Genomic DNA, 121896 nt, shown 5'->3' with positions numbered 1-121896 from the left:
TTTTCATTCCTGAAACACCTCATGACTTTTCTCATAATGTGCCTGGTTTATCTTTTATGAGTTCACAATTCCACACTAGAGTCACAGACAGCAGTTGGCTTCCACCAAGTCTTTCAAAGCTCCTACCCAACCATCTCCATGGGCCGGGAGCTGTGCTGTGAGTGACTTCAGCCAGCTGGGCGGGTCAGCAGTGTCTCTGGGTGACTAGAGGAGGTGGGGGGTTCTATTTCCTGTCCCCATCGGCTCCCTACGAGACAGAATGACAGCGAGTCTCCTTCCCATTTATACTGACAGGTACCTAGCAGGCAGGCCCAGTGACACCACAAAAGCTGTCCCTCCAAGTTCAGGAGGGACCCATTTGGTCCTCCACCCCATGACAGTTACCTGCTGTGAAATTGATGACCAGAGCACCAGCCAGCACCCAGCTGGCCAGAGAGCAGAGTCTCCCAGGAAGCCACAGGCCCCAGGGGAGGCCAGATGTGAACAGGCCTCTGGCTCCTGGGAGCTGTCACACTGGAGGGCCCTCCTCCCTGCGATGATGCTTTGACTTTCTGTCTTCTTGATGCCCTGGCACCTGAGGCTTTGATCCTGGAGAGCACAGCCCCTCCCAGGGCCAGCTCATTACTCTGTGACGAAACCCCGATACACAAACTGGAGCCCACACCCCCGCGGCGTGCTTCCTGAGAGGCACACACAGGCCATACCCACTGCTTCAGATCAACCCAGTGGGGTCCACACACCTAGGGCCTCCCTGGGTCCCAGAGCATTCAAACTCTCACTCTGGGCTCCCCTACTGTCCTGACCCTGCCCTGTCCATCCCTCCCAAGACCCTCCAGTCCAAGACTCCTGGCCCTCTTCTGCTTCCTGATGGTCCCTGGTCTTGTGACGTGTGGCCTACAAAGGGGCTGCACCTCCTGTTTCCATAAACTTCTTCCTTTACAATGCTCATTTCCTTTGCTGTCTGCCCATCCCAATTAAAACTAGTCCCAGCTACCCTTCTGTGTTGTTATGGTTGCCATACTGGAGGTTGAACCCAGGGGTACTCTACCACCAAACCACATCCCCAGCCCTTTTTTATTATCTATTTTGAGACAGGGTCTCACTAAGTTGCTGAGGCTAGCCTCAACTTGCCATCCTCCAGCCTCAGCCTCCCGAGCCCAGGAACGTTTTTTAACACAGTCCCTGAAGCAGAGTGCTTCAGAGAGTCAGCTCTGCAGAGCCCATTTTTCAGGGGAATGGAGAAGATGGAGTAACCAGGACAGCCAGCCCCAATGGCAAGGCATTTTTCAGCTCCTGTCCAAGGAGCCCCGAGGACCAGGACTGGCCCTGTGCCAGTGCACGAAGGCCTGGATCCCTGTACTTGTCCTGCCTGTGGGGCAAACAGCAGCACCTCCCAGTGAGCAGCACAGGGCAGCAGCACGGGGTGTGCACAAGAACAGACCAAGCAGCCAAGGCCGCCTCTGGGCAGGTGGCCCAGTGGGTGGGAAGCTACTCTGCCACCGTGGCTCAGGAGAAGGCCCAGGGCCAGGAGGGCAGCCAGAGGGGCAGAACTCTCATCACCATCAGGTCATGAGGTCACCTGGGGACGCAGAGCCCAGATGAGGAAGGCAACTCCCGGTCACAGAAGGCCCAGGGCCTGCTCTAGAGTGGACCCCAGCACACAGCAGGGCCAGGTGTGTGCTTCTCGCTTACTACCCAGGCTGGGGCTCTGAGAGAGGAGGGCCCACCTCAGGGAGCAAGGGACAGCCACAGAGGGCAGGGGGTGTCGGCAGGTGGTAGGCGGGGCAGAATCAGAGTAGGCCAGACACCAAGGGAGGGTCCCCAAGAAACTCAAATTGACAAAATTCCAGAAAACATGGGAAATATTGCCACAGACACTACTAATATCCAAAGGATCATCAGAAACTATTTTGGAAATTTAAATTCCAATGAGCTAGAAAATCTTGAAGATACTGACAAATTCCTAGAAATCTGACCTACCCAAATTGAACCATAAGGATATTAGAAAACTTAAACAGATCAACAGCAAGTAATGAAATTGAAGCAGCTACCAAAATCCTTCCAACAAAGAAAAACCCAGGACGGGATGAATTCTCAGTCAAGTTCTACCAGAACTAGTACCAATCCTCCTCAAATTATTCCATGAAATAGAAAAGAAGGGAATCCTTCCAAACTCATTCTATGAAGCCAGCATCACCCTGATACCAAAACCAAAGACACATCAAGGAAAGAAAACTTCAGACCAATATCCTTGATGAACATAGATGATGCAAAAATTCTTAATATGGTAAACCACAGTCAAAAAAAAAAAACATTAAAAAGACAGTGCCCCATAATCAAGTGCCCATCACCCCTCCCCTCCTACCCTGCAGAACCCCAATAGATTATTTTACTGAAACCCACTGCTTACTACTGTGATCCCAGAGATGCAAGTTTGATTCAACCTATGGAAATCAATAAATGTAAATCACCACATCAATAGACTTAAGGACAAGAATCACATGATTATCTCAATAGATACAGAAGAAGCATTTGACAAACTACAGAACCCTGGGCTGGGGATGTAGCTCAGTTGGTAGACAGCTTGCCTTGCATGCACAAGGCCCTGGGTTCAATCTCCAGCATCATCCAAAAAAAAAAAAATTCAGCACCCATTCATGTTTAAAACACAGGGGTAACTAGGGATAGAAGGAAACTACCTCAACATAGTGAAGACCATATATGACAAACCCAAGGCCAATGTTATACTGAATTGAGAAAAACTGAATGCATTTCCTCTAAAAATGGAAACAAGAAAAGGAACTAATACCAATCCTCCTCAAATTATTCCATGAAATAGAAAAGGGAATCCTTCCAAACTCATTCTGTGAAGCCAGTAGATCATCTTCCAGCCCTGATCTTTTTGTCTTACATTTAAGCTTTTTTTTTTCTTTTTGCTAATAACTTTTAAGAGTTTTATCCCTGTACTCCCCAAGTGAAATAGATCTGTAATTTTCCTATCCCAAAGTCTTTGTCTGGTTTTGATAGCAAAGATATGCCCATCTTGGAGAATGAATAGGAATGACTCTATTATATTTAAGAACTTAAGAAAAAAGAAAAAGGTCTGTTCCTTTAAAGCCTGACAATTTGACAAGGCTTGCTTTATAACCATGGCCCCGTGGTTTCTCTGCTGTAACATTCAATGTTCTTTTAATTGGTGGAAAGATTATCCAACAGTTCTCAGTTGTTTCTTGAGCCTGTGGGCATTTCATCCAAGTTCCCAGAATTGTGGATTTATAAGTGTTAGTTATCTCTATTTTCATATTTGTGTGCCTTTTCTACTCTATTGTTTGTGGCTTGCTGATCTATTTGGTGCCCGAGAGCCCATTCCAGGTTGCAGTGCCATCTCTACAGATCTTCGCTTGGCTTCCGTGTATCCATTCTTTTTTTTCTGTTGCTCATTTTTAAACTTCTTAAATGGACCCTTAGCTCACTGATTCCATCTGTTTTCTCCAGTATAAATACATATATATATATATATATATATATATATATATATATATATTATTCATCAGCTTTCCGTGGAGGACCACATCCCTGTTCCCCAGCCCTGGATAGAATCTTCTAGCAAGGGGACAGTTCATCCTGTGTGAGAACACCCGTGTGCAACTGCCTCCCAGCACCTTGCTCTCCAGGCCCCCTCACCACTACAAACTCCAAGGCCTCGTTTCTTCTTTTTTTTTGGGGGGGGGTGGAGGGTGGGTACCAAGGATTAAACTCAGGGGCACTCGACCACTGAGCCACATCACATCCCCAGCCCCATTTTGCATTTTATTTAGAGACAGGGTCTCCCTGAGTTGCTTAGCACCTCACCTTTGCTGAGGCTGGCTTTGAACTGAGATCCTCCTGCCTCAGCCTCCCAAACTGCTGGGATTACAGGTGTGCACCACTGCACCCAACATTATTTCTTCCTATCCCTATGCATTGAAGCATTTTATCTTAGGGGAGAAACATGTAAAATTTTTGGCAAAGTAAAATTTTGAGCAGTTTTAAATCAATTTTAAAAATCATAAGTTTTTAAAAACTCCAACTCTAATAAGTTAGCTGTTATTTTATAAATAACCTATAGTGTCTAGTCTCTGGAAAGGACTGAAAGTTCAGGCAAATGATCAAATAAGGTGGTTTAGTGTCTAGATTAAAAAATATATATATACTTCACACTTCTTAATTCAAGGAATGAAACACTTTTTTAGAGAACTCCCATTCTTTGGATACCGGTAATATTAATCAGCATGGTGGCCAATCTGCAGAGAACCAACAAGCCCAGCCATTTCCAGGTTCTCAGAAAAATCATCTAAAACGCATTCACCGGTATCCTCATTTTGAACACTTTAGAGAAGGAAAGTGAATACAAGGTCCTGGGGTCCTTGTTTCTGCTCAAGGGCCTGAGCTCTGGTTCATGCCACCTGTCTGGCAGGCGTCCCAGCCTTCAACACCCCGTCACACGAGACAGCAGGCCTCCTGCAGAGCCTCAGAGGTGGCTACCAGGGAGCAAAAGCAAGTCTAGGTGCATTCCTGCTTGCAGTCTGGGCCAAGAGAAACTGCCCATCACCCTCCCCTCCTACCCTGCAGAACCCCAACAGATTATTTTACTGAAACACACTGCTTACTGCTGTGACTGTCACATTTAAGGTCCCTGTTACAAGACATGGTGAAGGACAGTCGTGAAGGTGGCTCTGTGAAGCATCTGCCACACTGAATCTCCCTGAAAAGAGAATAACTCATGCTAGCTCTAAGTGGTTAATGACAAGTTGTATTTGATGCCAAGTTTTCCAAAAGCACTATTTTGAAATGAAAATGTGTTCTTCTCTGTATTAACAGCCTGTGTCTTCAGAGCTTTCTCTTCAAGAAAGTTTCTTCTTTGGAACGTAGAAATCCGAAAGTCCTATCATGCCATTCTTTCTAGAGTCTCTGGATGGGAAACAGAGGAAGACACCATCAGCACTTTCTCACCACACACAACATAATTTTGATCAAATGCTTTACAATTTAAAACATCTTAAAAACTGGCTACTTAGGGCCTCTCAGCAGTCATTTCTACCACCCAAAATCAAGCCTTCTAATTTCTTGTATGATAATGGGCCCTTCTTCCAGGTGCAAAGATGAATGCTATGTGTTGTTCTTTACCCTTGGGCAGTACCCAGTGACTGGAGCCCTCTGGCCATGGGAAGAGAGGAGTCAGAGACTGTCCAGGGGCCCAAGCAACCCGCCTCTAGTTGTTTCTTGAGCCAGCGCTCCTGGCTGCCCAGGCCAACCTGGCCCAGCCTGTTTCTTTCTTGCCCCTGAGGCCACAGGTTTCAGGACAGTCAAGCCCACACAGCCCATCGCTGCATGCAGTGTCCTGCAAAGTCCTGCAGGATCTCCCATCTTCCTCCTGGGAGATCCTGGGGCTCCAGAACACTTGGAACCAAGCGAGGAGCAGGTAAGTGGATGGATCGGTGAGTCTTGGGATGAACAGATGAGCTGCTGACTAGGCAGAGGAGTGGAGAGGGGTGGTGGGCAGCCTGGCTCCAGTGACCTGTACATTCCAGAGTTTGCTGCTTTGCTATTTCCTCTCATTTGAAGGAGCAAAAGCTCCAGGATCTGCACGAATCCCACTCAGGGCTGTGTCTGGCCAGGCATGATCTCTTCGGCCCCCAGGTCCATTCACAATTTTTCTTGGGCTTTGGGGGTGGGGGTTTCATGGTGTGGGGTACATGAGGCCCCTGGTAGGAGCCACTTAATGTCCTGCTCATCTTCAGCCCCTGCCCCTCGGAGTGGAACCAAGGCTGTGCCCTTGCCAGGTGCTCCCCCCAAGCCCTGCAGGGCATGCCACAGTGCATTCTCCCACCTCCTCCCCACCATCACTGCTGCAGTCTGGCTTATCTCCCTGTGCCTGGGGCAGTCGCTGGCCACCTCTGTCCCCTCCACATACCCACACCACTTTCATGGTGCCACTCTCTCCCAAAGGTAATCTGGAGAGATCTCAGATTTCTGGGAACCCCCCAAAAGGGATGCTCCGCCGCTTCTGGACCTGGAGAATCATGGAGCATCTCACTGCTCAACAGAGCTCAGAGTGGGAGTAGCCACACCTCAGATGTGGGAGGCCACTTACTGGAAAAAGAAGACACAAGCCTAAGGATAATTTTGAGAAGTGGTCAAAAGCATCTGCGATCCTTCACTCATGTCCAGTACTAACACAGTAAGAAAATGCAGTGTAACAGTTACATGTTCCTCCAAACAGGAACTGTGTGACCACTGTGACGTCTCAGGTGTATGCAGGCAGCCCTGGGTCCTGGCGCTCCAGTCCCACAGTGAGGCCAACCTCTGTGCTGCTCTGTGATGAGGTGAATTTGACCCATCTCACTGTCAACGGGCTACAGTGGAAACCACTGACATACTGTACATTAGAGCCAGGATAAGCTCAGGACAGACCATTTCTGGTGACTGGACACAATTTCTCCTTCTGAAGTCTAATGAAACAGAACCTAAGTCCCACACTGATAAGGCTGTGACCAAGGCTTGATGGCTGGCTGCTTTCACTGATGGCATCTGGCTTGTAGTTCCACTTAGACACGTCTTGGGCTGGTATATGTCAAGGGCGGGCTTGGTTGGAATGACTTTCAGAAGACAGAAAAGTGGAGAAATAAAATTCTCCACAGTCAACATACCTGGATCCCACAGTGCTATACTTACACGCTTTCCTTTAAACCCATAAGATAGGATTCCACATCCATCTCCATGATGTCTGGATCCAACCCAGCCAAGTAGCGGTAGACAAAGGAAAACGTCTCGAACGGGATCCGCGCAGGCCCACCCTCAGGGTCCTGGGTGAGGATCTCACAGACGTGCTTCATGGCCGTGTTCAGCGACTAAAACACCATGGGGAGGGGATTACTCGGAGTTGCTAAGATGTAAAGCAGATACCAGCCAAAGAAACCCTCAAGCACATTCTATAGAAATTCTGGAAAGTATGGTCTCCCTCTGAATTGAAAGCTAGATAGATATGCAACTTCCATGGTGAGAAATAAAAAGGAAATGTTGGGGGCTGGTGCTGGGGCTGGGGCTGGGGCTCAGTGGCAGAGTGCTCGCCTAGAACGCGTGAAGCACTGCGTTCGATCCTCAGATAGATATTGTGTGTCCACCTACAACTAAAATATAAATATTAAAAAAAAGTTTGGTCCAGATGCAAGTGACTAGAAAAAGTGTTAATTCACAGATTTTCATCTTATATGAAGATGAGACACTTATGTCTTCAGTGATAAACTTTTTTTGTGCTGTGGTGCCCGGAGGGAAGCCCAGGGCTGTGGGGCAAGTGCTCTGCCACCCAGCCACACCCTCAGCCACAGAGCCACACCCCCTGCCACACCCCAACCCCCAGCCACACTCCCAGCCCCTCTGTGATGAACTTTGTAAGCCAGTGCAGAACTATGGTGTCCCGTCAGGCCCAGAGACACTCAGGGTGGTGCCAAGGAGTCTGTTACTGACCAGAGGTGCTGCCTGTTGCGGGCAGGGCTGACAGGGTGGGCAGCCTGCACGTCTTCAAGGAGGGCCCTGCTGTCCAGGCTCTGTCCTTGCTCACACAGAGGCTCCGTGTCTGTGTGGGCTGAGGAGAACCCCAGGCCTTTCTTCTCCCCTATCCACGATGTATCTCACTCATGGAGTCCACTGTCTGGTTGCCAGAGACACCGGCCCCATCCTGGCCTGCACCCCATCCTCCTTCTGCCTTCCACCCCCACAAGGCACAGGTCTCCAGAGCACCTGCCTCTCTAGAAGCCCAGCAGGCCCAGCTGATGGGCCACAGACTTCCTCAGGAGACCAGAAGTTCCGGAGTGCGAACCACTGGACCAGGGCTCTCATCTCCTACTCCTTTCAACTAATCCTTGTTGGAAAAAAAGTCTTTGTTTTTTTTCTAAAGATGAAAAAAAATCCATAACAATAGAATGCTATCTTTTACTAAACCAAATACATAGCCCTGGTCTCCTTGTTTTCTTTTACATCAGGACAAACACCCTGCAGACCTCAACGCTCTTCCAGATGCACTGAGGAACTGACGTTCCAATCCTGCAGGTGGCCTGGGGGCCAGCACTCCATCTCCACCCTGGGTGGGTTCTCCAGAGCCCTTCCTTGCCAGAGCCACCCCCGCCCCCTGCCTGACTGCTGGGCTGAGGATGAGGATGCTTGAAGGCAAACTCCAAGAGAGGCCGCATCTCACAGCCCTGGCCAACACCAGCACAGAGCTCTCCTTGGTGCACTCCATACTCGCCCTGTGCCCACTGTGGCCCCCAGGGAGGGAGGCTGCCACCAGACGCCTAACACCTGCTCTCCTGTAGGTCAGAGTGTGGTTCAAGGGCAGAACACCTGGGCCCCAGCTCCCTCAAGAAGGGGATTGTGGGCTGGGGATGTGGCTCAAGCAGTAGCGCGCTCGCCTGGCATGTGTGCGGCCCGGGTTCGATCCTCAGCACCACATACCAACAAAGATGTTGTGTCCACCGAGTACTAAAAAATAAATATTGAAAAGAATTCTCTCTCTCTCTCTCTCTCTCTCTTAAAAAAAAGGGGGGGGGGATGCGTCTGAGCACAGGCAGTAGGCACTGGGGCGGAGGGTCCTGGAGGGTCCAGCTGAGCAGTGACATTAAGTAAAGCCTCAGAGAGGAAGAGGCCAGCCAGGGGACGCTGCAGAATTCCAGGGAAGCGTGCATGCTCCAGGAACAGCCTGAGCTCACTTCTGGGCTCACTTCTGAGTAGCTAGAGCAAGTCAGAGGGTGGGTGGATGCCGATCTTGGGAGTTCTCGCAGGGCAAGGGAGCCTTGGCTTCTCCCGTGTACTATGGGAAGGGGTTAAAGAATTGAAACAGAGATGAGCAGTATGGAGAGACTCTCTTAGCTGATGTGTGGAAGCCAGGCACCCAACAAGGAGGCCACTGGGACAGTGGAGCAGAGGCCACGCTGGGAGCCAGGCAGGACTCTGGGCTAACAGAGCTTGCGCACGGTGGTGTGAGAGGCAGAACCATGAGCGGAGACCCCCAAGGTTCTAGGCCTGCACAGCTGGAAGGCTGATTCACCACTGACGGGAGGGGAGATGGGGAGTCCTGAGCACAGAAAAGGGGCTCACTTCTGGGCAGTGTCAGTTGGCATGTAATGTTAGGCATCCCTGTGCAAACACTGGCCAAGGTGGGTATTCAGGCCTGGAGCTCAGCCGGTGGCTCAGGTGGGGTCACCCTATTTGAGAGATTCTGCCCAAGTGGACAAGGTATCACTTAGAGCCTAAGGGGGGTAGACAGAAAATGGCGTGCAATCCGCCAAGAGCTGGGAAGATGAGAGATCACCAAGCGGGCAGCTGGAGACAGGAGGAGGGGTACAGGAGGTGGGACCAATGGTGGGTAGAGGAAAGTGCTTGAAGGTGGACAGAGTGCTCGGCTGTCCAAGGTTGGGGAGGAGGAGGGGAGAACTGCATTCCCACCAGAGGGCTTCACAGGAGCATTTGGAAGGAGTGGCAGAGCCAAAGCTAGACACTGGGGGTACAGATGGCAGTGGTGCACTCCAGGGCCTCCAGAGCCACTGACCCCTCCAGGAGTTGTGTCAGCTAGACACCTCCCGTTGGTAGCTGGAATTGAACTGGGCTGGGGGATTTACACCACATGGACTGGAAGACATCACAAATCAGGGCTCTCTTGCCCCTAAACAGCAGAATATGAAAACATCACCAGGCTGCTAAGGAGAATAAAGATGGCATCTGCAGCAAGCCCAGAAATGACTTTTAGCAAGAGGGAAAGCAGGAAAAGATGTGTTTCGTGAGCATAGAGCACCAGAGGTGGGAGGAGCAGAGACAGTCCCACACGGAAGTTGCAGACGTAGGACAGGTGCAGCCGCAAGTCACATACTGGCCTCAGCATGGACTGTCATGGGGAGAAACCTGCTGTCCTCAGTGCCCACAAGTTTGCAGGATGGAGATGAGGCCCTTGGACAGGGCGGCATGTGGTCACTAGTAACCAGCAGAGACTAGCACCATCGAAGAGCTTGATTCTGGTGCCCTGTCCACTCCTCAGTCCCTGAGAGCAGTGAGGATGTCATTATCCTCAGTTCACAAAGGAATGGTGGGGACCAGAGAGGCTCAGTCATTTTCCAAGGTCACCCAGCCCAAGGCAGAAAGTGGGCCACCTTAGGGTCCACTGCACTGGCGAGAGGCAGGGGGCGAGAGGCAGGGACATAGACACCCCACATTCCTGGATCCAGACCTGGGCGGAGGAGAGGACCGCCTGAGCAGAGCCAATCTCTGGTGCCTTGGCCCTGGCAGGAATGTGACACAAGGGTCCAGAATAGCTATCAGTCAGCCTAGCATGGAAGGGCCAAGTGACACTCATTAGAAAAAAAGGTGTCTTCACTCCGCAGAGAGGCGGACACCTCCACACACACCATTCCCTTAAAAGACTGGCCTCGAGGGAGGAGCTGCTAAAAATAAAGCTGTTTTATAATCCCTGTTCCTGACTTGAAACTTTTCAAAGACACGCTGTATGCTGGAATGTGCTTTCATATCCGACACAAACGGAAGCAAGACATCAGGAGAGGGGGACTCGCAGGCTGGCGCCGTGAGTCAGGGGAAGGAAGCAGTTGGCATCATGGAGCAGGCAGATGAGACCTGCCGCCACGAGGCTTCGAGGCTTCGGAAGAGGAGGTATTTAAGGAAAAATACATCAAAACACTCCAGCATCGCAGCTCTGCAAAGGCGTAATGACGCTGCTGGTGCCGACAGTCCTGACAATAAGATATGCAGCAACTTTTATATCCAAAAGGACTCATAAAGCAACTCGCTTGATCTTACTGAGAGTTAAGTTTCTTATAAACACAACTCTCAACTCCAAAGGGCTGTAGGAAGTACAGCCACTTCATCGCCAGCCTAAGGACCCACTCTTACCTCCCACCATTATTCTTAAGGGCTTGAGAGATCCTGGGGCCAGGGGGCTGGAGAGCTGCCTTTTTTTTTTTTTTTTTAAATACTGGGAATTGAACCTAGAGGAGCTTTTACTGCTGAGCTACATTCCTGTCTCTTTTTAATTTCTTTTTAAATTTTGAGACAGGGTCTGACTTAGGGCCTCATTAAGCTTGCTGATGCTGGCCTTGAACTTGAGATCCTCCAGCCTTAGCCTCCCCAGCCACTGGGATTATAAGCATGCACCACCCCGCCCAGCTACACTTTGTTTAGAACCAAGTATTTCTGCCTCATCCATAATCTGAAATTAAAGTGGAGATGTGGGGAAAACCCCAGAGGGAGGTTCCTCACATCTTAGGCATTCTCCATGCACCAATTCTGTCGGATTCCTCACAGCTTCGAGGTCACAGCCTCTGAAGAACTGTCATCTCACACCTCCAGGGGGTACCTTTGAGCCCTTTACAGGAGGGCAGCTGGGGCAGGGTGGAGGCCAGGTGATGGTGTCCTTAGAACCAGAGCTCCATTAAAAGCCCAAGGCTCTTCCCATCCCATAGGTTCTCTTTTTTGTTGTTCTGGGGGCTTTGGTGGGAGGCCCAGAATTACGAGTGTTCCACAGGTGGCTGGGCTGTGGTCTCAGCACAACTCAACGCCCAAGAAGCTGAAGTGGACACAGTGACAACTCCAGGGAGTGCACGCCCCCCTCCCACGTGGCAGAGCTAGGCCCACCAATCCCAGGAACCCAAGGGCAGCTCCTTCCGCTGTGGGGACAGTGTGCTCCACCTACTCGTGGCCTGAGGCTCACCCTCATGGTGGGTGGTGGGTTAAGATTTCTGCTGGCCTTTTTTGGGACACTTCAGAATAGTCTTTGGGTCCCTTTGGGAGAAGCCTGAAGGGCAAGTGGCAGGGAACAGTAAGCCAGGATGCGGCTCCATTGCTGGGACAGGTGGCTGTCACCCAGGGCCAGCATATGAGGACAGTGCTCTACACACTCCAGGGTACATGCTGTCAGGCTGGCACTGAACACTCCTGAATAATTTTAGGATATAAAATGATATTACTGCTAACCCTAGGGAGTTCTCCCCAAGCATGAACTCTCCTGAAGTGGCCCTAACCTTCCTGGGTCACTACAGAGTCACTGGCAGGGACCCCTGCACCCCTCACTTCCCAGTTACCTGACCTCAGGTTCTTAGCCCGTCTCCACCACAGCTCACCAGCCTCACGTGCAGCAGTCTCTCCTCCAAAACATACTAAGGGTCCTGCACGTTCTAGCCCAAGCTAAGATCCCTAGAGACCATGCCCACTGTTGTAGGCAATAGTTCAGATGGAACCACATTACACCCACACCCTCTTCCTATTACAACCAAAGAGGGATGCTTCTGTGGCTAATAAAGCTCAACTACATTTTGAGGTCCGACTATATTCCTTGTTCATTGTCTGGCTGTTTTTTCATTATAGATTTAGAGAGTGTCTGAAGATAAAAGGCTCAGTTCACAATTTTCCTATGCTTTAAAAAAAAGATCCCCAGGCTACAAACAAGACATTCTGATCCACTGCTTTAAGGCTTAGGGCCATCCATGGTGCTGCAGGAATGTGAAGATAAAGTCCCAACGTGTAAATGTGATGATGTCACCAGATATGCATATCAGGACCCTGGGAAAGACTCTATCTCACGACAGCCTCAGACAGCAAGTTCACATCCTCGTCCACCTGGCTGGTGGCTGACTGAGCACCTCTCAATGTCCCTTAACCCAAATTCATAGCTTTCAATAGGATACCTGGAGCTGTGTCCAGGGATCCAAGGGTATCGCAGAACATCAACTGCAAGAGTCTGAGGACACAAGCCCAGAAAGTGCATTCCAGAATCTCCAGCACTTAGAACCTGAGTTGGCCAGCTTTTCCTCACTATGATGAAATACCCACAGCTACCCACGAAGAGAAGAGTCTGTTTAGCTCACAGTTGTGGAGGTCCCAAGGCTGAGGTCAGGCTGAGGTGGGGGCATTGGTTCATTTCTGGTGAGGGCCTACAATGACAGTGGCTCAAGGTGGTGGGACTGCCAGTTCATCTCACACAGGAAGCCAGAGGGAGGGGCAGGCTCACTCCTTTTGCCAAAACCATCAAAGGCTCACTCAAGAATCACATTGATCCCCTTCAAGGGCCAGCCCAATGACCAAAGACCCCCAACTAGGCCCCAGTGCTTAAAGGTCCTGCCACTCCCAGTACCACCACCCTACAGTAGAAGCCTTGGCCACACAGACACTCGGGGATACTCAGACCTCATCCAGCAAGGCTGCATACAAACACTGCTCAGCAAAAACTGGGGAGTGAAGAAACAAAGGAACAAATGAATGATACACATGACTCAGAAATTCAGGCAGAGGTTTCTAGTCTATAGAGAGCTTAAGCTGGGTTAATCTGACGACAGTGATTCCTGAGAGCAGGGTTTAAGGTTCTTTCATTCCGTCAGCTGTTCTCAGAGCACCCCGGCACCCACAGCACAAGACTGCCCACCCGCTCACATGGCAAACGTGACAGGAGTCACACTTGGCAGGTGTGGGGCGGGGAGAGGCCAGTGCGGGCACTCCCGCAGGGGCTCCTGGGGACCAAAGGATCACCTTCACACCTCACCTGGCAAAGGAAGCAAAGTGAGTGGAAAGTCCTGCTGCCACAGGTGGCTTAGGTTTGGGGACAGGAGGAAATACACAATGACCACACCTGGGCCTTTTGGTATAAATTGATTCCCTAAGGACAGAGTAACGTGTTATAGGAAGAAAGCAAAGGAATGCTTGTTATTTTTAATGTTTTTCCCGAGTTCTCAGCTTAGACAGTAAAGCTCTATCCTTGATGAAATGTCCCCCTCTAGTGTCACCAATACACATGAACGAGGGACCTCACTTTCCGTAACAGACTTGGTTTTGCTTGAAATCAACTGAGTGCTTAATTTTCATGATTCGGGAGGTAGAAATTATGAAGATGAATTCAAAATATGAATTTTTCTACTATTCTCACCATTGTTAAAAATCACAGCTTCACAATTAAGTTAGAGGCAAAAACTGTAAACATTAATTCAAACATCAGATATTAATTCTGTATTATTAAAATCTTGGTTTCACCAAGTTCCAAATGAACAAAGAGACATAAAAATTTCTCCTGGGGTTGTGGCTCAGTGGTAGAGCGCTTGCCTCACACATGTGAGGCACTGGGTTCGATCCTCAGCAGCACATAAATAAGTAAAATAAAGGTATTGTGTCCATCTACAACTAAAAATCTTTTTTTTTAATTTCTTCAATGATGAAATTGTCCTTATCATTCCCAATAATCCCCCACGGAGATGTCCCCTGGGGACTTCTGAGCCTGTCTTTGCTGCTGGAGGGTGCCAGGCCTACCAAGGTCCAGGCCTTGGCAAAATTAGCCCAGGGCTGATCAGAAACACCCATACCTCAAAACTGTTGCTCAACCTGAAGCTCCCAGGCTCCATCTGACTTCCCTGAGGTGACCAGGCTTCTCACTGAGCCAGTGATATAACCAGCGAATTGTGATATATTCACTTCCCAAACAGTTGGCAAATAAGCAACATGGTTCTGTGGCCTGACAGACCAATCCTTGCAGCAGTGTCATTTGGGATGAAAAGAAGTTCCAGAAGGTAACCAACAGCATATTTCTCTTTTTATAAAGTTAAAACTAATTCAAGAAATATATTATTTAGGATTGGGAATATAGCTCAGTTGGTAGAGTGCTTGCCTGGCATACACAAGGCCCTGGGTTCAATCCCCAGCACAATATTAACAACAACAAAAACAAACATTATTTAGTATATTTTGGGGGCACTTATAAAAGGATCTCTTTAAAGGCAAAAGAGCAGGAAGTGTGAGGTCAGGATGGTCACTGCCTTGGGCAGGCAGGCCGGGACACAGGGCAGGAGGAAGCACAGGTCTTTGGAGCTAGTGTCGGTGTGTCAATGACCCTGCTGAGCAGGTTCCTGGGTGCTTATTATATGGAGTGATTTCTTTTTAATTAGAATTCAATGGAAGAGGCTTACCCATGGATCAAGGATGAGTGTGGGCTGTGAAGCAGGGATTAGTCATTAATCACTGATGTACCCTGGGCTACAAAGATCGAAGGCAAGCTGTAAAACAACATTGCTCCTCTGTGGCGGGAAGCAGGCCTGTTCTCTTTCCCAGTCGTTCTTCCCAAGCTGAGCGTGCTAACTAACTCTCCCTGCTGAAGCCTGACTCCCACACTGCAGCTGAGCAGACTCCATTGTGCACAGGAGGCTCTGCCCACATCCTCAGCACCCAGCCTCCACACCTCTTCCTCACCTCCAGGGTTCACCAACTCCACGTTTCCCAAATCGAGGATTGCCCATGTCTTATTGCTAAGCTTGTTAGGGCAAAACTTGAGCATCAGCAAAGTTGCACAGTATCTGTTAGCTTTAATAATGGATTGTAACTCAAGAATAAAATAATTTTATGCCTCTTTCCACAGAAGGGGAGAAGAGACATTATCAGTTTACAAAATGATGTACTTTAATAAAGAGTCATTGCTGCATTCTCTTCTAAAACCTAAGTACATTTTAAGAGCATCCACATATTTTATTTACTGTTAATATCATCTAAATCAAGGTGCATTAAATCTTTTAAAGTGAGGTGTTCAAAAGTATCTAACTTAAAAAGAACTATAAGTCTAAAAATATCATAGTTGCCTGAGGGGAAAAAAATTTTCTAAGACAAAGCTACTGAAGTAACGAAGTATTTCTTTTAGCCAACTGAAACCTAAACTTGTTTTCAAGCCAGGCATGTAATTACACAGAATTATTAAGATGCTATTTATGTGTACATACCCCACCAAGTGAACTGCATCCCAATGCTAAAAATTTTATCCACTCGATTTCCGTTTCGCAATGATCCAGTACTAGGAGAGCTCTCAATCTCTCCATTGGCAGGCACAGATTTCTCCACTTCTTCTCAAGTTCTGCTAATTCCACATACTTCTTGTGGCGACACTGTTTAAAAACACAGTATGTCACCATCTATGTAAGTTTGGAAAACCTATAAGATGGTGCAGTCCTGCAAAGACTTAAGACACCAGCCACCTGCCTAATGCCGAGGAGATGGACTCTCCTGTTTGACAGTAACTGTGTCAGCCCCAGGGAGGGTGCAGGCGCTAGGCTCTATATCCCAAAAGAGAAGAGTATATGGCGTAGTGTTACGACCTCATAAAATGAGCAGATATTGGGTGTGTGAATCTCCACTGTTTGTCTGAAATACTTCACAGTAAAAAAAAAAAAAAAAAAAAAAATTAATGAATAAAAGCCTTTGAAAATCCAGTCCCCTAAATACAGTAATTAGGAAAAAAAATCTGAAAATAAACAAATCGCTTCCACTATTTTAAACACACTATGAACACTGACAACTTCTTCAATCTGCTAGTAGAATTTTGTGTAGAAAAATCTGAGCAATAAGGATTTGTTTCCCCAAGGTACACAATTCAGTGGGAATATTTTCCTTAAGATAGAGAGTCCGGGGAAGATCCTGTCTTTGGAAACCAGTGGGCCCTGCACAGAAGCATAGTACTTCCCTGTGTATAATGGCAACAAAGCACTTTAAACATAAAGGTTATGGGGCTGGGGGGTGTAGCTCAGTGGTAGTGAGGTTGCCTGGCATGCTCAAGGTCCTGAGTTCCATCCCCAGTGCCATGGGAAAAAAAAAAGACTATGCCAGGTGTTGGAGCACACCTACAATCCCAGCTACTCGGGAGGCTGAAGCAAGAGGATCACAAGTCCAGGACCAGCCTCCACAAAAAAGTAAAATCAAATAGAATCTACTCTTAAGTAGCTATTTTGGGTTAAGTCTACCGAATGTATACATTCCTTTGTAGAGGAAACCTTGAAGAAAGGACAGGGAACACATGGTCCATCCATGGTCCTGATGGGGTTCTGCTCCATAGTTCTGAGAGATGCCACAGTTGGGAGACACACAAGCCAGCCAGACCCTGCTTACCTGCTTGTGCAGGACTTTCAGCAGTCCCTGGGTCAGGCCTGTGTCTATTTTCTGGGTTGCCACAGGCATCTCGACTCTATCCTTTACAGGAAGTGGATCTCCTCTTGACAGAGCTGAAAAATACCTGGGAAAAACAGACATCTCTGAAGCTTATCAACACACAGGCAGCACCCTATGTCATGTGGTGCCTTAAATGCCCCAGGAAAACCACTGAGATTAGGAAGGATAGTTCTATAGCCAATGGCTAGGGCTTAAGTTCTCCTTCCTCCACTTGGCTTTCTGACTTAAACTTCTCTACATGCCTCGGTTTCTCTGTCTACAAATGGGCACAAGGAGGCCCTGTCTGAGTTCTGGAAGCACTGAGTGAGGAAGGCTTAGTGGTCAGCGTCAGAAGGAGTTCCCAGGACATGCACTATTCTCATCAAGCACATGCTCTGAGCCTCAATGTGGCCAAAGGAAGTAGAAGATTCCAGACCCTGGACAGACCTGAGTCCAGTGTCATGGTCCAGTCCAGTTCTCCACTTCTGAAAGTTTGGTTTCAGCCTTCCCTTTTCATGGCCTTGCTGATGTTAAACAGCTGTGTATTCCACTCTTGAGTAGGCCCAGACTGTCTTGCCTTAGGTTTCCTGGTAACTGTTCCTGTCTGGGATATTGATAATGCCCCTTACTTACATTGGGGACAAGACAGGCACAGAAACAGTGTAGGGCAGTAAAGGACCCACACCTAGCCTTTGGTTGGTGTTGGGAGTGGAAATCAGGCAGCGTCTCCTGTGAGCTCACTTTAACAAAGGGACAGCATGGCCAGGCAAGCACACACTAAGCATGCACCAGGCCACAGGTAATGTAAAAGGTACAAGGACCTAGAAACATTCTAAGATATAGCATACATGCCTGTGGATCAATATATATACATTGGGTAGACTAAAAGAAATGCTTTATCTCAAATCCTCAAATTCGAATTTGCTTCTATACACGTAAGCCAATTTCTGCTCTGCTTTGTAGTTTTGTTAATGATTTAAGGAAAAGTCAAAATGCGGACAGCCCTGAACCAGACATATATGGAGCCTAGGACCTAAAGAGCCCTGCTGAAGGAGGATGCCACGCTTTGCTGTCCCAGGGAGAGTTTTCACTGTTTCGTGGAATTACTCCCACAATCAATCAGAGCAGTCACCAAGTTCCACACAGCCTCTGCAGCAAGCGTCCTCCAGGGGGGCCAATTGTGGTCCAGCCCCCCACTCCATACTCAAGGCATTTGGCAACTTCTGGAGACAATTTAGGTTGTCAGGGCAAAGTGTGGATGGTAATACTGCCATCTAGTGGGTACAGGCCTGGAGGCTAACATCCTACACTACCACTGCACCGCCACCACCAACTGCAGGGCTAAGAAAGCCTGCTGGCAAGGTACGTGCCACCAATCCCGGGGACACCAGGGCAGCTTTTGTCACTCGGCCAATTCTTCAGTTAGCTGTGCATGATGAAATGATGAGGGACAACTGATTGTCCAGCACAGTAGAGTAGACAGGCTTGGGAGAAAGATGACCCTTGGCCATCTGAAGACCTCCTTTGAAAAGAACCCTTACCTGACACAGGAATGCCTACCGCATGTCCTATGGCAGCATGACTGTCACAGGCATCCTGTTTTCCTTCCTGTCACTGCCTTTGTTCCTGCACTTCTTCCTCTTCCACACCCTCTGCTTTGCTTTAGCCTCAACCTCTGCCTACACAATCCTCCCAAGACCAGGTCACTCTGCTCAACCTTCAGGAGCCTCATTTCACACTTACCAAGTTCTCCACCAATTCCAGTTGTTTATGAACATCTCTCTAACAGGTTTTGTCCTGACAGTGCTAGCACACTTCTGGGTGCCTCGCGTGAGGCACACACATAGCCTGATGAACAATGCCCAGCTCTTCTCCTAAACTCTAAACTCCTTCTTGAATTAGCAGCATGGTGCATTCAGAAAGTTCATGATTAGGCCTTTCAAATTAAAATGAAGCTTAAAATAATTGTCCCTGAAGTGTTGCCAAATATAATTTAGTGTTCCAAGTGGGGAGAAAGAGTGAAATCTTGAATTTTTTTTTTGTACAGTGTTAATAAATCCTATCTTTTATTTAGGCTTGAAGAATGGTAAAAACCTGAGGTCATAATGTTTTAGCAAGAAGATTGAGAGGTTCAGAAACAATTGACAGAAATGTTACAAAGAATTCAAGAACGTGACTCTGTTAGTATGATTAAATAACTACTCAAAGATTTCTAAGTCTCAATCCCTGGAACCTATGATTGCTACTTTACATGGTAACATGTCTCTGCAGATTGATTAAGGGTTTTAGATGGTGAAACTACCTTGGATTATCAGTATGGTTCCTAAATATAGTCACAAGTATGCTTAGAAGAAGAAGGTAGAGAAAGAATGAAAATGCTGGTTACAAAGATGAAGAGATCAAGGCCCAAGCTATACAAGGGATACAGTTCTTGAAATTGGAATAGTAAAGAAATGGAATGGATTCTCCCCATAATCATCAGAAAGGGCAAAGCCCTGCCACCACTTTGCTTTTAGCCTCATAAAGCTAATTTTGGACTTTTGGTCTCCAGAACTGTAAAGATAAGTGCTTGTTAAGTCAAATTTCGTGATAATTTGTTACAACAGCCAAAAGAAATTAACTTGCCTTGTTTATACAGGTTAGAGAAAGTTATCAAAATCTGTTGTCAGTTACTAAAGAAAAAAATTAAATTTACACTTATGTTGACTCATCAAAAAAGTGAGTAACTAAGTCTGTTTATAAGAGAGAGCAAAGAATATTTCTGAAAAATAAAAAAGGATTTTAATGGTTCTAAGATCTGTTGACTTGTAACTAATTTAAAGTTATGAGTGCTCCTGAGAGTGTTTGCTGCAAGGAACTGTTAAGGCTCATTGGCTGTGAAGCTCACCAGGCAGTTTACCTACTAGCAGGCTCATCTTGAAAACCTCAGGATGACCTCGGGAGTAAAGTGCTGACAAACTTCACTACTCTGGGAGGATTCTTTGCAGATAAGGATCAGAGCTAACAGATTCCTCCTTGTAAAAATCATTTCATAAGTAAAAGTGGCTGTGATCCTGTGATTTTAAAACACAGTGCGGAAACATTTGTTCAATGTGATGGCTTTGTAAGCGTTAGTCTATCTCCACAACTGACCTACCATCATTTTCTAGATAAATGTGCATTTTTGCAATAATTTCTGATCTCATGAACAAAAGATGGCAATGGTTCCTAGACAGTCACCCTGGAACCGATGTCACCAAGCTAAGGGGAAGCTTGGCCTGGGCAGGGGGTTCGCTGGGCACGTGGACTGCCTGCCTCTGGCTCGGCGCCCGAGGGCGCTTACCCCGCGGACCACTGCAGCACGTCGGTGGGCTGGGTGCGGATGGCAGCCTTGGTGAACTGCTTCAGGATGTCAGGCAATTCCGGGGGAATGTGGATCTGCTGCGCGCAGAACATGGTGTCGGGAAGCGGCATCGCTCCGGCAGACCGCTACAGCCTGGGAGAACGTAGGTACGCTGCGGGGAAGGCGAGAGCGGCTGTCAGCGGGCCGGGTCAGCGCCAGGGCCGCTCGCCCTCCCTGCAGAGGCGAGGTCTTACCGGCTCCTCCTGCGGATCTCGGGAAATGAGCCAACCGCCCCTCCAGCGACTCAGCACAGCCCGCTGCTCACGAGCCGGGCCAAAGCTACTGTTGCGTCTCAGTATCCAGGCAACCGAGACGCTCCCCCCACCCTTCGCGCGCGCCCTGGTGTCGCGCAGGCGCACATGCCTGGCACCGAGGCCCGGCGCTGAAGGGGTGTCTAAGAGCATTGCGCTTGAGCAGTCTGTTCTTGCCGCTTTTGCAGTTTACCTGTGCAGCCTGAGAGTTGAAGTTCTCACCTAGAAAGGAGGTTCCCGTCTTCTCTGTGTAGGGGCTCGAACCCATGTCCTCGCGCATGCTAGGCAAGGGCATTACCATTGACCTACATCTCCCTTTTAATTTTGAGCAGGATCTAATTTTGTCCAGGCTAGCCACCAACTTGCGACCCGGCTGCCTCAGCCTCCCAAGTGGCTGGGATTACCGGCATGGGCCATTGTGCCCGGCGAAAAGGGCCTTTTGATCAACTACCCACAGCCCAACGAGAGCAGAATTGACAGAGGACCTTCCCCTGAGGGTTCTGGTTCCGTGACTCTCGAGGGCAGGGGACTAGGTCCTCGTTAGAGAGTCCTTGCAGTGAGGGCTGGGCAGCTCCTCCCAGACCAGCTCTGGCCTTGGCGCTTCCGCACATGCCCTTTCCATTGCCTAACTCTTCCCTCTTATTGAACTCAATTCTTCTATCCTCAGTCCAAAAATCGCTGTAGTATTTACAGTGGGCAGTTTCCGATCAAACAAGATACTACAGGATACTATTTGTTTTCCTAAGGTAGATGACTGAGCCAACCAGACTGGGCCTAGAAGGCAATAATCCCCCTCTTCTGATAAAATTTTCAGTCCTACTGGGTGCCGACCAGGGAGACACTGGAGCACAGAAGCTAGGTTTCAGGACAGCCTCGGTGACTCCTGCAGTTGTCCTTAACTTCCATACTGTGTGCAGGAGGCCCTGACACCCATCTCTTGCTCACCTCCAGACTGGAAGAGGGAGAACCACAGCCAGCTATTTCCAAGAGGGGCTCCCTTAGAATAGGGAATTTGTCCCACTGCGGTCTTTTCCTTTTGGTCCACATATCCACCAGTTGGATATACATATTTCAAGTAACAGTGGAAAAAAACAACATAGTCAAGTTGTTGATGGTACAGGAAAACACTCTCATACCTTATTGATTCTAAGGGGGCAATCTGACACTGCAAAAAAAATTTTGATGAATTAATCTTCTAGAAATTTATCCTACAGAAATAACTACCTTAAGTATAAAAAGTTAATATAGACAAAAAAATTTACTATAACATACAAAGTGGCTTTCAGAAAACCTAAATCATGGTCTTTCCAAATAATGCTATAAAGCCATCAGAAAAATAAGGTAGCTAACACTAGGGATGGTAGAGTACAGCTCTAGTCCCAGCTTCTTGAGAGGTTGTGTGGGAAGATCACTTGAGTCCAAGAGTTGGAGACAAGAATGAGCAACACAGTGAGACCTCCATCTCAAAAAATACAATGAAACAACAACAACAAAAAAATTAGGTTGCTACTTACATACTGACACAATGAACAAAGTGGGAAAAAAGGCACCCCATAGAACAATTTGTGTAGCATGACACCTTCACTGTGATCAAAGATTCTATAAGTGTGTTTAGGCCTGACACTCTGGAAACACATGCTAAACTACTAACAACAGTTACCTTTGGAGAACGGGACAGAAATTTCAGGATTTCTTTTAGCCACATACAAATTATTTTGATTCCAAATTCATCGTTTATTTGCTTACTCAGAAATGCTTACAAGTACCTGGTTTGTGCCACAAACTGAGATTAATAATACAGCAGTAATTCAGATTAAAAAATATAATCTCTGGAGCTTACATTTAAGTGGGAAAACATGTAAACATAAGAAAAGTCAACTATAGAGTGTGCTAAGTAGTATGAGATATACAGCAGGGAGACCAGCCTCACTGGGAACCACAGCTCAGTAAAGAAATGAGATTGAGGAACCTAAACATTCAGACACAGCAAATAGTCAGTGAAAAGGCCTTGGGGCAGAGTGAGCACAGGGGTGATATTTCAGAGGGAGGAAAAGAGTTCCAACATGTGCTGCCTGGTACTGAAGGCCATCGTGGACTTCAATTTTGTGATGGTGATCCACTTGCCGGTTCACGTGAAACTGATTTGACTCCAATCAACAGAAATAGTATAGATTCAGTGGAGAAAAAGAATAAGGCAAGAATAGAGTCAGAAAGCCCAGGAAAACAGCATTACCATAGGCAGGAAGAGGAGGATGGTCATGTGCACCATGGTGGCAAGAGTGTTGCCAGATTATGGATTTATTAAGAAGGTAAAGATTTGCTGTCAGCCTGGATAAAGGAGCGTGAGATGCACATACATTCTGGCATTTAGGAGAGGCAGGCAAAATGTCTTGAGTGCACTCACACACACATACCTGAGAGTAATCAGCATACTGGTCTTTACAGCTGTGGGACTGAATGGTGTGGAACATCACTAAGTTACCATAACTGGAGTGTAGGGAGAACACAGTCCCAGATTGAGCCCCGGGGCTTGTAACGACTGGAAGACAAGACAGAGCCAGCAAATAAGTTTAAAAAGAAGAGTCTAGACAGGAAGAAAATTAGAAGACTGCAGTGTTTGGACAAACTAATAAAGTGGTTGCAACAGAAGAGAGGAAATCAACAGTACTGGATGAGACAAGAAACATAAGATCTGAGAATTAACCATAAAATTTAGCAGCAATTACAAGAACAATTCCAGGGAAAAAATGGGAATGAATATCCAATGGGAGTGGAGTTGGAAGTTAACATGAGTACGAATAACTCTTTGAAGGCATTTGCTGAGAAGGAAACAGAGTGGCGGGGTCAAGGTATTTTTAGTGGAAGAATCACAGCAGCAGTGGGAAGTAATGATGGGAATAGCCCAACAGAAGAGAAGACGCATGGGAGGGCAGGACTGCAGCCCAGAGCCCTCCAGTAGGCAGGGCACACTTATCCCTCAAAGCAGTGGAAGGTGAATGGGGCTCTTCAGTGGAGCCCATCTGGCCTGGGGCACCTCTCTCACTGCAGTCTGCTTTAAAGGGCAGGCAAAGCAGTGTCACTCTAGAGGGGAGCTCAATTAACTGGTGAGCACATGGACACAGGGGCAGATCAGGGGTAGATGTGATTGTGTGACCTTGTGAACATTCTCTTTGGACTGCTTCCTCCTTCTCGGTGACACAGGACTGTCATCAAAGTGAGGAGAAAGGAGGATGTGGTGCTTTGAGGAAAGAGAAGGACTCAAATGGTTACTTAGAAAGGGCATCAAGACATTAACTTACAATAAGTTCAATTTTTTAAGTTTTGACATATGTATTACATGTTAAACCAGAACCACAAGACAGTGAACACCCATCACCCCCATTTCTTCATGCCCCTTTGAAATCTCTACAAGTCTTCCCTCCAACTCCTAACCCCACCGCTCTTTCTATACATTTCTGTAGATGACTCCACATTTTCTAGTGTATAGATTTTATAAAACAGTACTTTTGAGATGTGTCCATGTTGCATGTATCAACAGTGAATTCAAGTTGAGCACTATTCCATTATGTAAATAATCACAATTTCTGTATTTACTTGTTGATAAATGTGGGTAGCTTCTACCTTTGGGTTATGATAAAGTTACTATGAAGGTACAAGTATTCATAGGGAAATATACTTTTTCTTTTGACAAATAATTAGGAACGTTAAATGTACATGACCTACAACTGTCTTCCAAAGTGACTGTGCCATTTCACATTACCTTCAGCCGAGCATAAGTTCTAGCTCTTCTGCATCCTCACCAATATGTGGTATGTTTTTATTTTTAGGCATTCTAATAGTATGTGGTGCAGCCTACTTTAGTTTTAATTTGCATTTTCCTAGAGACTAATTATGTTAAATATTTCATTGGTTATTTATTGAAGAATCAAGCATATTTCATATGCTTGCCACATCCTCCCCGCCCCTGGGAATTAAATCCAGGGCATTGCAAACTAGTTAAGTGCTCTACCAACAAGCTACATCCCCAGCCCAGTATATAACCTTTAGTGAAGTGTCTGTTTAAATAATTTGCCCAAATGGTATACTTATTGTTTTGAGACTGCTGTATTCTAGATGCATGTACTTCATCAGAAATGCAAATATTTCCTGCCACTCTATGGTCTTTTTATTCACGTGGCATCTTAAGAGGTTTTCAATTTGATCAAGTATGATTTATCATTCTTTTTCTTAAATGAAGTGTTCTTGTATCTAAAAACTATGCCTAACAAGGTTAAACATTTTTTTTTCCTTCATTTTCTTCTACAAGTTAGTTTTGGGTTTTATATTTAGGATTATAACTCATTTTAATTCTTACTACGGTATGGAATGTTTTTAATTTTGCATCTTGTGTCCAATTATTCCATCATTTTTCAAGACCGTTGCATTTTTGACAGAACTCTACTGTAGTCACTATGCACGTGGGTCTATTTCTGGACTCTATTCTGCTCCCTCAGGCCCACGGACAATAGTCAGCCAGCAGAAAGTCCTGCTCCAACTGAACAAAGAACAGGTAAGTGATGAATGGGGTTCCTGGGAAGAAGCTTCGCTTCTTTAGGTCTGACCTAAAGAAGTTACTGAACAAATGTGGGGAAGTGAAAAAACTCAGGCACTGTTACATATGTCAAGGAAGAAAATTCAAAAAGATAATTAAACAATGCAAAGTGGAACAAAAAGGAACCTCCACTGAGGCTCTTGTCTGTGTACATTTGGATGGCTTTAGCGAGAGTATGGCACTGCATGAAGTAGGCTGCAGGAGGCTGACGGGAGATGGTGTGTGGGAGAGGAGGGGTCCCTACATGTAGGAAACTGAGGAAGCAGCGAGATCACTGCAGGCTCCCAGTCTCAGTCCTTTCTTCTCCGTGTTCCCCAAGGCATCTTAGTCCTCCTACCTATTGTGTTCTTTTTCATTCTCAGCTCCTTAACAGCAGACCTAATGCCTCATTTAAGTAGAGCACTAAGTGCAGTGCTACAAACAAAATGAACACAGAAAACCACCAACAAAACCTCATCACTGTGCTCAGGAGTGACACCAAGCTGGAGTGCAAGGGGAAATTATGGTCAGCTTCTGAGCAATGCCACACAAGTGCCTCTGATGGAAATTCAACTTCACAATTAAAGATGGTCCTGTGTTTAAAAAAAAAAAAAAAGAGTGAAAATGCACTTGACTGGGTGGGGGGAGGGGTACTAATAGAAAAAAAACATGCAGGTTTTTGAAAATCATTTGAAACCTAGAAATGGGAAAAATTAGTAAGGTCTCTACAGCAAAACATTCTCTTCATTCTGAGCACTCAGGCATAAACAGAACCTGGGTAAGTCCTTCCCTTTTTTCTGGGACATATGGTCAACTACATAAAATGTTTTTTGATTAGTTTTACCATGTCAAAGTCTCCATCTGAAAAAGAGACAAGCTTGGACTTTGGTCTTGTGGAGGAGTAAGCAGTGGACAAGATGGGGTTTTACCATGTCCAGTGAAGATGGCTACCTTTCAAGTACTGGGGAGAGGTGGCTACAGTTTCTCCAACTATGCTTTTAAACCTGGGTTTATAACAGAAGGGAAGGATCATACCACATGAAAATTGAGCTATTTTTTCTTACACAATTATTAAAAATATGTGGATTATCTACGTATGCTGGCTAATAATGTACATTTCTGTATTTTATATGTATGTTTGAGATAGGGTCTCACTGTGTTGTCCGGGCTGGTTGTGAACTCCTGGACTCAAAAGCAATCTTCCTGTCTCAGCCTCTCCAGTAGACGGAACTAGAGGCATGGACCACCGCACCACCTTCACATTTCTGTAATTTTAGAACGTTCTTCCAACAAAGCAAAAAAAAAAAAAAAAAAAAAAAAAAACTAGGCTACAACTAACATTCACTTTATTCAATTTTGTTCTCTCAACTCAGAAGGCAACAAATGGATCACATAGAAAAGGGAGCATTTTTTTTAATATATACACATAAAATTGGTATGGGTACCTAAGGTGTTCACTTTAATAAAAAACTGACATCCCAAACAACTATGTATTCTATTTAGCTTCTACAACAGTCATTCCTAGGCCTTACTCATTACATTTATTTATATAAGGTACTATATTACTTTCATGACTACAAAATGAGGCACTCATACAGAACAGACAGAATGAAAACATGTAGGTACTGTCTCATCTTTGTTATATTAATGCCAAAAATATCACTGGGGATTAATTGAAAGGAGCCCTTACTCATGAAAGTTGTTTACAAAATTGATGACACACAGCAGGACTAAGCTGACAAGAAAATATCTGATTGGGCAAATTAGATAGGTGGATACAAAACAGCTTAATCAAAAAAGAGAATCTCCACGAATAAGCCTTTTAATAATACTTTAGTGGTAAGACATTTAGGTTTGACTTTTCTTGATGACTGAAAAATTAACATTCTAAAGGAATATTTTAAACATAATCATGGAATTTTACAATGTAAAAAAGCATCATAGTAAATAGCTTAATATTCTCAATTCTGAAAATGAAAATAAATAGCTAACTTGTGAAGTATTTATAAGTGCCAGTGTTCTTATGTGATGGCACTACAGTCTTATGTGTGTGCTTGCAAACACAATACAGTGTAGAAATGTCCAGTGTTTCTTTGTTTAAAAAGTCATCAATTCAACCTAAATTCAAGAATTACACTTCAATAGTAGCGTTTTGCCAATACAGAGATGACATACTGAGGATCAAATCATTTGATGGAAAGTTATTCTCTATTACTTGTATGAGAGAAAGAACGCAAGATTTCACATTTATAACAATTATATTAAATGTTGAAATAAAAATTACTTGCTTACATGTGGAATTGAGGTGTCCCATCTCCTTTGTTTCTCCGGAGAACAGGAAAAAAAATTAAAACTTAAAAACATGGAGCTTTTTTAAGGCTAGCTATATGCAAATTTCACATTGGCATTTTTCTTCAGTTTTTATCAACTATTAGTACTTTAATCTAAAACTCAAAAAACATAATTTGCTAATAATGAAGAAATGTACAATGTGTACCATGACTTTTGATAACTAGTCATGTAAAACTAACGCCAGCTGATGATTTGTCTTCAATTTATAAATAGTAAAAATAAAGCAAAAAGGCTTCTTTCCCAGTAAAACTTCCCTGAAGACGGTTTCAGCCCAATGTAAAAGGAAGCAAAACTACACTAAAAGTATTTTTTAAAAGTCTACATGAAGAAGGGCAGCAATACTAATACTGACACCTTCTGAATTATGGGTTTTAAATATTTATGACTATTGGTTAATAATAAAATCTGGATACTACCCAAGTAAATATTAGCCAGAAAATACCTTCCTTATGATAGGATTTATCTTATGGAAGAGAACAGGACAAAAAAAAAAAAAAAAAAAAAAAAACCAACTGAAGAACCTGGAGGGTTGGTGATATAGCTCAGTGACACAGCATTTGCCTAGCATGTGCCAGACTCTGGGTTCTGTCCCCAGCACCATGACAACAAAACTAGGAGGAATTCCTCAATAAGACAATATAAAGTTATTTTCCAGTGACATGAAGGTGATTTTTTTTAGTTACTCTGATGTTTTTTTTTTAACAAAGCATCTAATAAGACTGATTTAAAATTGTGAAGGATGAACCACTTTTAGCCATTTATGATTATCTGTCTAGATCTGTTAAAATGTGTTCCAATGAGTTTATATCAAGATCTACAAATTACTTAAAAATTATAAGAAACTTAAATTAATATAATCAAGTTATATGCCCAAATCAATATTGTTTTTCCCCAAGAGAACAACTTATATAGTCAAAACAATAGGTGGCATTACATTTAAAATGCTCCCAACTTTTTATAGTAAGACTAAATTTCTGAGTAAAGGTAGAGCTAGCAAAGGACTTGTTTCAAACACAAGAGAAAAGGCTATCTCAAAGTGCCAAATAGTGTTAACACTGAATCCTATGTCAAGCAATATTCTTCCTCGATACTGATGTTTTAAAATATATTTTGAAGTATTTCCTTACAATTTAAGGAAAAATTGTTGAAAAATGAAACCACCAGAACTTGTTGCTCTTGATTTTGGTAGCTTATTTTTGGCTGATTTTCATATTGTTAAAAAAAAATATCCGATTTTAACTTATTTTTAATACTATATAGAAATTGTTTTATACTTTCTGAAAATCTATGCTGTCCATTTTCTATGAGAACTTCTAAGTTGTCACTCAAATGCAAACACTACCCTTACAATAAACCAATACCATTAAATACTTGGATTATGTGCTCAACCATTCTATTCCTCCAAACTCTGAACTTGAAATTTTGGTTATAAGGGAAAACCAAGTCTGTTAAGTATACAGTTCTCTGAGACATTACAGCACATTTCCAATGAAATACATTCCTATGTTAAAAGGCCAGCTCAAGCCAGCTTCCTTCTGGACAAATAGAGTTGGTTTTATTCGCAGTTTTATTCTGTAAACAAAAAAGCTTTGGAAACTTTGGGATTTACTGATGAAAACACAGGAGAAATGTACTCACTACTCCTCACCCGATGCACTCACCAGAAGGACTAGGTGTTCTAACCAGCTTTCTCTAACACTGTCAAACCAAGACCATGACCACATCTATACTTAAAAGCATCTCAGAATGTCCTAAGTCCAGTAAGATGTAATATTGTTGGTGATGTTATTCTGCGAGAGATTTATGATCTTGCACGACACTTCGGGCCACTGCTGTCAAAAAGCTGTGTGGAAGGGGGGACAAGGAACTAATGAAAATCTATTTGTATGGTTTTTTTTTTTCCTAAGTACAGACATGCCCCTAACAAGCACAAAACCCAACTCCCAATGCTGATCACTAGGAATATTAAATTATCAAAATTTAAAATAATCTCCTCACCTAGCACAACATACTATACAATATTACAAACACAGACACATGAAAAAAAATCAGGCAGTAGAAAATGTACAACAGCTTTGGTGTTATACAAAATAACTTCCCAAAACGACTGACAGTGAAGCTCAAAACTGCTGTTTTCTTACCACAGACACTTCACTACTGCTTTCTACTGGTTTTCTTTTAGGTTCCTGGAAAGGTGTGAAGAGCCAAGAAAGACAGGATGTACAGTCTGCTTAGTGAGAATTGCTAGGAAAACCGAGAACTGCGTTCCACAAGACGTCACTGAAAGGTCTCGCCTGTGTACTACTGCTCTGTGGCACGTTTCCTGTCGAGATCACAGCAGGTCCAAAATAAAGTGACAACTAGATTTAATAAATTAATATACATTTTGTTTAAAGATGTACAATGCACATTCTGTTTAATCCAAGGTTTTAGGGAAATCAAGGAACTTCTATTTACACATATACAGATCTCAGACAGCAGTGATGTCGGCAGATGCAGGGAAGAGCAGCAGAGCCTTACACGCTACTCTCTGGATGCTGAGGACACAAGTCAAGTACATTTAACTTAAAAACAACGCTGAGAGATCACGGGGTGAAATCTCCAAAGTGAGAAGTCCACAAAAAAGGACACGTAAAGGCAAGGGGAAGGTCAAGGAGTTGAGACAACCACTTTATTCTTGGGACGACTGTGGAGGTGGCACAGACGTTCCTTGTTTGCCAGATTTCCTCTCATAGTTCACCAGGCGTTGACCCACAAGGTACCTAGGTGGTTAACATAGGGTGGTTACTCTCTGATAAAATCTTACAAATAAAACATTCTTCTAATTGCTGTATGCATATATGTGACTGCATAACCAATGTGATTCTGCCACCTGTATACTCAGAAAAATGAGAAATTACACCCCATCTGATTCAAATGTATGATATGTCAAGATCATTGTACTGTCATGTGTAACTAATTAAATTTAAAAAAAAATTCTTCTAAGAACAGCAAGGGATACATTTTTAATGTAAATCAGGTCAATTTATTCCTCCCTAAAGCCTTTCAATAGGTAGGTAGACCAAAGGAGAGTCTAGAATGAACAGCTGCAAAAGACAGAAACACAGGTGCCATAGAGCCACGTAGGGGTGTGTAGGAAGTCCGACAAAGATTAGAAGGCCTCTGATGCTGTGCATTGACACACATGCAGTTCTCAAACTCAGACACTCAAGAGGCCAGAGGCAGGTACAATAAATGAAAGCAGGAAATTTATTTGTATGGGCTCACATTTTATAAAAGCAGCTTAAAATCAAGGTCTGAGGAAATGGACTAGAAATATGATCACCAGAAAGCAGGGTAAGAAAAAAGTAGGAGGTGAAAAGCTCTGGTTCTAGAGAAAAGGAGAAACCGAAGGGCAGATTTCAGTGAGGCCAAGCGGGAGATGGCAAGGCACTGAGTGTACATGGAGTAACAGGAGGCAATGGTCTGTGAATAGAACACTGAGTGCTCCAAACTGACGTGATGTGAGAGGAGAGGATGTAATGGCAATAGGCAGGAGTTACTAAGGCTGGAATGGCAAGGCTGCAGAGCCTCCACAGGTAGACCCTTTCCCTGACAGGAAGGGCTCACTAAGAGTCAGTGGATGGGCTGGATACTGACTCCTGGAGGAGTGTCTAATGGAGGTGGTCTGTTCTGTTCTGTTTTAATCTAAAACTATTTAATTTATTGTCAAAACAGAACATTTGAAAACAGACAAAAATTATTTGGTATGAAAAGTAAATAAATCTTCCTCCCCAAACCACCAGTTTCTCCAACTTCTCCAGCTCCATAAATGACAACTGCAGATTCCCTGTTGCTCTACCTGACTGTACTCTCCCTTCATGTCCTACACCCAATCTTAGCACATCCTACTACAAAATATATCCAGAATATGAATTCTTTCCCTTCTTGAGATTTATCATATAAAACACAAAAGTTAAGAAATGACAACACCTTCACAAGAGTGGTCAGAATAATGGAATTCTAGACTTACTTGTCATTTTTTATATGTTCATAAAGGCGCTTAAACTGGCGAACCTGGAAGGACAAGATTCCCATCAATACCACAACCATCAGTAAAAATGGATAAATCCGCCGGTGGACTAAGTTTTGCATTTCTGCAGTAACACCTGTAAAACCAAAAGAAGAAACTTGTAAGTGGTATGTTGCTATAATTTGGATATGGCTTGAAGGTGCTCCCCAGTGACTTATGGGTGGACAGTACTGAGGGGTAGGACCTAGTAAGAATTAATTAGGTCATTAGGAGCTCTGGCCTTGGAAGCTGATCTCATGGAGTTAGTTCCTGAAAATGGGCTGTTATACAAGGATGAACTTGACCCCTGAATCTTTTTGGCTTCCTGTCTCATCAGGTGATCTCTTCCAGATGTGCTGCCACAAATGTGACACCATCTACCATGAGGCTCTCAACAGAGACCAAATGGATGGGGCTACTCAATCCTAGACTTTCAGTCTTCAAAACTATAAGCTAAATAAACCTCTTTTCTTTATAAAGTACCCACTTTCAAGTATTTTGTTTTAGCAACAGAAAATAAACTAATGCATGAGTAGAATAACAATAAAAATGAAAAACATTCTTCCCCTACGAAGAGGATGGGCCTAGGGCGGACTACAGCAAGTATTCAAGATAAACTTTCTAAGTCCAAGATCTGTTGGCTTTCTACAACCTAAGTGAGCTAGATTAAATGACTGCTCAAGTTCTTTTCCAGTTTAAACATTTTGGACTCCACAAATAGCTGATGTCATTTACACATTTAAGCTATACTTTAAAAAAATAAAAACAGCTGGGTGCAGTGGTGCACACCTGTAATCTCAACAGCTCAGGAGGCTGAGGCAGGAGGATTGGAAGATCAAAAACAGAGATCAGCAACTTAGAGAGAGCCTATCTCTAAATAAAATATTATAAGGGCTACAGATGTGGCTCAGTGGCTAAGCAACCTTAGGTTCAATCCCTGGTGCCAAAAATATAAATAAAATAAGATAAACAAAAATAAAACTATGTTTAATAAAAGATCTGTTCCTTAAACTTTTAGAACACTCAAATATTTTTCAACTTTAATTCATGAGTTTTAACTCTTTCTTGGGAGGGCAGCTTTAAAATCAGATGAAATATTTCAAAGGACATCAGAAAATTAATATCCCAACTGGACTATTCCAAACCCCACAAGAGTCTGCTTGGAGTTTGAACTGTCCACATACTCTTTAAAGTATAACTTCATCAAGACTCAGTTCTATAAACTCAGTTTCAAAAGCTCTTCTAAGAATATGTAACAATTCTACAAAGCACCTAAAGAGAGCCAAAAAGTGCTTAAAAAAAATCATTTACTAATATTTCCTTCTTCTATAAAGTCTTTCCAATGGGGTTCACAATGAAACTTCTAATAGTGCAAAGTTGGTTACCGTGGTGCACATCTGAAATGCTGTGACTCAGGAGGCTGAGACAGGAGGATCAGCCCCAATTTGAGGTCTGCCTCGGCAATTTAACAAGATCCTTTCTCTAAAAATAAAAAAGAGCTGGGGATACAGTTCAGTATTAAGAGTGTCCCTAGATTCAATCCCCAATACTGCAAAAATAAAAAACAAACCAAAACAACAACAAAAAATTCTAATAGTGGAAATATAAAAAGATTTAGGTTTAGAAAACCAAAAAGTAATCCTTAAGTCTATATACTATCAGTGGACAGGACATAATACATATTAATCAGAAAATAATATTAAGACAATGACATTCCTACAATAGCTGAAACAGCTAAAACAGTAAACTAGAAAATAAAATTATCTACTTTTATTAAAAATATTATTCTAAAGATTCAGCTAAAACAGTAAACTAGAAAATAAAATTATCTACTTTTATTAAAAATATTATTCTAAAGATTCTAAATAATTTCTTTTTCTTCTTTTGGTACTAGGGATTGAACCCAGGGGAGCTTAACGAGCCACATCCCCACCCCCTTTTATACTTTATTTAGAGACAGGATCTCACAAAGTTGCTCAGGGTCTTGCTAAATTGCTAAGGCTGGCTTTGAAATCACAATCCTCCTGCCTTAGCCTCCTGTGCTGCCGGGATTACACGCATGTTTCACTGTACCCAGCTTCACCTATTATTATTAGGTTCTAAAATTATTTATTTATTTATTTATTTATTTATTTATTTATTTATTTTAGTTATAGGTGGGCACAATACCTTTACTTGATTTTTATGTGGTGCTGAGGATTGAACCCAGTGCCTCATGCATGCTAGGCGAGTGCTGTACATCTCTGAGCCACAACCACAACCCCTTCATCTATTATTTAAGCCCAGCTAAATGATTATTCGTTTACCAACAAAGCATTTGAAATCAGATAGCCTTTGTCATAAGAACATCACAAAGTTAATAAAGTGCTCTCTAAAGCTCCATAGCCAGCATTACCCACCTAATAAGGGAACAACGCCAGAAGCTATGACATAAGGTACACATAGGGAAAGCAAGAGCACAGAGATCACTGGAGCTGCCAATTTACGAATGATGTAGTGAAGGTCAATGTTCCGGATGCCATTTGCATAAACCTAAAACAATAAGAAAAAATTAGAACAAAAATACTTAACAAATTCTTCCATGCTATTTGTCAACTCAAAAGGATTCAAACTGGTTATTTTTTCCTACAGTCAAGGCAAATTGTGGAGCATAAACATAAACCTTGTTCTGGAAAGTTTTTAAAAGGAGTATATTTACTTACTAACACTGTGCAGTTAGCCACAAATTGTGAAATAAGACAACACTAATATAATCACAATTTTTACTATCCTTGCACTAAAACAGTACCAAATAACATTCAGTAATTACACAATTGAATACTACAGAACTTGAAGTATTTTTTCACAAATCTTATGTAAGAGTGATCTGTGTTATTATTCAAAACTATTTAACAGGCCCAGTGGCACACACCTATAATCCCAGTAGCACGGGAGGCTGAGACAAGAGGATTATAAATTCAAAGCCAGCCTCAGCAACTTAGCAAAGCCCTGAGCAACTGACCTTGTTTCAAAAGACAAAATAAAAAGGGCTGGGTCTGTGGTTCAGTGGTTAATTGCCCCCAAGGTCAATCCCTAGTACCCAAAAAAAAAAAAATTCATTTTATCTAAATGTGACAAGAAAATAATGTAAACAGGAAATGTTTCCAAAAAACTGAATAAATCAAATTTTAAGAAACAAAAGGTATTTTATGTTAAAAAAAAAAGCAGAAAAGAATTCTACAGTTAATTTATTTAAAAATCCAAGAATTTCTAACATATTTCCTTCACCTTCTCAAGAAAATTCTACTGAAAAAGACTGCAAAGGAAAGAATAGATGGAAGTGGGAAAACCCTGAAAATAAATGGAAAATACTAATGAAGTGCAGAATGCTGTTTTTTCCCCTCTTGCCCTAATCCACAGCAATTATGTCCCTCACAAATCAGGATGTAGTGTTTCTCAAACCCCATACCAGGGATTTGAAGAACAAGCAGGCTTAATCCTTCAAAGTTTTACTTTCACCCCCAAAGAAACCTAGTTCATGCAAATGCATTGTAATTAAAAAAGAGGGTATCCCAATATTTCTCCATCAAGCCCAACCATTCCATTTTCATACAAATGTACAATCATGCCATAAGAAAATAATGCATTTTAAAGTGAAATATTAAAAAAAAAAAATCAATGATGTTTCACAGCCTCCATTAAACCCTTATTATCTCCAAACTATGCAAGGGCCAGAGTCTCAGCCAGAGACTATAGAGTGGACTGGCTCACACTCCTATCCTGAATAGATATGCTGCCATGGGCGCCCAATCCCTCACATGCCTAATGGACTTCTAAATTAGTTTGTACTCTGGAGACACATGTGAACACACAGTAATTCCCTTGCTCCCCCAACCTTTGCTCCTAAGAATAAAAATCTCAAGGTACAGGTAGTTTCCCCCAATTTTCTTATGAACAGAGAGCTGAGAACTACTGCCTTTACTTCCCATACATCAAAAGGGAGGCAAACTTTCACTGCAGCACATTTGTAAGACCTTATTTATTTGGCACTGAGCTAAAGATTGAAGAATTAACCTTGAGGACATTTTCTAGACAACTAAAGCTTAAAGAAATAAGTACCAAAATCACACATTGGCTATTCTAGATAGACATCTTTTTAAATGAATTACTATACTCACTAATCTGATTATCAGAGCACAATCTACTTTTTTCAAGGCTATCATGCCAACGAACAAATTATTTCACAGTTTCTAATTCAGTAATAATCTCAGGTGTTATATAACTAGAATATTCAACCATTTTGCCTTTCTAGTCTATTTTTTCCTGGTCTTTTCTTTTACTTATTGCCTCAAGTAATGGCTTCCTTTCCTCTCTCTACTATAGGTTTAGTAACATGAATAATACTAAGCTTCATTAGAATCCCTGCTCTGGAAAAGGCACGTATGACATATTGGCCTCTATTTTGGACACATATTCTAGGCATTTTATGTTACTGGTTAACCTTTTAAGCTGAGGCTTAAAAGTGGCTAATGAAAATTCACGGTAGTATGTAAGATCAAAATATGCCACCCCTAAACACCTACACTTCTTTGGTATAAGGAGAGCTGAAGGCAACTGAGCAGCACAGGCAGAAAGTATTCTGTCCTTCCTCTATTTTCCTAAAAGCGAACACAAAGACGAAAGGTAGCCTACTCGTCTCCCTCACTGAAAACAACAAAGGTTAACTACTAAAGACCCTTGTAGTCTGGCATACCAGAGGAAACTACAGTAACAAGTTTTACTAAACTAGTTTTTTATTTGCCTTACTCCAATACATCATTCCTAGATCTCAAAATCTTTCCCTTTGACCTTTTCCTTCTTTAAAAATTTAATATTCTTTGTTGAAAATTCCAGAATTCAAAGCTGTTTAAGAATTACATATTTCCCAGGGCATAAATTATTTTTTCTCTCCTAATAATAAAACTATCCTCTTTAAAAAGTTATATGTGCTCATTAACCCATTCTGTCCCATCTTCCCAGATGTGGATCACCTGTAAAAACTTAAAATTGAGCAACACATACACCATTTACTGTACCTTTGCAGTGTTATGTTTTTAGAGTCCCATTCTTTTTACTACAAGTTACTTTTTACTGAATCCAACTGAACAGAACATTACATACATATGTAATATATGGAATGCATTCATGAAAGTATTTTCTAGTACCAGCTTGTCATTTAATTTCAAGAACAGTGTGTGTACACAACACACACACACACACACACACAAAATACATATATATTTCCAGTGTCCTATTCATAGAACAATCTGTATTCTTATATTTAATGGTAATAGAGACTATAATAAGCCTAGATTACAATTTCCAACCTATATTAATACATCTGTGTCAATATTTTTTTTAAATATCCACAGAATTGAAACTTGGAAGACAATGGGTTAAAAGAAAAAATAGAAAGTGGACACATAAACAGCTTAATTAATCAAACATAATCACAAACCCATTTCAATATATCTTTCTCAAAACTGATCTTGCTTACCTGTTCAATTACAGTTTTCAACCACCACTGAGGACCCATCAACGTTATAGCTGCAATGATTTTGGCATGCAGGACTCCAAGTGCCCAGTCCTAGGATAATAAAAATCATTTAACACATTTTTTGCTGTTATTTTAACAGTAAACCTGGCAGAAAGGCAATACAATTTTCTCTTATTTCACACTTCAAAAAAGAAATTCTACAGAATTGGTAACAATTTGACCAAAAGATTAACATATACTGCAAAATCCAGGGAAGTTTTCTCCAAAAGCCCAAGTTTAGTGTTCCTAAGAAAAATCATCCTTGAATCCTTTGATCTATATCATTTTTCCAAGAAAAATAGAAACTAAGTCTAAACATTAATGGCGATCTCAGTAATCAAATAAAAAATGATATAATTATTTTTATTTAAAAAATATATACTTTTTTTTTTAGTTTTAGGTGGACACAATGTCTATTTTTCATGTGGTGCTCAGGATCAAACCCAGTGCCTCATGCATGCTAAGTGGCACTCTACCACTGAGCCATAACATCAGCCTGCTATGATTTTATGTAATCAAACCATCCTGGGCTGGGGTTGTGGCTCAGTGGTAGAGCGCTCGCCTCGCATGTGCAAGACCCTGGGTTCGATCCTCAGCACCACATAAAAATAAATAAGTAAAATAAAGGTTAAAAAAAAAAATCTGGGGCTGGGGATGTGGCTCAAGCGGTAGCGCGCTCGCCTGGCATGCGTGCAGCCTGGGTTCGATCCTCAGCACCACATACCAACAAAGATGTTGTGTCCACTGAACACTAAAAAAATAAATATTAAAAATTCTCTCTCTCTTAAAAAAAAAATAAAAACCAAAAAACATCCTTATACTGCTTTACTGGTTTGACTGAGTCAAAATAAGACTATGGAAACAAGAATGGCCTAAAGAAACTCCTCCAAAGCCTCACAGCTTTGAGCTTGGAGCATTTGCAGTTTTCTTGCTGAACTGTATTTTTCATTCCCAATGTTACTGCACGTCAAGTTCCTCATGGCACCACTGGCTGACCTGCTAACCTCATCTCTCCACCAGCTAGCCAAAGTGCTTACCATTCCTTCCCCTCACCAAGTTGTTTCTTAAAATGTACATCAGATCCTAGAAGTAGATGGATTTCATGCTTATAACCCTGAAATCCTTAACATGGCACGTATAGCCCTTCATAACCTGGGCTATCTTAAAAATATACACACATTAAAAATGTAACACATAACACTGAGATCTATTATATAAAAGTGAAGACGTTACAAAGAAGGCTGGAGTATTCTGTTACTGCTACCTCAATCTCTCTCCAGCAGTAACTACTATTGGTATTGAATATATACTCTGTGCTTTCCCTCATGCATTTATCTGAAGCTATATGTCCAACTGAAAACACATGTGTCATTTTGATGTAGATTTTGCTCATCCTGCCTAGTCTCTTCACTGTCCACCATCTTGAGGTCAATGCTCCAATTTATTGGTTTGATTGAATAGTAATATGTATCTTCCTAAAAGAAGTGAGAAGTTGAAACACATACTGAATTCTTGCATGTCCTCAAACATCAATGCTCATCCTGCCAGGTGAAACAAGTGGTATTTTGTTTGGGTGCAAGAAGTTTGGTTTTCGTCCCCTTTCTCTTAATTCTCTTTAATTCTATCTTATGGCTTTCAGTGTAAAGAAAAAATGGTCCAAGAGCAGTATAATTTTTTTTGAAGCTTTCAAGATTTCTCCTTATTCTTAGATTTTTGCCAGAATATACCCAGATATATATTTTTCTCTTCCATCTTGTCTTGTTGATTTTAGTATCATCAAATGTGATCAAAACATTTCAACCTTCTTCAATATAATTAAAATTTTCTACATTTGTTTCAATGTTCAATGTTGCTTACATCTTTCCCTTCCAGAAGCCCTGTTATCTTTGTGTTTTTACTCCTAGAAGATGTTTATCTTTCCCCTCAATTTTCTTTCTTTTTTTTTTTTTTTTGTGGTGCTGGGGACTGAACCCAGGGTCTTGTGCCTGCTGGGCAAGCACTCTACCATTCCCCTCAATTCTTCATTCTTTGATTTTGTTCTTGTGCTTTAAGGTTCCCAAACTGAGCCCCTGTGGTGACTGCTATATTAATCTGCTGAATTTCTTCAAAATCCATGCTACAAAGCTCCACAACCATTGTGTTCTGCTGTTTTCACGTGAGTGTGTAGATACTGCACTCCATCTCCTGTGTGTTTTCTTCTCTCTGGCAGCTCTCACCTTTGCAAGCAATTGTCACTTGCATGTATTCTGATTGCCCTGCCTAGCCTTTCTATGGCTGCTGAGCCTTTTTTAGTAAAAGTACTTGTCTAACCCAGGTCTCACTGAGAACATTCAGTATTTCATTCCTGCAGACCTTTGGAATTCCAGAAAGCCAACAGTCCTCTACTAAGGAACATGGAGAAAGCCTCTCTTCTTCATATCCATTAAGGCTCACAAGCTAGGAAGATTAAACTCACCAATTCCTTTTTTTTTTTTGCCTTTTGGGAGTCCAGAAGGCCAGGTAAGATTAAGGCCCACCACCCAGGTTCCCAGATTGCTGAAGTTTAAGCTTTTTCAGGCCAACTGCTCTGCAGTTCTTGTCCCAAGAACAGGATCAGCCTCACTAGTTCTGCTAGAATTCCAAATGATCCCAATATCCCACAGACCTGTAGCCACATGCCACAGGAGAGTTAAGCAGCGTAAGATGCTTAAGCGTCAGGGATGGAGAAGACACTGTTCTTTCTAATACTTAGGAGTTTAATACAGACCCTCAATAACATGCTACACATATACATTTACAGCTTGTGTTTTTTCCTCTACATATGAACATGCCTGAGAATCATCCGCACTAAAACAAGTTCATTTAATTCTTTTTAACTAATGTAAAAGAACTGATGAACTTAATTTCCTTTAGTTATTTATTTTTCCTCCCTCAGTGCCAGGGACTGAACCCAGGGCTCACACATGCCAAGCAAGTGTTCTACCACTGAGCTACATCCCCTATCTGTGGACAGAATTTCAAACAGCAGATGTATCCCATCTTATTTAGCCATTCTCTACTGACAGGCATTTTAAGTTGCTTCTTTTTTTTTTTTTTTTTTTTTTGCCATTATAAAAAATGATGTATGAGCAGAAGCAGCCTTGTGTTTCTTGCACACACACAGATGTCACTGTAGATTATAAAAAGTCGTACTGCTGAGTCATAATATTTCAGCATTTTAAAAATGTAATCATGTAAAAGAATTCTCCAACATGATAAAGACTTCCTAGGTCAGACTACTAAGGACACACATGTAACTAAACAAATTGTGCTTATTATTCCATGCAAAAAGGAAGCACACACAATACAGGGAACTTGGGGCCACCTAGAGAGGGTAAAAAAGAGCTTATTATAGGATTTCAGCTTGTGTTAGAAATCTGGGTAAGGATTTAAAAAGGTGTGGCTTTGCTCTGTATCAGATGCTACTAAAAAGCAGAATAAGTTGTGATTTGCTATCTTATCTACAAAAAAGGACAGCCTGAGGCCAAAACCTATAACTGGTAAAGAAGCAGCAATCATGTTAGCAGGACATTCTGTGGTCTGGACAATGCTCATGTTCAATATGAGTTCAGATAAGATTGCAGAGGTAGTCTTGCTTGTCCTGCTCTATCTTGGTCACACAGTGACTTTGTATGATGTTGACACTCTGTGAAACAATGTTTATGTTCAACAGAATTTCATGGTCTGGCTGATGGTAGCAGATTAGCTCCTCCATGTCAGGGGGGCTATTCCCCTTTTCAATGCTGCACACTACATAACATTAGGAAGCATATAATATTTGTTTGCCTCATTTATTGTGATATGATCACTGACAACGTGAGGGTAACATTTTCCTGACCCCCTCCAATGCAAACTTGTATTTTCCTTTGAGACTACTCATCTACAAATTGATACTTGAACAGCATGTAAATAATCACTTCTCCATTGTATGGATGTCAAAACATGCACGAAACCTGCCTGTATCCAGCAGGATGTGGTAAAAAGCAATGCTGAAGACTTGTGATGCAGCATCTACTGTTTATAGGAACACTGATTTCCCGGAAATGTTATCTTAGAAGCCCAACAACCTTGGGTTACAGAGTTGTAAAAAAGCCCAGGTACATCTAAGAGCCCTCAGACGGTAACCCCAAATGGGTGCCAACAACCAACCAGCATCAACCCTAACAGTAAGTGATGACATGTCCAAAGAGGTCATACCACCACTCTTAAATCACCCCTAGTCATTGGACTTCCCAGGTAAGGCCACACATGTATCAGAAACAAAACAGGTAAGCCCCTCTCTGAATTTCTGACTCATAGACTCTGAGTGTTCTAAGCCATTAAGTTATGGGGGTAACTTGTTATATAGCAATAGTAACTGAATATCCATAAAACTTATAGCTTCATTAAGTCAATATCCATTGACAAGCCTTGGAATGAATGAATGAATGTATGTATGTATGTATGTATGTATGTATGTATGTATTTATTTATTGGGGGTGTGTGTGTGTGTGTATGTGTTTGTGTGAGGGGTGGCAGTCTGGGGACTGAACTCAGGGGCATTTAACCATTGAGCCACAACCCCAGCCCTTTTAATTTTTTGAGATAGCATCTCACTGAGTTGCTTAGATCCTCACTAAATTGATGAGGCTGGCTTTGAACTTGCAATTCTCCTGCCTCAGCCTCCCAAACTGCTGGGATTACAGATGTGCACCACTATGCCGAGCTAGGATTATTCTTTTTTTAGGTATTACAAAAGAGTGGTTTTCTAATTCTGTTAATCCTTCTACCTTTATTAGCTGGCATTATTCTCTATTTAAAAACTAAAAAAACTCCATTTTCTTCAATTACTGATTCTATCTGCTCTGTAATGCAACATTTACAGAAAGAAATAATATAGGCTTATTTCTCTTTAGTACTCATTTATCTTACTAATTCTAGAATATGAGTCAGACTGGATTAGATTATGTATTCTCTGTCTTATTTCCAGATCTGCCCATTAGTTCCTACCTGGAATATACTCTTCCTTTCTTACCCATCTTCAATATTGTGCTAATTAAATTGGCTTAGTTATTATCTCCTATAAAAAAATCACATCTGAAACTAGCACACCTAAGCTAAATACTCTTCTACATGATGCTATAGCTCCCATGCTTATCATACAAACTACCTATGCACCTGTCTAGCTTTCCTACCAAAATATAAGTTCCTCAGGTTCCTGCAGTGGCCACATTTTGAGCTGGGTTACACAGTTCAGAGTCTGGGCACACATTAAAGTGCTTTCTGTTTGAGCTTTAAGATTTTTGCTTTGATATATGGGTTCCATCAGGCTACTCTTTTTTTTTTTTTTAAATATTTATTTATTTATTAGTTCTCGGTGGACACAACATCTTTGTTGGTATGTGGTGCTGAGGATCGAACCCGGGTCGCAGGCATGCCAGGCGAGCGCGCTACAGCTTGAGCCACATCCCCAGCCCAAGGCTACTCTTTTTTAATGAACCTGAGACATTTGGGGAAATATGATGTCAATTATTCAAAAGTATTAAAGTCTTAAAGTCAAAAAGAGCAAAAAAATTTACATTAGCTCAAAAATGAAAAGATCAGCCCCATGCAGTTGGCTGTAATCCCAGCAGGAGGGATTACAGCCTCCTGCTGAGGCTGAGAGAGGAGTACTCCAAGTTCAAAGCTAACCTCAGCAACTTAGCAAGACCCTGTCTCAAAATAAAAAATAAATAGAGATGGGGATGTGGCTCAGTGGTTAAGTGCCTTGGGCTTCAATCCCTGGTACAAAAAGAAAAAAAAGAAAGAAAGAAAAGAAGGCAGAAAGAAAAAGAAAGAAGGTCAACACATTAGTTTGTATCTTTAAATATTAGAGAAGCCTGGATATTTTAACAGGGTATTTTAACCTAAAAAGTAAGCTCTTTTAAAGAAATTATATGACCTAAAATTTCTGAAAGCAAAAGATTAATGGAAATTATTTATATAATTTTAGAAAACAAGGAGCCTTTCTAAACCAACTGGTTACAAATCAAAAATCACTTAAAATTATTCTTAATCATTCACTTAAAAGTATTCTTTCTGATCCCAACTATTTAAACTATGATCAGCAAAAGACAAGTATTTACCTGCCATGGATAAAAAAGAGGAGTCTGATCCAAAGGAACCCTCAAGGGAGCAACAATAACCAGCTCAAACAGGAGCCCCAGAAGGAGTGGGACAACCCCAGCCAGCAGCACAGCAACTATCAAGGTCTTCATTATCTATTAGGAAGCAAGAGACCATGGTCAGTAAGATGATCTTCCTGACTTTTAGACAAACTCTTTATTCCATTTGGAGGTTTATTTTTTTTCTCCTTGACCTAATGCCTAGACCATTTTAAAATACTCATGCATATTTTTATGTTACAAGTTCAAATGAAATTTCCTGGTTCCATCACTATGAGAACTCAAATTATAATGAAAACTTTAAAACTAGTATTCATTATAGCTAGAAAAGGTATTACAGAAAATTCATTTTATTATAAATTAATAATAACCTGGTAACTATGTGATTTTTTTCTCAAAATTCCATTCTCAGGTTTAGACTTCTGTTTGTCTAAGAAAACACTACTGACTGGATGAGAACCCTGGTCCAACAGTCCCTTCTATAGGCTGATCCATGACCCCTGAAGTAGACTGGTATAGGGAAAGGGTTCTGCATAATCCTAGTTAAAGTAATTATCAAGACGTTCAAAATTGGCTCCCTTTGTGGCAGCAATGGTCCATATCTGTCCATTTAGTCACATGGCTAGTGTATTAATGCAACTCTAAAAGCTGAACCAAGTGGCAAAATGAAAATAAAAGTTGAGGGAGTGACATATGCCAATTTGTTATATTATGTGCATTTATAAATATGTAACAACAAATACAATAATGATATACTCCAATACACCATTAAAAAATGTAGAGAAAAAAAGAAAAAATTGACATTATGGAAAGAACAACTATGAAATTCTGACAATGAAATCAGTTTTGGGAGACCTCTTTTTAACGTAGCCTCAGTGACTATTTCTGTTTCAATAACAGACCAAATGTGATATTATACATGGAAGACAAAGTACTTGCTTCTTTATACGGCAATGTATTATGAACACATAATAACTGTACATAGATGAAAATGTCAAGTACACTGATTTGATCATTATATTCAGTATACATATATTATACATGGCAATTTGTACAGTTAATGTCAAAATAACAAGCTATAAACATAATTGTGTTTTTCTTTCAATAGTAATATTAAATGGACAAACTTCAAGTGACATCAAACTACAAATTTGGATGCAAAATTACAGTTGATTACACAAATGAAAAGTCATGAGCAGTGACTTACACATATTTACAAGTCATAGCCAACATTACATAAATCCAGACATTAATCACCATATTTGAAAAATCATCTTATATTTTTTTACCCTACAATTGTGATCAACAATTTTGAGAGAAATAATTTCCATTACTTATTATACTTTCACATTAGCCAAGACTTTCCTATATAGTTAAAGGAATACAATTAATATGAAAAAAAAATGCCTAGATCCTGAAGTTAAGACTTTACATATTCAAACAGATTTTAAAAATAATATTTTGGAAAAAATACTAATAAAATAAAATTCTACTTAAATACTCAATTTTCAATTGAGTATCTCCTCTCTTAAAAATGCAATTAATCTCCACAAATAAGTTTTCCTAATTTTAAATTATCTTGTTTTCAAGGGTCTTTACCAGGTCACTTAGTTTTTCTTTTAACCCTCAAATACATTTGAGTATAGGACTGTAATTCTTGGAATGAAGCAGAAACGACTATCTTAAGAGTTTTTTCTTCCAAATTAAAAAAAAAAAAAAAAACTACCACTATAATGAATGAAAGTAGGAATGGGAGAATTAAAGAAATGACTAGAAAAATATTCATTACACCTATAAGAAAGATGAATCTTTAATTACAAAAACTTACCATAAGGGACCATTCTTTAACTTTTTGGAAGATCACTCTTCGTCCCTGAGGCATCCATGCCACCAACACAGTCACCGCCCTTATGGTTAGCCAGCAAACATACAGACCACAAGCAGCTGTATAGAGCTCATGGATTTTGGCAGTTCCAGTCCAAAAGGACATTAACCAACGGCCAGCAAATACTGAAAATAAAAAGGCTGACAAATGAGACAAGTGGCTAGGTAAAGAGAACTGCATTCTGATGTTTTATTAGTATTTTCACATTGGGGGGGAGCCTTTTAGAGCACAAAATTATATGATTAAAGCAAAAGCAAAACATAAGTCAGAGGGGATGAATTCTCTCCAAGATAATGCACTCTGATTTGCCATGCCAATTACATGTTCTTCCCAGCCTGACAGAATTATTTTCACTGTCTTTAACCAATTGAAATCATTATGCACACAGCAGAAAAACTTTCTACCTTTATTCTGTTATTTGTTTTGTCAACACTTTTTAAAATTTAGCAACATTATGATTTAAGTAACTTTCTTCCAAATAGCTCATTCACCAAAAGCTAATTTTAATAAAAGGTAGGCACAATAACATTTTAAAGCACAACAGTAAAAGAATACCATATTAGAAGCAATTAAGACCACCTAAATATACTTAAAGGTAAGACAGAATTGACAGCTATCTAAGAGTCGAGAGAAATCAATTCTACAGTGTATCCAGACAATCTCAAAGATAAGATCATTTACATAATTTGTAACTTTATTTACATGATGACTTCTCAGTAAGACTAGAGTTAACAAGACTCAAAATACCTAGTGAATGTTTACCCTATAGATTGCCTTCCTAATATGGTAGTGTTGTTTTTGAACACCTAAAAAGGAGCTGGTAGTTGGACTAGTTTTCCATATATTACCTCATTCATCCTACAACAACACGCAGACCCACTATAGACACAATCTTCATTTTAAAGATAAGGAAACTAGACTCAAGTCAGGTGTGGAGATATACCTACCATCTTTAATTCCAGCTACCTGGTGGGCTAAAGCAGGAAGACAGAAAGTTTGAAGCCAGCCCAGGCAACCTAGTGAGACCCCCATTTCAAAATTTAAAAAATAAAAAGGTTGTAACTCAGTGGTAAAGCACTTGCCTAGCATATGCAAGATCCCAGGTTCAATCCCTATTACAAGAAAGAAGGAAAAGGAGGGACAGGAGGGGACAAGAGGAAGAAAGGAACCAGGCTCAGCAACAGAACCTTCCCCAACCAAAGTTATACAAAGTGGAGCTGAATTTAAATTCATGTCTTCATCTTGACCACTGATTACACTGATTCCAAATTAAACTAAACTAGCTCAACAGTCAAATGTAAAGTCTTACAAGTCATTGTGAGGATGACCACAGACTTCTTACAAGTCACAAAATAGTATGGGTATGAAAATAATCCTTTTTTAAAAGACAAACACAGGGTTGAGTTATAGCTCAGTGAGAGAGCACTTTGCCCAGCATGAATAAGAAAGGCCCTGGTTTGAAACCCAGGGGGCGGGGGGAATATCTGTAAATTTTACATGAGAATGTGATCTGAGCTGGGTATGTGGCATATGATATAAAATAAGCATGTGCATGTTAATTTGAAAATATCAAAATCATCAATAATTCCATAGAAATATCTACTTTCTACATATATTTCTACTCTAGAGTTTGTCTTTTTTTGTTTTGGTGCTAGTTTTACATTTAGTGACCACCTTCTATTCTATATTTCTCATCAAAAAAGTGTTGAGAGGGTTAGTTTTTAGTTTGCAACAACGTTATCAGTTAATATGTAACTAATGAAAAGTAACTTATTGAGGTCAAACAGCATCTGTATACCCTCTAACTATATCTCAGTATTCCTATGACTAAAATTACTTTCCATTATATGGTAGAACCTGATTAAAGGGAAACATTTACTTAAAAAAAATGTTTAATGAAACTAAGTTCCTGGGGATTGAACTCAGGGTTGCTTTACTACTGAACTATATACCCCAGTCCTTTTTATTTTGAGACAAGGTCTTGTTAAGTTGCTGAGGCTGGACTTGAACATGGCAATCCTGCTTCACTCAGCCTCCCATATCACTCAGATTACAAGCATGAGCAACAGAACTGGGGAAAAACTAAATTATTCAAGTATAAAAATAGTTTCCTTTTGTTAATTTTTAAAAAATATTTATGGTTAAAAACATGAAAATGAAACATTAAAAACTATAAATGGTTTTTAGCAACATGTTTAGTACTACCTTGTCTTCAAGTTAACTAAGCTTTGTCATTTTAATACCCGTGATATAAGTTGGAGTAAACTTCAGAGCAAAACCTTTTAGTTTTTTTGGTACCAGTGATTGAACCCAAGGGCACTTAACCACTGAGTTACATCCCCAGCCCTTTTCTAATATATTGTTTAAAGACAGGGTCTCTGATTTGCTTAAGGCCTCACTAAGTTGCTGAGGCCTTCCAAGTCGTGGATTACAAGTATGCACCACCACACACAAAATCTTCAAGGCCAAAAATCATTATGCTTTAGAAACTAAAAAAATGAAATTTTATTTATTTTATTACAATAATAATAATAGGAATTGAACCCAGGGATGCTTAAAAACTGAATCACATACTCGGCCCCTTTTTTAATTCTTTGAGACAGGGCCTTGCTAAATTGTTGAGGTTGGCTTTGAACTTGCAATGCTCCTGCCTCAGTCTCCCAAACTGCTGGGATTACAGATGTGCACCACCATGCCCAGCCGAAATTCTTATTTATTTATTTTTACCAATTGGGAGATTTAATAATAATTTCTTCAACTTACAGGGGCAATTTTTTTTTTTTTAGAAACATCACTTGAAATTAATTTTCCTAGTTTCTCTTGCCCAGCCTAAAGATTTATGGGAATAAACATTTAATATAAATTTTATTTATATAAAATTATATTGATGGGCTGGGGATGTGGCTCAGGCGGTAGCGCGCTCGCCTGGAATGCGTGCGGCCTGGGTTCGATCCTCAGCGCCACATACCAACAAGGATGTTGTGTCCGCCGAGAACTAAAAAATAAATATTAAAAATTCTCTCTCTTTCTCTCCTCTCTCACTCTCTCTTTAAAAAAAAAAAAAAAATTATATTGAACTGGTGTTATAATCAAGAGAACAATACATTTATGTCTGATAAGAGTTGAAAGTAGCTTTAAGTATTTTTCTTAGTGTTGAAAAATCTAATATTTCTATACCTTCTACTTAATGATTACTTAAGTGGTACTTAAGTGGTTATCATGGTCAACATGATTTAGAATTTTCTTGCTGGATATAAATGAGGAGGACTAAATTATTCTGCAACTCTGTCACTGGTTTTGGATTCTATCCCATTCATTTCCGACCTCCAGAGAAAATTATATTAAACCGCAGTGTATACTTTTTAAATGAAGAAACATTATCTATTAAAATATCCAACAAATCTTAATGCCAGAGAAGATTAGTACTTGTGAATACCAGATGATAAAGAGAATAAAGTCTAGATTCATCATGCTCTCTAGGAACAGTATACAATAGATGGGAAAGATAATTATATAATGAAAACAAACATAATTCATATTAAAACACTGGCTTGGAAAACTGATACATCATACAAATTACTTTTAGAAAATCCACCCTGTAATATATCCATAAAAACTAAGCGATCATAGGTATTTTACGCCAAAAATCCTTTTTTTTTTTTTTTTTTGTAGTGCTGGGGATTGAACCCAGGACCTTGTGCTTGCAATGAGCTGTATCTGAATGAGCTATATCCCCAGCCCCAAAAAATCCATTCATAAATTATATTTTGATTTTGTCCCCAATGCTCTAAGGAATGTGTTCAATAAAATGAGGACTCCTAAATAGATCAAAATTCTATACTGAATTAAAAATTAGGATAATTTCATATCTGAGGAAAAAAATCACATTTCTGCAAGATATGACCTTTTAAAAAATAATGATATTAATAGCTGAAAAGTAGAATAAACTCATACCTGGTAGAGTAAGGCAGATGAGGCTGGCAATCAGTAATGTGATACACATGAAGACAATCAACAGAAATATCTGCAAAGCAGAACAAAGAGTGCATAGAGTTTTCACATGTATTTTACAACATACCTCAAAGAAACCACATGATTTTCTCATTGAAAAGAAACTGCCTAACTGGGGGATGGTGGCAAACAACTCAAGGGGCTGAGGCAGAAGGATCACAAGTTCAAGACCAAGCTGAGCACTTAGTGAGACCCTGTCTCAAAATAAAAAATAACAAGTGCTGGGTTGTGGCTTAGTGGTTAAGCACTCCTGGGCATAATCCCCAGTGTATACATATACACCCTCACCCACACCCACACCCACACGACTGGGGATGTAGCTCATTGGTAAAGTACCCCTGGGTTCAACTTTTGGGGGGGTGGGGGGAACCCTTAGTGTTTCTCTCATCTAGTCAGAAAGTACCTTTTGCTTAAGGCCTTTTTTTTGTTCATGGAGAGCCAAGAAGGCTGGGTAAAGACCATGGAAAGGGAAAAAAGAAACTCCCTATCAGGTCTGCTTTTTTACTTTTTTTATTCTAATTAGTTATACATGACAATATAATGCATTTTGACATGTCGTACATAAGCAGAGTGTAATTTCTCATTTTTCTGGTTGTACATGGTATAGAATCACACTGGTTGTGTAATCATATATGTAAACAGAGTAATAATATCTGATTCATTCTATTATTCTTCCTACCACCATATCCCCTCCCTCCCTTCACTCCCCTGTCTAATCCCAAGTACCTCTATTCTTCCCTAGCCACCACCCCACAATGTGAATTAGCATCCACATATCAGAGAAAACATTCAGCCTTTGGTTCTTTGGGATTAGCTTATTTCCCTTAGCATGATATTCTCCAGCTCCATCCATTTACCAGCAAATACCAAATTTCATTTTTGTTTAAGGCTGAGTAATATTCCATTGTGTCTATATAACACTTTTTCTTTATCCACTCATCTGTTGAAGGGCACCTAGGTTGGTTCCATAGTTTATGAACTGAATTGCTATAAATATTGATGTGGCTGTGTCACTGTAGTATGCTGATTTTAAGTCATTTGGGTATAAACTAAGGAGTGGGATAAGTAGGTCAAATGGTGATTCCATTCCAAGTCTTCTGAGGAAATCTCCATACTGCTTTCCTTAGTAGTTGCACCAATTTGCAGTCCCTCCAGCAATTCCCCACCTTGATGCCTGCTTTTAAGAGTTAAGAGGCAAAGGAAAAGATGACCTTCGTGTTTCCTCCAGAATTAGAAAAGTGGTTTGTCCCTTAAGGGAGTAGGAAGAACAACAGTGCACTAATGACTATGGCACAAACAATGTTCAACGTTCCCCTAACTGGTTCCTGCACATCCAAAAGCCCCATCTCTCACTGCTCCCCTTCTGCCTCACCTCTCTCCTGCATACATGCCCACCTTTCAAATATATTCAATTATCTGCAGTTCCAAGTCCACCATGGCTAAAGTACTCTTTCCTGGCATATTGTGGAATGCTCTTCCCACTTTCCAGTTTTTTCTCTGCCTGATCTCTCTACTTTATTAATACAGTTCAGGCATCATGCCCTTCATGGGGATTCCTTTGGGCTTATACTATGCACCAGTGGCTTCTCAATGAAGCCATCACAGCACCCTCTGTCCATAATCTACCTTAAGAACCCAAATCTGCCACTGCTTGTTTTCCTATCTCCCCAAGTAGATTGTAAGCTCTTTCAGGGCAAAGACTATGCATGTTCTCTATATCCTTCATGGCCATCAGAAGTGGTGAGGTGTGGAAAACACATCTGTAAGACTCAATGAAGACATCTGATCCACAAGTAGTCCAGAAAGGCATTATTACAACTATTTTTAGAAAAAAAGAACCAAGGCTGAAAGGTAAATAACCTACCCAAGTTTCAAAATGAACTGACTCATAAGCTCATATCATTATTAAAGGGCATTTAAAATATAACTGACTGGATATAATTGAAGGATGAGTTCATTGTAATAATACAGTAGTCATCAGCTTACATTTTCGACAAAATTGTGAATCATAAACTGATTATTTGGTAGTTTAAGATGATGAAATTGGACACTTACTTAACCAATCTGACTTTTAGTTTCATCAGCTATTGAGGTGAGATTACCACCCACACCTCACCATATTTGAGTGGGGATTAAGTGGGGGAAAAACATTAAAATACTTATTCCAGTTCCTGACACACAGTTGAAATGTACCAATGTTAGTTTCTTTCTTACTCTGTATAGTCTTTTCTCCTTCTCAAACAGGAAAGAGCAAAACCCCATGAAATCCCAACTCTATGGCCCATCTCTAAAATTTGATAAACTTATTTGATCCCTTACTTACGTTGCATAATGAGGGTAATAAAACATGGGTTCTGATAAGGAAAGTTTAAGGCATAACCATACAACACCAATGCTAACAGCACAACTCTCAATAGAAATTTGGGGAAAAAAGCATTTCTAGTTAAGTCTGTATAGTACTTACCCTGAGTGGAAAATTTAAAGGCCGGCGGTAAGGCTGAAAGCCGACAGGACCCCCCTGCTGGAGTATGGCTTGGTGGGCTGCATGCAGACCTTCTCCCACCACAGGAATAGCATTATTATTTCGAGCATGCTGGTTATTGTTGACTTGTTGATTTGCACTATTCTCACTTTCTTCCTGGTCTCCCAACAGATAGGAATGAAGATCCCTGTGTGAAAATTACATCAGTGAAAAAAATCTCATTTCAGGTCAAAATAAAATGGTAGTAGCCATGAGAGTTGCTTTCTTAATATTTACTAAGAGTAGACAATGTATATGTAGAATCTATAGACCACACATTTAATCTATTTTGGTTTTTGCCAATATCTGAAAAGAAATCAGGAAATTAAAAAAAGAAGAAGAAAAAAAAAAGACAACATACAAAACATTCCATGTGAAGATCTTCAGGATGGGGGAAATTATTTTCTTCTCTCCAGATGACAATCATACCTACTGTGATATGTAGCTTAACTAAATTCTCCTAGCTGCATATCACTTAAGCCAAAAAAAAAAAAAAAAAAAAATGAGACTGGGGAGAAGCGGCTAGAGAAGATAAATGTTCAATTACATATAACCAAATCTATAATATTTCATGTTAAGACATCTACAGAATCCCCAACATTTTCTGTGAAAGTTTTAAATCACAATAAATTAATGAAATATGGTTACTAAACAATTGAGAATTCAAATCTGAGAAGAGTTTATCAATTTAGAATCTCTAAAAATAAAGGAAAACTAATTTGTTTATAATGTGCTAAAAAAATTAAATAAATTCTTGGCCTGTATAACAGCATGAAAGAACCTAGACAAGAATCAAACCTCCATAATAGGATAAAAATTGTGTACATTCTCCAGAAAAGGGTGGACTGATAAAAATATACTCACAGCAAGTATCCCGCAGTGACAGTCCATGCTCGCACAAGCCCCTTCAGCCACTGTCTCGTATGTCCTTGTTCGAGTAATGCTGGCAAGACAACCTGAAGCAGAAGCAGCTCAAGGGACAGTTCGCTTACTGGAGCATCACTAAGACAATATAAAGAACCATGATGTATAATGTGAATTCTATTTTCCATTGTAACTATATATTAAATATTGAATAAAATTAAAACAAAATCCAGTGAGTCAAATAAACTCACTGTCTTTATTACCTCTCCTCTCTCCCTGTCTCTCTCTCTCTCAGTGAAGTTTCCCTCCAAAATTCTACCAAAATTGTTTCTGGTAAGGGTCACCAATGGCCTTCATGGTATTAAGTCAAAGGTCAGACCTTGGCTCTCACCTTGTTATGTGAGTAATATGATTTACAAATGTTCACCCTTTCCTTCTTACAACATTTTCTCCCTGAATGGCTAAGATCAACCTAGAAAAACCAAACGGCCCCAGGCTCTGTCTTCTTTCATCTATGCTAGCTCTCTAGGTAAATGTGACCCTCATCTGGTCATATGGGCTAAAATATCACCTTTCATTACTTCCACCTAATACTGAGACATCTACTCTAACTCCCAACTTACATATCCAAAATGCCAGTTCAACATTTCACAATGACATATATTAGACAACTTCAATTGGTTATGTTCAATATCAAATTCCCAATCTTCCCTTTTAATCCTGCTACTCCCACAGTCACCCTAAATCTCAGTAAATGGCAACTCTGTCCTGCCAGGTGCTCAAGACAAAAACTATGATCCTGCTGACTCCCTTCTTTACATCGCACATTCAAACAGTTACTGAATCCTATTGGCTATCTCTTAACAATATCCTAAATTCTAAATGCTTCTTGGCCTCCCTTGCTACCTCCTTTATCCCAGCCACCCCCACTTCTCAGCAGGATTACTGCATCACTCTCCTAGCTGGCTTACTACTTCCAACCTGAGTACTCTCAGTAACTTCTCTTCACAGCAGGCAGAATGATCTCCTTAGTTTCCCCAAAAGCTCTTCAACTTATTCAGGGAAAAGCCAAATACTTAGAGCAGCCTACAAAGCTCTCTGTGACCTCTCTGACTTCATAGCTAACTGCTTGGACCCACAACACAACACACTTCCCTGAAGCCAAGCTGGCCTCCTGCTGCTCCTCAAACAGACCTGGGTGCTATTGCCCTTGCCTGACCTCTTGCAAGGACACATGGTTTACCACTTCACTGCCTTCTTCAGGGCTCTTGTCAGCTGTCACCTTCTCAGCTCTTTATTGGTCACTCTTTCTAAATAGCAACCCCAACCTGGCTATTCTCCGGATTCTCTTTCCCTACTTCATTTTTCTGCACTATAACCATTTGGCATACTATATATTCTACCTATTCTAAAGTCTGTCTCCTATCCCCAAATGTAAGCTTCATAGAACAAAGATTTTTCTTGATTCTGTTATGTTCAGTTATACCCCTAGGATATAGAAAAGTGCCTGCCATATAGTGAACCCTCAGTTGAAGGGAAGAATGAACTACATACTAATATATAGCACAAAAATGTTGTTAAACTTATAGATACAATTGATTACCAAATGATTTTATTCCAACAATATATAAAGCCAGACCTGTTTTCTGGTTCTCATCACAACTGAACCCAAACACACACTATACATGAATGAAAGGTAAGAATTACAGAATTGTCCTACAAATCTACAAAAGTCCTACATGTAGAAAAATAAAGTCTTACTGCAAAAGAATAACAATTTAAAAAGCAAAAACTGAATTTTGTATTTTAAATTAATTACCAGCATTTTTTCTGCCACTTAAGAAAAAAATCAACATATAAATATTTGTCAGTTTTAATTTAGTGGATACAAATCTGAGATTTCCTATATAAGGCATTAAGACCCAAGTAAGTCGAGTGTGTTGGTGCATGCCTGTAATCCCAGTGGCTCATGAAGCTGAGGCAGAAGGATTACCAAGTTTAAAGCTAGCTTCATCAACTCAGTGAGGCCCTAAACAACTCAGCAGGACCCTGTCTCTAAATAAAATATTATAAAGTGCTGAGGTTATGGCTCAGTGATTAAGCACCTTGGGTACAATTCCTGATACAAAAAAAAAAAAAAAGGAATTACTACTGCTCTCTTGGATAATAGAGCAAATATTTATAAAGTAATTTAACAGAGATTACAGAAAGAATTAAGTAATAAAACAAAGACAAAGACAACTTTAAAGGACAGAATAATGATTTATTTTGGTAAGGGATAATAAAACCTTGATCTAGACCTGAGATAAAAATGTCTTAGTATCTATGAGAAATTAATGTTTTAAAAGTTTAATGTAATCTGACCATCAAATCCCTAACAGTGGTAAATTATTACAGCTATTTTAAATTTTAGCAACTTACCTGTACAGCATGACATTGTAGGGAAGAAAATTAGGCAGTAGACTCTTAATTATACGTATAGGAAGCCAAAGCATCAGGAGGACAATGGAGCCAAAGACAATCTGCAGTAAGAAAGAGGACACGACAGCACTGTGAGAGTCCACCACTTTTATGCAATGCAGGTAGACTTCTAAACACAATTAACTCTCAGCCCACGCCTGTATCTACTCAGAGCCCAGGTGGTTTCACTCTGTATACTATCGTTGGGTCACTCCATATAAATTACATTCCTAGGATGGCTGTTCCCCTCATTGAAAGGATTGACCCCTTTCTCCATGTCACAAGAGCTGAAACAGGAGCCACAAAGAATCATCATTGCAGGACTTAACAGAAGAGAGCTAGAATCTTATGATGAAGAACTCCCTACAACTTCAACTAAATAAATATCTGTAATCATCTAAGACATGACCCCTATTAATGGCCATAAAAGATTCCAAAAAGCACAATATTACTCTTCGAATTTTGTTTTGGAAATATGTAAGATTTACCCAGGTAATTATTTCTTACAGATGTAAGAAACTTTCAGATGCTTCTATTAAGATTATACTTTAGAAGGCAGTAACAAATTTTCATTACTTGGATGCAAATTAAATAGAATTCATCACCCATAATTGGTAATCATGCTACTACACAACTAGAAGGCATATTTATTTTAGTAAACTTCATTTTATTTATTTTTAACAAAGAAGTAAAACAGCTATTTGACAAATGAGTTCCACAGGCTTAGATAAGTGTAATCTATCAACACTCTATCAGCCCTCCTGATCCAAAATCAACAACAAAAACCCCGTTAAATGAAACTGAAGAATAGCACACTTTATTCAAAAAGAACAATGGAAAGGTCTGCTCACCACTGACAAAATAAATCTTCGGAGATGCCTATAAATGGGCAAGTGGATCATTTCCTGTACTGGATTAAAATCTGGATCATTCAAATTTCTTAGAAACCATAAGACACCAGGTCGAAGTACCTGTAAATATATTTTAAGTGTTATAAATAACCTCCAAAGTCTATAGGTTCTGTAATAATGAGTTAAAACATTACTGAAAAATACGCTCCTGAAATCATTCCGGTATTTAAAATAGGCTCCATAAAATTCATATGATTTTCATGGGAAAAAGTTCCTAAACTTTAATATTTATGAAAACAGACCTGTGGTTTGATGACCTGTGATGGTTTTAATCATTTCACTAGGGGGAAAAAAATTCAGAATCCAATTTGTTAAGAAATTTAAATAGAAAATTAAACACAATAAGAACTAACTTGTTATCACCTAGGAAAAGGATTATGTTACAACTTGTCCCAAAGAGTAGATGTGATTTCAGTTTTACAGTTCCCCAGAGGAGTTATCTTAATTAAATTCTGTTGGGCACAGGGACACATGCCTATAATCCCAATGACCTGGGAGGCTAAGGTAAAGATTGCAGATTCAAAGCCAGCCTCAACAACTTAGCAAGACTCTTGCTCAAAATAAAATAATAAGAAAGAAAAGGGATGTTGATGAGTGGTAAAACACCCCTGAGTTCAATCCCCAATACCAAAGAAAAAGAAAGAAAGATACTACTTCTTAGTATCTTCATTTTATTATCATTTTTTCCCCTTCTGAATGGAAATCATCACACAAGAGGCTCTGAGGAAATATATGAGGCTGGGTACTATGCCTTCAGGGTTCAAACTCCAAAAATTACCCTGTGTAAAGCATCTATTCTGTCTAAGCCTATATTTCTCCCATCTACCAATTGAGGTAGTAACAATATATCATCTCGGGCTGGTATTGTGGCACAGTGGTAGAGTGTTTGCCTGGAGCATATGAGGCACTGGCTTCAATCCTCAGCACCACATAAAAATAAATAAATAAATAAAGATATTTTGTTCATCTACAGCTAAAAATACACTTTTTTTTTTTTTTAAAGAGAGAGTGAGAGAGGAGAGAGAGAGAGAGAGAGAGAAAGAATTTTTAATATTTATTTTTTAGTTCTCGGCGGACACAACATCTTTGTTGGTATGTGGTGCTGAGGATCGAACCCGGGTCGCACGCATACCAGGCGAGCGCGCTACCGCTTGAGCCACATCCCCAGCCCCTAAAAATACACTTTTAAAAAAATACTTGAGTTTCTAACTCCCTGACATTAGGGTTATGTGCCAACAAAAGTCCACATTAATAAAATAAAAAACTTAATTATAAAATATTTTATCCAAAAGGATTTCTGAGTTATTGGACAGGCCAGACCAGGACCAGGGCCATGTTTCATGATGCTGAGGCCCACCATGCTGGGAATCACATTTCCTTGTTTCTACATTACTTATTGTCTATATTTTCATGAAACTTTATTCTTATCCCAGTTGTTTAAAGTTTTAGTTTTATAATGATGTGTTACTGGTTATAGATTTATTTTTTTTATTCCAAGAAAGTTAATTTTCTAATTGTGCCATACAATGTGTATGATATACATACTATAGACACATTCATTATGCTGACATTATTTAGTTAGGATCTGAAATCTGGTTTATGAATGAGTACCTCTGGAACTAGATTTGTATGCTAACTTAAATGTATATTAATATTTCAGGTCATTATTAGTTGCAATTGATGTGTAACTCAGGATATTTTGGATAAGCATGTAACTATAGCTACATCTGTGTTCAGTATATTATATAAATATAGATGACAACACACTGATTGGGTATTGAGAAATAACAGTATTCAAGTAGGTGTGTTTGCCTTGGGCATTGAGTTCTGAACACCTAAACTGAAGTTGGTTTAGAAAATAAAAGACGAAGAAATAAATTAACTGAAAGCATCTGATACAGGAATCAATCTAAATCATCAAGGAAAATCATACAGATAGCTGCCATCCAAAGTTTATAATATGTTACTTCTATTTTTTTTTTCAGATTCAAAAACCATTTAATTTTAACATAGCCTGCATATCTGTGACGTTTTCATACATGGACTCAATAAACTATAAATTGAAAACAAAAACAAAAAATTTTATCATGTTAACAGTGAAATTTAGTATTCACATATAATTTGTTTTTAAAAACATTACTGTACTTTCTTTAGTCCCAATCACTTGTTTGAGTCACTACATGATTCAGAAGAATTTAGCCCCACCTGCTTCCCTCCTCAAATATTTCAAAGAGCAAAGTATACCATGAACAGCATTCAGACTTCATAATTTTTGTATTTCTGGTCTGTTCTCCTAGCCCTGCACATCTCCCTCATTGCTCTCAGTAAACTGACTTTGTTGAATAGCTGTATCCAATCCTAGGAACAGAGAACAGGAATCCTGTCTTTATTTCTATAACCTCGGCATACAGAACAGAATATGGCAATTGGCTTGAAACGTATACTAATTAAATACTAATCTGCTGGGCTGTGGTTGTAGCTCAGTGATAGAGCACTTGCCTTGCACGTGTGTGAGGCATTAGGTTTGATCCTCAGCACCACATAAAAATAAAATGAAAGGTATTATGTCCATCTACAACTAAAAAAAAATCATTTAAAAAATAAATACTAATCTGCTCTCCTCCTCTTCCAAACAGTAAGGGCCAGATTCTGAAACTAGGATCAGTAGATGTACCAATCTGGCAAGTGAACTGCAATCATAAATTGGAATCATAAAAGGACCTTCACTGTATTTCTATATACTTAAGGTGCCTGCTTCAAAACTTACATATTCAATTCTACAAATCTTTTGGAGTTATTCCCAGTATTACATTTTCTTGAATGAAATCTGAGACAGACTTGTATCACACCAACTCAAAGACTTTAGATTAAGAGGATGGGTACTGATGTCTACAAAGTAAAACAAGTTTGTTTTCCTCAGTATAATCATATTGGAAAATTGTTAATCTGTCAATTTTTGACAGAAGCCACTGAAAATAGCTTAGAGCAATCAAGTCAATAATTCCCTATGAGTTATTCCCTCCTAAAATAATAGAGAATATAGTTTAGTTAGGAAATTATCACAGCCTTTGAAACATAACTGGTTGTACAGCATCAGCATTTCCCTATAGAACTTACCTCTCTCAGTAACAGAATGAAGGAGGCAAAGTAGAACACATACACCATTCCTACTAGCCAATGTAGAAACATGGTAGTACCTGGAGCCGACTGAAAACTCAGTTCTCGATCTTTCAGAGTAGCATCAAACATTTCCTAAGTCAAAATAGAACAGGTAAAAGAGATATGTACCACCTATATTTGTCAAATTAACATCTCCACCTTCTAATAAGTAAATAAATCACTATATACATAAGGTATGATATTCTACAGCTGCAGTTCTTTTTTCTTTTTCTTTTGTTGGTACCATGAATTGATCCCAGCAGTGCTTAAACACTGAGCCACATAATACCCAGCCCTTTCTTAAATTTTACTTAGAGATAGTCTCACTGATTTGCTTAGGACCTCACTAACTTGCTGAGGCAGGGTTTGAACTCACAATCCTGTCAGCTTCTAGAGCCGCTGAGATCACAGGAGTGCTCCACCGCACCCTGCTGCAGTTCTCTTTATGCCATTTCACAGTATATTCGTGATATACAACTGGGTATTACTTCAAAAGATGCATATACACTTTCAAACTTCCAAACATTAAAAAAAAAAATGACAAACCAATTAGTAGGTAAGAGTTTTACTAATGGTGTAACTGTAAAAGAACCATTTTTAATTAATGTAAGGCTTCCTATCTTGGTTATGGGTCTGCATTCACAAGAATTTTTAATAGTAATGAAGAGGGATAAATGTTTACCTCAGAACCAAAAGTAGCTTTTCTACACATAAAATTTTTTTGAAAAATTAAAAAAACTGATTATCACTAACAGCCAATAGAGATAATGACTGAGCATCTTAGTTAAAAGAAATGACTGGCATTATCATAAAATTTAGAAGGAATAAATAAAATTCTCCACTGGCTATTAAGAACATCCCAATCAAAATACCATGACACTGAAAATACAGAGCTTCAAAAAAACAAAAAAAAAAGCCACTGAAAATAGCTTAGAGCAATCAATATTAAGATTCTACAGTGATACATTTTCAATGAGAATAAGTAAATTTTCAAATATTTGCTTCCTATAAAAGGAAGCTATTTTAAGCCGTGCATGGTGGCACATGCCTGTAATTCCAGTGACTTAGAAGGTAGAGGCAGGAGGATCACTAGTCTGAAGTCAATCTTAGCAATTTAGTGAGGCCCTAAATAACTTCTGTCTCAAAATAAAAAATAAATAGGCCTAGGAATTGGTAGAGCATCCCTAGGTTAAATCCCTAATGCCAAATATATATATAATTTTTTTAAAGAAAACTATCTTGAAGACTTTCTTTTTTGAAACCTTGAAATTATGAGATTATATGATAAAGAATACTCCACTTACCAGGGAACAGATATCCAGCCACCAACCACAAATGAGAGGGAACACTCCAATTTCTACCACCACTAACAAAGAGACCTTTGAAGTAAAAAATAAGTGTTATCATATCACCCAAATGTAGAAGAAACTACTTCCAGTTTTAACTTACAAAAAGGAATTACCTTAACAACAATATAGCAGACTCCTAGTAAGCGACGAGACCTATGAAATTTAACAAGAGTTGCCAAGCCCTGAAGCATTTAGTCAAGGAAAAACTGAACACTGAAGGGTACAATAAAACAGGAAACTATTTAGATTATATTCAATATTTTCTGACAAATATCATTTCATATTTTGTTCACCCTCACTCTTACTACAAATATTACAACTTTTACTAAGATGACAAGGGGAAGGAAAACAGTTCTATTACTAATAAAAAACTCTTTATACTGCCCACTCAATTTGATTCATTAAAGGATACATGACAAATTATCAGTGTTATTGCTAAAAGTATATACCCAACTATGGTTGTGATTAGGCCTTCAAAATGAGATGCTTGGACCTGGAAATAAAACAGAAATAAATAAAAATTCAACTTTATCACATAGCCTATACCCCAGTTTTATCACTGTATTAGCAATTCCGATCATCAAAAGTGAAACACCTAGGCAATATATAACTGGAAAATGACTGTAAAATCCTTTGGGATGATATATTTGCAAGGTAACTTTCCCAGACTACTATATATTACTCAAAGATGAAGAAGAACTAAAGAATAATATTTTACCCAAGGTGCCAAAATAATAGAGTGAGTGAAATTTGACAAAAATTAGACCACTGTAATACAACAGTTTGCCTCTAGGCTGGCTACCAGGTGGATCTGCTGAAGACTGAACACCAAAGCAGCAGTCTTTAGCCCAAGCAGCCTATCACCCACCTACCTGGCAACATCCTAACCATCTCATTCTCTACCATTAGAAACATTGTTTAAGCTTCCCTTGCTCTTTAAATGCATTCTGTTGACTTACAGGGAATAGGAATTTGGAGAATGACAAATGCTGCCCATCTATATCTTTTGGTTCCAAAGTTTTAAACAGCAAATGGCAACAAAAACTTATCAAAACATTTATCTGAACCTTTCAAGTTCTTATATGCAACTAGTAAGAACTGGGGAGCTGTATTAAAAATTGAAACACTTCCAAAAGTGATCTATCAGATCTCATATATGCAAAATTGAACAGAAGATCCCAGCCAGTTCTTCTTCAAAGACTAAGTCCTTCTGAGGTCCCCCAAAAAGGAGTAGTAAACCATTCAAATATCTATCTCTGGAAAATAATGATAAAATATCCAAATTCAAGTAGATTCTTCAAAAAAACACTATAGCCCATCATTCTAAAATGGACATATTCCTTTTTTAACAACTGATTGATATATTATTCATTTTCTAAATTCCCTATGGGTCATCTAGGAAGAGAAAGGAACATTCTAGTTCATAAAGTGGCTAGAACGTCAGCATGTGGAAAACTCTCCCACAGTAGTGCCTTAGGCCTGTGCAACAGAAAGACCAGGCATTTCAAAGCATATCTTAGTTACCTGGCATCATATATCCTACCATCTACTGATCAACTGTTATAGCTTTAAAAGAAATGGATAAGACTGTGTTGGCAAGCCATTCCTTTGTAGAAGGCAGACTAAAACATGAAGTAACTCTTTTGAAAATTATTACTTACTCAGAAAATATCAAATTTGGGAGTAATTAACAAAAGTAAGTTTATAGAAGTATTATACTCACATGTTCTTCAAATCCCAAACCAACAAGGGAGAAATGACCAATGTGGTAAGGGCAAAATGCTAAAAAGGAGGGGAAAAAAAATATGAAAACTACAACATCAAAACAATGAACACCCCTAGTATAGTCCCCCACTAAAGGGAACCAGCTTCTTAGAGAAATGGAAGATTCAGACCTGGACCAAAAATGTATTGCACCTAGGACATTATAACCAAAGAATAATAAAGTTATCAAGGTCTAATAAGACCATGTCAAAAGGACACAGGAAACACCGTGAAGAGGGTATTATGGATCTCTTTAAGAAAGGATGATTAAAACAAACAAAAAACAAAAAAAACTAATGACCAACATTTATAGACACACACCAAACATACATATCTAGAAGTTCATGATACTCAAAAATAGGGAAAGCCCAAAATAACATCCATAAAAGAAAATACAGCAACATCACAGAAAATGTTTTAATTTTGGGGAAGTAGTTAGCACACAAAGGTAGTAGTTGTGCATATACTGCTTAGTCTGAAAACTGATAAATAAAGGGAAAAAACTAAGCATCTACCTGGCTTCTCCTAAGCAACAAAGTTCATATTAACTGGGGTAAGGGCAAAATGCTAAAAAGGAGGGGAAAAAAACAGGAAAACTACAACATCAAAACAATGAGCACCCCTAGTATAATCCCCCACTAAAAGGAACCAGGCCTTCTTTGAGAAATGGAAGATACAGAACTGGACCAGTTGATTAGAATAAATTTTTGTTGGTGTGGGAGGTGGGGGTCCAAGGGATTAAACTCAGGGGCACTTGACCACTGAGCCATATCCCCAGCCCTATTTTTTTTTTTAATTTTTTTTTTTTTTTTTAAGTTTTCAGCGGACACAACATCTTTGTTTTTATGTGGTGCTGAGGATCGAACCCGGGCCGCACGCATGCCAGGCGAGCACGCTACCGCTTGAGCCACATCCCCAGCCCTAACCAGCCCTATTTTGTATTTTATTTAGACATAGGGTCTTAGGTTAGTGCCTTGCCATTGCTGAGGCTGGCTTTGAACTCATGATCCTCCTGTCTCAGCCTCCCAAGCCACTGGGATGACAGGTGTGTACCACCGCACCTGGCAAGAATGAAATCTTTATAGAAAAACCTGCCAATAAAAATTTTTAAAAAATAACAATTTGGGCTGGGGATGTGGCTCAAGTGGTAGCGCGCTCGCCTGGCATGCGTGCGGCCCGGGATCGATGCTCAGCACCACATACAAACAAAAGATGTTGTGTCCGCCAAAAAATAAAAAATAAAAAAAATAAATAAATATTAAAAATTCTCTCTCTCTCTCTCTGTCTCTCTCACCTCTCAAAAAAAAATAAAATAACAATTTGAAAAATCAGTATTTTGTAACACCTAATAAATGATTCAGGCAAGGATCATCAAGAGTTGGTTCTCAGCCTTTTGTCTAAGACCAAGGGTGGAATTAAGAGTTAATAAAATCATTAGTTAAAAGGAAGATGAAACCTTCTACTTTCATAATGATACTAAAATGTCATCTCATACATAATCTTATCAGGTAAAGAGAAAACTGGGATTTCAGAATAGAGGTTCAGCAGTGCACGTGGCACATGCCTATAATCCCAGCAGCTCAGGAGGCTGAGGCAAAAAGTTAATGAGTTCAAAGCCAACATCAGCAACTTAGCAAGACCCTGCCTCAAAATAAAATATAAAAAAGGGTTGTGGGTAGGTGGCTCAGTGGTTAAGTGGCTCTGGGTTCAATCCTGTACCAAAAACGGGGCGGGGGGGGGGGGGGGTAGTTTAGGTTGGTATCTCCTGAGTCCACTAATAAAAATGGAAAAATACACACTATGTATCTCCTCAAACAAAGTATTAATGTGACCAACCCTGGTATCTAATCTTAATATTCCTAAATTACTAATGAAATTAAAACCTGTAAAAAGACACCTAGAAAGCCAAACTCCTCCCATTAGATCATAAAAAGTAAAAGCATAAACACAACTTACCAAAAACAAGAATGAACAGTGTATTTAAAGACACAACCCAGAAGACGTGTTCCTAAAAAGAATGTTAACAAAGCACAGTGAGTTCATGTTTAGTATGACATATTTGACTGAACTACTCCATTAATCAGCTATCAAATACTGAAAATAACTAAGACTGAAATTTTGCTCCATAATTTTGAGATTTCCATCTAGAAACTGTACAACTTTTCATTTTTCTGATAGCTCATAAAACTAAGACTAATAAAATTCAAAGTTCATAGTTTTACACATTAAAAAAAGAAAAAAATCAATTTATAAACCATAGATTTTCACAAAAACAGATTTAAGACAAAAACTGAAAAATTTCAAATGGAGCAAAATCTGAAAATCATATTCAAAACAATGTGCTAATGTAAACTGCAGAGCGCTTCTTTCAGTGTCCGTTCTGTTTTCATAACTTCAGCAAGGTCACTGTTGTTCGGCTCCCTCCCCTTGGAAAAACACTAGCATGACCTGCTCTGGTCCCTACTCTCCTCCTGATGCCCTGGCTTTCTTTGTTCCTATCTCAGAGACATATTCTCTCATGGCCATATGATCACGTCCACAATGACTGCTGATCCATCTATTCATCCAGCCACATCACCCACCCTTTAGTCAGTTCCTAGGTAAAGACGGGTGGGGGTGAGTAAACAGTAGAAACCTAAGGTCAGACTATGGTTCTTACTGTAAAAGAATATAAAGTTGTTTTGCTTTCACTGGTACAGGCATTAAGTACAAGACTGAACTTTAAAAGAATTCAAGTTTGTTTGGCCACAATCCCAGCCCAAGAATTCAAATTCTATTAACACCATTAATTTTAGACTCCATTTTCTTTTTTAAACAAAATCAAATATTAGGCTGGGATTGTGGCTCAGCAGTACAGCGCTCGCCTAGCTTTTGTGCAAGGCCCTGGGTTTGATCCTCAGTACCACATAAAAATAAGTAAATAAAATAAAGATACTTTATCAAACTACAACTAAAAAATAAGTTCTTTAAAAGTCAAATATTAAATAACTTCCTTTAAATATAGTCTTTAGGAGCTGCGATTGTGGCTCAGTGGTAGAGCATGCGTGAAAACTGGGTTCAATTCTCAGCACCGCATATTAATAAATAAAATAAAGGTCCACTGACAACTAAAAAAATTTCATACACACACACACACACACACACACACACATATATATAATATAGTCTTCAAACATGAAGTAATCAAAACCAAAGGGCATATTGACCTTTAGTATAAAAAAGGAGCACATACTATATATCTGAAGTTATTGAATCACTAAGACAAGTAATTCACCGTTCTTTTATTAAATATAGTTTTACTTACCAGAAAAACTAGTGATCCATCAAGTCCTAGCATCTAAAATACATAATAATAGTGTGCATTAGTTCAAGATGCAACAAGATTTCTATTCTTATAAAATAGGTTTTCTTTTAGTATCTTTAAATATAGCCTTCATCCACTACTTTCCAATACAACCTATCATTTTTGGAATGTAAAAAAACTCTGACTACAGGAGTTTTATATTTTGGGTGTCCTTTTATTTCAAGTCATTTGCATATAATATCTAAAAAAATTCCACCATGAGTTTAATTCTTCCATTGGACAGAAAGCCAGTCAAGACTTCATGATAAAAATACATTATTTTGTCAAATGAAGTGTGAAAAATTAAATTTACTACTTAAATATAAGTTGCTTCTTAGTTTTTCAAAAGTTCACACTTTCAGGATGGGGTTATTGTTCAGTGGTATAGCGCTTGCCTAGCCAGTGTGAGGCAGTGGGTTCAAATCTCAGTACCACATAAAAATAAATAAAGGTATTATGCTTATATACAACTAAAAAAAAATTTTTTTTAAGTCACACTTTCAGGTGAAACTATGAAGCAAGCTTTATAATAAAGACCAAAAAATAGAAAATCATCAGTTTCTATATTTTTACCACAAATAGTACAATGTTCTATACAAAAAAAAAAAAAAAAATCTGGTAATTATTTTCTACAAAATTAGTGCATACATCTAAATATGCCCAATTTTAAAATATACTTTAGGATTAAATGCCAGAATTGTGACAGGAAGAGATCTTATCTTACTCTTTCCCATGTGAGTTCTTCTGCAGCTCGGTCCCATTCTAAAGCATTCCAGTTCATGTCATCTGGAAACATAATTGCAGATTAAAGATTAGGGGTGGAAATTGAACTATAAATAATAAAATGCATTCTTTTAGGTATAAGATCATATTGAGAAGCTAAATAACATTTAAAATTTTTCCACACTATTTGCTTGTTACACAGTAAATGCTACCTAAAAATACATACCTTAAAGTAAGTAGTACATATAAGATAAGGTGATACTAGACTGTGATAAGTGCTAGAAAAGAAATAGAGTTATGTGAAAAAGAGGACTTCAGCAACTCTGAATCAGGAATAAATATGGTAGATCTAAGGAAAGGAAGGAAGCCAGAGGATTCTAACTTTCTCAGTGATGAACAGAGTAGTGGAAGATATAAGTATGAAAAGTGGACAGGGATCACATAAAAGAAATGTAGAATCTGGATTTCATTTTATTCTTTAGTACAGTGGAAAAAGCACTGAAATAGGCAGGAGAGTAATAGGAACCATGTGGTGCACACATGCAAAGAGGAAGACTACTTAGCAGTTAAGGCAGCAGACCAAGAGAGATGATGACAAGGTACTAGGTAGTAAGAAAAGATTGTATTCTCAGAGCCTCTGATCTTTCCCTGCAAAGGCCCACTGTTCCCACTATACAACCTGCTTCTTCTCACTCTTCAGATCTTAGGTCAAAAGTAATTTACTCTGAATTTCCAAGGAAACCTTAGATAATATAGCAACCTGCATGACACTTATCCCAATGTGTACCTCTTCCCTAAACCAGAAACTCCCTGAGAACAGTGACCTAATGTTCTGTTCACAACTATGTACGGGGTATCTCAAAGAGTGTCTGTCACACAGAAACACTCAAATATCCACCATGTCAAGTGGATCCAGAGACAACAGAGTGCTTAACAGGAAAACTCTGCAGTAGAAGAGAGAAGAGACAGTGAGCCACTAACAGATAATTGGCAGATCCAGTCTTGGATCTTACTTTTTACATTCCAGAATTTAATCTGCTAGAAAATTAAAAATAGGTAAAAATGATGGCACCTGGCCTGCAACATAAACTTCAAGATCTTTTCCAATTTTACAAGCTGTACTAAATCAATGGAAATGGAAAGAGAAATGAGGTAAACATGTATCATATTCTTTTTAAAAAAAAATTCTGTATAAGTATATAAAACACAAAATGTTCCGTACTGCATAGGAAAAAAAACATATTTATGCATATGCGTAGCCATAAATGACGGTCTGTCAGAGTAAAAATAGGTAAGAAATAGAACTTTATGATATTAAAATTTGAAAACTCTAGTCCTTTTCTCTTCAACCCAATGGATATATGGTCTTGAAGAAAGAGTAAGGGCGCAAAAGCACTATTACCCTGGGCTCCATTATTAGCATCCGCTGCATCTTCCACGCCTGCATCATCTTCCTCCTCGTTGTCTTCCTCTTCCTCTTCTGCCTGATCATCCTGCGCTTCGGGGTTTTCTCCCACCACTGCATTCTCAGCTGGTGGGTTAGCAGGTTGCTCAGGAGCAACATTTTCTGCACCATTTCCTCCTGCTGGAGCCTAAAGTGACAGAAGAGCCCAGAAGTTTAGCTAACTCATCAGTTGGCTTCATTTCCAAATTGTGTTCTCCCTTAAAAAAACAAAATTAGCAAACACAAACCCTACTAACATTAAAAATTAAAAACCTTCAGAGTCATCTTTAATTTTTTTTCCTTCAGAGTCATCTTTTCTAAATGTATCTGATTTTGAATCAACTTGATATATTTAAAAAAAAAACTCACTTTACAGTACACATATTCACTTAAGTTTACCTTAAGGATTAACATTTCACAAAGCATTATAGAAAGTAAGTTTACAAATCTGGGTATCTCGAACACATTCTGTAATCCTTTTTTATAAGACATCTATCTATCTCCTGTTTTTGCTATCTCGGAGACAAAAACACCTTTTTAAAAATTTACACATATACATATGTAAAACTTAATTCCATTTTCACTTTAAAAACTAAAGGAAATGGTTTCTAATTTCTTCTCAGTCACTAAGGGTAAGCATGCACATATGGATTTTTTACTAAATACATCCTTCTCTGACTCTTTTTAATTCTGGTACTTATCAAATGTGAAGATATAACTGTAGCTAACGACAGTTAAGTTAAAATACAACTCCCAGCCAGGTGTGGTAATGCACAACTATATTTCTAGCTACTCAGGAAGCTGAGGCAATTTGAAGATTTAACTCAGCACTGGTATACTTGCCTAGCTTATGTGAGGCACTGGGTTCAGTCTTCAATAGTGCAAAAAACAAAACAAACAAGAAAACTCCCACAACTCCCATGATTTAATGAAGATCCTAAAACCAAGCAGTATAAAATGCTTCAATATGTAAGGTACAGGGCTGGGATTGTAGCTCAGTAGCAGAGAGCTTGCCTAGCATGTGTGAGGCACTGGGTTCAATCTTTAGCACCACATAAAAACAAATAAAGCCATTCTGTTCATCTATAGCCACAAAAAAAAAAAAAAAAAAAAAATTTTAAGAGGTCCAATATAAACATGTTAATCTTACATAAGAACAGCACCAGTTTATAGTCTTATTTTCTGTTATGCTTTTCAAAGTTACACTTTATAAAGAAAAACGAAATAGTAGACTTTGATGAAATCAATCTACACACTGAAAAAAGCAGGTCCTAAAAGCAAACATTAAGCTATTAATTTACTATATAGCTCTTTTTCATAATAAAATTTTATAAAGTATAAATTATTCCCTTTCCAAGCAAACAGCTAATCTATATAACATTTTCAGACCCATAATTTCTCAGCAAGCAAGACACTAAAAATTATTTTTTACATCTTCCTTTAAAAAAAAAAAAAAAAAAAGATAAGAGTCTATATTGTCCACAGTGGCCTCAAACAGAAAATCCGCCTACCTCTGCTTCCTGAGCAGTTAGAACTATAGGTGCATGCCAATGAACTTGGCTTTGCCCTCTTCTTAATACCACTAACAAACACTCTTGTATCTAAGCACGTCATAACCCATAAAGAAAAAAATGTAACTGCACTATATTATCAACAATATTCCAATTTTTCTACTTTTGATAATGTTTCTACAAGAAGGAAAGGCAAGGCATTTTTCATATGAAGAACATATAAGCGAAGAAGTGGGGAGGCCTCCTTAATGTTACACAGCATGTAAGAAACATATCCAGTAAGTCGTATCTTAACTTCTAGGCGTGAGTTGAACAATTAACCCAAGGAAAGAAAATGGAACAACAGCCAGGTACAGTGGCGCATGTCTGTTAGCCCAGCAGCTCTGGAGGCTGAGGCAGGAGGATCCCAAGATCAAAGCCAGCCTCAGCCACTTAGCAAGGCCATAAGTAACACACCCAAGGCTATCTCAAAAAAAAAAAAAAACATAAAAAAAGGGCTGGGGATGTGTCTCAGTGTTTAAGCGCCCCTGGGTTCAATCCCTGGTTTTAAAAAAAAGAAAGAAAAAAAGAGGAAGAACATTTTAGTGTGACATCCGTTGTTTTTTTTTTTTTGTTTTTTTTTTTTTTTTTGGCAATCTAGCAAGAAAATTAAGAGGCAAAAATCATGAAAACATTCTGTTGGTTTTTCTTATTTCTCTTAATCTTCTTCCAAACCTTTCTGATGTACTCCTTTGAAATGGCAAAAGAACGTTTATGAGGCACATGAGAGTCAAAGGTTTGAATCTTATGGGCAACCATAATTTTCATGTCCTACTCAAGTGAAGTCAAGTTCAGGGATGGGAGGTTACCTCATTTTGGTGGTGTCCAGCAGCATTGAAGGGCGGAGCAGCATGTTCCAACCAAATCGGGGCTCCCCCGTGGACTATCTGCTCTCGCAACCACACCAGGCTGATGAACGCACACAATGTGCACGTCACCACAAAACAACCCTGCAAACAATCCGCCAACAAATTTTCCCTATTTAAAAAAAATTATATATAATTACTCCAAAGAATACTTGTAAAAACAGTCAGAAAAATCTAACTTTGGGGGTGAAAAGCAGTTTCTCCAAAAGAATTATTTGAAATGATGGTGAAATTCAACCTATTTTAAAAGCTAATATATATTTATATTGTATCTATGTTTGTATTATAGTAGACATAACATCAGAAATACATAGCAATTAACTATCCACAGCCTATCCTTTAACTTGGTCAAGAAACAGAAGACAGAAAGTAAACAGCAAACACTTGACAAAGGTTAAGCACTGAACTTACCAAAAGTCAACAACCTTCTCAAACCCTTACAAAGAATTTCCTTGTTCTTCTTTTACTTACAACTTCAAAAACCTAACATTTACCTAAGTCCATACAAACTAATAGAATCATCAAATCAGAAAAAGAATGAAGCTTCTCCAGACAGGTTTCCTGTATGTCACGTATAAGACAAAGAAGTCTATGATACACTTTATAGAAAATTTTCACTTAGAAAACAAATCAAGATTTGATACTACCTGCAAATATAACAAAGTATATTAGTTCCTCAATAAGTCCAAATAGGCAAAGTATTTTTAGTTTAATACATAAAAATACATGAAATGCTATATAATACTGAAGATCCCTTGGTTCTGGTTCCTTGGTTCTCCTCTCTGAAGAGCTTATCCTTCCTTACCCACACCCATAATTTCAAAATAAAGATAACTCAAAATTATCTTGGCAGTCTTTAGAAAATCCACTATTTTAATGGAATAAATGACTTTTTCCTCCATTGAAAATCTGAACAAGGATCAACCTGGGAGCATGAACTAGTAGCCCCAAACTATAATTGCACTGGTGTGTCTCTTAAGGGTTATTGTCTGCAATAGCTCATAAATCAAAAGGGGGAATCTTAATCACTTTATTGCTAAGGAACTTTCTAGACCATTAAAATTCTAATGTGTTGAGACCAAAATATCTTCTACTTCTTCTTTGCCATCAGCAATGAGAATATGAATGGCTCCTGCAGGTTTTAAATGATAACAAACTAACACATCTAGACTGGTTTTGTTTATTGCCTGGATGTTGCCCAAGTTCCAAAACCAAGAAGGCGGCTTGGGAGTCTACTTTCATTCACCCTTTTAATGCTGTCCTGAGCCCACTGTGTAAAGACTCCCCCCAACCAGCCTTCTGGAAGATGAGAAGTCATGTAAAGGAGAACCAAGTCATCTCAGCCAGGACCATCTTAGATAATGAAGCCCCAATAAAATACATGAACAGCTCAGGCAAGCTCCACAGATAAACTTGGCTGAGCCAAACCCAATTTCTGAGACCTCTGAGCAAATAAAATGGTGGTTCTTTGAAACCACCAAGTTTCAAAGAGTTTGTTCTTCCGTAAAAGAAAACTGAAATGGTATGCCTTGAGATGACCCCAAGAACTGAGCTATGGAATACACAGCAACCACTAAGATATTACGGAAATTTAAAGTAAATTTTCAGGAAAAATAGATCTACTCTATACTCTATAAAGGAAAGAAGAAAAAAAAAAAAGCACTATTCAGGGGTACAGAAAAAAAGCTGTGATAACAATTTCTTTTGTCCATCCCCACCAGGCCTCTAGCATTCAGTGGTGTAACAAAGGTGCACTGAGATGCACACAAGCCTATCAGGACAGGGAAAATATGGAGCCTGCCAACATAAGGCAAGCAACAATGCTTAATACCAAATTATGATACAATGAGCCAGCCATAGTGACAAGTTTTTAGCATGTATATTCTAATAATCTCAAGAACATATTTAAATTATTCTCAACCTATAAAAATAGTAAATACCTCAAACTGTGTGACAGCCTAATGAAGAAATCATCCTGCCATTAAAATATAAAAGGGGTTATGTTTTAAAAGAATCATTTATATATTTTAGCTACTTCCACAGTTATAACTGTTAGCATAAGAAGCATGAATAACTGTCCTTGGAACAAAAGAATAAATTACTTTCAAAAAAATTATTTTCAAATTACTAATAAAAATTAAGAAAAAAAAAACAGTACAAGTTATTTTGCACAACTTTCATTGTCATATGGATTTAATACTCACGTTGAGAGCATGTCTAGCGGCAGTGTCAGTAGTGAGCTCACGGAGCCAGTAAACAAGCACTTGTAGATGCGGCCTAAAAAAGGGCATGATAGCATACAGTCACAACCGGCATCACAAACTCATCACAGTAGATCAAGAGTTACAATGGAACACTGTGAAAGGCACTGAAACAAGTTTTGTGTGAGTCTCAAAATCCTACTTTTTTTTAAAAAAGATGGTGATGCAAGCATAAAAATAGTGACTAAAAAATATGTTATGGGCTGGGATTGTGGCTCAATGGTAGAGCTTGCCTCACATGTGTGAGGCACTGGGTTCCATTCTCAGCACCACATATGAATAAAACAAAGGTCCATCCACAAATAAATAAAATATTTTTAAAAAATAAATGCTATACAATATTTTTCAGTGTTTAGATTCTCTCTAAACTGTCTATTGAATGAGCTTAGATGCTTGAAAAGGGAGGGAGTCTAAACTAAAGATCTTTAAAATTATAATATGGAGGGCCAAGGCTGTATATGTAGCTCAGTGGTAGAGCTGAGGCATACGTGAGACACTAGGGTTGATCCTCAGCACCACATAAAAATAAATAAAATAAAGGTATTGTGTCCATCTACAACTAAAAAATTAAAAATAAATGTTTTTAAAGTTATAATGTGGAGAATTTTTTAAAATCTAGAATTCCAAAATGTATTAAGTCTATTCATAAGAATAAAATATTTCAGCTTTAGAATTACACATCTTTTGAAATTAAGAAGATACTTCACTACAATACATGCTCCAATGGTACAAACAGCAAACTGGCAGCCAAATTTTTAAAAGCACAGATTCATGTGTCCCTAAATAGAGAATATACTAAATCCAGCCCCTGAAGGGAAAAGATGAAGTCTGAGTGAATGCTTTATCATCCCTTTATCCTCTTAGTCAGAAAAGAAAGAATGTCTTTATTCAGAAAGGTAGAATATTGGACATAATGAGTGACTACAGCTTTGGAAATGGGCTTAAGGAAAATGCTGAGATTATCTTTCAAACCAGTACTTGCATATTCATTTAAAAATTCCCTAGAGTCTTTTTGTTTTTGTCCCCCTGCCCGCCGCCCCCAGTCTTACACAAGAAATTTTTAGTGACATCAATGGTGACTTTTAAAAAACAAGTTAAGGGCTGGGGTCGTGGCTCAGTGGTAGAATGCTCGCCTAGCATGCACAAAGCACTGGGTTAGATCCTCAGCACCACATAAATGTAAAATAAAGATATTGTGTCCACCTAAACCTAAAAAATAAATATTAAAAAAAACAAGTCAAAATGGAAGGTTAGGAAGAGTTTCTATTATAGGAATTACTTAATATGTATATAAGATATCCAAAGCAGATATGCTTGTAACAAAGTAAAACTGACAACACACCAAATGTCAATAGAAAGGAAAATGAGTTCATATATAACAGAATTCTTTACTACAGAGTGCTGTGGATCCCTTAAAAACATAAGGTAGCAAGGCAGGAGGATCGAAAATTCAAGAACAGCCTCAGCAACTTAGGGAGGCCCTAAGCAACTTAGTGAGACCCTGTCTCAAAATAAAAAATACATAGAAATGTAGCTCAGTGGTAAAGCACCCCTGGGTTAAATCTCCAGTACCAAAACAAACAAACAAAAAGAAAAACCATAAGGCAGCAGATCTTGTACTACATGGAAAGAGAGCCAAGGTACATCAATAAAAGTTATAGAATAAGTACTGTGTGATGTAATTTAAATTTTACATAGTGTGTATATAAACAAGTTAGATAGAAACCAAATATGTTAATGTTACCAGAATCCTCTAAGGACTTATTTGTTCTTACTATTTGATCTACAGATTTCAGAGAGGTATGTTGGTCTTCCATCATGACTGTAAATGCTTTACATATATCACAGTTCTGTTTTGTAGTACTTAAAAATTCTTTAATTTTATTTTGTTAGTGGACTACATCTTTTATTAATATAAAATATGATGCTTTGTCCCACTTAATAATATTATACTTTTAATCTTGAATAATATCTGGCCAGCTAACATGGTTCCTGCTATTCATTAGTATTTGTTAACAAAATTATTTTTCTACCTCATTAACCTTATATTTCTTTCTTGTAGAGCAGTATAATATGTACACAAACTGACACTCTTTATTATTTACAAAAAAGTGTAAACCCTTATGATTACAGACATATTTAAATTTATCTGTTATTCTTCTACTTCCCTTTCTGTTTTTCTCTTCCTTTCTTTCCTACCTTTGGCTGATCTATCCAATTTTCATTTGCTGTTTCCCTAACTGATAATCCTGTTTCTATTCTTATAGCAGTTACTCTATAAAGTTTTGCTACTTTTTAACTGATACACATTTTTACATAAATCTTAAGTGAACAGCTGCGTGAATTCTTACATATGTATGTATCCAGGTAAATACCATCCAAAGCAAGGTGTTCAACATTTCTAGCTCCCCAGAAGGTTCCCTTAAGCCCTTTTCCAGTCAACAGCACCTGCAAAAGGTAATACTATTCTGATTTTTATCACCATATATGAAATTGACCTTTTTTAAAATTTCATGTACATGCAATCATATAATCCATACTCTTTAGTGTGCCAGGCTTCTTTTTCTCAAAGAAGCAAAATCCATTCATGTTATTCCAGGTCACAACAGTTAGCTCTTTTACAATGCTATGTAATATTCTGTGTATGGATATATCACAACGTATTTCTACTGTTCAAAGGATTTGACTGGTACCAATTTATTAGCAAAGCTGTTGTGCTTGTATTTATTTGTATATTCTTTAGTGGACACAAGGCTCTTATTTTTTCTATTATCTATAGTCCCAGGAATGAAACTACTACATCATAAGGTATTTGTAATAGCCAACATTAGTAGATACTGTCAGTTTTCCAAAGCAGTTATAACGTATACACTGCCCCCATCAATGTACACATATTTCAGTTGTCCCACCTTCCTAAGCAGCAACTTAAGACTGTCAATCATTTGAATTTTAGCTTTTCTAGTGACTATCTTCTTGAGCATTTCCCTGATGACTAATGATGGTGAGCACTTTTTCATGTGTTTACTGTCTACTTAGATATCTTCTTTCCAGAAACACCTGTTCAGCTTTTTAATTGGGTTATCTAGCCTTTTTCTTTCTGGTGTATTTACGACTCTTTATATATACTCATAATATAAGTCCTCTGTTGAATATATGTATTGCAAACATCTTAGCTTACTCTGTAGCTTCTTTTTTACTCTTAAAGGCATCTGAAGATGAAGTTCTTAATTCTAAATTGACTTTATCAATATTTTCTTTTATGGGTAGTCTACATTTTCTAAGATTTTTTTGTTTTTTAACATTCAAACTCAGCCTTTTAATTGATCTCAAATTAATTTTTGTGCCATACTGAGGTAATGATACGTTTCATGTTTCCCATATAGCGATCCGGTTGATGCTATTCCGTTTACTGAAAAAATCATCTTTCCTTCACTGAACTGGGATGCTTTTGTGGTTAATCAGGACACAGTGTAGGTGTGGGTCTAGTTACGGATTGTTTGGTTACTCTTACATTTGGGTACTGTGTAGTGAATCAAAAGGTGCATAACCACTGAGTCACATCCCCAGCCCTTATAATTTTTTTTTTTAAGACAGAGTCTCACTAAGTTGCTGAGGCTAGCCTTGAATTTGTAATTCTTCTGCCAGAGCATCCTGAGCCTCTGGGATCACAGATGTGCACCATCACACCCAGCATACCCCTGCATCTTAATTCACAGTTATTCATCATCTTTCTATCTATATGTAGAGAATTTATAATCTCACAAATAAGTCAAGCAACTTTAAAAAGCTCTCCCTACAACTGCTTCCATGTTAAGGTTACCTGGAATTTTAGTACCAAGCTATTAAGAACTATTAATTATCACAGATTAGCAATAAATGAGCTTAATTATAAGAAGCACTTCTTTTTTATTTTAATTTTTTAGTTGTAGATAAACACACAGTATCTCTATTTTTATGTGGTGCTAAGGATTAAATCCAGTGCCTCACACATGTGAGGCAAGCACTTTACCACTGAGCTACAGCCACAGCCCTCCCCTGTTTGAGTCTCACATCTTTCTGATTCCTTGCTCATTTAAAGTATATTCTAAAACTTTTTTTTTTTCATTAAAAAGTTTGAAACGGTAAACTTTCCAAACCCTCACATCTAATGAAATGTTTCTCTATGTTGTCTTTTCAGGTGAGAAATTTTAAGTTCAAAAATATTGCCAAATTTTAAGTTTTTAAGTGGACTTTCCTTTAGCATTACACATTGCTGATTTTAAGTCTGATGGCAGTCTGATTTTCTCTACTTTGTAGGACAATCCAGAAGTGGAAGCACATCATTGCTATACCTTTACCATACTCCCTAGCTCTAGAAAATTTGAGATTGTTCAGGAATATGAGACTTTTTCCTTTTACATTTATTGTCATTTTCTTGCCAAAAAAAAAAAAAAAGATACCATTTTCTCACCTCCATTATCTCTTTTGCCTTAATAGAACTATTTACTAGCAGTTGTTGAAACAACTAGATCTAGCCTTCATCTCTCAATGTTTTTCTCATACCTGGAACATTTGTCTCTTTAATTGCAACCTAGGAGAACTCCTTGACTAAGTCTTCTGTCTCACTAATCCACTATTCAACAAACCTATTCTGCTATTTGGTATATCTTTCAATATTTTCATTTCCACAGGTAATCACATTAATTTTATTTTAGCAGACATAAGAATATTAATTACATACTTGTTTAAAAATCTTGCTTATTTTTAATCCCAAGAAATCATATCTCTATATTCTGTCATTCATATCCTATTTTCCATGTCTTTAAGGAAAAGAAGAACAACAATAATCACTTAAGAGGATTGGTTAGTATACAAGATCCAGAGAGCTTCTTATATCTGAAAGATAAGCTTCCCAATTACTCAGGACCATTAGATCTTATATCTTTAAAAGGAGGTGGGGAGACTCCAAAAGAATCCACCTAACTAGAGACCTTAAAAGCTCCTGTATAAGTCAAGGAATAAAATTTGAGTTTCTTCTAATTATGGTTTCATTTTTACTTTCTAAATTCTTTCATGAACTTTCATCATTAACCTCTGTATACTGTATTCTTCTTTCTCACATTCATTTAAGAAACAGACCTGTTTAAAAATTCATTCTTGGTTGTATCTCAATGCTAGAACACGTTTAGCTGAGACAAGGTCCTGGGTTCAATCCCCAGCACCAAATGAAAATCAAACTCATGCTGAGTTCAGATGAATATTTCCTAAACAAGACTTCCTAATCAATATGACATTAAATACCAACTAATTAAATGTTATTCAAACAATAGCCTGGGGCAACATTTCTTATAATATTAAGTAGTTATACAATGTTTAAGTAACTTTGACATAGGCAGGAATACTCACATGCTGTAAGAGGAACAACTCCCAACCATGCAAAGGCCACAAGTGTATAATGAAACCAATATCGTATTGCAGTGCCAATACTTGTAACCAGTCCAGCAAATATGTCTTGGATTGGAAGCCGTGAAGGCATATCTGGAGAATAAACTTTAAGAGGGAAAAGCATACACAGGATTTCATGAGGATTTTAAAATGCCTTAATTCATAAACAGAAAATAAAGACTGCAATATCTTAATGTTCAATATATGTATTGTGCTTAAATATTTTTCCAATGAAAATAAAGTTAATCAAATAGTTACAACAATACTACATTTATCCAAGAAGCTGCTTAGGAGACAAATCACATGTAAAATATGGAAATCAACAAGAAAAAAATGCCTAACCAGGAAGAAAAGATTAAGCATTCAAACAATATAATTATCTGGTTTCCTAAGCCATAAAATATCAGGTCAAGAGCCCAGTATAATGGCACATCTATAATCCCAGTTACTCAGGAGGTTAAAGCCAGCCTGGGAAACTTGGTGAGAACCTGTCTCAAAATAAAATACAAAGACCTGGGGATGTAGCTCAGTGGTAGAGTATTTGCCTAGAATATGTGATCCAAGAGCTGGTGTAATCCCTAATACCACCAATATAGATAGATAGATAGATAGATAGATAGATAGATAGATAGAGATAGAGATATATCAGGAAAAAGAAACAAGAACAAAAGGGAAGTTGATATCATGTTATCATGAAAGAACTTCCCCAAACACAAGCATGAGGACACAGAACTCAAAAAGCACAACTATAGTGAAGCCATTTCATGTGGTAGCCACAGTCTTATATTAAGCCAACCCTTCCCCTAATTTCAACATAGTACTTAAAATTTTAAATGATAAATTCATATCTTCCCCCTTCTCTGCAAAATGTGGTTCAACATACTCGGAAAAAGAAAATTGTCAGATTTTAGAAAAATAGCATTTTTAAATGTTTCCAATAAAAACAACTGCTTATTCAAAAGCTCCACTACAGGTAACTCAGAAAAACAGACAGTACAAACAAATATTCAGGAAAATAAATAAATAAATGGTAAGTTTTGGCAGGCACAGTGGTGCACACCTGTAATTCCAGCAGCACAAACATTCAAGGAAAAAAAAATAAATGGTAAATTTTGGCCAGGCATAGTGATGCACACCTGTAATCCCAGCAGCTTCGGAGGCTGAGGCAAGAGGTTCCTGAGTTCAAAGCCAGCCTCAGCAACTTAGCAAAGCCATAAGAAACTTAGTGAGACCCTGTCTCTAAATAAAATACAAAAATGGGCTGGGGATGTGGCTCACTGGTCCAGTGGGCCTGGGTTCAATTTCTGGTAATTAACTTTTTACAATATACAAACATCAATCACTGACTTCAACAGGATATTTGGTATAAAAGAGCAAGTCACTCAGCCAGTAATAATAGAGTTTTGTGAAAGATAAAGGAAACCTCATAAGAAGATCAAATAAAAACTAAAATATACAAAAGCAGCATTTCTTGGACTCAAAAGAAGCCCAAAGATTTTCCTATTAAACTTCATGAATACATTCAACTAGTTTGTATAGTTCTATAACTAATACAGTACAAAAAAATAAAAGACCACAAAATAGTTGACATTTTTGATGGCAATGAATATAAAGCTCCAAGAGTGAAAATGTGGATTTTTAATTATTTATACTTGTCAAATACAAAGTAAAACTAACATGAATTTACAGTATCTATACTGAGCAGCACAAAAGGCTTTTTTAAAAAAAAATAACATAAGAGATGTTTGGGAGAGAAGGGCAACACACTGAGATTCCAAAATGAAAAATTATACTTCAAGTTTTAATTATTTGGTCAGTATAGTCTTCCATTTAAGATGAGTAATATTAGATTTTTATCAATAGGCATAGGAATTACTTAAAAGTTTTTAAACCTGCAGAATATTTACAAAAGGCTTACAAAATATGAGCTTAAAAAGTCAGTCCTTATGCTGGGCGTGGTGACATATTCTTGTAATCCAAGCAGCTCAGGAGGCTGAGGCAAGAGGAGAGCACTTTCGAAACCAGCCTCAGCACATAGTGAGGCTGTGAGCAACTTAGCGAAATGCTAACTCTAAATAAAAACAAAATGGTCTACAAATATGGCTCAGTGGTTAAGTGCCCTTGAGTTCAAATCACCTCCCACCCAACACCCCCCAAAAAATCCAGGCTCAAGGAAAAAAAGGAGAGTTAAAACTTTGTCTTTATTACTATTATTCTAATATACACATAATTTTAGCTCAAAAGATTGTCCAAACTTAATATTTGATGAACTCAAGGCATCATTATCTTTTCTAAGTGGATAATGGTAATATGTATTTTTTAAAACAGAATCCTTACATTTTTAGAGCCACATTCTGAAAAAAATGTACAAATGAAAATATAAATGACAGGATTATTTTTAAAAGGTCAGATAAAAATAATAAATAAAAAGGATGGGGAAATAAAGAAGCATAGACAAAGTAAAATAGGCCATGGGTTGAGATGCAGGTGACACCGAGTGATGGGTATATCATGTGAATTCATTATACCTTTGTATATGCTTGAACTTGTCTATAATTAAAAGGAAAGAGTCCTATAAAACGTGTGTTAGATGAGCATTTTAAAAAATATTTTCCTAAATGAAAAAAGCATTTTTTCCTATTACTATCAAAGACAATGAAATTAAAATTTGATGCTTTACAATCATTTAAAACACCTTTTGCTGCCAGTAATAGTCAAATGTGAAAACATCTAAAGAACTTACTTGGTGTAAAAGCAAATCTGTGTTTGCATAATTCACAGTATTCTTTTCGACTGTGTTTCAGCCACTGAACTAAGCTGTAATTACAAATACATTCATAAATAAACAATATTTACAACAAACTGAAGTTTCACTGAAAACTAATGTTCTGTTTTTTATTAAAACTTAACATATTATAGAGCTTTTAACAATTTTGACAATTTCAAATTTAGAACATTCTTAAACCTTTATCTGCCTTCTAAGATTACAGAATTTACAACTGCTAAAGACAAAAATATATATACATATATTATTTCTCTTAAAAAGGTTCATTCAACCTAAATTAAAATCTCTTCAGAGTTAAATGAATAAGAAAATCCCAAACAACATCATCAGTTTTAATACTGGTTAATACTAGTACCTAGTAACTAGGTCTGAATCCTAGTTCTGTCACTAATTGGCTGACTACATGGCCTAAGAAAAGTTATTTAACCTGTCTATACTTTCATTTCTTTGTCTATATAACAATAATACTCTACCTCACAATTCTCATGTAAAGATTAGTTAGGATGTGTAAAGCATGAAAATAGTTCCTGATACAAAGTATTTCATACATGTAAGCTATTATTATGCCACTGAAAACTTAAAAAAGAAAATATTTCCCAAAGATAAAATAACTTCTCTATGCTAGAAATAAATAAGAGGATATTCACAATTATACCAAAATAACAAGCATGGCTTAAAGAACTATGGGAATTTCTTTTCCAATTTTTCAAATTTTTACAACAAAAATTTTAAAAATAATTATAGAGCAAGTTCACTGAAATGATCATTCTTCTTGTGTAGATGACAAAACTGAAATTCAGAGTTATACAATTTTCTAAAATTATGACTTACCATTCTTGATGGATAAACTTAATACTGCCAGTACATACACAAGGATGATAAAGAGGTTTTTCAGGTGTTCCTTCTGACCGACACACTCTACATATGTCTGTTAACAAAAAGAAAAATAGAATTACTCTTGGTTATAAATTTTTTTAAAGACCACCAATACAAAAATATTTTTAGTCAAAACAATAATCTGTCACTTGGCAAAATAGCATGGAGAACTGACAATCATGATTAAGATGATATGCAAATGTGTATCTGAAACTAAGTTTTCTGAAAATGGATTCAAAGGTAGTTGTTCCTTGGCTCCATAAATAAAGAAACTGTTGATTTTCTTTAAAACTAAACTCTCCTATAAGTATTGAAAAAATATATGCAAAAACAAATCATCATTAGTACTCTAACAATTTTAAACTCTAATCCTGATACTTTAGCAGTTTAAACAGTCCTAAGAATTTAAGCTCCACAAAAATACACCTGAGGACTCAAATCAATAACAGCGGAGGGCAGGTGGCAACAAAGAATAGAAATCCCTATCCTAACCTCTTCCACAAGAACAAGAAACATAGGCGCCGGGGTTATGGGTCAGTGGTACAGCGCTTGCCTAGCTTGCCTAGCATGTGTGAGGCATTGGGTTCAATTCTCAGCACCATATATGAATAAATAAAGGTCCATCAACATCTTTAAAAAAAATACACATATTTAGAGTTGAGAGGACTAGACCACAAAGATGCCAAGTCAGAAAGAGGTAAACCAGAGGCCACCATAAGCAGAAGCCATGGGAGTCCAGGATCTATAGCTATGTAAAGAATGACAGTTTTCCCCACCACCCACACCAAGTAGCTTTAGAAAAACATTTGTCTGCTCTTTAGCCTGAGGTGGCCAACAACACAGCTCAGAAGAAAACCACAACTGATCCTTGGCACGCGCTTCGGAAAGCTCCTCCACAGGTCCACATATTGAAATCTGGTTATTACTTTTATGTAGACCTCCTCAGTTATCCCTCAGGGCCAAATGCTGATACCTAGGACCATGTGCACAAGAGTCAGAGACTTGGGCTGCTTAAATCTTTGGTGACAGATGCCACATGATAAAGCTGAGAGATACCAACTGCAGTTAACTGGTTTTCATGCTATTAATCAATTAACCAGACAAATCTCTCCACCAAAAGAGAAAAGTCACACATCCCATCCAAAGAAAGCTCCATCCATAGCACAGTCTGGTGAAGTTGCCAGTATTGATTCAAATTAAGTGCAGGCAGAGTCTATAGAAGGCATTTCCAACCTTTATGGTCAAAACTACATAGGACCTAACCCTTTTTAAACCTCCCCATTTCACCTTCATCCTTGAGTAATGAAAACATCCTTGGCAAAAGTTTTCACTTCAGTTGGTCTTACACTGGTTTAAGATTTACACTGGTTTAAGAGCTCTAGAGGTGCAACACAAATACCTCCACCTTATACTTAATCATTCTCCACAAAGTTCCAAAAGAAAACAGAACCACATTCCCATTCCACAGTTCCCAGCAACGGTATCCAGGCAGCCTATAGCTGCTCTGGATGCTACAATTTCTCCACATGTATACTTCAGCCCCAATGAAACAGCTGAAAACAAAGAGGGCCCCAAGAGACAGACAGGAGCTCCAACAACAAACCCTTCCCTGTGACAGGATCAACTACAAGCCGTTTAACTACAGTAAATTCAATATAGGCCACTGAAACTGGCTGTCAGCACCAGCCTCGCCCTGTAATCATTGGCTCAATGATTATGTGGTAGGCTCATTACATTACCCTCCTTAAAAGATTTAGAGTACCCTGCCTGGTACAGTAGTGCAGACCTGTAATCCCAGTGGCTCGGGAGGCTAAGGCAGAAGGATTGCAAATTCAAAGACAGCCTTCGAAATTTAGCAAGGCCCTAAGCAACTTAGCAAGACTCTGTCTCAAAATAAAACATAAAAAGGGCTGAGATGTACCTCAGTGGTAAAGCGCCTCAATTCAATTCCTGGAACTCCTCAAAAAAAGTATCTATTCCAAGATCTCCAGAGTCCTGTGTTATCTTTGTCACTGCCTTCTAGGGTTGAGAGTAGAAAATTTCACTCCACTTTACCTTCCTTGGATAGAGTTATTAGTTTATTAGGCTTCCTCTGCAGAATGAACTATATTCCAAGTCACATTCCATGGCCACAGAAGGCACTGCAACACCATCTAAATGTGACAAGGTGATGGGGTTCTGCAACTGATCTATGTTATCTACAATCACCAGAGCCAATGGCACCACAGATGTAAATTAACTAAAAAATTACCAAGTTATCCAGGTAGGAGCTGAATGCCAACCAAAGCCATTCACATAACCATATCAAGTACTTAGATACCCCCAGACTAATTTTTGATACAGGCATGTGTTTGAGCAAGGATCAACTAACTAGGCAGGGTGAGTGCAAGAACAAGTACTTGTGGGCAACACCAGATGTGGGATGCCATCCCCCCAGCCAGGCCTCAGGCATGTCTCATGGGATATAGTGTAGAGGAAGGCAGTGGGGACACGGCCAGGGGTAACATGGATGAAGACTGCCACTGGGGACAGGGTAACTGATTGGCTACCTAATATGGACTAGGGAAAGGCAAGCATAGACCTTGTTGGCAAACTGCCACCAAAAAAAGGCAAAAAAAACCAGGATAATAATATACACATAGGATTGATTATGTGGTAGGCTCATTACATTACACAATATGGACCCCAACAAGGTGCCTCAGTCCTGCATGTCCTAACATAAAGTTGTGGTAGAATCAAGGAAGTGGCAAGCTCCAAGGGTGCTCATCGACAGAGACACTGTTCACTCCAAGGGAATACCCACTGGGTGAGGTCAGGGATGAGGTGACAGAATATCCAATTAGGGAGACCTAAAAATTAGGACATTAACTTTTAAAAGACCCTCATCCTTTTGAATGACAAACTAACAAACATAATACTAAGCAAACACAACAAATCTAAAATCAAGCCTCAAGCTCTGTTTAACGCTGGTCTAGAATAAGAACTTGGATCCCTGGAAGTGCAGCTTCTTAATCAGACCGAAAGGTCAAAGCTAGTTTCCTAGTAAAATCTCAACCTATATGAGAGAAGGCAAACAATTGTCAACGCTGAAATGTTAGGATTATCTGACAAGTATTTTAAAGCATCCATCATAAAAATATTTTAATGAGCAATTACAACACATTTTGAAAGAAATGAAACTGAAGGCTTCAGCAAAGAAATAGAAGATATAAAAAAGAACCAAGCAGAAATTTCAGAACTCAAAAGTACATTAAGTAAAATATAGACTTAAGAGCTGAACAAAAAGGAAAGAGGAAAGAATCAGTGAATTTGAAAATGCAACAGAAGAAAATAATCAAACAACAGAAAGAAAATATATTTAAAAAATAGGGCTAGGGCTGTAGCTCAGTGGTAGAGCACTTGCCTAGTATGAGTGAGGCACTGAGTTCAATCCTCAGCACCACATAAGAATAAATAAATAAAATAAAGGTATTGTGTCCATACAATGAAAAATATTTTTTTTAAAAAAACACATCCTTGGAGACCTCTATAACTATAATCTAACAGTTATGTCAGTCAGAAAAGAAAAAAAAGTAGAGCTAAACAAAGTATTCAAAGAAATCCAGTACTCTCTCATTATCCACAGGATAATACAATCCAAAAAATCCAGGAGATATCTGAAACTGAGGATAGTACCAAACCCTATTTTTCCTATACATATATACCTGTGATAAAGTTTACTTCATAATTAGGCAAAGTAAAAAATAACAATAATTTGTAATAAAATAGAACAATTTTAGTACTATACTGTAATGAGATTACCAACATCACTACTCTCGTATTTTGGGGTCATCTTTAAGTAAAGTAAGGGATACTCAAACATAAGCATTGTGATACCATGAGAATCAAACTGATAACCAAGACTGCTACTAAATGACTAACATGTGGGTAGAGCATACAGCTAAGATACACTGAACAAAAGGATGATTCATATCCTGGGCCAGGAGTTCTGCAAGAGGAAAAACAAGTGCATCAATCCATCTGTTATTTTATGTAGTCTCATTACATGAAAATAACGACAGCTTGGTCTCAACTGGGGAAAAAAAATCACCCCTAGTGGAATTCTATCATATAACTATTTCCAAGCAGTAATTAATAACTCCTAAAATCATCCATTTATCTATGTTCAGCAGTAGGAAATTATAATGAAGTACAAAAAATCCTAATGACAGTTTAATAATCATTCTCCACGAACATTAAAAAAAAATTCACAAGGAAATACTTATTCCTTAAATTCTATTCAATTTAGGAATTACTGCTGACTCTGTAACTTATCCATGTACTATGTGGACAAGAATGGAAAGAACAAACATATCAATAAGCTTTTCCTCAAATTATAATACATGGAAATACTTTAAACAGTGTAAATACTTTACAGAATATACTGTCAAAATATATCCTGTCAAGGAGCTGGGGTTGTGGCTCAGTTGTAAAGCACTTGCCTAGCATATGTGAGGCACTGGGTTCTATTCTCAGCACCGCATATAAATAAATAAAATAAAGGTCCACTGACAATTAAGAAATATTTTTTTAAAAATATGTGTATATATCCTGTCAAAATATTAAAATGTCCAGTTATTTCACAAAGCATTATTTCCATCAAAATATTAAAATATTACACAGACATGAATAAATATCTTTAAGTTATTGTTGGGTTTTTCCTCTCTCAATTAACTCTCAGGAGAAAATGAAAAATAAGAGAAAAGAAAATTTTCTGCTTCATCATGGTATTTAATTCCTACCATGTTCAGACAGACTTCTGAGCAATGAGAATGCATTATTTCTTTAATCCTCATAATACCAATCTTATAGTTTGGGAAACTGAGGGTAAATATAGTAGGGTAAGGTAATGCATCCAAGGCACATCGGACTAAGTAGAAAACAGTATGCAAGTAATATGGCATATTACAAGACTGTCATACTATCAGAAAACTGGCTGGAAACCTTATATTAACTAACTCTATTCAGTTGAGACCTAAGTAAATTATTAACTAAGTGAAGAAATAAGGATTAAAATAGAGTCCCAATTTTAAAAAGCACTCCCTTTGACTTTAATACACTTCCTCCCCAATTATCAATCATCATGCAATCAAGTTATATTACTGAATCTTTTTTTTTTTACAATACCAACATTCTATATGTTTACTTCAGACTCTTTCAGCTTTATTAAATATTTTCCCATCTGCACAGCAGACTGCTCCCTATAGTAAAACATATATTATTGAAATAAGTATTAAAAAATAACTAGGCAGTACAGCAGCTATTTAAAAAGAAGTTTTGTCACTAGTCAAGTTGAACATTTCCAAACATTTACCAAGTTCTCTTTGTTTGCAAATTATTTGTCCAAATATTTTGTCCACTTTACTAATTGGAGTCTTTCTTTCTTTTGCTACTGGGGATACAGCCCATAGGCACTCAACCACTGAGCCACATCCCCAGTCTTATTATTATTTTTTTCTTGAAACAAAATCTCCAAGCTTAAAGCTTGCCTCAAGCTTATGACTAAAAGATAATCCTCCCTCAGCCTCCGAGTCACTGAGATAATAGCTATGAGCTGCTGCACCCAGTCTAGGGGGCTCTTAATAAGAAAAGTTTTTATTTTGAATTAGCAAAGAATTTGAACACATATTTCTTCAAAGGAGACACAGATGGGAAAAAAATTCAAAAGTCATTATGAAAATGCAAATTTTAATCACGATATGGTGATGGCTGCACAACAATGTATACTTAATATCAATTAAATTTTACATCTAAAAAAATATCAAATTTTCTTATTTATATTTTAGCCATAAAAACTCTTTAAAAATTAACAGTAAATTATCACTGCATACTATTAAAATGGCAAAAAAAAAACCCCACCAAAAACCTCTTACCATACTACCTAGCAATCCTATTCCTAACGATTTAATCCAGTAAAATAAAAACTCATGTTCACACAAAAACCTATGTGTATATGTGTAATGAATCCAGTCCCTAAAACTGGAACAATCAACCACAACTGTGAATTACACAACTGTACTGAATAAACAGGGGTCATCCCAACAACACAATACTAAGCAACAAGAAGGCATGAACTACTGAGAGTATGCAACAATGTTGACAAATACCAAATGCACTGTATTAAGTGAAAGAAGCCAGATTCAAAAGGGTACACGTTGTATGACTGCATTCATGACATTCTGGAAACATCCACAATAAGGATTCTTAGGAACATCCACAATAAGGATTCTTAGGAACAAAAACAGATTAAGTGGGGGCTGGGTTTGTAGCTTAGTGTTAAGAGCACTTGCCTAGCACCTGTGAGGCACTGGGTTGGATTCTAAGCACCACATAAATAAACAAATAAAGGTATTTGCCCATCTACAACTAAAAAATAAATAAATAAACATATTAGTGGCTGTCAGCAACTGGGAGTGAAGGGTGGGAATAGCATAAAAGGATACAAGAATATTTGGGGAGGGGAAGTGATGGAACTACTTTATCCTTGATTGTGCTGGACACAGAACTGCATGCATTTGTCTACAGAGACATTAAATAAAGGTAAATTTTACTGTATTTAAGCTTTTAATTTTTAAAATGAAAAGACTTTCTACAGTAGTGTCTAAATAGACTTGTGGGAAAAAAAGAGCAAATAATAAAAGAGAATTACCATTCCCTCTCTAAAATGTGGTCCAGTGAAGCTGTGGATTAAAATGTACCCAATGAGCACATTTACTTCATCCACTTGGTAAGAATTATTTTGTCAGATACCATGAATATCAAAAGCATTGTTCCCCCAGTATTTCTGGGGTTTTTCCTCTCTGGGTATATGGTGGAAATTCGCACTTCACTGCCACCTCTGAAATCAGGCATAAAAACTGATTTGCTTTGGTCCATAAAACATGAACTACAATGATGTGTATATAAGTGGAGGCAATGAATATAATTCATCATACTGTACTTTTGTACTTTCCTGCCTCAATGGCTATGGAAGCATTTGGTAAGGAATCAAGTCATTTCTCCAGGTGACTACAGTTAGCAAAAGCATGAAATGTGTGTCAATGAGAAACTAACCTGCTGCTGCTTTAAACTGCTGAGGTTTAGAGGAAGCTTGTAACTACCCCCTAAATAATGTAACTTAACTTCTCCTTTCTTTTTACAGGATTTTGGTATTTCTGGGAAAACATGAAGCAAATATAAACACTACCAATATAGAAAGCCAAGAAAGATAACCTGTTTTTATACAAGGACCAATCCCACCACCCAAAACCTCAACAGAGTAACAAGATGAGGCTTCAAGAAGAGTAAAATCAACAAAAGGTTCATCCTGAGGTCTCTTACTAAAATCTAAATCATGAAGTACATTCTGTGGCAGATTAAAGTTCCCATCAGATAATATATGTGTAATAAAACCACAAATCACGCTCAATGATTTTCTTTTCTCTTCCTGGTTTTCAAAGGCAATATTCTTTTATTTTATCCTATGGGAATATTGTTATTTTATTTCAATACCTAATGTCAGAAAACAAGCATCTTTTATTTTTCTGATACCACGAATTGAACTAAGGGACACTTAATCACTGAGCCACATCTCAAGCCCTTTTATATTTTATTTAGAGACAGGATCTCACTAGGTTTCTCAGGCTGGCTTTGAATCCTCCTTCCTCAGCCTCCCAAGCCTCTGGGATTACAACTGTACACCCACATGCACGGCTTAGAATCAAGTATCTTTTAAAGTCCCTAACATACTACTTTTTTAAGTGAAAAACTTCAAATCCTTAGTAAGAATGGAGACGGTCTAGTATGGAGAGAGCAGAAAAACACCACCAGTGAATGGGGATTATCAAATTGGGACCTGTCATGGAAATCAGCACCTACTTTTTCTTTTTCCTTTTTAGAATATGATGTATTATCCAAATGAATTCTAGCCCTTGCTTTAACCTTTACAACTTCTCAAGTGTGGGAATTCATTCAAATCAATAAGTCTAAAGAGTTTTTTCCTTTCTAGATTTTGTTTCCCTGACTATGGTCCAGTTCTGCTGGATGGGCTAGGTAAATTTTTTCATCTAAGTGTACCTTTTTTTAAATATATGTTTTTATTCATGTACTACAATTATGCCTAATAGTGGGATTAGGATATATTTGTACATGCATAATACATAATTTGATAAACTTCATTCCCTAGTACTTTCTTTTCCCCCTTCATCCCCATGATCCTATTCCTCTGCTCTGCTAGTTTTGCTTCTATCTTTTTAATTGATGTTTTATAATTATACCTAAAAGTAGGATTAGTAGCAGTATATTTGCATATGAACATGGCACAATTTGATCAACTTCATTCTGTAGTACCTGCCTTTCCTTTCCTCTCCCCACCCCCCATCCTATTGTTCTCCCTTCTCTCTCCTTTTATTTACTGTTCTCCCTTCTTTTTTCCCTGAAATCCCTTTTTTTCACTTTTTTCTTCTCTCTGGTTTCCAATATGAGAGAAAACATTTATTTCACTTAGCATGATGTTTTTTCTTCAGTTTCATCCATTTACCAGCAAATGACATAATTTCATTCGTCTTTACAAATAGAACTCCATTGTATATCCACACCATATTTCCTTTATCCATTCATCTGCTGAAGGAGAGCAAGCTACTTCTATAACTTGGCTATTATGAACTGTACGGCTATGAATACTGGTATGCATATATTGTTACAGTAATGCTGACTTTTAAATTTGTTTATAAATGCCAATGACTAAAATAGCTGGCTCATATGGTAGAGCCATTCCTAGTCTCTTGAGAAATGTCCATTCTGATTTTCATAGTGATTGTATTAATTTCCCAGTATTTCCCTTTTCCCTCCTTATTGACAAAGTTTAATTGTTCCTTTTTCCTCTTCAATTAATTATTTAGTCAGCTTTTCACTGCTGTGACTAAAAAAGATCTGACCAGAACAATTTTAAAGTAGGAAAAGTTTATTTGAGGGCTCACAGTTTCAGAGGTCTTTAGTCTATAGAAGGCCCGCTCCATTCCTCCAGGGCAGAGGTGAGGCTGAGGGAGAGGAGGACAGAGCAGAGCAGCTCACAAGGTGATCAGGCAGCAGAGAGAAGGACAAATATATACCCAAAGCCAGGCTGCAATTCCCACCTCCTCTAGCCACACCCCACCACTTTAGTTACCACTCAGTTAATCCCTATTGGGATAAAATCACTGATTGGGTTAAGACTCTTACAACCCAATCATTTCTCCTCTGAACCTTCTTGCATTGCCTTAACACATGAGATTTTGAGGAACACCACATCTAAGCCATAACATTACTGGTTTGGGTTTTATTTGTACAGGAGATTGAACCCAGGGATGCTTTATAACTGAGCTGCATTCCAAGGCCTCTTTTTCTTTTGAGAAAGGGTCTCAATTGCCAAGGCTGACATGGAGAACTTGCCATTATCCTGCTTCAGCCTCCCCAAATGCTAGGATTATATATGTGCCCCAGGGCATCTGGTACCTACTATTCGTATTCTTGCTAATTGTCATTCTAAGGGGAGTGAAATCTCAGTGTAGTTTTGATCTGTATTTTCCTGACTGCTAAGGATGTTGAACATTTTTTTCATGTATTTGTTAGCCATTTATATTTCTTCTTCTAAGAAACAGCTGTTTATTTCACTTGCCCGCTTATTTATTGGCCCATCCCATTGGTTTTTCTAGCCAATAACCCTATTCAACAATGTATTTTAAGTGCCTACTATGAAAAAAAAGGAAACTCTAAAAGCTGTAGGTACATGTTATTACTCTTAAGCCTTTATCTATCTTGGAAATTTGTACTCAGACCTCAACTGGGCATGGTGGCACAGGTCTGTAATCCAGCAACTCGGAAGGTTGAGGCAGGGAGATCACAAATTCCAGGACAGCCTCAGCAACTGAGCAAGGCCCTAAGCAACTGAGACCCTGTCTCAAAAGGAAAAATAAAAAGGGCTGGAGATGTAGCTCAGTAGTAGAGCACCCCTGGGTTCAATCCCAGTACCAAAAAAATCCAAAATCTCGCCATGATCCTTCTGGTGGTAAACTGGAAAGAATTTAACAAAGCCTCTTTTTTTTTTTTTTTCTAAATTACTAAGAGACTTTATTTTTTAGAACCGACTTAAGAGTTATGGAAAATATGAGAATGATACAGAGTTCCCAAAAACCCAGCACGCATCCCCTATTATTAACATCTTAGTAGGATTTGCTGGACTTAACACTTAATGAACCAATATTGATATATTATCATTAAAGTCCACAGTATATTCAGAATTCCTTTACCTGTTAGTATCCCTTTTCTGTTCCATGAACCACATAAAATTAGCTATCATGTCTCCTTGGCCTTCTCTGGATTCTGATGTTCTCTCAGATTTTCCTTGGTTTTGATGACCTTCACTGTTTAAAGAGTTCTGGTTGGGTATATTAATTGAACTTCCCTGTTTTGGAAAGTGACGGATTCATTAGCTTGGGGATATGGGATTTTTTTTGGGGGGGGGGATTCACATTGGCACACTGCCATTTTCATCAAATAAACATGATTTATCAAAGTTTGACCTTATTTCATTTAGATTAAGTAAACAGATTTTTACTATTCAATTATAAACAAATTTTTATAATTACTAGCTACAATCAGACAAGTATTAAAATATATTATTGAAAAAATATTACTCAAGATATCTATGGGTAACTGACATAACAAAAACATATATAAATTTATATATTCACTACCTGAAATATATATAGTCCCTTTAAAGTAACAAATTTAATAACTATATGACAATGAGAAAATGCATAATGTTAAGTAAACAAAGAAGACCTTTTAAAAAATATACTCTAGGGGATGGGATCGTAGCTCAGTGGTAGAGCACTTGCTTGGCATGTATGAGGCACTGGGTTCAATCCTCAGCACTACATATAAATAAATACATAAATAGATGGATAAATAAATAAAGGCATAAAAATGACATTAAAAACTATACTCTCGGACTGGGGTTGTGACTCAGTGGCAGAGTGCTTGCCTCACATGCATGAGGCACTGGGTTTGATCTTCAGCACCACATTAAAAAAATTTAAATAAATTAATAAAGATATGTGTCCATCTAAAACTAAAAAAAATGTTTAAAATAAAACTACATTCTACTTCCAACTAGGTAAAAACACAATAGCTTAAATGAGAAAATGCAAAAAATAGCTAGATAAGAACATGAATGATGTTTCTTCACTTCTTTCCAAAAGTATTATGTTTCATTTCTACTTTTACAATAATAAATAAAAAATTTTAACTACTCAAATTTCATAGGAAAAAATTCCTTTTGACTGTGACAATGTATCTATTTTTTTAAAACGTGGATTTTGAGATTAGGACTTGCAAAGTTTAAAAATCCCAGTTCTTTGTATAGTGGAATTTAGTTGTTCTCTTTATCTCTCCAGATTACTGTCATTACTAAATTAACAAGTCATTTTTTCCGTTGCTCCTGAAAGTCTGAAAACTACATGTTCTGGTCTCCTTGCTAATTAGCCTTTTGTTACTCCGTCAGGAAGGAGATCAGATGAAGGAGAGAATTGGCAAAACTACCTTCTACATCCAAAAACCAGCAGCAGCAGTTAATTGCAGGTACTAGCAATCCTAAAGTGGCTACAGAAGTGATGGTGGCAACTCTGTCAGCAGCAGTAGATGACTTCAGCAGCACAGGAAACGGCTCCAATAGTTTCAGCCAGAGGAAGCCAGATCAGTATATCTCATCTCAGTTTCACATTCCCTTCAGTAAGAAGGCATTAAACTTTTTATTTTTGTTTTTTGCAGTTACATTTTATCAGTAGAGGGTGCTAGAGAGACATCCAAGAAGGAGGCAGTTTCTTCTGCTATCCCATCAACAGGCTTGTTGTAATGACCACCTTCCCACAGAACTATTGATGAGGATCTACAACCCTTCAAGCCTTGTACAAGTATCCCAAGTCCCTCTTTGTGCCTACCCATAAAATTTGGGGCTCCACCCTGGAGGGTTGCTTTCTGCTCCCTAGAAAAAGTTCACCACTTTACATTCTTACCAGCAATACACAAAAATTCCAGTTGCTCCACATCCTCACCAATATTTGGTATGGTTAGTCTTTATATTATCACTTTACCCACTCTATTAGGTGTGTAGTGATAGTTCATTGCAGTTTAACACCTTTGAGATATACTTTATATACCACAAATTAACTAACAGTGTCCAACTCAACAGTTTTTACTATATTTACAGAATCATACACCATAATCACTAATACTCCACTTCTAAAATAATCATCATCCCAAAAAGGAACCTTGTAACTAACAGTAGTTATATCTGCCCTCCACAGTCCCTGGTAAACACTAATTTACTTTCTCTATATGTAGATTTGCCTAGTCTGGACATTTCACACAATTTAGATCACATAAATATAGTCTTCTGTGACTGGCTTCTTTTACTCAGTACAATATTTATGAGGTTCATCCAAGTTGTAGCATATTATCAGTACTTCATTCCTCTGTACTGCTGAACTCCACTCTATATAGACCACATTTACCCAATAACTAATGGGCACAGGATTGTTCCCACTATTTGGCTATTATAAATAATGCTATGAACATTCATGTACAGGTTTTTGTTTGCTTGTTTTGTGGGGCTGGGGACTGAACTCAGTGTAATTTTTTGAGAACTACCAAAATCATTTGAACCTTTTTATATTCACACCAACAAGGATTGAAAGTTCTAATTTTTCCACAATCTTCACAAACTTATTACTGTCTCTTTTGATTACTGCCATCCTAGAGGGTGTAAAGTGATACTTCTGCATGGTTTTCACTTCCATTTACCTATTGACTAATGATGCTAGGTGCTCAACACTCATATGCATATATATTTTTTGTGAAGTTTCTTTCCAGATCTTTGGGCCATTTTTTAAGATGGGTTGCTTTCTTATTATGGAGTTTTCATTTTTTTTTTTTTGGGGGGGGGGAGGAGGTACACTCTAAATCCTTGATTACATACATATTTTTAGTTTTAGCTTTCAGTGTAGACCCCAATCCAATATGACTATGTCCTTATAAGACTAGGCAGAATGAGAATCCAATTATCTCTTAATAATCTAGACGTAAGAGATTGATAAAACAGAGCCAGCCAGTGAAGTGGTACACACCTGTAATCCTAGGGACTCAGGAGGCTGAGTCAGGAGGACCATAAGTTCAAGGCCAGCTCCAGCCACCTAGTGAGATCCCGTCTTAAAATAAAAAATAAGTAGGCTAGGGATGTGGCTCAGTTGGTAGAGTGCCTGCCTGCCTATCATGCACGAGGCCCAGGGTTTAATCCCTAACACCACCAAACAAAAACAAAAAATTTAAGTAGTCAAAAACTAAGAAAAAGGGGCTGAGGCTGTGGCTCAGAGATGGAGCGCTCGCCTCGCACGTGCAAGACCCTGGGTTCGATCCTCAGCACCACATAGGAATGAATAAGTGAAATAAAGGTATTGTTTTTTTTTTTTTTTTTAAAAAAAGGACTGGGGATGTAGCTCAGTAGTAAAGCACTCCTGGGTTCAATCTCTCATTTCAAAAAAATAAAATTAAGGGGCTGAAGATATAGCTAGTTGGTAAAGAACTTGCCTCACATGCACAAGGCCCTAGGTTCAATCCCCAGCACCAAAAAATTAAAATTAAACTAAAACAAAGCTAGCACTGTCACTGAAATCCCTTTGAAAACACACTTACTCATTATAGTTAATAGTTATTTTTGTTAACATGTATGATTTTTTGTTAACAGTGTTGATTCTGTTACTTTTAAATAGTCTAAATAATTTTTAAAGTTCATTTTTTGCCAGGTACAGTGACGCTCGACTCTAATCCCAGTGGCTTGGAACGCTGAGACAGGAGAATTGCAAGTTCAAAACCAGCCTCAGCATTTTAGCAAGGCCTTAAGCAACTCAGTTAAGATTCTCTCTCTAAATAAAAAAAACAAAAAGGGATGGGGATGTGGTTAAGTACCCCTGGATTCAATCCCTAATACCATAAATAAATAAATAAATAAAGTTCATTTTTTACTTCTAATGTGGTAAATACAGCCCCCGTAAACAAAAAAGTCCTCTGAGTCCTCAATTTTAAGTATGTAAAGGAGCCCTGAGATCCAATCTCTGAGAATGACTATTCTATGTCAAGGGTGCTTCTGACCACTACATTCAATTCAAGTGCCTCTAGGAACTTTGCTATGTCTGAGGAAGGGGGAAAACAAAATTTATGCAGAAAACATTGCTAACAAAGGTCCTAGGTACAGAATAGGTAGTCAACATTTAGTTAATGAAAAAACAAAAAAGACATGGAATCTCCAAATTTTTTATGTCAAAAGTGTTACAATACACCTGCACGTTAAAAGAATAATAACTTTATTGCATATATATTATACCTTATTAATCTGGTCCCATTTTCACATAATATGCCATTAGACAGGAGCAGGGAAAGAGACAGAAAAGTCAAAAGAATATTATAATGAAGTTATAAGAAATAAGGGTAAAGGTGCCTTCCAAGCCTTCAAGAACTTATGCCTGTGATAGGCTGAAATGTGCATGCCCCTGCTCACCCACCAAAAAATAACCTCTACACTGCAGCCCTAACCAACAGTACCTCAGAATGTGACTGTATTTGGAGGGGTGATTAAGTTAAAATGTTTTGGGCTGGGGATGTGGCTCAAGCGGTAGCCCGCTCACCTGGCATGCGTGCGGCCCGGGTTCGATCCTCAGCACCACATACCAACAAAAGATGTTGTGTCCACCGAGAACTAAAAAATAAATATTAAAAATTCTCAAAAAAAAAAAAAAAAGTTAAAATGTTTTTTGTTTTTGTTTTAAATGTAGGCCCTAATCCAACATGATTTCCTTATAAGACTAGTAAAAATACACAGAGGAAAGACAGTGCAAAGACACAGGGAGAGGCAAACATTCGGTCAAAGAGAAAGGCTTGATCTCAAACTTCTAGCCTCCAGAACAAAGAGAAAACAAATTTCTCTCATTTAAGCACCCAGCCTATGGTACTTTGTCATGGCAGTCCTTAAAAACTAAAGCAATGTTCAAAACTGAACTTTTCCCACTCCTGGTTGATGAAATTACTCCAGATACGGATCATTTTTAACTACTTCTCTCTACACCATCTAATCAATTATATTCTATTAATCCTATCCTAGTTTGTTTCTTCATTCACATTCTTTTCATTTCCACTGCCTTAAACTCCTATAATACCTTGCCTAGCTTACAACAACCATCTAAAATACAATGAATTAATGTTTTCCCTTATTGTCTTACTTCCTATTCCCTTCTTAAGAACTCATGCTGGTTTGAGGAGTGGTTCAGTGGTAGAGCATTCGCCTAGCATGTGCAAGGTCCTGGGTTCGATCCTCAGCACCACATAAAAATAAATAAAGCTATTGTGTCCAACTACAACTAAAAAAAATAAATATTTTTTTAAAAAAGAACTCTTGCCATTTTCCCTATATTATACTAAATGTAAGTGAATAAGTTATCTTAATTTCTTTTGAGAAGAGAAACAAAACCCACTAAAATAAGCCCAGCCTGGAAGAAAGGGGAAGTCGGTATCTGGATAAGAATATTCAGTTAGCCTAGTATCAATCACTTAGGAGCTCTGGGATGGTTTTGAGCAGATAAGAAATAAATTGTCTTGCCCATCTGTCACTGGTCATTTGTTTGTTATCAATTGTTAAACCCTAACATCCTAAGCAGTACTCTAGTTCAACAATGAAGAAGGCAACTTTTGGGATGTTTGCCCAGCTCAAGAAGGGACATAGTCATGATTTTTATTATTATGTTACCTCTCCCACTGCCCCCCAGCTTCTTGGATTAAGATGGGCCAATCAGATTATAGCTCCCAGAAATGTGGGTTTAACAACTGATAACAAACAAGTAGCCACTGAGAAAGCAGCAAGACAATTTCTCACCTCTGCTGAAAACCATTCCATAGCTCCCTATTTCACTGATGTAAAAGTCAAAGAAAGTCCTATGTGTTCACACCCACTCCAAACACCTCTCTGGTTCTGTGATCTCTCTGACCTGGTATTATACTTATTCTCTTCAAGTCATTCAATCTATTGCAGCTACACTGCTCTCCTGGTGATTTCTTGAACATTCTATAGGCATGGCTATTTCTTCTGCCTAGAAAGCTGTACCCACAAAGCCTCTGCAAGACTAATTCATCCCATTCTACCTTTTCTCAGTGAAGACTTAGTGAACTGTCATATTTAAAACTTCGACTCCTGTCCTCATATCCTAGCACTCCTTATTCCCTTTTAATTTGCTGTTTTCAATAGCATTTATATATAACCTCTGGTTAAATCATACAATTTGATGTGGATTTACTTCCTGTCTTCCCTTCCTCCCCTACTAAGCTAATTGGAATATAGTAAGCTCTATGAAAGGGTTTTTCTCTATTTTCTTCTCTCCCTAACCCAAGCACATAGAATAATCCCTAGCTCTGAACAGGTGTTCAATAAATATATCAAATACATAAATATTGTTTGGTCACAAGCACACCAAGGCAGTAAAAGCTGATCTGTGGTTCTTTAAGAAGAATGAAGTAGACTAGCTACTGAATCTGACATCTGACTATCCTTTTAACTCGTTTCTTCCAAATTTAAATTAATTCAAGCTTTTATCATAGTGGATAAAGAACATGACCAACTGCAATACACTTCAATTTAATATCTTTTAAATACTTTCCAAAGAGCATAAAGTACAATTGCCTTGGTATCCCACAAAAAATTACTGATAAGATTTTATGTAATGTTCTGATAGTACAAACAGTAATTCAGCAAAATGAAAAAAAAACCAGCTTTATGTATCATTGGGCTGAAATGTGAGCATTCTACTAAGGCAAGATGTTTATTATCTTTTTGAGGGCTTCCTATGTCAAGACTTGTTTGTAACATCTATTCCAACTGCAATGTTTTGCCTTTAAAAAAAGAAAAGTGCCCCCTTGGACAAAAGATAGATTGTTTTTTGAAACTGGAAAATCTCAGTTGCACTGCAGGATAAGACTCTAACCCATAAAATGAAACTTCATATCTAAACACTTCTCCAACTCTGAAGTTTAAGTATTTGATGATAGCAGTTTACATAACACATCTGCCCACATACAAACTACATTCAAATAACAAGTCATCTAACCCCCTTTATTATAAGAGTTACCCTCTATGTGCATGGCAGGTATTTAAATAAACATTCTTAATCTCTTTGTTCAGAATATTAAAACATTTTTAAAATGAAAAGTAAGCCACATGATTAGTGTTTTCAAGAACGGAAGACAAAACCAGATTTTACAATATTTAATTCTTTTGTTTAGCCACATATTTTCAAATCTCCTACAAGAAAAAACAACAACCTGTTTAAAATCAGATAAAAACCTAAGATTATTTAAGAAATAATTTAGCCAGGTCTTGTGGCACACTCCTGTAAACCCAGCAACTCAAGAGACTGAGGCAGGAAGACTTCAAGTAAGTTGAAAGCCAGCCTCAGCAACTTAGGGAAGCCCTAAGCAAGATCCTGTTTCAAAATAAAACAGAAAAAGGGATGGGGATGTGGCTCAAATGGCACCCCTGGCTTCAATCCCTGATGATGGAGGAGGAGGAGGAGGAGGAGGAGGAGGAGGAGGAGGAGGAGGAGGAGGAGGAGACAAAGAAGAATCTAAACCAGGTATGCTGGGGCACACACCTGTAATCTCAGCTATCAGGGAGATGAGGCAGGTGGAATCCATCCAAGTTTGAGGTCAGCCTTGGCAAGTTAATAAAAACCTGTCTCAAATGAAAAAAAGACTTGGGGAAGTAGGTCAATGGTAAAGAGCTCCTGAGTTCAATGGTTCACTCCCACATTGGTGGGGACGAGGGATGGCAGCAGGTGAGGACCTGGTCGGAATATAACTGACTTAACAAATGGAACAACTGTTTATAAGCTTTTGGCATCTTCATTTTATAATTGTTTACCATGAAATCCACTGCAATTTTCCCTTTCCTCCCAGTGTTAATTTAGATTAAATTAATTGTGAAAATTTCAGAGGACTTCATAAATTTTACAAAAGTATGAAAAGTATTAAAATTTTTTTTAAGAGAGAGTGAGAGAGGAAGAGAGAGAGAGAGAGAGAGAGAGAGAGAATTTTTTTTTTTAATATTTATTTTTTAGTTCTCGGCGGACACAACATCTTTGTTGGTATGTGGTGCTGAGGATCGAACCAGGCCGCACGCATGCCAGGCGAGCGCGCTACCGCTGAGCCACATCTCCAGCCCGAAAAGTATTAAAATTAATGACTAATAGTATTATAAAACAACTGCAAAGTTAGGCTTTATCCTCTGATACTAACGATTCATCCTATGAAGGGAGTGACAAAAATTAGTTATTTCAACATCAGACACTTGTTATTCACTTATAAATATCTAACTTAAGGATGGAGTCTGGCAGACGAGTTTGAATCTTGCCATTTACTGTGTGTGTGACCTGGGGCAAGTTTCTAAATCATACTAAACTTCAGTTCTCTCACCTGAAAAGTAGGGATATTGCCTACCTAAAAATGCTGACAGAATTAAATGGGATGGGGAAGGGAGAGGGAATGGGAATAGGAAAGACAGCAGAAATAATCTGACATAACTTTCCTATGTTCATATTATGAGTACACGACCAGTGTAACTCCACATCATGTACAACCATAAGAATGGGAAGTTATATTCAATGTATGTATGTCAAAATACATTCTACTGTCATGTAATACTACCACACATTGACTCCTCAATAAATATCAGTTTAACAGGGAACAGTGTTCAAGTAAAAAAAATATATATATATAATATTTATACCTTATCCTGATTATAATTTTTCAAGAGAAAAACATTAGAAGTACATTGTTTCTTTAATGATATCACAGACACCAAGTTTCTCAATTACTGAATTACCAATGACTACCGTCATGCCATAAATGTATGCAAGAATTAAGTGCCACAGCCAAAAGAATGGGGGTTTAATTTAATATGCCAGTACACATCAAGTGATAAAGACATGTCTTACTACGCTTATTCATTAAAACTTGAGTCTAAAACTACGTGAAACCTATGTAGAAGGAAATTCACATACAGGGTCGACCTATCAACAAGAACGTGGCTCCTAATCTTCAGCAGTTTCACTTCACTATTTTTTCCCAGAGTCTCCAGTGGCGATTAGCTTCACTCATTGCATATAATAAACAAGCTGTGGCATGATGAAAGGGAAGCTGTTTTCAATCAGAATACGTAGATTTAAATTTCTCTTTTTACTACCTGGGTGAACCCTGGACAAGCTATTAAAATAACTAAGCCTGAATTTCCATCTAATATAAAAGATATCAACACCTACCCACTCCACAGGGTTGTCATAAGGATCAAATGCGAATGTGCGTGAGTATGCTTTGTAAACTGTCAAACTGCCTCATGTCTATAGGTGAGGTTGCTATTAAGACAGACTTTGGAAAAGGTTAAACCATTTTATCAACTCTTTACATGGGCAATATCAAACTTTTATCATTCATTATAGGACTCCATCACTCGATGACCCATTTTCGTTTAAAATCGCCAAAATCTCAATACATAATACTCAAAGCCGCTATTCCCACAAATATAATACTCAGAGTACAAAACTCTCTGCACTGTACCCGGAGGATCAATAATTGGCCCTGCAGACTCACTATATTACCGCAGACGAAGCACACTACTGCTGTGGAGGGGCCTGCCACCCTGGGGTGAGCGGGGCGTGCGGCGCCCACCCGGGTGGGTGTCACGCCGCGTGCACTCGGTTCACAAGGGTGAGCTCTCCAGCACCGCCGGACCCCAACACGTCTTCACGGAACGAGAGCCTCCAGCCACGCTCTCGGGGTGTCGGGGGTTCACAACCTGAGCCCTAAGCTACACCAAAACAAAGACAGCGCCGGAGCCCGGCGCGCGGCACGGCCCCCGCGCCCGCGGCGGGTCCGGACCTCACGCTCCCCCGGGCAGGCGGCGGAGGACCCGGTCTCCGAGCAGGGGTCAAGGCGGTCCGCTCGGCCGTCGCCGGGCCAATTTTCCGCGAAGTTTCAAAGTCAACAAAGAAGTTCTGTGGCGAGGGGCCGAGCCCGCAGAGCAGGGGCGCAGCGCGACCGCGACGGCGGTGGGGGAGGGGTGCGGGCGCTGGACCGCCGCCGCCGCCGCCGCCGAGGCCGCGGCCAGGGTCTCCGCAGCGCCCGGGCCCGGGCCCCCGCCCCCTCGCGCGGCGGGCGGGAAACGGCGGGGGCGCGCAGGGGATCGCCCTCCGCCCCGGACCGCGGCCCGGCGGGCAAACGGCCCAGCGCCGCCGCCGCCCGCCTCGAGCGCTGCGGGCTCCGCGCGGGCCCAGCCCGAACCCCGGCGCCGGTGCAAGCGCGGGCGCCGCGGCGCCGCCGACCTACCTTCCTCGGCGGTGTCCATCTTGTCTGGGGGACCGCGGTGACGCAGCCGCGAGGCTCTCGCGGCCGGGCCCGAGCCTTCCGGCCGGGCGGGAAAGGAGGGAGGGGAAGGAGGGGAGGAGGGAGAGGGAGCCGGCCCCGGCAGGTGCGTGTGCTCAGGTGCGAGAGAGGAAGCGAGAGGCAGGAGAGAGGGGGAGAGGGAGAGGGAGAGAGACTGACAGAAAGCGAGCGACGGGGAGGGGGAGGGGCGGGAGGCCGAGAGGCGAGGCCTGGGCGGGGCGCGCGGCGGAAGGGGCGGGGCGCCAACGACAGGTGGCGTCACTTCCGGCGGTCGCGCGCCCGCGCCCTCCAGTGCGGAGGGCCGCGGGGGCGGGGGGCGGCCTGGTGGTGCAGGCCGTGCGGGATGGTGGGGCGGACGCCAAGCTGGGGGGCCGCGTTCTCGGGGACAAAGGAAGCGCGGCGCCGCGGATCAGAGTGGCGCGAACGAGCGCCTGGTAGAGAGGCCGCGAGCCCTGCGCGCGCCCAAGCCCGCGTGTGGGACAAAGGCCCCACCTTCGGGGAACTGTTAACAATGATCCGGGCGCTTGGAAAACACGGTTCTGCCGCCCTCGCCCGGAATTCTGGTGCCCGGAGCAAGCATTTTTGTTCAGCACCTGGGTAGATCTATTACACGTTTTGATAAAGTAACAAAATATCACTGAAATGTAAAAAGACTGACTTCGCAGAAATTCCTCCCAGGGAGACCGCTGCATTTCGCTAGAAGCCACTTCTTTGAAGCGCCGAGTAGAAGTCAAAACCACCTGCTTCCAAGGGAAAATTGGCTGGGTTTGGACCGCCTACCTGACTAGAGCCAAACTGCTGATGAAAGAATGATGAAAGGCTGAGCTCTGCCTGCAATCATTGCCCTTCCTCGCCGTAATCCTTAGCTTTTTCTCTAAATGAAGAAATACTTAAGAAATTACAGATTAGAAGGGCCACACATTAAAGTTGTCTGATTAGAAGCAAAGAAGTCTTCCAACCTCACTGTTTAAACAATATGCAGATGACTTAGCGAAAATCGATTCAAGAATGCTAACATTTTCATCTATGTTAGTGGAAGAAATGGCAAGCCCCCCCTCACTTGATCATCATCCATCAGAATAAGGATTAAAATAAAAATAATGAAATGGAGTCTTTCAAAAAGCAAGCAGAGAGAAGCCAGCTAATTTGACTAATGTCACTCATATTATTCAGGGCAGAAAAGAATTCAAACTCCTTTTGATATAATAATGGAGACCCACTGATTTCAAGGTCTTATCCTGAGAATTGAGCAGACAACTATCCTATAAAGAAAGATGTTGACACTACCTCCAAGGAGACTAAATTTGAGGGCAACTCTTTCCCTCAAAAATAGATCTACCTAAACACTTTTAGCTATCTGAGCCCAGGGGCACAGATAAATACCATCAAGACCCACTAGATACATAACATATGGGGGGAAGGATTCTGAGAAAGAAAGTACTAGTAGTACTAAAGACATTTATGTGAACCGCCTGACCACAGAGGAAGAATAGTGGGGGTAGGGGTAGGGGGTTTGGAAGGCTTCCTTTTGTGTTTAGGTGCTTTCCCTTGTGATGCTTAAAGGAATGTTAAACTCATAAGAAATTCTCCTTTCTAAATAATAATAACCTCTGCAATTACCCCTACCTTTTCTCTTTAGATTTTGATTGTTAAATATAAGAGTAATTAGCCAACATTATTTAAGTCCTTACTATGTGCCAGCCATGGGTCTTATGTAAGTCAGATTTACCTTGGTTGCCATTGACAGGAATAAGGGAAGGGGGAGGAATGGACTGTGGATATGAACATATTATGAGAAGGGTAGGAGTCGGGGGCCTCAAGGACCACTAGAATCAGAGTCCCTCTATCTGCCACCATCCCTTAGCTGGCTTCTCTCTGCACATTGGCTTCATACTATTCAACCAACTTCCTCCACATGACTGGAAACAAGGCCACTAACAGCTACTCAGTTTCATAACTTCAGCCTCACAATTAGGCTAAGGATGATGACCTCTGATCTCCAATTAAAAATTCCCAGGAAAGGACAGTTAATCCACCCAGCAACTTTCCCATCCATGAGCCAAATGATTGTGCTAAAGAGCTAGGATCTGTAAGCACAGGAACACATTCATATTCTTGTAACTCCAGTGTGTGTGTTTTCACTATTCTGTAAGGATACAAGAGTCTACTAATGCTGGTTTTCCATTCAACCATAAATTGAAAGAGAGGGTGTTATACTTAGAAAATGGTTTGGTCTACTGACCCATTGTGATTAAGGCTTGGTCCTCCCATTCCTGGGTGTGCTATGGGTGTGCTATTGACAAGTGTGGAACCTTTGGGAGGTGGGGCCTAGCAAGAGGTCTTTAGGTTATTGGGGGTGTGTCCTCAGAAGATAGTTCTTATGGGACTTCTTGGTGGTTCCAGTAGGTCATAATAAAAACCTAGGTTTGACTCTACCCAGCTCTCTGCTCCTGAGTTGAGATGTAATCACTTACTCCTACATACCCTCCACCATCCACCATTCCTCATGAAGTCCTCACCAGGACAGGTGCTATGTATGCCCTTGAAATTCAAAACTGTGAACTTAACAAGCCTCTTTTTTCTTTATAAGTAGTGTGTCAAATATTTTGTTACAGTGATGAAAAACTGACTCATTTAGATGAGGACTATAGGAGGACACCATATAATTTTTTGAGTACTAACTATAACAATAAGAAACTAATAATAACAGTAATTAACCAAACTCTGTATTATGTGCAGTGATATCAATAGCAATCCCTTGAAGTTAATACATCCTTTTACAGATAAACCTTCAGATTCTCAGATGATAAGTAACTATCTAGGCCATACATGAAGCAGAAGAGGAAGCAGAATTCAGGCACAGTCTGTCCAACTCTGAGCCTCACGTTTTAAGCCTAATTGGTTTGACTTTAGTAGCCTCTCATGGCCATTAACATTTACATTATTTTTTTTTTTTACTGTGAGCTTAAGTTTTTATAGAACCTGGGACCTTATGACAATTGTCAAGAATTTCTATTGAAAAATATATATGGGATAATTAAGCAAAGTATTACCATAAACTTGATATCATTGACATTAACAAAGTATTGAAGGCAATTTATGGTATTATCTTCATATTAATCTCTTCCCTTCCTATTTTCTCTTACCTTTTCCTATCTTCCAGTCTTTTCTTCCTTTCCATTTCTCTTCCCTGAAGTGATAGCCAGGAATGATGTGGGCAAGAACATGGGAGCAGAGAGGAAGGGCAGGTGGCAGAGTAAGACTGGTATGGGGAGATAATTGACAGCTTTGAGCAAGTAAGTAAATTCATTAAGAATAATGATGGCCAGCCAGGCATGGTGGCTCATGCCTGCAATTCCAGTGACTTGGGAGGCTGAGGCAGGGGGATCACAAGTTTGAGGCCAGCCTCAGCAACTAAGCAAGGCCCTAAGCAACTTAGTGAGAACCTGTATTAAAATTTTAAAAAATTAATAAAAAGGGCGGTGGGTGTAGCTCAGTGGTTAGGTACACCTGGATTCAATCCCTGGTAACAAGAAAACTTCTATGCAAACATATGTGACTCTATGTATGTGTGTATTTGTACATATAGAATATATGAATATATATAGATACCCACACACATACATTTATATAACCAATTTCCTAGTACTGTCTTTTGAAAGGATCAATAAACAATGATACCCCAGTGGCTATGAGAATGCTCAGTAACTTAAGATTTTGGTTTCCAACATTATGTACTCCACTAAAAGGAACCACAACAACTTGAAGAAATGGCAGCATTTTGGGCTGAAGCAGAAAAACTACAAAATGAATCTGGAATATCTTACACCAGAAATTGAGAAAGTGCTCACAGACTGATACTCACTTGTTAAATAGACACTGAACCCAGCTCAAAGGGACTCCCAATGACCAAATTAGGGATGCTTTGAGTACAAAACTAAGCTTTTGTAGTAACAAATTGTAACCTATAAAGTAGTGATCCATAAGCTCATACTGACATAAAAAATGGGGAAAAAGAAAAGCTCTTCATTTGCATTACAGTGCCAACCAATCAATGCAGAAGGAATGATAAAAATAGAAACTTATTTGCCAGTCATCTTAGTGGTTCAGGTGGGAGTTATCCGCGGATAGTAAGTCTGAAGTTCTGATGAGGAACAGGCTTTCAGCATGCCATTGGGGTTTATTTATTTATTTATTTATTTATTTATTTATTTATTTATTTATTTATATGTGGTGCTAAGGGTGGAACCCAGGTCCTTGCACATGGTAGGCAAACACTCTACTGCTGAGCCACAACCCCAGCTCCCCCCCCAAAAAAAAAATCTTCTTAACTAAATGATTGTTATGGTTTGGATCTGGACTGTCCTCTAAAAGCTCATGTGTTGAACACATGGTCCCCAATGCAGCAAGGTTCAGAGGAGGGGTTTTTAGGCAATGATTGAATAATGAGGACACTGACCTCATTGATGGATTAATCCACTTGATGAACTGTATGGACTACTGGGGTGGGGTGGAGGACCTAGTTAGAGGAAGTAGGTAACTGTAACTGGGACAGTGTATTGGAAAGATTTATCTTCTCCATTGTTGGCCCCTCCTCCCCCATGTATGCTAGGCAATCACTCCACCACTAAGCTATATGCTTAGCTCCATGACAGTCAAATTTTAAGATTTTTATTAAATCTGAAATTGCTTGTTTTCATTTAAAACACTGTTGTTAATATTCATAAAGATAAATTTATTTTAGAAAACCTTGATCATTATCTTCTTTTTTTTTTTTTTTTTTTTTTTTTGGTACTGGGGATTGAACTCAGGGGTACTCAACCACTGAGCCATATCCCCAGCCCTATTTTGTGTTTTATTTAGAGACAGGGTCTCAGTGAGTTCTTTAGTGTCTTGCATTTGCTGAGGCTGGCTTTGAAATCCTGATTCTCCCTGTGTCAGCCTCCCAAGCCGCTGAGATCACAAGTGTGTGCCACCATGCCCAGCGTCCCCTTTTGATCTTCTAATCCTTGCAAAAAAAAAAAAAAATTCAGAGGAGGCGTTGGAGGGAGGAAGAAGACAAATCAGGGTTAGTTCCTACAAGTCTTCCAGTGGCAGCACCCAGGGTATCTACCCAGGTGACACACTATGCCTTGAAGTTCCTTCTGAAGAGATAGAAGTGGAAAAACACTAGTGGGGAATCCCTTTCTTGAGCCTCACCTACGTTCAGTTGTGTCTGCCTTGCTGATCCCATGACTCAGTGGAACCAGGCAAAGGAAAAGGCTCACCCGCAAGAGACAGGATGTGGGGAGTGAATAGGGGAGCTGATAGCAACTGAGGATTCAGTCTCCTTGCTGCGACATCAAGCAATTCAGTGACTTCTAGATAAACATGCTTAGTCCTGAGGTGCAGCCAATGTCAGCAGGTGAGCAGGTGCCTCTCAGGGATAGGGTTATTAGAGTTATTAGCAGTTGACCCCAGTCCTGCAATGGCAAGCCCAATATGACATTCACAGAGGGTTCTCCTCAGAGCTTCTATGAGTTATGTGGCCCTGCTGATGCCTTGATTTTGGACTTCTCAATTCGGAAACTCTGTGAGAATAGATTTTTTGCTGTTTTAAGCCTCCTCATTTGTGGTAACCTGTTACAGCAGCCACAGGAAACAAATCCATTGGGTCAGGAAGAGTTTTCTTGCAGCAGCCTGATTCATTGCCAGTTCAGGCTGTAGCATTGGCTTGGCCACCCAATTTCATGAGCCAGTTTCAGTCTCTGGGGCTGCACAGAGCTGCAGGATGTGGCCCCATGGTAAATCAAGGAGAATCTAGCTTTGCTCTCAAGTAAACTCTTCCTTAGAGCTTTTGTCTTAGATCATGGAACCCTAAGGAAACCTTAGAGGTTAGGTGGCATCTGTCACCCTTTCACTCATGGCAACCACTAAATTCTGCAGCTGAGTTTCTCTTGTTGTCTTCATCATTCCTATGGATTGAGTGGGTCCCCCCCCCCAAATTTGTGTGTTAAACCTCTGATCTGCAATGGGATGACATTTGGAAGTGAGGTCTTCAGGAGGTAATTAGGTTTAGATGAGTTCCATGAGGGGAATGTCCCCATAAGAGAGATTGCTCTTCTCTCTCCCTCTTTTCTACATGAGGACACAGTGAGAAAGTGACTATCTGTAAACCAGTAAGAGGGTCAGAACCAGACATTGGACTTGCTGGCTCCTTGCTAGAACATTCTATGTTCCTCCAGAACTGTAAGAAAGAAATCCTTGTTGTTTGGGCAGTTGGCAATGTTCTGTCACAGCAGTCTGAAAACTAATGAGGACAGTTATTATCAAATATTTTGGGGTCCTTATTCTGCACAGCATGCTATATTAGCCCCTGAAAGTAAGCAGGGTAGGCAGGCCTAAGCCCTGCTTTGGGCCCTCAGAGAAGTTTACAGTTGGATTAGAAGCTACTGCCTAGCTTTGCTGGGAAAGAATCTTTATTACAACTTCATTTGGGGAATCCCTGTAATGATCAACATTCTGACTTTTTTAGACATAACTTTGGGTTCTAAGTAGAAATTCCCTATCAGGTGTTAAGTCTTCTTTGATCAAAATTGTTAAAATGTACATGTGCATATATGCATTGTTTTTGTCTGTGAATTCCCCTTTCCCTCTAGCAATAACATCCATCTTTCTTTTAGAGAACTACTCTTCCCTCACCTCACTTGAAACAGAGTTCCACAGGGAGCTGCCCTGCTCCCCACAGACCCACCCTGTTCTCCCCTGGGGAGGGTGCATTGTCTCAACTTGACAGAATGCAAACCCCGTTGGTGCCTGTGAAGTGGCATTTCTATCCCTGGCACCTTCTCCCTGTCCACCATCCTCTCTATTCCACCCTGAGCCCAGTTTTAGACTCACACTTGCATCAACAGATTTTGACATTGATCCTAACAATATTTTTATTTTAATTTCTAACCAGTTATTCAGAAGCTGTAAAATGATAAGAAAATCCAATTCTTATCAAGCATTTACTGAGTACCAACAATGTCCAACTGTTACAGGAAAAGAGAGATCTTCAGGATAGGGTCCCAAGGAAGTCCCAGAGAAATGGGGAGATCAACTCAAGTACAGAGGGTTCTTGGCATACATGACAGAAAAGAATTTCAGCATGTGTCAAAAGAGGCCCAGAGATTTACTTAGGAAAGCAAAAAAAAAAAAAAATACACATTCAAGAGAAAATTTGGGCCATGACAAGACTGAGGGAAGTGTTTTTGGTGAGGAGTTTGGGGACATGTTCCTGGTGAGGAGTGGGTATGGGAAGGTATGTAGGGATGACGCATCAGTCCGGTGATCTCAAAATGGTTTTTGGTGGTCTGGTCATTCTCAAGATGCTTAGGCTGACTTGGTTTGTGTTATCTATATACAACGGATAATACTGGAAAGTCCTCTAACCTGTAATTTCTTAAAATGTCATTTTCTTTTTTACTTTATTTGTTGGTGAGCTAACTAACAGTGCAAAAGGTAGATTTACAGATTTTCTAGAAATTTGGGAGTGAAAGGCCTGGGAAAGAGACTGGCGGGGGGGGGGGGAGGGGTGACAGGCCTGATAAAGTATGCAGAACTTTAAATTAAAATATATTTCTTTGTCTTTATTCTATGTCTCCTTTATACCTAGTTATTACTTCTTCTATCTACTTCACAAGCAGTAACAGGGACAGAAGAGGAAAGCACTCAGGGAAGTGAGCACCAGGCCCATATTGCCCAGATGCCCACACTTGGTGGGCACAGGGCCTGTGCCAGGAGCTTATGGTCTCATCAGCAACTTAGTCATCACTGACAGAGGTGTCCCTCTCCTCCTGCATTTCTGAGTTCAGCCAGGTGTTTAACCTCATTTCCTCCTTTGCTTTCTTTCCTGTTGGGCTCCACGTCCCACTTCTAGGGTAGCTCTCAAACTGTGTCCCTACACTACTACAGGTTCCACTTCCTTGTTAAGGAGACCGTGGGCCCCTTCTCCTGACCTGCCCAACTTTCAGGCTTTCCCTGAGAAACTGGATAAGTGAACAGACAGTGGCCAGACTGTGTCTGGCAATGGAACTCTATCCCACAATCTGCTGCAACCAGTGCAGGGTGCCAAACTGCATCCTCTGCAGAATAAACCCAACACACTCAGGACCTCATCAATAACCACCAGCTTCTCTAATTTTTTGCTGCTACTTCCCATTTAGAACCAGCTAGAGAAAGGCAAATATACTCCCCTAACCAGTCACACGGGCCTCCCCATCTGCAGCATCTCACACCAAAAGCTTCCTTCGAATCAGGGCACCCCTGGAGGCTGGCTTTTTTCCACCATGGGGCTTTCCCCCTCCTCTGCCTGCCTTTGAGTCTTTGCCAGACACAAATGATGGTGGCTGATTCTTTTGTATAGCAAGCTCTGAGTACCCTTTGCTTGTTCTCACTTGGGTGGTCTTTGTTTATTTCCACTTCATTTTAGTAGCTGGTCCTTAGGTCTTATGGTTGTGGTCCTGCCTTCAGACAACCACTGCTAATCTCTGGCCAATCTGTCTCATGTCCCATATCCCATGTCAGCAGGAATGACTGTGCCCAAGAATCAGCCTTTCCCTGCAATGACTCATCAAGTTCCTCATTATGGCAGGGGAGACTCCAATCACTGCCCAACACCCACCAGCCTCATTTTAGCCCCAGTGCTAGGGAGGCAGTTGCCATAGTGATAGATGCAGCAGGCAGGCTCACTGCAGAGCAGCTCACAGCAGCCAGCCCACTCCAGGAGGGGTCAGGCCTCCTGCTGGGCTTGTGTTGTTCAATCCCCCATCCCCCACCTCCACCTCCGGACAGCAGAAGCAGGCTGGAGTGGGAATCCTTCATGTCCATCACCCTTAAAGCCTTGATTTAGCACCCCTCCCTCCCCACCCCCATTTGTTAATGGTTGGCTTCACTGGGTTGTGCAGCTTAGACTGTGTTGCTAAGCAACGAAATAACAAACAAGGTAAATCGAATCTCCATTGAATCTGCATGAATGCTTCATTTATGTGGATGCCATCTCAGTGCTCTGTGCCAAGATGGGGGTGGGGCCACCTAAACCTTTTCAAATGAAAAATTCACACACACACACACACACACACACACACACACATGCCCAAAGCCTATGTGCACCTCTTGATAAATTGTAACTACCACCCAGGTCCAGATATAGAACATTTCCAGGACCCCAAGTAGTTTTCTCTGTCCTTCCGAGTCGATGCCCTTTCCTCCTGGCCATGGGCATCTTTTATCACCATCCTTTTCTCTTGCCTGTTTTTGAACTTCACATAGATAGAAGGAGTCACTGAGATTCTCCGGGCTGTGTGTGCAGCTGGAGGAGGAGAGAGGCTGCTGACCATGGTTCCGACGGACTCAGTGACACTGACAGGACTGAACTTCAACATTCACTTGGCTTCTCGGCTTCGCTTTTTTCCACTGAAACGCCTCCGATGAAGGCCCAGCTGAGCTAAACCCAAGCTCACCTTGCTCCTCCAACTTGCCCATTTCTGCAGTTGAGTGGACCACCAGACATCCCTCCCAAGGGCTCCCGGCCTCTTTCTGCCCCACTAGTTCAGTGTAGTTGAGACCCTTGTTCAACACACTCAGTACCTCATCAATAACCACCAGCTTCTCTAATTTTTTGCTGCTATTTCCAATTTAGAACCAGCTAGAGAAAGGCAAATCTACTCCCCTAACCAGCCTGCATTAGGAGGTCTCAGGGCAGGGCCATGGTGGCCCAGGCAGCTCCCTGCACTGGGACCTCTAGGAGTTAGAATTGAGTGTCCTCCAGAAATGGTCTCATTCCAGTTCCTTGACCCTCTTCTAGATTTTCTTTTTTAACTGCTTACTTTGAAATAATTTATAGGAAAGTTGCAACCCATAGTAAAAATTCCCATATACATTTCACCACAGTTCCTAAATGTTATTAATCTGCTACATTCTCATTACCATCTTTTCCCTACATATAGAATTTGTATAAATTGGGGGCTGGAGGGCTGGGATTGTGGCTCAGTAGTAGAGAGCTTGCCTAGCACATGAGAGGCCCTGGGTTCGATCCTTAGCACCACTTAAAAATAAAAAAATAAAGATATTTTAAAATTAACTAATTAATTAATTAAGGGCTGGGGTTATAGTTCCATAGTAGAGCCCTTGCCTAGCATGTAGTGCTAGGTTCGATCCCCAGCACTACATAAAAATAAACAAAAAATAAAGGTTTTGTGTCCATCTACAACTAAAAATATTTTTAAAAATAATTTGTATAAATTAATTTTTCTAAACCATCTGAGAGTGGATTCTAGATATGATGTCTTCTTGCCCCTAAATACTTCAGTGTATTTCTTTTTTGTTTTTTAAGCAATTCTCTTATATAACCATTGTCGCAGTCTGGCTGGGCACAAATCACGAGCCACTGAAGCAGGAACAAACTTTATTTCTGAACTCCACCAGCACACTCCACACACACTCCCGGGGAATACTCCCGGGGAATTCTCCTGCGAACCTCGAACTCAGCGTTCTCCCTGGACACACTACACCAACAGGAAATTGGTGTAGTGAATTCCCTCCTACCGCACTTCTCCAACCAATGGGAACTCTCCAGGAGTTCCGTGAGAGCTCCAAAGTAGCAGGCGGAGGTGGACAGCAGGGGTCTAATCTCCAATTGAATGCACATCTTAACATAATCATTATCATCTCAATGGCTTGCTGTCATCACCTTTCAACCAAAAATGCCATGCGTCATTCCTACTTGGCTATGGCTCTCAGCAAACCATAGCATATTCATCAAAATGAAGGAATTAGCCTTGGCACACTGTTGTTATACAATTTACAGAACTTATGCCAATTTTGTCAATCATTGACAAATGTCTACTTTGTGAAGTTTCAATTTTTTAAAAAATATTTTTATAGTGGTAAAATATATGCAATATAATAAGATATATATATATATATATATATATATATATATATATATATATATGTTGCAGATGGACACAATACCTTTATTTTATTTATTTATTTGTATGTGGTGCTGAGGATTGAATTCAATGCCTCACACATGCTAGGCAAATGCTCTACCACCAAGCTACAACCCCAGTCCAAGATTCATAATTTTAGCCACTTTTTTGGTGGGGGGAGTTACCAGAGATATAACTCAGAGGCACTCAACCACTGAGCCACATCCCCAGCCCTAACTTGAATTTTATTTAGAGACAAGGTCTCATGAGCTGTTTAGCGCCTTGCTGTTGCTGAGGCTGGCTTTAAACTCTCCATCCTCCTGCCTCAGCCTCTGGAACTGCTGGGTTAGCAGACATGCACCACCATGCCTGGCTTAGCCACTTGTAAGTGTACAATTTATGGCATTAAATACACCCACAATGCTATGCAACCATCACCCTTTCATCTCCTGCACTTTCTCCTCATCCCAAACTGAAACTCTGTGCTCCTTAGCAATCACGCCCATCTCCCCTCCTCCCTGCTCATTACACCCACCTCTCTTTGTTCTCTCCAAATGTGAGTATTCTTGATACCTCAGATAAGTGGAATCACCCAATATTTGCCCTTTCATGACTCAATTACTTCAATTTGCCTAATGTCCTTGTTTTGGTCAACTTTTTTGCCACTGTGATCAAAAGATCTGACAAGCACAATTAGTGAGGAGGAAAAGTTTATTTGAGGCTCAAGGTTTCAGAGGGCTCCGTCCATAGATGGCCAAACCCATTGTCCTGGGCCCAAGAGGAGGCTGAGCATGGCGCTGGGAGGCATGGCAGAGGAAAGCAGCTCAGGACATGGAACCAGGAAGCAGAGAGAGTGCTGCTTACTAGAGATAAAACACACACACCCCCATCTGCCTCCTCCAGCCGCACCCTACATGCCTACAGTTACCACTCAGTTAACCCACTAGGTCAGTTAAGGCTCTCAAAACCCAAACCTTTCACCCGCAAAGGGCATGCATTGTCTAACACATGAGCTTTCAATGGACACCTCATGTCTAAACCATGACAGTTCTCAGGGTCCATTCATGTCAGTGCAACTAACATCACTTATAATGGAAGGAAAAAACATTGATGTTGATTTTTTCCTGTTCAGTGACCAGAGTCCATGTCACATTTAGTTGTCAAGTCCCTTTATTCCCCTTCAAGAAGGAAGAGCTTCTTAGTTCTTGTTGCTCATTACAAGTACATTTTTATAAGGTATTAGCCACTTGTTTTGTAAAATAGCCCTCATTTTTTATTGTTTGGTGTTTGTTCTCTTTTGACAATCGAGGTCATGTGTGCGTGTTCTTTTTTTAGATCAGTTTTTATTTTATTTTTAAATTTTTGATACTGGGGTTGGAACCCAGAAACCAACCACTGAGCCACGCCCCAGCCCTATTTTATATTTTCTTTAGAGATAGGGTCTCACTGAGTTGTTTAACGCCTCCCCAGGGCTGAGGCTGGCTTTGGACTTGTGATCCTCATGTCTCAGCCTCCGGAGTCGCTGGAATTACAGGTAGGTGCCACCACGCCCGGTTCCCAGCCTCCCTCTTATAAAACTCCCTGGGCTGAGACGACAGGTGTCCATGGAAAAATACACGATGATCTTCCTGCCTAAAACGACTTAATTGTATCTGTAGATTCCCACCTTTGGGGTGTGCGAGTGAGCGCGAGCCACATGACAGACTCTCAGGGTTTCTGGATTCGTTAGGTGGAGACCATTGCCCATCACCACATATTTTATATTTTTAAAATTAGATAACGGATTACTGTGGCAGTCTAACGATGACAAGAACGGCGATAGGAAAGAAGAGCCAAAAGGACATCGCACTCTTGCTGGCGCCCGCCCCCAGCTCGGGAAGCTTGGGGCCACTCCGGCGGCGGGACAGCAGAGGGAGCGACCTGGGACCAGGCAGCCCGAGCGAGGCCGAGCTGCGGGGTCGCCGCCCAGGTGAGCGGCGAGAAGAGGGCGGAGTCCCTGCGACCTCCGGTTCCAGGACGCACGTGCTCGGTCCCGGCCCGGCGACCCCTGCAGCTCACTCGCTGGGGAGGAGCCAGACCCAGCCCCGCGGGCGGCGCCCGGCGGCGGAACTCGCCTCCGCGCCCTGTAGGGACGCCGCGTGCTCACGGCTGCGGGGGTCCCCTTTGTCCCCGCGCGCCCCGCTCCCCGCCCGGATCCACGGCTGGTGCGTTCCAGCCTTCTCCCCGTGTCCCGCGCCTCCCGAGCCTCCTCGTCGGTCTCCCTGACGGTCTTTTCTCCCCAAAGAACATTACCGTTTCCCAAACCTCCAGCGCCCCGCTAGGTCAGAGTCAGCACCCGAGTTCCCGCGACCCCTTCCCTGTCCCTCCGTAGGCGTCGTGCCCACCAAGGACGCGGTGCTGCACGTCCTTCCGGCCCTGGGTGGCTCCTGCCGCTTTCATTTCTCCTCCCGCAGGGGGACCTTAGCAACTGCCCCTGGAAGGACAGAACCCAGGTGCAGGCAGTCCGACGGCTGAGGGTCTTACAGGACTTCTGGGCGCCAAGCCCTTAAAGGAGGCCGAAAACTGCCCCTTTCGTGTAGCGGGGCCAGCCCCTGGCGAACTGGGGAGGGGTGCAGGTCTCCCTGAGTCTAGGTCTTCCAGAGCTTTGCTCCCAAAGAACCTCAAAGGGCTGCAGGGCAGCCTCAGGGCCAGCTTTCCCCTGCGTGTTCCCGAGGCTCTTCAGGAACCTTTGGCCTCTCTAACACCCATGCCACCCCCTCTTTCCAGAGCGGAAGACAAGAAAAGAGGAAAGGTGGGTGAAGAGAAGGTGGTGGGGAGGAGAGCCTGGAGCTGTTCCCCAGGTGATATTCTTGTGCTTAGAACAGAAGGGACACGCAGCCTTTAAAGACCACAACACTGACAGTGCTCAAAGGCCTGAGTATTTATCATTCACATACTACACCATTCACCCAAGTGTACAGTTCAGTGGTTTAGCATATTCTCGCAGGTGTGCAACAAGATCACAATCCATGTTAGAACAATTTCCTTTCTACAAAGAAAAACTTACCTACTAGTGATGGTTCTCCATTCTCCCTCTGCCCTCAGCCAGTGACACCTGCTAATCTGCTATATAGATTGGACTATTTCTGCATATAAATGAAATCAGATAATACTGATCTCTTTTGTTTGGCCTCTTTCAGTAAGTGTGTTTTCTAGGTCCTTCTGTGTTGGAAGATGGATCAATACTTCATTCCTTTTTGTTGCCAAATTTTATTACATGGATATATTACACTTTATTTATCTCTTCCTCCATCAATGAACATGTGGTTTGTTATTTCAACATTTTTGCTATTATGAATACTTCGGCTGTGGACATTTCTGTGTAATTGTTGTGTGGCTGAGTGTTTTCAGTTCTTTTGGCTGACTCTAACATTTTGGTTATGTATGTTAGAATGGCATTGTTGGGTCATATGGTGACTCTTAACATTTAAGGTCTTTAAAATTAAAGACCTAATTTTAGATATTTTGAGAAGAGGAAGGTCAGCTCAATTCAAAAGACAACTGCATAGATTTGCAACAGCTCTAATAAATTTCCTCCGGGTGTTTAAAGAGAGTCTTCCATTCAGACTGCTTGGTACACAGAGACCTGCTTACTACACGGGAGCAAAGGCAGAGCTTGGAAAGGCTGAATCTTGTGAGGACCTTCTCCTCCGGGTGGGGAGGGAGGCAGACACTCCACCTCCCAGCTATAACTGGTTACAGATGTATTAACATCGCTCAAATCCACAGGAGCACCCAGCAGAGGCTTGTTGGAGTAGGGGCTCTGCTGAGGATGTGGGGAGGAGGTTTACAGCTGAAATAATATTTGCCTCCACCTCCAAGAGACTGCGTTTTGGCAGCGAGTCAGGGAAGAGTCTTCTGGGAAGAGAGAACAGCTTGAGTTAAAGCCCAGCCCTGTGCAAGTGCTTGATGGATTTTGCAGTGGTGAGGGGAGGAGGACAGGAGAAGAGAGAGGCTTGGGAAGGTAAACTGAGGCACGATGTCATTTCCACACTAGGGCATTTGGACTTGAATTTATAGGACCTGGGGAAGGGCAGGATGGTCGGCTCATATCCTGGAGTCAAGGTCTTGGAGGTGGGGAAGGAGGGAGGTCTGAGGATAAGGATCTAGCTAGAGGCTTCTGTCAAGAGAGGAAGACCAGGAATTCTGGGAGTTGACCTAGGAACAAGGATGGGAGGTGAGAAGGAAGATTGCATTAACATGGGAGGGTAGCAAAGGAGAGGAGAGCACTACCTTGACCCAGAAAGCTTTCAATTGCTTTTTCTGGGGAGGAGGAATAGCCTTGTCTATGTTGACAGCAGCCAGGGTACATGCAGCTCCTAGCTGCCTTGACTGCACGTTGTTTCATCTACTTGAGTTCTAAGAAGTCACCTTCAGAAGAAAACTCGGAGCGTTGGAGGGAGGTTTGCAGATTCTTTTGCTCTGCGCAAAAGGCTGTGCTGTTTGCCTTGCAGGATACCCAGGAGGGCTGCCTTCCGTGGTGTGCACCCTGCCCTAACCCCATGCCCAGCAACACATTTATTTGCTCACTGACAATGGAAGGCCACCTCAGCATAGGCAGACTGCAGAAAAGGAAACCTTTGTCTCCTGAATCCATCCTTTTTTCTTCCTCCTTTCCTCATTTCAGTTTCTGTGTTTCTTGTCCCTGTTTGTCGCTAAGTGCCTGGAACCCTCCAACTGCCCTGTGTCCATGCAGGACCTACTCTCCCCAGCGTGGCCTTCTGTCTCCCCCAGCTTTAAGGCCCTGGGCTCAGGCGCAGATTGGGGATTACAGAAAGGGCTTCTAATTTAAAGATTCAGAGGAAGCTGAAATTATGAGTTGCAAGCTACAGAGTGTCAGGTCAGAGTATTTTCAGGACCCCAAAGCCCTTGCTTATGTTCCTATGTTTCATTACTTACCTAAAGGTCAAATTCATGGTCAAGGAGAATGGCCAGTGCAAAGACTGTGAAGTGGGAAAGAGCATGAAGAATTTGGCCAAGTGAATAATTGGGGCAGGTATGCTGTCAGCTTCCCAGCCTTGATAGTTCTGCATGCCACTTTCTTCCCAGGGATTTCTTAGAATTAGCCCAGACTGCGGAGGTGATCAGATGTCAGTGTGGACCTGGTCCACAGCCAAACATTGCTCCTTGTTGCCAGAGTACAGCAAGTTTGGCAGCCTGCGGTGACAGGGGTCAAGTCTGTGCTACATGTGTAAAGATTATTCTGGTCTTTCTTTATGTCTTCTGTCCCAGGGACCTAACGCTAATGAAGCTCCAGAGTACAATTATGTTAGAGTTTGCCCACGTCCTCTCAGAAACGGGATTCTTTCATAATTCTACAATATTGTGAAATGTTTAAACATTAGGAAACCAAGGAGAGTTGACATACAATTAGACAATAATAGTGCATTTAAAAATAGTGAGTGGATTTTGCAGTATTTTTCTCTTAATTGATGGTTAAAACCCCATAAAAGATTAGGGAATCAGATTTCTCTTGCTCATCTATAGCTGATTTCCAATAGTTTGAAAATAAGGACGAACACCATTAAAGCTGGACTGAAGGTGAGCTTCTGATCTGAAATATATCTTTAGCCTAATTTCATGCAAGTTCACAGGTTCAGAGCCAAGAGCTAACTTAATTCTTTAAAAAAAAATTTTTTTTAGTTGTAAATGGACACATCACCTTTATTTTATTTATTTTTATGTGGTGCTGAGAATCGAACCCAGGGCCTCACACATGCTAGGCAAGTGCTCTACCACTGAGCCACAACTGCAGCCCCTTAATTAATTCTTATGTAAACTTCAAACGTTATCACGGTAGCGTGTAGGTGATTACAGCCATGGTCATCGTGAGTAGTGTTCCTGTGTCTTCACTCAGTTGCTACATCAAGAGACCTATTGCTCTACTTCTTGATCATAGGCTGGACTGTGACTTTCTTTAAATAAAATGCAGCAGAAGTGACATTATACAGACTCTGAGACTAGATCTTAGGAGACATTGTAAATTCCATTTTCAATCTCCAGGAATAGCCAGGGACTTCATGGAGAGAGAAGCTTGGCCAACAGCCAAACCAAGACCCCAGACATAGGAATAAGTCCATGTAGACCTCCAGCCTCAGCCATCCCCAGCAGCCTGAGCCCAGGGGAGTGCAGCAGAAACTGGAGAAACCATGCACTGCTCTTTTAGGCCACTAAGTTGTGGGGGCGTTTGAACTAAAGCAGTAGATCCCTAATACAGTTAGTGTCTCAGGCAGTGACAGGACGGAGTCCTTTTCCCATAAAAATAGACCTCATTTCTGAGAAGAAATAGGATGTTTCCCATTTATCCAGAACAACAGGGCAGAGTTTCCACCTTTGAACTGAGAAGGGAAAGGTGTTCAAGAAAGCCTCTGAATTCAGATTGGAACACCAAAATATAATGATATGTAACCACTTAAATTGCATCACCAAAAGTAAGAGGGAGAAACAAAAAGAAATTGAGAAATGCACTCCATGACAGCGCCTCATTTTGCCCTTAACACTGCTTCACCTAATTGCAACTCACAGGGGTTTAACTCTGCCCTCCTCTGCACTTCGAAAAGAAAGGCATGATTGCATAATATTCCTTTTATTTATTTATTTTTGGTACCAGGGATCGAACTCAAGGATGCCTGACCACTGAACCACATCCCTAACCAATATATATATTTTATTTAAAGATGGGTCTCTCTGAGTTGTTTAGGGCTCACTAAGTTGCTGAGGCTGGCTTTGAACTTGCCATCCTTCTGCCTCAGTCTCCCAAGCTACTGCATCTGGCAACAACACTATTCCTTTCATTATGGTGGTGGTGTTCTTCTTCTTCTTCTTCTTCTTCTTCTTCTTCTTCTTCTTCTTCTTCTTCTCCTTTTCTTTAAGGTTTGGACAGATTTATTGAACTATACAGGGTGTTAGCAGAGAAATCATTCAGTGGTGTTAAATGCCTCTCATCACAACCTTGCATGTATGATTTAAAAATTATAAATATGTATTTATAACTAAGCCTTTGGCCAAAAAAATAAATAAATAAAAGGAGAGTCATTTAGCACATTTGTTAAAGATGACTAAAAAATAGATTTTGAACATTTAAAAGATCAAGTCACTGAATTAAACAGCAGCAACCCTGCTAATCTAGAATCCCATAGTGCTGAAGGTGGAGGTGTCCACGGAGCTAGTCACCTACTACAGCAATCAGAATAGAGAGAGCGGCACACCCATGGGAGGTGTTGGACAGAAGGACTGGGCTGACCGGGTAAGCATGTCCCAGAAGCAGCAGCAGAGAGCAGGCTGTGAGGCAGGTGGATGGACCCAGGTCATCTCCTCTTTGGTTTTCCTCCACATACATTGTGGTCTAGGAGGGCTCCTACAGCCCATCCTGCCAGCCATACTGTGGATCTCCTGCGTAGGGGTACCCTTGAGGAGGTGGGCCCCGCCACAGGCTTTATTGGCTGTGGTGGATAAGATGGGTGTAGGGCCACCAGGCCTGGACTCTGAAAATGGAAGAGGGTTCTCGTGACCCATCAGGGACCTTCAAGTGCACCTTTGAACTGGCTGGGTACTGGTGGGGTCCCTGCTGGCAGAGACAGGATGAGCCTGCACTCTCATGAAATTAAGAACCTTGGAAGCAGAACTTATTCCTGTTTTCCAAAACTCTAAGTAAAAAATATGTATAGAAAAAAGAAAAGAAAAGAAAAGGTTAAGAAACTATTGGTAATGCTTTTGGATATTGTCCCTTTCTATATTTGAAAGTATTTTTTATACTGTGAATTTGGCTTTTGATTTTGGCATATTCTTTTGTGAGTTTTAACGGATCTAGACATGTGTATCCACCACCACAGTCACAGAACAATTCTATCACCCCCCCCCCAAAAGCCCCTGCGACGTCTCCCTTTGTTGTTACGTCCTCCCCTGTCTCTGGTCCCTCACAACTACAGGTCTATCCCTTCCGGCAGCTGTGGCTGTTTTTGTTTTTGCAAGGCTGGGGTCAAACTTAGGGCCTTGCACATGCTGGACAGATGCTCTGGGGCTGAGTTACACCCAGCCCCTCTTCCTACAGTTTTATTTTTCCAAATGTCACATCAGTGGAATCAGGTCAGATAGAACCATTTGAGACTGACTTCTTTCCCTCATTCATTCATGCTTTAGGACGTATGAATAATTAGTTCCTTTTGATATTCACGTGGTAGTTCATTGGGCAGCTGTATTGTCCTTTATTTATCCACTCATGACACGTTTAGGTTGTTTCCAGTTTGGGGGCAATTGTAAACAGAGCTGCTATAAACCTCTCATTTAATTTGTAGAACTGTAGTGTTTATTTTGAAACTGCTTTGTGATCCGAAATATTTAACAGTGGCTTATCATGCTTTAATTTTTATTTCAAGGATTGACTTTACTACTCTGTCTCTATGAATTTAACTCTATGGATAACTGGGTTGAAACATCTACCTCATTAACAAGGTAGGGCCTTGCAAAGACTTTATCATGGAGAAAAGGAACATTGATACAAACCTGTGTCTCTATAAGATTTATTTTGGGGGGATTAAATAAGCATTTCCTCTTCATTATATCTAGATATAAGCACTTAAATTAAGCAATCTATAGGTTAATGATGGATTGTAAAGCTCAGTACTGGGGTTGACTGATAAAGTTTCAAATTCCATTCTTTTTGTATCAGGAGCTTTCCAGAAAAACAGAATCAATAAGATAGATGGATCAGTAGATAGATTTGTGGACTGGGTCATATCCCCCACGAATGCACATGTCGAAGTTCTAACCCCCGGTGTGACTGTATTTGGAGGCAGGGCATTTCTGGAGGCAGTGAAGGCTACTGAGGACATAAAGATGGGGTCCTAATACAATAAGACTGTGGTCTTTGTCAGGTG

General features: G+C 39.8%; 2 protein-coding genes across 3 annotated transcripts; both read right to left on the bottom strand.

The window, feature by feature from the left end:
- Window positions 1–4853: 4853 nt before the first annotated feature.
- Window positions 4854–20594, bottom strand: Ropn1l (rhophilin associated tail protein 1 like). Its single transcript, XM_026397061.2, is given in 6 exon segments — window positions 4854–4950; window positions 6715–6890; window positions 15786–15947; window positions 16945–17068; window positions 20306–20477; window positions 20560–20594. Coding segments are annotated over 5 exon segments (690 nt in total). The 5' UTR covers window positions 20437–20477; window positions 20560–20594.
- Window positions 20595–22439: 1845 nt separating this feature from the next.
- On the bottom strand, window positions 22440–102211 carry Marchf6 (membrane associated ring-CH-type finger 6). Of its 2 annotated transcripts, none has more exons than XM_026397081.2 (26): window positions 101973–102211; window positions 81456–81552; window positions 80583–80656; window positions 77801–77944; window positions 72359–72431; window positions 70098–70266; window positions 67697–67886; window positions 66296–66357; window positions 65533–65565; window positions 64185–64236; window positions 62188–62246; window positions 60877–60957; window positions 60578–60646; window positions 60420–60494; window positions 59074–59208; window positions 55897–56016; window positions 55007–55107; window positions 52586–52723; window positions 51665–51869; window positions 49144–49213; window positions 45133–45329; window positions 43266–43400; window positions 37105–37194; window positions 33989–34121; window positions 31551–31686; window positions 22440–30300 (listed from the first exon to the last, which is right to left on the bottom strand). In XM_026397081.2, exons 1-26 carry the CDS (start codon window positions 101989–101991, stop codon window positions 30210–30212), a joined length of 2748 nt encoding a protein of 915 aa, XP_026252866.1. In that variant the 5' UTR covers window positions 101992–102211; the 3' UTR covers window positions 22440–30209. The 2 variants fall into 2 exon arrangements, with proteins under 2 accessions (XP_026252866.1, XP_026252867.1); XM_026397082.2 differs by having other exon boundaries at window positions 45133–45314.
- Window positions 102212–121896: the final 19685 nt, after the last annotated feature.

Source organism: Urocitellus parryii, chromosome 1 (assembly GCF_045843805.1).
Source record: "Urocitellus parryii isolate mUroPar1 chromosome 1, mUroPar1.hap1, whole genome shotgun sequence".
Classification (NCBI taxonomy): Eukaryota; Metazoa; Chordata; class Mammalia; order Rodentia; family Sciuridae; genus Urocitellus; species Urocitellus parryii.
Note: the sequence above shows the minus strand (reverse complement) of the source record. Positions and strands in the feature narration are given on the sequence as shown.

Coding starts and splice junctions, on each gene's coding strand:
- Marchf6 (XM_026397081.2), bottom strand. Junction 70,267..72,358: donor CCGCTAGACATGCTCTCAAC/GTGAGTATTAAA, acceptor TTTTTTAAATAG/GGAAAATTTGTTGGCGGATT. Junction 60,958..62,187: donor GTTTGGGATTTGAAGAACAT/GTGAGTATAATA, acceptor TTTTATTTCCAG/GTCCAAGCATCTCATTTTGA.